Source organism: Palaemon carinicauda, chromosome 21, assembly GCF_036898095.1.
Source record: "Palaemon carinicauda isolate YSFRI2023 chromosome 21, ASM3689809v2, whole genome shotgun sequence".
NCBI classification, from domain to species: domain Eukaryota; kingdom Metazoa; phylum Arthropoda; class Malacostraca; order Decapoda; family Palaemonidae; genus Palaemon; species Palaemon carinicauda.
The window spans coordinates 15,007,818-15,151,996 of record NC_090745.1 but is presented as its reverse complement, the minus strand read 5'-3'; the positions used below and the strand labels follow the sequence as shown (position 1 = coordinate 15,151,996).

Below are 144,179 nucleotides of genomic sequence, written 5' to 3'. Positions count from 1 at the left end.
ATTTTTCATAACTCTGACCATACTTTACATTCAGATCTCCCTGGACAATTCTATCCTGTTCGTAATACTAGGCAGGCAGTTAATTCTAATAGCCAGGCCTTCTCCATCATGAGGCTCAATACTACACAGTATTCTAGAAATTTTATTCCAGCTGTTACCAAGTTGTGGAATGATCTTCCTAATCGGGTAGTTGAATCGGTAAAACTTCAAAAGTTCAAAGTTGGAGCAAATATTTCTATGTTGACCAGGCTAACATGAGTCTTTTTATAGTTTATATATGACATATCTGTTTTTGACGTTGTTAATAGTTTATATAGGACATATCTGTTTTGACGTCGTTACTGTTTTTAGAATTTATTGTTAATTTATTCTCATCATTTATTTATTTCCTTATTTCCTTTCCTCACTGGGCTATTTTTCCCTATTGGAGCCCTTGGGCTTATAGCATCTTGCTTTTCCAACTAGGGTTGTAGCTTGGCTAGTAATAATAATAATAATAATAATACAGTAATATGGGTGGCTCCCTAATTATTGCTCTAGTAGTTCCTGAAGCATCACTATTCAGCAACCAGCATTCCCTTTATCTTGTGGTTTTATCAGAGCAGCAGTATGGGATGGTCTATGCTGGTAGCAGTATGAAGGTCCTCATCGTGCGATCTCTCCTCTGGGAAATCTAATGTCTTTTAAAGTATCGGAGGGAGAGATGGGGCACACACCTGAGTATCCTATTTATCTTGGGAATATGATCCACAAAAAAAACGAACCTTTTCAACCTACCGATGATGCATGCAGTGTGAGTACTTTGCAAGCTAACTAAGTTGGGTAAAGCACTCTTTAGTGTTGATGAATGCCTATGCTTCAATTTATGATTGATGTTGACAAAGGGGCTCATATCACAGACCTTGAACAAGCAGGTGTTCTCTTGGAATATTGAAAACACTGTAGAGTAATTTGCGAGGCTTACCCAAGCAGGAAGACTGTTTGAGCAACCACACTTGATTGATAGGGTCTCTGTAAGTGTCAGTTGTGCCTCACTATATATCAGAAAGGCTTTTTACTTCAGGTTTTCACCATTGCTTGACTGGATTGCCTTAAGTTGAACAAAAAGCTCCCAGTATTGTCAGTAGCATTCAAGGGCACCTTCCAACATCCCTAGGAATTCTAGACGCTTCCTCCTTTCCACCCTTTTTTCTCATTTTGCCAATTACTGTACTGTACTCTTCAGTCAGTCAGTCTTTACACTGAAGGATACTGCTCAACCTTCAATATGTTTTTAACTAGGTCTTAAGTCTGGACTCCTGAAGAGAATTAACAAGACTCATGAGGAGTTACCAGGAAGCTAAAGCCAAGTGAAACTTTTTTTGAAAGCTAGCATGCCTCTCGGGCAATCTCGTGACTCAAACCCGTTGTACAAGTGGCAGATAGGGCCTTGACCCTCAAGACTGTCCTCTACTAGCCTACCCCTGACAAATATTGGTCAGCTGACGAAATTCGATGTATTAAGCTATGATTGAAAATGGATTTATATTCAGTATAATTTTTTTGTTGTATTTAATTTACAGATTTTAAAGAAACAAATATTTTGGTTTCTTCTGCTATATGTAAGTATTGTATAGCACCTGAGAGAGAGAGTGAGTGAGTGAGTGAGTGAGTGAGTGAGTGAGTGAGTGAGTGAGTGTCTCTCTCTCTCTCTCTCTTGTGATGCAGGTACTACAAGCAGACGTGTCGAAGCATTAGACGATCTTGAACGCCACTACCTGCAAAACGTTACCCACAGGAACATGATGTTCTCCATTGGTCCTTTGTTGGCTGCACAACAAGTGGTTTAATACCACTAGCTCCTTGATGGGCAAGTAGCAGAGGTTTAAGGGCAAAGGTCAACTGGGATTGGTCCGAGATGAATGTTTAAGAATGACTGGCTCTTTCTTTACTTCTTTTTCCCCTCTCTTGGGGAATCAGCACCCAGGGTCCTCTGTAAAGCTGACCTCAACTATCTGTAAGTAAACCATTTTCCTTTGTGTAACCTGGGATTGTTTTAATATTTGTTGCATCCCCATACCCTAGTGAGGAGATTATTGATTAATGTCTAGGTAACCTCTGAAGATTCCTATGACTTGGGAGGACTCTTACCTAGACAGCCACATTGTGCGTATTATGAGCACACAGGTTGTGTAGGCCATGGACCATGCATAGTACGGTTTTAGCGAGGTGTAGGGTTTTCATCAATTATGTGCAAAACACATAAAGGGGAAATCCCTGGGTTAAAGCCAAATAGCCAGTTGGCACGGACTTCCACCCTCCTAAAAGGTAAATCATCCCCTATAAATAGCATTGATTTGTATTTAGTGACACAAAAAAAGACAAATTTGGAAGTAGTTTGTATTTTTCCTAACAATACAAACTTATAGCTATTTATACAAAGTAGCTCACAGGCACCAGTCTCTCTTGAATTCCTTCCTCCAAGCAAAGTGGGTTCACAGTCCAGTTGTGTTAGTGAGCAGGGTAGCTACTATTCCCCCCCTCCCCCACTAACTAGCGGGTGGATGGTTTAACCCTCGCTAAAAGTCTAATGGCTTGTCTTCCAGTTTCGCCGAAAGTAATATCCCCTGTAAATAGCTGCAGGTTTGTATCGTAAGCAAGAACAAATTGCTAGCAAATTTGTCGTTATATCATGCTTTTCCTAAACACGCTGCCTAAAATGGAAACCATTGTTTTGTTTTCATTTCCTTACCAATCATAACGAACAAACAAATGCATTTAAACTTGTATAGGTTAGCTTTTGCAGTAACTGATATTATACCTTGTACAGTATTGATTATGTAATGATTGTTATTCCTAATGTTGTTTTCCGTATTTTCCTTAAAAAATTTCAAAGTAAGTGGATTGAAGTCAATTTTATATCATCTATTTACCAAGGCACTTACCCCAATTTTGAGGTAGTGAACAGAAAAAAAAGGGACAAAAGTGGACTTTTCTCCCTTCGCTCCTTCCAGTCTGACGAGGGATTCAGCCGAGTTATCAACTACAAATGAAGTTTCATTTGCTAAATCCCCTACTGCTGCTACCTCAGCTGTTACCTAGGCGACCGGAGGAAGCGGCAGGGCCTACCGGAACTGCGTCACAATCGCTCGTCATTCATTCCTATTTTTAGCATGCTCCCTTGCCTCACTCGCATCTATCTTCCTATCACCCAGAGCTTTCTTCACTCCATCCATCCATCCACCCAAACCTTAGCCCTCCTCTTGTACTTCTCCCATCAACTCTTGCATTCATCACCTTCCTCAGCAGACAGTTACTTTCCATTCTCTACATGACCAAACCACCTCAACACATTTATATCCACAAGCGGCTTAATAGTTTTTTTACGTTTCATTGGCAATCATAACAAACACAAGAACGCATTTACACATTTGTGTATAGTTTAGCATTTGCAGCAACAGATATCTTACCAAATATTGATTATGTAATGGTTTTGTTATTACAGTACTATGTTATTTTGATTACTTTTTCCATAAAACTTCAAAATAAATGAAGGCAATTTTATTTTTTTTCCTAAAATGCCTCCTAAAACAGGAACCATTTGTTAGTTTGCGTTTCATCGTCGACCATAATGACCAAACGAACGCATTTACACATCCAGGGGATAACTAATGATACCAAGAGCTTCTAGTAGATATATTACCGATATTACAAAATAGTATTTTACTAACCTTATCCCTAAAAATTCCTACACATGCCACAAAACAGGAAAACCATTTTGTTTATGTTTAGTCAACAATAACAAACTACCCCTATTGACAGTATAGAATGGTAATTTATGATAATTCTAAACTGTTACAAAGGACATTTGTTCATTCCATTTCCAAATTATTTTTCCTAACTTAGTTATAAGTCAGTTTAATTTTGTATCAACTTGTACCCACATCAATTAACGAATCACCAGCAAAACGAAGAAAGTACTAGATTTTGAATTAAAAGTTATACAAGCAGCAAAGGAGTTGAACAATTGTGCTGCCCCTAACATGATGTGACAGAGAAAGCGGTGTGAGATTGGAGAAAATGAGGACACTTTCAACCATGATGGATTTTTCATGAAAAATTAATATGCCAATCTAAATGTTATGAGTCACACATACATATACCAAGGCACTTCCCCCAATTTTGGGGGTAGCCGACATCAAACAAATGAAACAAAAAAGGGGACCTCTTCTCTCTACGTTCCTCCCAGACTGACAAGGGAGTCAACCGAGTTCGGCTGGTACTGCTAGGGTGCCACAGCCCACCCTCCCCCGTTATCCGCCACTGATGAAGCTTCATAACACTGAATCCCCTACTGCTGCTACCTCCGCGGTCATCTAAGGCACTGGAGGAAGCAGCAGGGCCTACCGGAACTGCGTCACAATCGCTCACCATTCATTCCAATTTCTAGCACACACTCTTGCCTCTCTCACATCTATCCACCTATCACCCAGAGCGTTCTTCACTCCATCCATCCACCCAAACCTTGGCCTTCCTCTTGTACTTCTCCCATCAAATCTTGCATTCATCACCTTCTTTAGCAGACTGCCATTTTCCATTCTCTCAACATGGCCAAACCACCTCAACACTTTCATATCCACTCTAGCTGCCAACTCATTTCTTACACCCGTTCTCACCCTCACCACTTTGTTCCTAACCCTATCTACTCAAGATACACCAGCCATACTTCTTAGACACTTCATCTCAAACACATTCAATTTGTCTCTCCGCCACTTTCATTCCCCACAATTCCGTCCATACATCACAGTTGGTACAATCACTTTCTCATATAGAACTCTCTTTACATTCATGCCCAGCCTTCTGTTTGTTCCGTAACCGAAATACAAACAACGCTATTTACATTGGGTTTACCTTTTAGCGCAGCTGAAATGGCGAGCCATTAGAATTTAACGAGGGTGTATTACCCCCGCGCTAGTTAGCGGGGGGGTAGGGGAGTTGTAGCTAGCTACCTCTCCCCCCCTCACACACAGGTGAATGCTCACTTTCACTTTTGGCTCGGACTGGGACAGACGTCTCTGTCGTAGTCCTCGCTTGGCAGCCATTGTTTGTTTTGTCTTTACTTAATCGCTTACTTTTCTTTTACTCAATATATATGTAAACATGTTTTCATGTTTGTATATATATTTGAGTATAGAAATCAGTAAGTTTCCTTTTCAGAGTTGTGTGTGTAGTGTACGATATCTCCGTGGAGTCCTCGGCAGTTAGGCCACCACGGCGTAATTTTATAGGTTGCGATCGAGTTTGACTTCGGTCTTTCTCTCTCTCTCTCTCTTGAGATCATTCACCCTTTTACTACGTTTTACTACGCCCATGTAGCTTCCTTCCCGTGTGGGGGGGTTGCTACGCCGTACGTTTTGTCTCAATTAGTTTATGAATCTAATTGTAGTTGTTAATTTTTCAGCTTGTAGAACGATTACTTTCGGGGTTTTCGTTCTTTCTTTAGTGTTCATTCATTTTTAAATTACATTAATTACATAGTTTCATAATTATAATTGTTATAATTCTGTTTTGGTTACAGCTCTCCTTCCGTGAGTGTAAGTGGTTGTGAGGGCACGTGCCTGTTGTGTAATTCTTGTTTCCTTTCCCTCGGGATTCCTCTTCGGAGCCTTCCCGGGGGAATGAATGTGTACTAATGTTTTTTGTTTTTATTTTTTTACTGTTACCGATCTAGTTCGTTTCTGTAATATGGCTACGGTGTGAGCTGTCTTGTGGAGGCCTGGGGATACCGGCTGTTGCTGCCTCCCCTTTGGATTTTCGTTAGGGGCGTGTCTCCTTTTTACTGGAAGTACTCCCGTGATGATTGACAGCTCTCCAGTTCATTTTAGAACTCAGGAGGCTTGCCTCCTTGGGTGGGTAACTTTCCTTCCGAGGGAAGTTTTTTCCTGTCCAGGCTTGAGTTTTTCCCTTTTGGGGGGTTCTTCTTTTGCCTTTTTTTCGTGCGACTATGCTCTTGGTGCTGAGCGGTCACACCTGCAGTTTCGCTCAAGGGGCTGGGCAACTGCAGGAGCCCCTCTTCGGAGGATTGCACCTTTTAGGTCACTGGCTGACCAGTCTCTTCTACGAAGTGTTTCTCTTTCGTTCGCGAGAGAGTACACTCATAGAGACTCCTCTTCGGAGGATTCTTTTGCTGCTGTTGCTGTTGGCCTCCTTCGCCGTAAGGCTCACCGTCCGCCTCGTCGTAAGGGCCTCTCATCTCCCTATAAGGGTGCTAAGAGGCGCCTTTTTGAATCTACGTTTTCAGCCTACAACTCCTTCATCCGCCCTGATGCAGATGGACAGCAGTCTGACAGGCAATGGTCTCCCCGACGGACAACGGTCTCCCCGACGGACAACGGTCTCCCCGACATACAACGGTCTTCCCGACGGACAACGGTCTTCCCGACGGACAATGGTCTTCCAACGGACATCAGTTTCCCGGCGGACAGGCTACGGTCTTCCGGCCTGCTCCTGCTCAGTGTTAGCGCACAGTTGCTCTCCTGCTCATCAGCGCTTCCTGATCGCTAGCGCTCTCCTGTTCGCCAACACTCTCCTGTTCGTCTGCGCTCTCCTGCTCGTCGGCGCTCACCTGATGTTCGCCCTCCTCGCCAGCGCTCTCCTGCTCGTCAGCTCTCTTCTGAGCGTCAGCGCTCATTTGAGGATCATCGCTCTGCGGTCTCTGACCATCCTACAGTTCCTGCTGAGCTCCCTGCTCGCATCAGTCTTCTGACCCTGTGGCTACGCAACATCGTTCAGCGCGTGTCAAAAGCACATGTTCGCCAACGCGCCTGCGATCTTCCTGTTCCTGCTCGTGAACGCGCCGCGCCCCCTTTCCCTTCACAGGATTTCACGCGTCGACCTCCTGCTCGCCAGCGATCACCTACGCGCCAGCGATCACCTGCTCGCCAGCGTTCACCTGCTCGCCAGCACGCACAGGCGATTTTAGTATCGCCTATTTCGCCAGCGTTCTCTCACGCGTCAACGATCGCCTACGCGCCAGCGTTCACCTGCTCGTCAGCGCGTACAGGCGATTTTGGTATCGCCTATTCACCAGCGTTCTGCGCGTCAGCGATCACCTGTTTCTCGGCGATCTCCGGACCGCCCACATGTGTTACAGCCTGCGCGCCAACGTTCTCCAACGCTTCGTCAGCCGGAGGTTCTGAAGGTACATGGTTCGCCGGCTACTAGCTCGCCATCGCGCGATCGCTCACCGGCGCATGCTGCTCGCTATCGCTCGCCAACGCGTCACCATGCCACAACGCGCCATCACCTACCTGCGCGTCAGCGCTCACCAGCTCACTACCGATCTCCTGTTGATCCACATCGCCAGCGGTCTTCCTCACCCACGCGGCAGCGTTTTTCCTCGCCATCGCGCCAACACTTGCGTTCGCCGCCTCGGACACGTGCTCATTCACCTGCCCACTCTCGCGACCGTTCGCCCGCGCGACCGCTCGCCCGCGCGACCGCTCGCCCGCGCGACCACGCGACCGCTCGCCTGCGCGATCATCCACCTGCGCGACCGCGCGACCATCATTCGCGGCGAATTCCGCAGCCGGGGGTAGCAGAAGGAACGCGTGTTCCTAGACAACGCTCGGGATCGCCTCCACCCAAACACAGGTTGGTAGTGCAGGACAAGGATACTACTGAGGAGAGGTTAGTACATCATTCTTCCCCACCTTCTTTTCAGGCAGGTACGTACTGTGGTGTCCACTCCAAAGGATCGCCCGATCCTTTTCCCTTTAGCGAGGATTTCGGACTCTGTGTCCTTGGAGCAACAGACTTGGTTTGGTCCTCTGGCGCGGGCGTTAGTGAGGGTTATGAAACCAGCACTCGCCGACCAGGGTAACAAACCAACGGCTGTCTCTCCTCCGCTGAAGAGAAAGAGAGGAGTGGACTTGGTGGTGACTTCTCCAGGGCGAAGTTGGTTCCCAAGAGGTTGGTCGCGAACCCCCCTTCTCCTGCTCGAGGGCTTTCTCCTTCTCCCGTGGACGAGGCCTTTCCGTCCTCAGGTGAGTCCAGTGGGGCGGTAGTCTTCCCCTCGGCACCAAGGGGGGATACTTCGCTTCATGGAGGAGAATCATCTCGTGAGGAAGGGGCCCCTCGAATCTCTTTGTTGGGATCCTGTATCCCTCCCAGGAGGGAATCCAAGGACTCCAAGACCGTCCCGAAATCCTCCTCAAAGATTCGCCAGGAACCCACGACTACCCGGGGGAATGTCCACGTTTCACCCCAGGAAGAGATCCCTGGGGCAGGAGACTTAGCTGCCAGCCCGCAGGGAGGAGAACAGCAGGAATCCGAACATGCCTTCTGGCAGGTCCTAAGCCTCATAAGGCAACTTAACGGGCTTATGGATCCAGTCATCGCCCCCCGTGAAGGCAAAGACACGATCTTGGATGAAGTGTTTGACGTTCGGAAGGCCCCGAAGTCCAGTGCGGCTCTGCCCTGGTCTCGGGGTCTGAAGAGTGCCAGAGCTAGGGCCATCCTTGAGAAGAGTTTGTTTGTGCCCAAGGACAGAGACTTAGACAGCGGCTGTGCGGAGGAAGTCGACTTCCGTTTTCACTCCTCCAAGGTGCTTTCTTCCAGACTCTGCAGGGCTCCAGCGCCTTTTTCTTTCAACCACGTCGACCTAAGTTATCGACTACGACAACTGAGACAAGGTGTCCAATTGCAGTTTCCTCCTGTCAGGAACAGATGGCACGGGAGGCTCCCCCGGGGGGGCCATAATCCTAAAGGGAGTGGCAGAATTCACGAACTCTAGGATTGCAGGTTTCACGCTGGGAGGATGCTTAAGGTTACTCATCCGGATGACAGCTTCCCGATGCCCATTCCCGCACGATCTCTGTGATCAGCCAAGGATATCGCGCCTGCCGTCTCTGTCAGCGAATTCAGTGTCTCTGAACCTCTATGCCATAGCGTCGGCAAGAGTTGCCCGGTTGGGCAGAATGATCCATACCTTAGGAGAAGGTCCTCCATAGGATCATCGACGGCTTCACCCCCGGCTTCTTCAGTCGATCCTTTCTTGTAAGGAAGTATCTGAGACGGGAGTTCCATAGTCGACGTCTCAGCCCTGATCAAGTTTGTCGAACAAACTTCGGTCAGCGTAGAACTGCAGAATCGATCAGACTGGTAACGAGGCGACATGACTCCTTAAACCCTGGATCGGAAGGACGGGTACTTTCAGTTTCCATTCCATCCATCTTCCAGGGAGCTCGTGGAATTCAGCCTAGACTGCAGGTATTCCTGCTTATGATGCAGTGTGGCGATCCCGCCGTGGCATCGCAGGTTTTTTTCCCCAGAGAACTCTCCCTGCTTTCCTCATGGCTGCTCAGGTGCAGGCTTCCGCCTCCTTCACTTTTTGGAGGGCTGGTCAACTCCGGTAGGCTCGGGTTCGACCTTCTTCAGCGCCAGGACAAGCTTCCGGATGCTTACCATGAGTGTGGGTTCATGGTATTTTACTAGGAGCCTTCTCTTCTTCTGCCTCAACATCTGGAGTATCTGGCCATGATATTGAGTCAACGGCCTTACCACGTTGGAAACCCCGCTTCTCGTCCGTCCAGCGAGGTTAAGCAACGTCGGTTCTGGTCGGTACTTGGATGGGTGACCACCTGGGGACGCCAGATTGTGTTGCCACATCCTCCCAGCCTTCCCTTCAGTTGACTGTGGCAAGGCTGAGGAGAGTCGCAGTACCTGTTCTCAGTCAAGCAGAGGTTTCAGCCCTACCTTGGAACGTCTCCTAGTTCTCCTTTCCTCATTGACCCGTCTATAGTTCCGAACGGTCGCCTCAGGATAAGTTCCATGTGGGGCGGTCCAAGTTCCAGTGGTTTCAGGCAACGATTAACCGGACTTCCTGGCCCCTATGGGACCAGCGGAACTATTAGACCTGCAATGGGTGTTGACCTATGGAACCTCTTGATGGGAGTGGATATTCTCGTCCTTTCCCCACATTCTTGATACTGTTCTCGGACTCGTCAAAGAAAAGGGGGGGGGGGGGGGGGGCATGTTCCGGTCCAGGCCTATGGTCAGGACCTGAAGGATACCTCTCCATCATTCAGGCAGGCTTAGGGGCCGTAGTCTGGCCCCTCTACAGATCCTACAGCTCCTGCCGAGTCGCTCCGTGCGCGTCGACTTCATGATTCTGGCGTGTTCTAACCAGCAGGGGACGCATTTTCACACCTTCACATCTTGCAGTAGAGATACCGAGATGATTGAGATACTCTCAATACCACCATCGGCTCTCTCATTCCAGGCAGAGGAATGTTCTCTCCGACTATCCGAGCAGAGCCTCGTAGAGAGAGTGTACCTGGGGGTCTTTGGCCTTGAGTAACCAGCAAGTCCTGGTCTGGGGGACCTGATCGCGACAGCTTGGAACCTCAAGCTTCCGCTGTTCTTCCCCCGAGACTCTGGCAAGATGCATTCCGGTGATGGTGGGACAACTTCGACGCCTGCGTCTTCCCTCCTTTTTGTCTGTGGAGAATGGGTCTCAACAAGACCAGGTTGTCTGTCACCCTTTCAATGGGAGAGCTCCACTGGGACTATGTGCAGAACGGTTTCTGGACCCTCTGCTTCCCCTGACGGAACTCCCGGGAGAGCTTCTCCCACGGAACAGACTACTCAAACAACCACACTGCAACATCTTTCATGAACCGGGGCGTTGCTTCGGCTTCATGCCTGGAGACACTACGCCTCCTCCTCAAGAAGAGACAACCCGCTACAGTCGCGGGACGGAGGTCGTGTCATCTGCGATAGTCATCCGCAGGGGTCTTCCAGGCGAAGTGAAGAGTCTTCGGTGGTTGGTGCCGTGGGAGATACTGTATACCTCTTCCCTTGGGGCCTCTTCTCGAGCAATAACGGTCCTATTGCCTTTCGGCGGGAGGAAACTCCTTTCCGCTCTCGGCAATGAAGCCTGTTGCTCAGCCTTTCCCTGACCTTCAGGCTTAAAGGAATAACTTTTTCCTGCCCGCTGGATCTTTCCTCGCTCATGCGAACCAATGATTGTCCCTGCCCTAGTCGGAGTGAGACCTCCAACTTGGAGCATGGCTCGGACTTTTTAGTCCCTTAAGAGATCTTCTCAAGACCCTTTACGACAGGCCTCGGATTGTATTCCGTCTTGGGTCTCCTGCTCACTCTGGCCGCGGCCAGTGTGTAAGCAATCTTCTTGGTCTCGTACGACTCCGCCCTTTCTAAGGAAGAGGGGAAGGCAACATTCAGGTTCGCTCCTGAGTTGTTGGCTAGACTCAGAATCTTGGGGTCCTGGCCCTTCGGTCCAATTCCTTCAAGATTTCGAGTCTCCATTCTGTATCTGATGTCCCAAGACCTTCTCTTTCTTGCCAGTAAAGGAATCGAGAGGTTAGCTTTGGGAACAGCTGCAGTTTGTCCTCAGTTGCAGCCGATTTGGGGCACAAGGAGGACACGGGGGAGAGTCACCAGTATACCTCTTCAGCTCGGACTCAAGGACTTTCATCTCGACCTGTCTCCAGACCCTCCCCCGTCACGTCGCCCTACAGCACGATGTTGGATACATCGCAACGTCCCTCGCCTTCGAGTAATACTACTCTGTGACGCAGGTTCTACAAGCTGGAGTCTGGAAGCGTCTAATGACCTTCGCAGCCCGCTTCCTGCAGGGCGTGACCCACAGGAGTTTCGATACGTTTTCTATCGCTCTGTGGTGGCTACACAACAGCTGGTCTAACCTCAGGCTCCTTTTTGGACAGGTAGCAGAAGGTTGAGGGCATTGTTATCAGGTTTTAGTCTGCATGAACAAAAGAAGTATGTCTTGCCCTTATTTCTTTCTTCATCATCCCCTCTACGGGGAAGCAGCATCCTGGTCTCTGCATAGCTGACCTCGAACCTCTGCAGGTAAACCATACTTCCTTGTGTTCCGAGTATTAAGTCAATACTGTCGCGTCCCCCATACCCTGACGAGGTGGTATTGGGAACGTCCTAACCCAGAGTTCCTTCTGGAACTCCAGGTCAACTGCCTAGGACGGGTCACACTTCTTCCTTCACACACAAGCTTATGTAGGCCACACGGTTCCTTGCGGAGCAAGGAACTTGTGAGGTGCAGGGACTCCTTTTTTCGAGTGCGACTCACTCGGATTCTGAGTCCCCGGGTAAAGCCAAAGCCAGTATGGCTGGGGACTTTCCACCCTACCTAAGGGGTAAGTCACCCAATGTAAATAGCGTGGTTTGTATTTCGGTTACGGAACAAATGACAAATTCGAAGATAATTTGTATTTTTCGTAACCATACAAACCTTAGCTATTTACACATATTTGCCCGCCAGCCCTGTCCCCCAAGACAAGTCCTACCTCTAAGTGAAAGTGAGCATTCACCTGTGTGTGAGGGGGGGGAGGGGTAGCTAGCTACCACTCCCCTACCCCCCCGCTAACTAGCGCGGGGGTAATACACCCTCGTTAAATTCTAATGGCTCGCCATTTCAGCTGCGCTAAAAGGTAAACCCAATGTAAATAGCTAAGGTTTGTATGGTTAGGAAAAATACAAATTATCTTCGAATTTGTCATTTTTTACTACTCCCATAACTGCCCCCAACACTTTGCATCCTTCATTTACCCTCTGACGTACAGCTGCTTCCACTCCACCATTTGCTGCAACAACAGACCCCAAGTACTTAAACTGATCCACCTCCTCAAGTAACTCTCCATTCAACATGACATTCAACCTTGCACCACCTTCCCTTCTCGTACATCTCATAACCTTACTCTTACCCACTTTAACTCTCAACTTCCTTCTCTCACACACCCTTCCAAATTGTGTCACTAATCGGCCAAGCTTCTCTTGCGCGTCTGCAACCAGTACAGTATCATCCGCAAACAACAACTGATTTACCTCCCATTCATGGTCATTCTCGTCTACCAGTTTTAATCCTCGTCCAAGCACTCGAACCTTCACCTTTCTCACCACTCCATCAACTTACAAGTTAAACAACCACAGCGACATACCACATCCCTGTCTCAGCCCAATCTCACCGGAAACCAATCGCTCACTTCATTTCCTATCCTAACACATGCTTTACTACCTTTGTAGAAACTTTTCACTGCTTGCAACAACCTTCCACCAACTCCATATAACCTCATCACATTCCACATTGCTTCCCTATCAACTCTATCATACGCTTTCTCCAGATCCATAAACGCAACATACACCTCCTTACCTTCAGTACTCTACCATACACTTTTCCAACTACACTCAACAAACTAATACCTCTTGAATTACAACACTCATGCACAAACCCAATCTACTGGTACCATTGACAACACAAAACACACATTAAACAATCTCACCAACCATTCAAGTACAGTCACACCCCCTCCCTTCAACATCTCAGCTCTCACACCATCCATACCAGATGCTTTTCCCACTCTCGTTTCATCTTGTGCTCTCCTCACTTCCTCTATTGTAATCTCTCTCTCATTCTCATCTCCCATCACCGGCACCTCAACACATGCAACCGCAATTATATCTGCCTCCCTATTATCCTCAACATTCAGTCAACTCAAAATATACCGCCCACCTTTCCCTTGCCTCCTCTCCTTTCAACAACCTTCCATTTCCATCTTTCACTGTTTCTTCAATTCTTGAGCCAGCCTTCCTTACTCTCTTCACTTCTTTCCAAAACTGCTTCTTATTCTCTTCATATGAATGACCCAATCCCTGACCCCACCTCAGGTCAGCTGCCCTCTTTGCCTCACTTAACTTGCGCTTTACTTCCACATTTTTCTTTCTATATTTTCATACTTCTCTATACTATTACTCTGCAGCCATTCTTCAAAAGCCCTTTTTTTCTCTTCCACTTTTACCCTCACTCCTTCATTCCACCATTCACTGCCCTTCCTCATGCTGCCTCCAACAACCTTCTTGCCACATACATCGCTTGCAATCCCAACAATATTTTCTTTTGCTAACTTCCACTCCTCTAAATTACCAGTTTCTCTTACTCTCACCTCGTCATATGCCATTTTCAACCTTTCCTGATATTTACTTTTTATCCCCGGTTTTATTAGCTCTTCAACCCTCACTAGCTCCCTTTTACATCCACCTACTCTATTCCCCCACTCTTTTGCTACAACTAATTTTCCTTCCACCAAAAAATTATCAGACATACCGTTAGCCATACCCCTAAAAACGTGCACGTCTTTCAATCTTCCAAACATTCTTTTAGTTATCAACACATAAGCCATTAATGCCCTTTCTACTCCTCTTCCATTTGCTAGAACTTATCACCATCTCTTGTTATGGGTACCATAATTAATACATTAAAATTATCAAATAGTTAGACAAAGAGAAAGATAAAGGTTGCTGAGAATGCAACCACCACTTGATTTTCTCAGCTGGACTCGCATAGATTAAAGTTGATGATATCTTTGTTTATATGGAATTTTCTCTCAAATAGGCTACTTATTATGAAATTATACCGATAATATGCTAGGTAAATATTTTTTGTGACATCTATTATAAGTTACCGTATCTAGGCCTACGCTAGTGTACCAATACTTGAGAAGAAAATAAATTTGATACATTTTGTGCGGTTGTCTTATACAGTGGGTACAGCTCGAAACCATTTTTGTAAATGAAATTACGGAAGGTCGTCTTATAGTCTTATACCCCGTCCTATACAATATCATTACTGTATATCCAAACTGTCTTAATTTCACACAATGATTATCCTGTGGATCTTTTGACTGAAGCCTATCAATGGCAACAAAATGGTTTATTTGGTGGAGTGATGTGTTCATAAACTAGGAATTAATTAAAGTTACTCGCCTTTGTAACAGTACATAGTAATCATATGTCATTGAAAGTTTAAAACCATAAATTTGCATATTTTATCAAATATCTACTAGAAGTTTAATCCACTGATAGATATTTGGTTTGTATGTGATAAAATAAGATTAAAGAATATACTTTTGAATGTAAAAAGATTTTATAATCAATGTTTTTATTGTTATGCAGGCAATACCGCAGATGATCTTGCTGTGGTCAAGAGAGAGAATTACGCAGACCATCCACTAGCTATTGGTCCAAGGTACCAGATTCAAGATTTAAAGCTTTCTTTTGCAATTCACCTGCACAAAAATATTTCAGGTAAGACTCCCTTTTTTTGTGTGAAGTACTCCCAGAAAACTTTACATAGTACTCTTTTTCCCTGTTGGAGCCCTCGTTCTTATAGCATTCTACTTTTCCAACTAAGGTTGTAGCTTGGCAAGTAATAATAATTTTTAGTATCTTGTCAGCTTCCACTGCATCTCTCTCTCTCTCTCTCTCTCTCTCTCTCTCTCTCTCTCTCTCTCTCTCTCTCTCTCTCTCTCTCCGCTTTGCACAAATCAGTCCAGAGGTAACGGATACAAACTGGAATTGAAAGATACACCACTCAATGTGGCAATTTCTTTATATACAAAATAGCAAATACTTGGAATAGACTTCCAGCGGATGTAGTGAACACTAACACGGTAAACGAGTTCAAGAATAAGTTAGACAAGATCATAAGAACTCTAAATGCTTAAACTAAATCACTCTACCAAAGAGAAAATGGAGTCTGTGCGGATGGACTAAAAAGTCTTCGAGCCATCCAGAATCATTGTAGCTCTCTCTCTCTCTCTCTCTCTCTGTGCTAATTTTTTATCGTGTGATAGATTGTATTTCTTTATTTTTAGAATGAGGTTATCATAAAATACCTGTATCTATTTTATTTTCAGGAGTTTGTCTTATGGGTGTGAACAGAGGAACAAAGGGAACACATGCAGCCAGAACAGGTCGCCTTATAAGATCTTACAGTCTTGAAGGACGGTTGGGTCAGGCAACAGATACAGGCTTTCATAATGGCAAGGTGATTGCATAGTTTTATTAGTATCCACTTATGTACTATCTCAAGCTATCACAGGAATTACTTGAAAATTTTCATCTTTAGTTGTGACTGACGTACATGAGTGTAAGTGTAGTGATAAAATTTCTATTAAATGTCTTCCACCACGATACTCTAGAATCCATGAATATTTCATTGACTTCACAATATATTATGTGAATAGATTCCTAGCTTAAAGTATGGGATTTTATGGCCTTTCTTACCAGTCTAAGCCACTGTACTTCAGTTTATACTGGTTTTCTGACTATTTGTACCTCAACCTTTCTCACCATCTGCTTCTTAACCCTTCTTATCATTCACTCGTTCTTCAATATTTTGGACTTGGGTAATATACTAGGTAATATATCTGAACAACTCTGAGTAAAGATGGGGGAAATATAGAGATAAATCTTCAGGGTCAAATCCAAATTGTTTGGGCATATCTAATGGTATAATTTTATCATGTGCATAGAGCTATGTTCAAATATTTTTTTTTACATTACCTAAGATGTTGTTGTTGGGGTATTAAAGCCAACACTTGTTGTTGGCACGGGCCTTTCCCTTGGTTGGCCCGTAGGTGACCTAAGAAGAGCGACACAGTTCCTATAGGCCCTGGACTGCTGAGGTAGCGGCAGTAGGGGAGTCGGCATATGAAGGTTCATTTGTAGTGAAAAGGAGGGAGGGTAGGATGTGGAATCCTAGCATTACCAACTAAACTCAGCTGTGGCCATCGTCAAGCATAGAGGAATGGGGAAAAAATACCCCTTTTTTTTTCTTTTATGTTGGCTAGAAAGGGCGTTAATGGATTATGTGTTGATAACTATAAGAATGTTTGGAAGATTGAAAGACGTGCACATGTTTAAGGGTATGGCTAACGGTATGTCTGATCATTTTTTGGTGGAAGGAAAATTAGTTGTAGCAAGAGTGGAGGAATAGAGTAGGTGGATGTAAAAGGGAGCTAGTGAGGTTTGAACAGCTAATAAAACCGGAGGTAAAAAGCAAATGTCAAGAAAGGTTGAAAATGGCATATGACGAAGTTAAAGTAAGAGAAACGGGTAATTTAGAGGAGGAGTGGAAGTTAGTAAAAGAAAATTTTGTTGGGATTGCAAGTGATGTGTGTGTGGCAAGAGTTTGTTGGAGGCAGCATAAGGAAGGTCAGTGAATGGTGGAATGAAGGAGTGAAGGTAAAAGTGGAAGAGAAAAAGAGGGCTTTTGAAGAATGGTTGCCAAGTAATAGTGTAGAGAAGTATGAAAGATATAGAGAGATAAATGTGGAAGTAAAGCGCAAGGTAAGTGAGGCAAAGAGGACAGCTGACCTGAGGTGGGGTCGGGGATTGGGTCATTCATGTGAAGAGAATAAGAAGTTCTGGAAAGAAGTGAAGAGAGTAAGGAAGGTTGGTTCAAGAATTGAAGAGACAGTGATAGATTGAAATGGAAGGTTGTTAAAAGGAGAGGGATCAAGGAAAAGGTGGGCGGAATATTTTGAAAGTTTTCTGAATGTTGAGGATAATAGGGAGGCAGATATAATTGCTGTTGCAGGTGTTGAGGTGCCGGTAATGGGAGATGTGAATGAGAGAGAGATTACAGGAGAGGAAGTTAGGAGAGCACTAGATGAAACGAGAGTAGGAAAAACATCTGGTATGGATGGTGTGAGAGCTGAGATGTTGAAGGAACGGGGTGTGACTGAACTTGAATGGTTGGTGAGATTGTTTAATGTGTGTTTTGTGTTGTCAATGGTACCAGTAGATTGGGTTTGTGCATGTATTGTACTACTATATAAGGGTAAGGGATATGTACATGAGTGTTGTAATTCAAGGGGTATTAGTTTGTTGAGTGTGGTGGGAAAAGTGTATGGTAGAGTACTGATTAATAGTACTAAGGATAAAACAGAGAATGCAATCTTAGAAGTACAGGGTGGTTTTAGAAGAGGTAGGGTTTGTATGAATCAGATTTTTACAGTTAGGCAGATATGCAAGAAATATTTAGCAAAAGGTAAGGTGGTGAATGTTGCGTTTATGGATCTGGAGAAAGCGTATGATAGAGTTGATAGGGAAGCAATGTAGAATGTGATGAGGTTATATGGAGTTGGTGGAAGGTTGTTGCAAGCAGTGAAAAGTTTCTACAAAAGTAGTAAAGCATGTGTTAGGTTAGGAAATGAAGTGAGCGATTGGTTTCCGGTGAGAGTGGGGCTGAGACAGGGATGTGTGATGTCGCCATGGTTGTTTAACTTGTATGTTGATGGAGTGGTGAGAGAGGTGAATGCTCGAGTGCTTGGACGAGGATTGAAAGTGGTAGACGAGAATGACCATTAATGGGAGGTAAACCAGTTGTTGTTTGCGGATGATACTGTACTGGTTGCAGACGCAGAAGAGAAGCTTGGCCGATTAGTGACACAATTTGGAAGGGTGTGTGAGAGAAGGAAGTCGAGACTTAATGTGGGTAAGAGTAAGGTTTTGAGATGTACGAGAAGGGAGGGTGGTGCGAGGTTGAATGTCATGTTGAATATGAGGAGGTGGATCAGTTTAAGTACTTGGGGTCTGTTGTTACAGCAAATGGTGGAGTGGAAGCAGATGTACGTCAGAGAGTGAATGAAGGATGCAAAGTGTTGGGGCCAGTTAAGGGAGTAGTAAAAAATAAAGGGTTGGGCATGAATGTAAAGAGAGTTCTGTATGAGAAAGTGATTGTACCAAGTGTGATGTATGGATCGGAGTTGTGGGGAATGAAAGTGACGGAGAGACAAAAATTGAATATGTTTGAGATGAAATGTCTAAGAAGTATGGCTGGTGTATCTCGAGTAGATAGGGTTAGGAACGAAGTAGTGAGGGTGAGAATGGGTGTAAGAAATGAGTTAGCACCTAGACTGGATATGAATGTGTTGAGGTGGTTCGGCCATGTTGAGAGAAAGGAAAATGGCTGTCTGCTAAAGAAGATGATGAATGCAAGAGTTGATGGGAGAAGTACAAGAGGAAGGCCAAGTTTTGGGTGGATGGATGAGTGAAGGAAGCTCTGGGTGATAGGAGGATAGATGTGAGAGAGGCAAGAGAGCGTGTTAGAAATAGGAATGAATGGCGAGCGATTGTGACGCAGTTCCGGTAGGCTCTGCTGCTTCCTCCGGTGCCTTGGAAGATCGCGGAGGTAGGAGCAGTAGGGAATTCAGCGTCATGAAGCTTTATCTGTGGTGGATAACGGGGGAGGGTGGGCTGTGGCACCCCTGGCAGTACCAGCCGAACTCGGTTGAGTCCCTTGTCAGGCTGGGAGGAACGTAGAGAGGAGAGGGCCCCTTTTCTATTTCATTTGTTTGATATCAGCTACCCCCCAAAATTGGGGGAAGTGCCTTGGTATATGTATTTGTGTATGTTGGCTACCTCCCAAAATTGGGCCAAGTGCCATAGTAGCTAGAATAAAAAAAAAAAAGATGGCAAGTTATTAGTATTACAGGTATTAGCTTTTGAATAGAGAGAAAAAGAGGGTTTTCTAGCTTACCTATTTCTAAGCTTAAAATCTTTTTTTTTTTTTAAAGGAAACTCTTTGAACTGATGATAAACCAAGACTATTTTATATGATTCTCACCCTTTTTTTATTTTTATTCAAAATTAGCAATTACATGTCTTCCACAATATTATCCAAACTATTTACTTCCCTCAAAGGTCAAGAAACTGTATTAGCTACTCCCCTCACTGTGTCAGCTGTATTGGTTCTCTGGTTTGAATTTTTAATTTATTATAATTGGTCTCGTTTCTTTTGGCCAACTTTTTTTTACTTGTTTCATTTTCAATTCTTATTTTTCAATATTTAACTTAGCCGGTGATTATATAAGCTGCAACTCTGTTGCTCGACAGAAAACTCTACGTTAAAAATCCGCCAGCGATCGCTATGCAGGTAGGGGGTGTACTTCAACAGCGCCATCTGTCGTGCAGGTACTCAGTACTCAATGTAAACAAAGAACTCAATTTTCTCTCTGTCGGGCTACCGGCAAGACCTACTAATTCGCTGTTGCTAACTGGATTTGTTTTCACAACTATTGGTGAAGTACACTATTCTAGTTTTGAGCTTTCGCTATGCAGGTGTTTTATCTTCATCTCAAAACTTGAACTCGTTTTGGATAGATTTAATTATGGTGACAAAGAGAGTATGGACTTTCTTTCACTTTTAAATGGCCGACCCTTCCCTTAGACGGAAGTGTGTTTAGGCTTTTAGTAATTATCTTATCACGTTATAGATTTCCCTCTATATATTTTATATCTCTCCGCCTTTATTAGGCCTCTTCGATTAACTTTCCATTTTTTATAAACATATAAAATAAAATTTTAATGCTTTGTTTATATAGACCTTTCCTGAGAATAGGCGGTCCTAACTTGGAAACCGAAGTTAATCAACATTGAGCCCTTTATATCGTCTGTAGCTTTTAAAGGATTTAAAACTTTTTAAATGTAATATTTTATGAAAGAATTTCTTTGATAGTCTTCGTACTGTTTTCAAAGATGAACTAACGTTTAGTTTTTTATGCTACGCAGTTGTTGACGTTCAGGACGTTCAACATGCGCTCTATCGTTACGATAGAGAGAGAGTGTATCACGGTTTCACTTTGCAGTAAGAGTAAATCGATTCTGACGTTTTGTTCATTCTTTCTTAGCTTAAATGTTTTAAATTCTAATTTAAAGGAACTTTTTATTTGAAAACCTTTCAGTTTTTTCCTTTAGTCAAATAACATGTTTTTTGACGATATATAATTGGACTCTTCTCTTAGGTGCGAAATCAAGAGAGAAAGAGAGAGAGAGATAGAGACGGAGGGAGAGAGAGGAGAGAAAACGTTCCGTTCAAGCGGGTAACGTTGTTCTCGTGTTACTCTCGTCCCTAGTCTCTGTACGGGGAGGAAGGATAAAACGTTTTTAGGTTTTTATTCTCGTCCCCAGGCTATGTGCGGTGAGAGATTGAAAACGTAGTTATATGAACTAGTGTTTAGTCTCTTTCCCAGCCACTGATTTTTCTGTTTATCTTAAAATATGTTTTCTGTTTTTTGCTGGTATTATGAGCTTGCATTATACGACTAATTTCGCAATTACTACCTTTTAATGAAGGGTAGAATTGCGTGTTTCAGGTAGAAATAAGTGCAAAACAGAAAATCGAAGTGATAAAGTGATATGCGCAAAGTGTTACAGTGTTGCGTCCGAGGCGCAAAGTGTTACAGTGTTGCATCCGAGGGTTCGTCTGTTCGTGCCTGTCGTTCACCTAGTCCGGGACCTCTTGCAAGCTCCCAAGCCCAGGGGAGAAGTAATGTCAAAAGACTTATGGGTTCAAGAGGCCTTGACCAACGAACAGACGTTTTCCCTCTATGGTATCGGGTGTTTCTTACCAAGATCTCCCCTACCATAAGACGAGAGAGACGTTGTTTCTCCTCGCATTCCGTAGGCTTTTCGCATAAGAAACCTGTCACAAGGTTTCGAAGCCCTTAAGCGAAAGTCAGTCCTTTCAGGACAGGTCCAGCGTCCTGGTTACAGCCATTAGGACAGCTCTGACCCTATGCAGTCATCGGATAACTGCTCGCCGCCTAACAAAAGCGTAACACAGACTCCGAAAGTCTTTTTTGTAGGCAAAGTGTTGCGGTCACAGACGTTACCCTCGTCTATTACCACAACCATTTCCGTTGATCCTTAAGGGGTTGTATGGCAAAACATGCAGTATATGCTTGCCTCCCTTATGGAAGACTATTCTGCCGATTAGTCCGTTGAGTCTAGCCGTTTATCTCATCGATATCCTGGCTTTCAGCCAACCTAACGTTCCTTTGTGCTTACTGTTGACGTTGGCGTAGCTTAGTCACGTCAGTCAGGTTGTTTAGAACCACACTCGATGCGGTCTCGTGTGGTTTTTCAGCCGCATTTGGACGTTAGGCCACTGGCTGATGCTCCTGTTGACGTTCTAGACGTTCACTAACAATCGGAGTTGACTTGTTTTGACGCTGTGCGTCAACCTCCACATTCTAGAGTTGTTTTGACTGCTCAGTCTAGGCAGTCAAAGCAGTCTCGAGTGGACGCTGTACGTCCTCACGCACCTGTTGTGGTTGACAGTTCAGTTGTTGACAGTTCACAGACTGTCAAGCAGTTACATGACGTTGCGTTCTGGTCCGCTACTAATGCACCAGTGAGAGACTCAGCTTTTATCGGACAAGGTTCCTGTAGATGAGGAAGTTGCTGTTCTCCCTCCTACTGATATTCCCTTGAGGACTCTGTCAGATGGAGAGGAGCCTTAAGCTGCTTAGCCTCCTATGGACTTTAATTAAATCATGATGATTTTTTTTTAAGGATCTTCGTCCGGATCTTGTAACTGCTGCTCCTCGTTCGCCTAAACGTCAGAGCTTACACTAGGCCTAGCTACTTCGAAGCCGTTGTTTTTAAGCTAGTGCTCTCTCGCTCTCCTAGAGAGCGTTACGTTGGCTAGGCGACTGGTTTTTTCACCAGGAGGAGTTTGGGGGATACAGCCTTTGCTTTCCCTTCTTTTAAACTGGTTTATAGAGCGAGAGTCTGATATGACACGAGAGAAGTTCTCGGCTTGGGAGTTCATGCCTCTGCCCAGATAGACTTCTCAATTCTGGTAGACTCTCCCTGGCGCCTAGCCAGGAAACGCTCCAAGTTGTTTACAGGTCAACTTCTCAGCTGTTGTCGAGCCTTTGAAGTTTTGCTGTACTATTATGTCACGCATAACAAGGCTTTCAGGGATGGTAAACGGTTCCGCCTCAGTCGCTAACCCCGTCTGTTGCCACACCTGCTCCCGTAGACCCTAAATGGGCTTTGCTGCAAGACATGCAGTCCAAGCTTGCGTCCTTGATAGAGGACTTAAATGCGGAGAAGAACCTTCTGGCCAACAACCTTCCAACCGGTCGGTTGTGCGCCCTGTTGACGCTGAGGTAACCTACTCGCGTCTGCCAGTTGAGGTGGTTCCTCCACCGATGCGACCCAGTGTGGGTTGCCAGCCGCACGTTGACGTTAAGCGACGCTCGGAGGTGGTTGTTGACGTTCAGGACGTTCAACAACCAGCAGAGGTGACTTGTTGTGACGCAGTGCGTCAACCTCAGCAACCCGGTAGGGTGTTGACTGCACAACCCAGACGGTCTAGACAGTTTCGGGTTGACGCTGTGCTTCCTCGGGCACCCATGGTTGTTGACAGTTCACAGACTGTGCAGCAGTTCCATGATATTGCGTCCGGCTCCGTCACGCATCCACCAGTGCGACCGGATTCAGCGAGTCAGTCGTTGCCCACTCCGTTGCCGTTTCCTCATCAGTTTCGGATGAGGAACCCTCTGATGAGGACGTTGCTGAACAAGACGATCAGCCCCCAGCCCTGCTATCCATCCAGAAGATGCTGAAGAAGGAACGCTGCTCAGTCAGGCTGTGGATGAGTCTGGTAGGGACACTGTCATCCGTGGATCAATTTGTGTCACTAGGAAGACTACACCTCCGTCCTCTTCTATACCATCTAGCTTTTCACTGGAAAAAGGACAAGACGCTAGAAGCGGTCTCGATCCCGGTTTCCGAAAAGATAAAGTCTTGTCTGACTTGGTGAAAGGACTATATCAACCTAAGAGAGGGTCTTCCCCTGACTGTTCAGACTCCCAACCACGTTCTCTTCTCGGACGCATCGGACGTAGGCTGGGGTGCGACATTAGACGGTCGGGAATGCTCGGGAATATGGAACTCGAGTCAAAGGACAATGCATTTCAACTGCAAGGAGCTACTGGCAGTACGTCTGGCCTGGAAAAGCTTCAGGTCTCTCCTTCAAGGCAAAGTGGTGGAGGTGAACTCGGACAACACCACGGCTTTGGCGTACATCTCCAAGCAACGAGGGACCTACTCTCTGACGTTGTACGAGATCGCAAGGGACCTCCTCACCCGGTCAAAAGGTCTAGACATATCACTAGTAACGAGGTTCATCCAAGGCAACTTGAATGTCATGGCAGATTGTCTCAGTCGGAAGGGACAAATAATTCCAACAGAATGGACCCTCCACGAGGATGTATGCAAGAGACTTTGGGCCACCTGGGGCCAGCCAACCATAGATCTCTTCGCAACCTCGATGACCAAGAGGCTCCCAATATTTTGCTCACCAATCCCGGACCCAGCAGCAGTTCATATAGATGCCTTTCTCCTAGATTGGTCACATCTAGATCTATATGCATTCCCTCCGTTCAAGATTGTCAACAAGGTACTGCAGAAGTTCGCCTCTCACGAAGGGACAAGGTTGACGCTAGTTGCTTCCCTCTGGCCCGCGAGAGAATGGTTCACCGAGGTACTTCGATGGCTAGTAGATGTTCCCAGAACACTTCCCCTAAGGGTGGACCTTCTACGTCAGCCACACGTAAAGAAGGTACACCAAGGCCTCCACGCTCTTCGTCTGACTGCCTTCAGACTATCGAAAGACTCTCGAGAACTAGAGGCTTTTCGAAGGAGGCAGCCAGAGCGATTGCTAGAGCAAGGAGAACATCCACCCTTAGAGTCTACCAATCGAAGTGGGAAATCTTCCGAAACTGGTGCAAGTCAGTATCCGTATCCTCGACCAGTACCTCTGTAACTCAAATAGCTGACTTCCTCTTATATCTGAGGAAAGAACGATCTCTTTCAGCTCCCACTATCAAGGGTTACAGAAGCATGTTGGCATCAGTCTTCCGTCACAGAGGCTTAGATCTTTCCAACAATAAAGATCTACAGGACCTCCTTAAGTCTTTTGAGACCACAAAGGAGCGTCGTTTGGTTACACCTGGTTGGAATTTAGACGTGGTACTAAGATTCCTTATGTCAGACAGGTTCGAACCGCTACAATCAGCCTCCCTGAAAGATCTCACCTTAAAGACTCTTTTCCTGGTATGCTTAGCCACAGCTAAAAGAGTCAGTGAGATTCATGCCTTCAGCAAGAACATCGGATTCTCATCCGAAACGGCTACATGTTCTACAACTTGGTTTTCTAGCCAAAAACGAGCTGCCTTCTCGGCCTTGGCCAATATCGTTCGATATTCCAAACTTATCGTATGGTTGGAAACGAACTAGAAAGAGTCTTATGCCCTGTAAGAGCTCTTAAGTTCTATTTAAAACGAACTAAACCTTTACGAGGCCCGTCTGAAGCTTTATGGTGTTCAGTTAAGAAACCATCTTTGCCTATGTCAAAGAATGCTTTATCCTATTTTATCAGACTATTAATACGAGAAGCTCATTCCCATCTGAATGAGGAAGACCAAGCTTTGCTGAAGGTAAGGACACACGAAGTTAGAGCTGTAGCAACTTCCGTGGCCTTTAAACAAAATAGATCTCTGCAAAGTATAATCGACGCAACCTATTGGAAAAGCAAGTCAGTGTTCGCGTCTTTTTATCTTAAGAATGTCCAGTCTCTTTACGAGAACTGCTACACTCTGGGACCATTCGTAGCAACGAGTGCAGTAGTGGGTGAGGGCTCAACCACTACAATTCCCTAATTCCATAACCTTTTTAATCTTTCTCGTGAAATGTTTTATTATTGTTTTTGGGTTGTCCGGAAGGCTAAGAAGCCTTTCGCATCCTACTTGATTTGGCGGGTGGTCAAAGTCATTTCTTGAGAAGCGCCTAGATTAGAGGTTTTGATGAGGTCCTGTTGTATGGGTTGCAACCCTTGATACTTCAGCTCCTAGGGGTCGCTCAGCATCCTAAGAGGATCGCGAGGCTCCGTAAGGAAGACGTACTTAAAAAGGCAGAGTAATTGTTCAAGTCGACTTCCTTACCAGGTACTTATTTATTTTAAGTTTGTTATTTTGATAACTGCTAAAATGAAATAAAAAATCCTTAGCTCATAATAATGTAAACATTTATTGCTGGTCTCTACCCACCCCCCTGGGTGTGAATCAGCTTATATAATCACCGGCTAAGTTAAATATTGAAAAATGTTATTTTTATAATAAAATAAATTTTTGAATATACTTACCCGGTGATTATATATTAAAGGACCCTCCCTTCCTCCCCAATAGAGACGCAGTGGACCGAGGAGAAAATTGAGTTCTTTGTTTACATTGAGTACTGAGTACCTGCACGACAGATGGCGCTGTTGAAGTACACCCCATACCTGCATAGCGATCGCTGGCGGATTTTTAACGTAGAGTTTTCTGTCGAGCAACAAAGTTGCAGCTTATATAATCACCGGGTAAGTATATTCAAAAATTTATTTTATTATAAAAAAACATTTTTTCTTAAATCCTTTGGGCAAGCTGCATTTCAATCTCACAGTCACTGATCTGATTAAACTCATCATCTCCTCCTATGCCTATTGACGCAAAGGGCCTTAGTAAGATTTCGCTAGTTGTCTCTATTTTGAGCTTTTAATTCAGTACTTCTCCATTCATCATCTACTTTGCGCTTCATAGTACTCAGCCCTGTAGGCTTGGGTCTTCCCACTCTTCTAGTGCCTTGTGGAGCCCAGCTGAATGTTTGATGAACTAATCTCTTTAGGGGAGTACAAAGAGCATGCCCAGACCATCTCCATCTACCCCTTATCATAATCTCATCCACATATGGCACTCAAGTAATCTGTCTTATAGTTTCATTTCTAATCCTGTCTGACCATTCAACTCCCAGTATCCTTCTGAGGGCTTTGTTCCCAAATCTACAAAATCTGTTGGAGATTGTTTCATTGTCATACCATGTCTCATACCCATAGAGTAACCCCGATCTCAGTAGACTGATATATAGTCTGATTTTTATGTAATTTCAGGCGATTTGATTTCCAAATTTTACTCAACTTAGCCATTGTCTGATTTGCTTTTTTCAATCTTTCTCTAAACTCTAATTCTAAAGACCCTGTACTGGAGATCATAGTTTCTGAACACTTAAATAATTCTATGTCATTAATCCTTTCTTCTTCCAATGATATTTCATCTTACATTGTATACTCCGATCTCATCTGTCTTCTATTCATCTTCAGCCCAACTTCGTGTGATATTTCATGCATTCTAGTAAGCAAGCATTGCAAACCCTGTGATGTTCTGCTAACAAGGACGACATCATCAGCATACTTTAGGTCTGCTAAATTTCTATCACCAATCCAGTCCAATCCCTCTCCACCATCTCCAACTGTTCTACGCATTACAAAATCCATTAGGATGATAAACAAAATCAGTGACAACACATTCCCATTGAGTACTTTGCTGTTCACTCGAAATTCATTTGATAAGACTCCACCAACATTAACATTGCACTTGCTATGCTCATGAACAGACTTAATCAAATTCACATATTTAAGAGGAATTCCATAATAATGCAGGACGCTCCACAAAATTGGCCGGTGCACACCATCAAAGGCTTTTTCATAGTCCACAAATGCCATTAAAAGGGGATTTCTATATTCTATGCATTGTTGTATAACATGTCTCAAAATAAAAATTTGATCAGTACAACTTCTACCTTTTCTAAATCCTGCTTGTTCATCTCTCGGCTTTTCATCAACAATTCTCTCCAGTCTCTTTAGAATAAGCATACTGTATATTTTCATAACTGATGCAAGTGTTATGCTCTGTAATTATTGTAATCAATCAGGTCTCCTTTTTTTCCATTTTCACCAACACTCCTAACTCCCATTCATCAGGTTTTGCCTCTTCATGCCACATTCTACAAAATAATCTTGTAAGTAGTCTGGAAGTCATTTCATTTTTGGACAAAATCATCTCGGTAGTTATTCCATCGTATCCAGGGTCTTTCCATCTCTAGTTTTTTTTATTAAATTACTTTATAAATAATGATATTTAGTAATAATTCTATTCTACAGTTTCTTTACGCTATTTAATATGCATTGTTTTATTCAGGTTGTTACCAAGGCTACTTATGGTCATGTTAACAAATCAAAGATCCAGAAGACACTAATGCATATTCAAGCAGGTCATCAGCAGAGTGCAATTCACTTCCTAGGTCTAGACCCACAGTCACAGGTATAGTATGATGATTTATTTTAATCTCACAATAATCTGTTTTCAAGTACTGTATCTGTCCCTATTTTAGATAATGTGGTAGGCTATGCATCACAAGGATTATTATTATTATTATTATTATTATTATTATTATTATTATTATTATTATTATTTGCTAATCTACAACCCTAATTGGAAAAGCAGGATGCTATAAGCCCAGGGGCCCCAACAGGAAAAATAGCCCCATGAAAGGAAATGGAAAAATAAAATATTTTAAGAACAGTAAAAACATTCAAATAAATATTTCCTATATAAAGTCTAAAAACTTTAACATGACTTAAATATACAAGAGTCTATAGGAAACTGGTAAACCAATCGGTACTTAGTGCTGGCTGGCATGTACAGCATATTTTCTATATGCATATCATTGGGAGTCGTACTAATTTATATAAGTAAAAAAAATTCATGAAAACATTAAACAGATTTCCATAATCTAAATAAAATTGGTAATTGTGATAGTTTTTACTTAAACACCAAACAGTTTTCAGTATAAAATTATTAACCATAATACAATATACTTTATTTCTGTGTGATAGACCAAGTTCATGTCTAAAAATCTTTAGTAATACAGTAACTTGAACTTTTACTCGGCAAAGAAAGACTTCATAAGCCCAAATACGGTACTCTGCCACTCATGGCATGATTTGGTAATCCAGCAGTGACACACCATTAGGCAATGCTGAAAAAAAATCACCAGTCCATTCCTCCTACTCTGTAGAATTTGTCCTCCTGCAAGTCTGCAATTGCCCAAATGAAAAAACATTTAATTATATGCACGTCACATCTTAAACAAAATCAGGAGAAAGATCAGTGGCATCTCCATGTTCCTTCATGAAAGATGAACGTTGACAAAAAGCAGGTAATTAAATAGCTAAGTGCATTAAAGTTTGTGTTCTTAATAAAACTTTTAATAACCTTATTGTTAATGAACAATCGGAAAATACCAGTAATTTTGGATAAAAGGAGGGATATAGGTATTGCTAAGGAAAGATTTCAGGAAGCAAGAGGGTTTACAATATTAAGTAAATGGCACGTGAAAGTTTCCTGCACTTTGGGTCCGTCCAAAATATGGCAGTTGCTAGTATCATTGTGGCAATGGTCATTATCTTATGAGTTCTCAGGAGCCAGCCTCCATTCGGGGAAAAGGCTTTAATATTTATGAGAAAGAAAAAAAAAAAAGAGGAGATAGAGAATAATACTGTATGACATTGTGAAAAATTTTCTCACAATGTACTTCATATGAGAGTTAATGTAACTGGCAGTTGAATGGGAGATTCTGAAAAATTGAATTTCAAGGTTGAAGTTACAATGACAGCATATTGGCCACTACAGAATTAAAAAATTATTCCCCTGGTGATTCGGTGCCCCTTATGTGGCTACTTCAAACATGTCTATAGAAACCTGTTTTGTACTTCAGTATAGAAGAGATTGTACTACTGTACATATAATTTTCATGTAATATATAGTACAGTGTATGATTTTGAATGTTTGGCATAGCAAAATGAGGGTACAAGATGTGCCCTGATACAAGATTAATCTCGCATCCAAGATGCTTAGGAGTAGCTCACACATGCTGACCAGTTGTTGACCTCAAACATACATGAAGATAGCTCTCATGGTAGCTAGTATTAATGATATTTTAAGTACCGTATGTTACCGTGTAAAGGGCAAAATTGTAAGACCAGTTTTGAATGAAAAAAGTCAGGGTTCGCCCATTACACAAAAGATGCTTTAGGAATTATGAAAATATTTATTTTCTCGCCCTCTGTTGTGTTGTTGCTATTGTTGTTAGGGTATTCTAATTGCACATGGTTCATTAATAGGTTAGTAGTTTATAAGGATTGACTTAAAATCATACAGTATACTCAATTTAATTACAGTATACAGTATAGTTTTTGGAGAGTTACTTGAGGAGGTGGATCAGTTTAAGTACTTGGGGTCTGTTGTTGCAGCAAATGGTGGAGTGGAAGCAGATGTACGTCAGGGAGTGAATGAAGGATGCAAAGTGTTGGGGGCAGTTAAGGGAGCAGTAAAAAAATAGAGGGTTGGGCATGAATGTAAAGAGAGTTCTGTATGAGAAAGTGATTGTACCAACTGTGATGTATGGATCGGAGTTGTGGGGAATGAAAGTGAAGGAGAGACAGAAATTGAATGTGTTTGAGATGAAGTGTCTAAGGAGTATGGCTTGTGTATCTCGAGTAGATAGAGTTAGGAACGAAGTAGTAGGGGTGAGAATGCGTGTAAGAAATGAGTTGGCAGCTAGAGTGGATATGAGTGTGTTGAGGTGGTTTGGCCATGTTGAGAGAAAGAAAATGGCTGTCTGCTAAAGAAGGTGATGAATGCAAGAGTTGATGGAAGAAGTCCAAGAGGAAAGCCAAGGTTTGGGTGGATGGATGGAGTGAAGAAAGCACTGGGTGAATGGAGGATAGATGTGAGAGAGGCAAGAGAGCGTGCTAGAAATAGAAATGAATGGCGAGCGATTGTGACGCAGTTCTGATAGGCCTTGCTGCTTCCTCCGGTGCCTTGGATGACCGCGGAGGTAGCAGCAGTAGGGGATTCAGCATTATGAAGCTTCATCTGTGGTGGATAACGGGGGAGGGTGGGCTGTGTCACCCTAGCAGTACCAGCCGAATTCAGTTGATTCCTTGTCAGGCTGGGAGGAACGTAGAGAGGAGAGGTCCCCTTTTTTGTTTCATTTGTTTGATGTTGGCTACCCCCTTAAAATTGGGGGAAGTGCCTTGGTATATGTATGTATACAGTATAGTTTTATGTTTAAGTAAAAATATTGTACTGGTAATTAATTTTTCTACTTACATAGTAGATAGAAAGGATCGACTTAACAGCGTACAGCATGCTCAGTATAATCATACACAGTAGTTTTGTGTTTATGTAAAATGAAAATAAGATTGATCTTTTTCTTTATTACAATACTTCCGTCACCAAAATCTTGTATCGGACTACTAGGAATGTTTACATTCTTTGCCAAAGAATTTGCACAGTATCAGTACCTACACTATAGTATACAGGAAAGCAATGATGCAAACAAGTTTGAAAAAAAAAAAACTTTAACAAACTTTTAATTAAAAATCCTCAAAATCAACACTGCCATTCAAACTATTAAAAAGCTTTTCAAAAAATTCATCCTGACAGCAATCGTCATGGGGATCATCACCACTGTCATCGTCCTATGTTCCGTCTAAATAGGTTGAAATGCTTTTGCTGTATACCTAGAAATCCAAAATAAATTGGATCAAGACGATTTTGTATCATACTTTTGCTAAACACGCCACCTAAAACCGAAACCATTGCTTTTTTTACGTTCCATTGCCGATCATAATGAACAAATGAACGCATTTACATGTGTAATAGGTTAGCTTTTGCAGCAACAGCTATCTGACGAAGTATTGGTTATGTAATAATAATGTTATTATTAATGTTGAATTCCTTACTTTAATCCTTAGAAATTCAAAATAAATGAAGAGCGATTTTATATCATGTTTTTCCTATAAACGCCGCCTAAAACAGAAAACGTTTTGTTTCTGTTTCATTGCCGATCATGACAAAAAAAAAAAAAGAACGCAGTTACACATGCAAGTGATAATTAATGATACTAAATGCTTTTAGTAAAGATGTTATAAATAGATTATATGTGATAAAATATTTATGAGTGTAGTAACATTAGGCTGGCCTTGAAATTGCTCTTCGCCCATTACATTGAGTGTATCATTAAAATGCTTTTTTAAAGGAAATTTTGGGCTTCGCCCTTTACACATTAATGTATGGTAATTTCTGTGATATAAATGGATGTTAATGTAACATATTTAACTGACAAGGATGACCTAAAGGAGCTATGTGATTTACCTGCAGAACCCCCATAAGTACTCTGGAGTATAATAAAACATAATCATAATCCCCCAGCAGCCTTCAGGTTAAAAGGGAATTGATATGATAAAAGAAGAATTAAATGAGACTCAAGCTCAATGGAAAAGCCCTTTTAAATGAAAAAAAATCTGAGAACAGTGTAGAATCAAAGGTAAAATGTTGCATAATAAAAAAAAAAATTCATATCAACTACAGTACTGTATTCAGAAATAGCTCGCTCTAACGAAATGGAAAACTACAATTACCGGTATCTATGAGGGTACAAGCAAAAACTACAATAACCAAATATTTAAGTGAAGAATATTACAGAATTTTATATCGAAAAAAAAAATGCACAATGTCCCTATACTATAGGAAGGAACCGTCTTCAGTAAGAAATTGGCCAAAACCTTCTTTTATGGTTCATTTTCCCTTTGCCTACGCACACGCCCTGAATAGTCTGGCCTATTCTTTTCGTATTCTCCTGTCCTCATACACTTGACAACACTATTGCCAAACAATTCTTCTTCACCCAAGGGATTAGGGATTACTGCACTGTAATTGTTCTGTGTTCACTTTCCTGTTAATAAGTGTAAAAGAGAGACTTCGGTTATGGTAAGCAGCTCTTCTAGGTGGAGGAAAGTCCAAAATCAAACCATTATTCTTAAATGTTGGTTAGTGCAATAGCCTCTGTACCATGGTCTTCCACCGTCTTGGGTTAGAGTTCTCTTGCTTCAGGGAACACTATTCTATCTTATTTCTCTTCATCTTATTTTGTAAAAGTTTTTTATAGTTTATATAGATATTTGTTGTGATGTTACTGTTCTTGAAAAAATAAATATTTCCTTGTTTCCTTTCCTCACTGGGATATCTTCCCTGTTGGAGTATAGTTTATATAGAAGATATTTATTGCAATGTTGTTACTGTTCTTAAAAAAATGTATTTTTCCTTGTTTCCTTTCCTCACTGGGATATCTTCCCTGTTGGAGCCCCTGGGCTTATAGCATCATGCTTTTCCAACTAGAGTTGTAGCTTAGCAAGTAATAATAATAATGATAAAAAGAAAACAGTTGCCAACTTGGCAAAAAAGTAAAGTATAAAACAAAATTTATTTGTCATAGAAAAAAAAGTTTTATCGAAAGGAAAAGGAGTTAACATGGGAAGAATGACACGGTGAAAAAAACTGCCATCTCAGGAAATGAGAAAAATCTTTTGATAATCTGTGGGAGCAAATAAAATACATGCCTATGGAATTAGGGCTGTCCTCTGGTGATACATTGGGCTTTTTCTCTCAAAATGTCTATAATTCAAGCAGTTAGAAAGCCATTTGCGCAAAGTAAGGTTATTAAGGATTAATGGGTTTTTAAAGAAACGTGTTTTTGTGAAACTTCATTTCAGTTCAGTTTTTTTTTTTTTTGGAGTATTGAAATTTCATAAGAAAAGGTTTGTTTCCAGTCATGATGATGGAATAGCATAAATTAAATGCTGTTATTAGAAGTTTTTTCTTATCTAGCCAGATTTGGTGTACAAAATTGAGTGAATTGAATATTTTATCTAAATTTTATCATTAGACAATAAATTTCATAGTATATTTTCTTTAGTTTGTACCAAATAAACTTAAAAATTGCTCAAGATTAGGTTCTCAGTCACTTTCTCTCATTCACCATAAGTTTTATTTTTCATATTCCAGGACTGTTAAATAATTTTACCTTTAAATTTACAGGCAGCTTATGAAGCTCTATCAGCTGATGGCCTCGTTAGACCTGGTGAAAAATCCCCACCCTTAATTTACAGCATCAAACTTACCCAATTCAACCCTCCTGATTTTACAATTGGTTAGTAAATGAAAGTTTTTTATAAGAATTACTCATCAATAATTAATTTAATTACAATAAAAGCTTATAGTGCAATTAATAATAGTTAACTTTAGAAATAATTCAGAAAAAATAAACACATGATGTCGAGTTGGAGAAAATCTCAATTACTAATTGATAGGCTATGGGGAACCGCTGTTACAGTGGGTCCCCTGTTAATATTATTATTTTGGCTCTTTAATATGTGCCTTGCTGACCAAGTTGGGAGGACTTTAGTGTTTATTACATTTATACATGTATAAATTTATATTTTAGTTTTATCAAATGTCTAAATATTTACAGTACTTGTATATCCATTCAAGGATTTTGCCATCATGACCTTAACAGGTATGACATGAGGTAGCACTTAATATATCAATTAATCAGTGAAGCAACAGCATGTCTGTCTTATTTACCTTGCCTTTGTAACTTCGAAGATATATGATTGAAGCTATTTCACAAAAAAAAAAAATTAATACAAAGGTAGACAATCATGCAATGGCCACATAGAGAGGTAGTGCCATCTGTGTTCCTCTTGCAGTGCACTGTAGGCGTTAATAAACATTCCCGTAAAATATATCTACCCCTGAATCTCCAAAAACAGCCCAAAGTTTAAGCACATAGCAACACTGGTAGCTGAATTGCTGTCCTCTCGCCTTGAAAATCGCTTGTCAATGAGCGCTCGGTCTATAAACAGCTTGATTGCTCTGTCCAATTTTCATTGGGCTTTTTTTGCGCAGAAGATTCTCCATTCTTCTGTATTTGTTGGTTCTTATTTTTCAACAAATTACCTGTGGTAGTGTCGTTTTTGTGATATCCTTGTGTGGATTGTTATTGATTTGGGCAATTTTTGTGCAACTCAACCTTAATCTTCCTAATGATGGAGTCTCACGATACACCTGCGATCCCTCCTTCGAATCTGGTCAGGAGCTCTCCTCCTTGTAGGATATGGATGAACTATAAGGAATTATGATTTGCATGATAATTATTCTAATTGCAGAGGCAAGGTATGTGATTTATCTTCCCATTATGACTAGTTGATTGTGGTTCGATAGCAAGATGACTGCTTATATAAATAATTAAAAGTCCTTTGATGCAAGAGGGTTAATAAAGAATAGAAAGGCTTTGGTTATTGAGGGTTTCCTTGAATAATTGTTCACTTTGGCCTTTAGCTCTTCTTCCTCTGTCACCAGCGATTCCGATCCTAATTTGCATGGTCTCCCCACCACCCCTTAACCGGTAGTTAATATACAGCAGAATTTGCCTTTACTAGGATTTTGAATAACCTTGTGGATTCTTTTCCAGCTCCTTGTCAGGTACCTGTTGATTATACCCAGGGTTAAGGGTAAAACAGAAACCATCTTGTGAACTATACTCCTTACGAGGGGGATTTTTATGTTTGTAGCCAGGCAAACCCATACTGTAATCTTAAAATAGCCTTCAAGTTACAGCTTCAGCAAACCCACTTCTTTTACCAAGTCTACGATACGATTTTGAGGATTCCAGCTCAAGAACAATATTTAAAAGCTAGGCCCGTGAAACTTGATGGTTTTCCTTCTGGAATTCATGAGGTGTAAGGAACCCTTTCTCCTTTAGCATCCAAGATGCTTGGGTTTCGAGTTCCGGGGTTAAATTTCCAGCCAATTAGAAAGCAGACTTCCTCCTACCTAAGGACGAATCTCCTAAATAAATGACGAAGGTTTGTATTCTAGTAGGAACAAATCACAAATTTTTTAAGTACTTTGTATTTTTCCTAATTATACAAACTTGAGTCCTTTACTCAAACTTTCCCATCATCACCTATCGCCAAAAAAGTCCAAGGCTTCCAACTGAGTGAGTTGTCAGTAAGGCAAAGGGGTCAGTTGCTTCCACGTTATCAACAGTTAATTATCCACCTGTCATTATACCTTATTACTATTTTAATTGCCGTGTTCCAGCTTTGCTGTTATCTATTCTTCTAAGTAAAGAACTCGGGTTTGAGTACTTGAGGGAAATACAATTACAGTACTTTAAAAATTTATATTTTCAAAATCCAGTTATTTAAACCATTATATATTTGGCCTTGTTTTCCGTGAATATAACAGTATATTTCCATTACAGAAGTGGCCTGTATTAATGAGAATGGTGAATTCCTTCAACATCTAGTACATAAAATAGGACTTCAACTTAAGACTAATGCAGTTTGCACGCAGATGCGTTGCATAAGATTTGGCCCCTGGACATTGCAGCACGCTTTACTGCGTAAGCATTGGACATTGAAGCATATTATTGACAACATGAGTGTTTGTCATCCTCTTGTTAAAAATATTACACCTGTATCGCCAAGCTTACAGCATGTGGGGAATGAAAGTTTGGATAACAGTATTCCAAGGTAGTATGCCAATATTCCTTTAAATTTTGTACAGAATTTTGTTGTATGCTTCAGTAAAAAAGTTAGTTTTATTCCAGTATGTTTCCATCATTCATTGCAGTTTATGTAGTTTTCTGTAGCAAACTAATCAGTGATGGTAGTCAAGATGTGCTCTCAGCCAGAATGTGTCTTTCAAAATATTTTGACGTCGTATACTCTTTGGAGAAGAGTGAACAATCCAACCAGCTTAGTAAATATGGATCAAGAACCTTAGAGCGTGAGACCAATCCAATAGTTTTTATTTAGCCAATGATCCTAAAACTGCTTGAAGAATATTTCAACATAAGATGTGTACTAAGTAAAAGGTAAGTTCCATTATATCATGATTACCCAATCACCTTTTCAAATCTTGTAAAAATTAGTTTTGCCTTTAGATGTGTAACCAGCCCATGAAACTTGACATAAAAGACTGGGGTTGTAGGAAAATGCTCTGTATCAGAACTTATACATAGGTTTATTTTCAATAAGGTATTATTACAATGTAAAATGTAAATATTTGCCTCATATTTACAAATATGTACTCACTGTCTTGTTAACAGCAACGTTATTTTACATTCATACCCACACAGTGCCATACGTGACGAGATGGAAAATGCCTGTAATTGAACAAAAGAAAAATCCAAGCTGAAAGACAAAAAATTTTTATCAAGTATTTTGTTTTTATGTTAGTTGTACAGTAAAATTATTTCGGCGCAAGCTGGAACTGCCTTTGAACAATAGGTGATGCACTGGCAAGGAGCCCTTCCCCACCACTTATCGGATGAGCCTTACTTTAACCTTTTGGCTCAGGACAGAGGGACAGTTGAAGAGGGAAGCTCAACTTGAAGGACTCAGGTTTGTGTATAGCTTAGGAAAATGTAAATCACTTAAAAAACTTTTGTTCCTATGCATATACAAACCTTTGTTTAAATGGGTGACTCACTGGAAATGCCTGATTAGGTATTGGAGTGAAGGAGAGGACTCCAGCAACTTATCGTTTGCCTCTATGAGGATCAAGTAGAGACTGATAGGGTTTGGCCTTTCCAAAATGAATTATACATGGTCAGCTGAAGAAACTCTTCCCCCAAGGGAGACATCAGTCCAGAATAAACAATAACCCCCTTGATAATCATACACCAGGTATAAATTCCACCATCCACCCTCTCGTTATGGGAGATAATTCATTGGTATTAGAGAATAAAGCTCGGAAGTGTAACTTACCAACATCATGTCGTATCCAGCATGTTATATTTCAACTACTTCGTGTACCCCAAGAGAGGGAACAGAAAAAATGAAGAAGATCCATTTATTCCAGACTTACATCTATATGTTACAAAAGTCAAGATGCTTCTTGACCTGTGCGGTAGCCGAGCTGGCTACACATCTACTTGAGCAGCCATCACATGCCCAAGCACAAAGTTGCTATAGATAGGCCATGAAGGGGATATGGGATTTCCAACCCAACCTTCAACACCTGGCCAACTGATGTTTTTCTTGAAGGCTTAGATTGGCCCTATATCATCTTTGTGAGTTTTGGTTCTAGCTAGTATCTCTGCAGTTAGTGTACGCTGTAAGGATGATCTCACAATGTCGGAAAGACCCTGTATTCCTTGACACCTATAGTCTCGTTCCTGCTAGTGCTAACAAAAAGTCACCAACTTGCTCAGTGTCGAGTCGTTTTCAGATAATAATACCACAGTGTCTTGGGTCATTTTAATGATAAATATTGCAAAACCCTCATGAGACATAAAAGCATCTCTCGATCATTAACCATTGCTTCACATAGAGAGAGGGGGGATGGAGAAGGTCTCAAACCTGGGTCATATGCTGGTTCGGGTATTTGCCACAAAGCCAGAAACAAAAATTAAAGGGTTCCTTCCACAACTCAGCTTGGTGTGACTAACCTTTGGCAGCTGCAACAATGCTGTTTCATTCGGCAAGTGGATCAGGCTGAAGGGAAGAAAGGTGTACTGTATGCATCCAAGTAGATCTGACAACTGTTAAAAGGGGTTTTCTATCAGCCTATGGCAGAGGAAATCATGAGGAGCTTCTATATAGGTGGCAAACAAGTTGATCCTAAGACCCTCCCCCCCTCACCAAAGAGACTCGCTGCTACACAAAGAAGTAGAGACCATTCTGACTACAACCTGCCCCTAACGACTGAATGTGATGGCTAGAGTGGTGTCGTCATCTATCAACACTAGCGAGTGCCTTCGTTGCCATAATTGAAATGCTTATAGCACAAGAGAAGCTACTTGCATTTCGAAGAAGTAAATGTGCAGATGCATTTCTTTGTGGCCCAACATGCGACAAACTGGTAGGTTTCGTTCAGGTGTACACCTCACCCCTCCTTCAACGCATCTGAGAACAGTTGCATATCCGGAAGCAGAGTCAAAGGGGACTGTCACCAGTTGAGATCGCTCAGAGCTTCCCATCCCACGGAAACAAAAGGAAAGGGGGGGGGGGGGCCTCTGGTAACCAGTTATCTTCATACAGTAATGAAGAGACCTCTGGTGGAGCTGCCATGTGGAATTATTTTCTCCAGTGAGCCGATGCAATAAATAGTCTGACGGAAAATATCTCTCTTCTGCCGTATCTAACACCATGCCCAAGTATTTCAATCTTTGCCTCGGTATGAGATTTGACTTCTCCCAACATCACAATCCGAATTTGATGACAAAACAGGAAAATCAGATTTCTATCCTCTAGCAGCTGCTCTTCCGAGGAAGCCAGGATCAGGCAATCATGGAGATACAGTATTACACCAGTAGACCTTTATCTCTCGAAAGAGAGCCCAAGATTATCATGGAGAACACTGGAAGAGCCGTACACAGTCCGAAGCACCGTGTCATGAATGTGTGCACTGTACAGTAGTGGGAGTACTTTTGAGAGGACTGATGCAAGGCTATGTTAAATACACATCCTTCAGATCCAATGAAAGCATGAGTCTCCCTCTCATGGAATACAGCACAGACTATACCTTTTCCATCATGAACTTCATTTGTCAAACAAATGTGTTCAGGGGAGAGAGAGAGACTGACGACCGGTCTCCAGCTCCCAATTGACTATAGAAGCCTTGAGGCTTGTCTTGATTAGGAGTTTGAGCACTTTCTTCAATATCCCTTCCACCTCGGTCCGCAAGGCCCACACCTTTCAGCAATGTTTTAGAATTCAACGAAAGCTCTATCGGTTTACGAGATATAGAGGTCGATGGTCCTAAAAAAGTAAGTAGTAACCGACCTGAAGGGCACTCATTTCCCCTTATCTCTGCCAAGTTTTCTAAGGGTAAGACAGGCATCCCTGCTCTCGGCAGCAGGAGTGAGTGTATGCCGGCATCAGCTTTTCCCTTGCCTGCACTTCCTTAATGAACCATGTTTGGGGGGGGGGAGGAGGGGAAGGCTTGAAAAGGCAGTGCATGCAGCACCCCAGCCGTTCCCAATTGGCAGTCTAAAAAAAAAAAGGGTGCATGGCTCTGCCTTATATCCGATCCCAAGGGTTTGGCTGCAGCTCCCTTCGAAGGGCCAGGGCCCTGGAAATAAACTGCGCTTGATAAGGAAGTCCCGCAAAGCAGATCACTACTGCCTCCACACAACTCCTCAGAAGAAATCAAGGAATCCCTTATCTTCAAAAAACAAGTTAGTCCACAGGCTTAAAGGAAGGTCGCTCCCTTTCCACCTGATAGCACTTCTCTAGGGATAGAGGCTGGTAATCCCCATTGACTTCGCTAAAGTACGTCACTGCCCCTCACCACTGGTCAAGCCAGGAAAACAGCTTGGTGGGAAGCCATGCCCGATAATTCCATGGCTGTCGACACAAGTGGCCGTGAGTCTCCAACTAATCAACGCACACTGAAGGAACTTTAGATTACGCCAAATGCTATAGTGCATAGTAAGCCTGTTTCGAGAATGGGGTGACATGCCAGATCTAATTTGACTGGCTGAACCCGAGTCTTCAGATCCACAGATCTGATTGATGATGCTAAACAAGGCCAAGTCAATCATATGTGTCCAAGGTAGCTTCCAAAGGATGGTTCTCCCTCAAGGCGCCACCAAGCTTGCCTCACTTATAGAAGAGTGTAAGGACGTCCACGAAGGTGTACACGACTCGGGATTGTCTTTCTCTGTGTGTATCAGTATAAGGTCCTCTTTCCTAGTGACAGCCAAATCCCTAGCAACTTCATACCCAGGAGGGGTGGGTAGAGGGTGCAGCAGAATGCTCCTGTGGTTTCCCCCCCCCCCCCCCCCAAAGAAGACAACTGTTTTGTCTTAACAGGAACAGGAATTTACAGAAGGCCAACAATTGTGGGGGGGGGGGGGGGTAAGAATCCCTGACACTGATCACAGCAGAGGGAAGAAGTAATACACACTTTTCTCCACTGCAGATTGAGGCGGGGGACAGCCACAGCTCTATCCCCTGAAGGATGAGAAGAATGTCCATCCTACCCCACTCCTCTCAACCACCTTTACTGAACTATTATGGGTTCAGGAAGGACCAGAAGGCCATCAACTGATGAACGGACAGTGTACAAGGCTGTACACTCACCCAGTCTGGTTACCCAAGAGACAAAAGCCACGGTCCTTGGGGGCACGGGCATGACACGGAGCAGTGGTCCGAGGTGCTGGCCACCTCTCCCGATAGAAAGGTGGTCGTAAGGAGCCCTTGACACTACGACTGGCTCTCCTGAACTTAAATCATTTTCTTCTCTACTTCATCTTGGAATGAGTTAAAATTGGACGAAGAAGAATGTGCACCTTTCTTCCTCTTAAAAACTCGCCACCCCCTGCTTTGCAAGTAGAAGAGTTGAGGTCTGAGCCAATGACATCAACAACGTTGGAGAGAAACCTCACAGATTGCTCCAACAGGATCCACAACACTGGGGAACATGGTCAAGGGGAGAGGGAAAGCACAATTGCAAAGGCCCACCGTACGGAAACTTGTGGGATCACAGGCACTGATGGAGTTGGGTTTACAGGTTATAGACCCCAGGCACAAAAGTCATTGTGAAACAGGAAGGTGTGGCTAACAGGAGTAGGACGGGCAACACACTTTTGGCCTTAAGGCCATCTTACCCAGAGTCTCAGGCTTGAAACCTCCCAGTACCAGAGCTTTTCTGCTGGCACTTCACTTTATGAACTTAACCCTTTACAGCTTAGGGACATAACTGGCATCATCACAGGAGACACTGGCACTTCGGTTACTGGTGGAAAAGTAGTTACAGTTATCAACTCCCCACACAAAGTTGTAGAGAGGCTACCTGAAAGACATATGCACGGGAAACCAACACCTGTATTCGTCACACAAGGATGATTTATCTTGACCCTCGGAAGATCCACAGAAAGTGTGGATCTACAGCCAGTTTACTTGTAGGCCGGTTGCAGCGTCCACCTCTTCACCGGCAAATATCCACTACAGCAATCAAAAGTCAGAATTAAATTCTTGTAAAAGGTCAGATAAGAGAGCAACAATATGTCTATTAGTTGCAGTTGAAATTCAGTGAGGCACTTACGACAGGTTTTAGGGCAGGGCTACTTGCTTGTGTGTACCACCTGTCATTAGCTATATCATTAATGAATTCACCAACCGTTCCAGCTTGCGTCGAAATACTGTAATCTTATTCAAGAACAAATGTTTGTATATGTGTAGAAACAAAGATATGTATAACAAACACATATAAGCAAAATTATTAGTTATCAAAAAACCACAGTAATTAAGGTACAAATCTGGATTCTATTGGACTCGGTAAGTTTTTATAACTACATATTCTTACCAAACCATCATATTTACAGGTCTCATTTAAATCCAAATGGGTATTGAAGTGTCAATTGAAGTCTTTTAGATGAAAGTATATCAACAAAAGAGTATGTTCATCTGTACACGGCCATAATCCTAGTTGACAAGACCAAGTGGAAGGTCATAAAATTACTTTAGTGTAGGGAATATTATCTTTAAATCCAGGTTCCTGTAATGGTGAAACTATTTTCTGTTGAAATATCTTGAAAGAACATTTTGAAAATTAGAGAAATTTTAGGTTCAAGTAAAATCGCAGCAGCTGAAAATCTTTGCTCGCTCATTGTTGTAAGTGTTGACCTGTGTTCATGGAACATAAACTTTCTTCAAGAAACAGCAGATCCAATTGCTAGAATTTCTTTGGAGAATCCCTGCATGAACTTCTTTAGAAGCAAAAGTTTGATGACTAGAAACCATCATGATGTTGCTTTGAAAAACAAAAATGGACAATTGAAGAGTCCTGGCAATCCTACTTTATATATTTCATTGGGGTCTTTTTCCCAACCCCTGACTTATGCTGTGTTATCCTACAGTGTGTATCTGTATCTCCTGAAGTCTCCTGGATAGGATAAGTAGGGAGAGAGCAGTCTAATATGCAGGATGGAAAATAACTATTGCTTTTTTTAAGAAGTTTAGACATTAACGCAAAGGTTTCATCATTGCAGTCTACTTCTTGGGTAACTTAGATAACCTTCAGCAACTGGTCCGAGTTGAGAACCATCTCTCCCCTAGTACTAAACATCTGGAGTTTGCAAGGAAGTGGATTATTGTCTAGATGTATTACACTACCAGCTTTTGCCTTGACAATACAGAGATTTTGCCTCCAAAGCTCGAGTTTTGGTGATGTCGTATACCACCATTTGGATAAAATTTCTCAACGGGGAACGACATGACAGAAAACAAGGCACACCACCCTCTTGCAATGTCCCTTTTTGCCCTTGAAGTTAATATGATTTGCCTAATAAGAGGAATCCTGAATATGATTGATGGTCTCTTGTCAGTATTGAAGGATTTCATTAGTCAATCCTACTTTACCAAAGCTGTAGTAGGAACTTTCAAAAATTCATGTTGCTAATATCTGAGGGGGTTGTCATGCTTTTCTCTCCTATACCAATGAAACTTCTTGGCTAAAATCTAGTAATGGTCTCTGGAAAAAAATAACTACCTGTCGTCTTCATCCTTTTCTCTCTTCTAGTAATATAACTTCTAGGCCAAAATCAAAATTGCCACTCCAGTTGCCAAGATTTAGTGATGATGTCTTCATTGAGTCATCTTAAAATTTAGTCTTAGTCTCTTCTGTTATCTTCTACTCAGTCACTACAAAATAGTGGGAATATCTGCTGCAATGCTGGATCCTTGAAGTTCTACATTTAATTTAAAGCACAGTACCATATACAGTGTATTTCTTGGATTGGGTGGTTGCTAAGACAGACAAAATCACTAAAGTTACATTTTCGCCAGACTTATGACTTGGTTATTGGCTAATATTGTTGATTAATGTCAACTTGAATAGGAAACCCTGTGATGTTCATAATCCTCCGCAAGAGATTTTCTTCAGTACTCCCACCTAAAAAAATGTATGAACTAATGCCTGAACATCTCTTGTAAAGAACACTGGGAGATGGTCTGGAATACCTGAATCTTGAAAGATTTGCCTTATAGTCTAGTTTAGTGTGATATTAAAATACCGATAAAGTGGTAGGAATAGAAACAGGCAGAAAATTATAGTAATGTTGGGTAAACCAACGGGGTAGAAGAGTTACTTGGCAAAGAATAAAAATGAATCTCAGAAGAAACAATGGTAACTGAAGGGCTATGTGAAGTAGATATCAATATAGCAGACAAGAGGAAGCAATCAGCACCAAAAAAGACAACAATACAAACAAACGAGTAGCAGGTCAGAAAGCCTAAGGTCGTGTAAAAACTTTGACAAGAAAAGCAGGAATCAAGGTTGAAAAGCCCCCAACATAGTTATCTGTGGCTATCCAAGCAGCACCCTGAAATTGAAAACATTACTGGAAAAAATAACTACCCAGCTGTTATGGGATGGATCAGCTACACAATACCAAGACTATTGTTCCTAAATCTTAACAATATTGTTAGAGGCTAAGCACAAAACTGAAGACTTGGAAGTGGAAAGATAAGAAACCATTGCACTTCCTAAACATAATGCTGTTCTAGTCAAGTCATGGTCTTGGAAAACATCACAATGACCAGAAAAACCTTTTTAGAAAATACAAACTGTGAGGGTGTCTTTCACAATATAGAAGGCCCTCCATTTGGGAGAGAAGAACATGGCAGGATTTACCTGGAAAACCTCAAGAAATCCACTACATACAATAAGTGAATAGCAATAAATAATCTTAGTGAATGTTAACACCTTGCAGATCCCAGACACAAGTAGCTGACACTAATACATACAAAAAATCCAGAGTGAAAACAAGACTTACACAGCTGGAAATTTAGTAATAATTTTAGCTGATACCAATTACAGTATGAGAAAAAATAAGTAAATATCACAAATTTTTAAGTAATTTGTATTTTTTCTAACATACTTACCTAGAACTACCTTCTTGGGAGTTACTGTAGAACTACCTTCTTGGGAGTTACTGGTAACTCTACCTAACCGACTAGCTTTATGTATAGTTTACCCTCTTTCTGTTTTCTAAGGGGTCAACCTCAGGCGGTGTGATATGTGCCCTGAGGCGACCCGGGGTCGGGAAGCATGCTAGCTCAGGTCGGCGACTCGTCAGTAAGTTTCGTTGGAACAGGTACTACTCGACCCTGCAGGTTCTCGGGGAAGGATGGGTGGGCCATAACCCGAAGGTAGTTCTAGGTATGTATGTTAGGAAAAATACAAATTACTTAAAAATTTGTAATTGTTCCAACACGGTTATTTACCTAGAACTACCTTCTTAGGAGACTTAAACTTTAGGAGGTGGGAGTGTCCTGCAGGGACCAGAAGCCGACGGGGAGGCACGCGAGAGAGGGAACCTCTAAGGAGGTTTTGGTTCTACGACCACTAGAAAACTGCACGAAAAGTAGGGGAAACTATCCAAAAAACTCACCGAGTGTCTAATGGCTTACCTTTTCAAAACCAACTCCGATACATTTTCTCTTGGAGGACGTTTCTTCAAGTGACTAAGGTCTTTTCAACATCTTCCTGGGCAGTACGGCCCGGGGAAGGAAGGAAAGGAGGTGAGGGGGGGGGGTAAGGTTAAGGAAGGAACTAGTGTCTCTTGGCATTAACACCCCTGGTTACACTGGGGCCATGACCTTAGATCTCTTGAAGGGCCGAAATGATTGGGCCAATGGAAAACCTGTCCAAGGATTTTCTCGAGCAATCTTTGAGATAGTGTTCCGTGAAGGTGGACTGTCTAGACTAGGTCCCTGCCTTCAGGATCTTTCCCACAGCCATGTTTTTCTCGAAGGCCAGGGAGGTGCTCAGACCTCTAATATCATGTGGCCTTGGTTTTCCTGGGAGAGGAGTCCCAGAAGCCTCGTAGGCCCTCTTTATCACCTGTCGCAGCCAGAAAGAGATAGAGTTCTTCGAGACCGGTTTCTTCACCCGGCGTGTTGAGACGAATAAATTTTTGATCTGAGGTCGGAATTTTGCTGTCCTCTCCAGGTATTTCCTTACTGTTCTCACGGGACATAAGAGTAGATCCTTTGGGTTGTCGGAGCGAGGGATGGCTGGCACCGAAAAACCATCAAACCGAGGATCCCAACATGCCGGGTTCTGCGTTTTCGCCACAAAGCTAGGGACGAACCTAAAGGTAACTTCTCTCCACCCTTTGGAGTGTGAGACCTCGTAAGAGAGGCCTTGTAACTCGCTAACTCTTTTCGCCGAGGCCAGGGCTAAAAGGAATGCTGTTTTAAGGGTGAGTTCTATGTCTAGTACGTCCCTGAGAGGTTCGAAGGGTGGCTCTGACAGAACCTTGAGAACTCTGGCTAGGTCCCACTGCAGAACCCTTACTTCCTTGGGGGGGACATGATTGTTCAAAGCTGCGGATGAGCAGAGATGTGCCTTGAGGCTCCCAATTCAATGCCCCTAAGAAGGAAGACTTGACCAAGGGCTGCTCGTACTCCTTTGATGGCCGGAATAGACGAGCCCACGTCGTCTCTCAGGTACACCAGAAAGTCTGCAATGTCCTGGATCGACGCCCCTAAGGGCCTGATGTTCTTGGACGCACACCACTTCACGAAGACTGCCCACTTTGCTTGGTAAACTACTGCCGAGGAACGCCGTAGGTAACCCGACATCCTTGCCGCGGTTCTCGATGAGTATCCTCCTTTCTTCAGTAGCTTCTCAATGACCTCCACGCGTTTAGGCGGAGGGATCGAGGGTTTTCGTGCCACCTGTGAAAGTGAGGTTGACGCAGGAGGTCTGGTCTGTCCGGAAGCAGCCAAGGAGGATGCAGAGCTAATTCTTTTAGGTCTGCGAACCATTCTCTCTCCGGCCACCAGGGCGCTACCAAAGTCATCAACAGGTTGGACGTCGCTCTCCCTCTGTTCAAAACTTGCCTGATCAAACTGAAGGGAGGGAAGGTGTTCACATCGAGGTCGTCCCAGGGATGTTGGAAGGCGTCCTCGAACGCTGCTGACGGGTCTGGGACTGGAGAACAGAACACGGGGAGTTGGGCGTTCAGACGTGTGACGAACAAGTCTATCACTGGGGAGCCCCACATTAGGATGACTGCCCGAGCTACCTCCGGGTGTAGGGTCCACTCTGAACCTATCACTTGACCCGCCCTGCTGAGGCCGTCGGCCATCACGTTCCTCTTTCCTGGGATGAACCTTGCCGTCAGTTCTATCCCTTTTTCTGTCGTCCACTGTAACAGTTCCGTGGCTAGGGCGCATAGAACTCTTGACTTCAGGCCTCCCTGTTTCTTTACATACGCCACTACTGTGGCGTTGTCGCACATTAACGCCACAGTGTTTCCTCGCAGGAAGTGTACGAACTGTCGACACGCCCTCAGAACCGCTATCATCTCCAGGATGTTTATATGGAGAGACGCCTCCTCGCTGGACCACTTCCCTTTTGTCGATTCCCCTAGCAGGTGTGCTCCCCAACCCTCCTTCGATGCGTCCGTGAACAACAGTATCTCCGGGGGATCGGGGGCGAAGGGCATTCCCTTCTCTGTGTTCGACCTGATGTTCCACCAAAGAAGGGTCTCTCTCGTCTTCGGGAGGACTGGGACTATTTTGTGGGGCTCCTTGCCTTGGGTCCACAATTCCTTCAGATTCCACTGTACCGGGCGGAGCCTGAGTCTCCCTTGCGGTACTAATTTCTCCAGCAAAACCAGTAACCTCTGCCAGTCCTTGGCCCTCCTGGGTTGGCCCGTCAGGAAGGGTTGAAGGATATGTTCCAGGTTGTCTATCCTCTCCCCTGAGGGGAAGGCTCTTACTAACTGGGTGTCGAGGACCATCCCCAAGTCAGTCATTCTGGTGCTGGGGACTAGCTGGGACTTTCCTAGGTTGACCGTGATCCCTAATCCCTTCCAGAGGTCGAGCAATATCACGCCTTGCTCCTTCAGTTGTTCCCTTGAGGCAGAAAGAAGCAACCAGCCGTCCAGGTACCTGATCAGTCGTATGCCTTTCTCGTGCGCCCATGCCGAGATTGTGGTGAAAACCCTCGTGAACACCTGCGGGGCCGTCGATAGGCCGAAGCACAGGGTTTTGAACTGCAGGACACTGGACTCCCACTTGATTCTGAGGAACTTCCTGCTGGAGGGGTGCACGGGGATTTGAAAGTAGGCATCCTTGAGGTCGAGGGACATGAGGAAATCCCCTCCCTCAAGACTGCTAGCACTGTCTTGGGGTTGTCCATTTTGAAGTCCGTCTTTGAGGCGAACTTGAGGGCTGAGAGGTCTATGACCGGCCTCCACCCTCCTGTCGATTTCTCCACAAGGAAGAGCCTGCTGAAGAAACCCAGGCCGGGGTTCTCCACTGGCTAAAAAAGCTCCCTTGGCGATCATGGACGTTACTTCCTCCTGTAGCGCCGACCTTTTCAAGGGGTTCTTTGGAACCAGCCACTCGGCCCGGTGGGCTGGGATGAGAGGGGGAGGTTCTTCTAGGAAAGGGAGTCTGTAGCCCTCCTTCAGGACCGTCACCGTCCAGGGATCCGCACCGAGATCCCGCCATGCTTGCCAAAAATGTCTGAGGCATCCCCCTACTAGGGGCTCCTGTAGGAGTAGGGGGCCTCTCTTCCTACCTCCTTCTGGAGGAGCGGCCAAAGCGACCTCTCCTAGAGTTACTGTAGGAGGGTCTGAAGGCTGACTGAGGGCCTGCGGTGGTCCTACGGGTGGGCTGCTGAAAGGCTTGAAGCCAAGGAGCTGACGGTGGTTCTCTTCGAGGCAGCAAAGGGGTGGCCTGGGAGGAATGAGGGACGTCCGCTGAGGCTCTTCTAAACCCGGACTTCCTCATAGGGGGGGGCCTAGGGTCCGCGTCTCTCACCTTCCTCACTTTCTCCATCGTATCCTCCACCAAATTGATGGGGAAAATGTCGTTTCCCCACACGGAGGAATTCCTCAGTCTCCTCGCTTCTCTGTCCGGTAACTTCCGCACCAATTTGCTAAGCACAGTATCCCTCTTCCTAAGAACCCAGTTCGTAGCCACAGACAGGGACTGGGATGACAAAAACTTAAAGGCCTTGCCTCCCGAACTAACTAGCTCCCTCAGCATGGCCTGATTGTCCGGGAGGGAGAGGTCATGGGACGCCTGAAACCCCACCAAGGCGCAAGACCACCAATCCAACCAGGAGGACACGTAGACAAGGTCCTGTGCCATGTCCTCCATCATAGAGGCTTCTGACGGGGAAAAGCAGACGGGGCAGTGGAGGCCCTGTCTTCCGAGGCTCCCTGGTTCAGTGAGGTCACCGCTGCTTCTACCGCACGGGGTACACCGCGATGCCCTTCTGGGACGTAAAAACGTTTCTGTGAATTTAGGCCCGGAAGAAGCTTGGAGGAACTCTGGCTTCTGGGGGCCTCTGTCAGTCCTGCCAGGTATTCATCTATTTGCTCCATCCCCAACTTTACGTCCGGAGCGAGAGGGAGAGACAATGAATGCTTTTGTTGCACCGGGCTGTCGATCATTCTGGACAGTCCGGAGAGCACGGCCTTTGCAGCTGAGGGTTTAGGTTCGTCTAATCGGTGATGCCGACGAATTAGGGACAGAACCTTACGGTAGGAGAAGATGTCGTCAGACGAGCACTCCCTTCCTTCCACCAGTTCCTCCGTACGGTAACACCGTGTCGGTGGGAAAAGCAACGCTGGACGAGTCTGCCAGTGGTATGGGCTGCCCCGTGGGGACAAAGGTATCCGTCATGGGAGTACCTTGTTCTAGGGGGACTCCGTGGATGGGGGATCCATGCGGACCGACGGGCGGCCTTGGTGCTTTAGGAAGGCCTCCAAGGTGCCCGTGGTCGACGCTAAGCCTTCCTTCATACGCCGTACATCCTTCCTAAGGAAAGAAGCGGAGGCCACCGTTGGGTTAGTCACTACACGGGAGGCCCGGTTCGACCCCTCTTGCCGGGCGACTGGTCCGAAGGAGGAGGTAGGAGGATGAGACACAGAAGGCGAGGCTCTAGAGAGCTACCCGGAAGCGGCCGCGGCTGTGGTAAACCTAAACAGCTCGCTTCGGGGCACTGTGATATTCACCCACTCCTTGGACTTGCTCCTCTTTGCTTTCTTTTTAGAGGACTTCGAGCTTTTCTTTCCTTGTTTTGAACGGGAACGGGACTTCTTCTTTTTGCGGGATTTCTCCCTCTTCCTTTTGCTATAGTTCCTGTCCTCGTCCTCTGACGACGAAGAAGAAGAGTCCGATGACGACGAGGATGAGGACGAATCCTCAGACCGCCCCAAACGTCCAAGACTGCGGGGGGAAATTCTCGTCGTTTCTCAGGCGTGGGAGGCTGCAGAAACACGGGGGCAAGCGTAGACGAGGGAGCCGGAGGAGACCGAGCGAGTCCTTTATAGAGCCATTGTTCGACGTATTCTCCTCTAGCGGGAGACCTGAAGGGAGTCCTAGGGGCCACCCACGTGGTGGGGTCTGAAGACGACGAACTTCCTTTCTCGGTGTCTCCCTCGGCGGTTGACGCACCTGAAACACGCCATGAAGGCGGGGAAGAATCCACACTCGGTTTACCCCACATAGGATCTTCCGAGGAGACGGGACCTGCGGGCACCAGGACCTTGCCTCCTACCCACACTCCCGCACTACACTCAGGCCCCACACAGGAATATCAGACTCTTGGGGAAGGCCAATGGGCCTCTTCCCCCCAACGGACTTACCTCGTCCCCTACTCTGGGTAGGGGAAGAAGGACGGGTGCTACGGTCTGCTGAGACGTCTGGAGAAACCACAGGCGACGAGATACTGGATTCCTTAGGCGACTTCTTAGCCGCCGCCTTCTTCTTAGTCCCGAAGAGCACCCACTGGATCTCACTCCAGTTAGCACACTCCGGGCACGTAGAGGCAGGGGAACACACTTTCCCCCTACACGTGGAGCACAAGGAGTGGGGATCAATCTCAGGTTTCGAAAGGAAAGCCCAGCAAGACTTCCCAGCCACAGGCCCAGGGCAACGACGAGGATGCTCCATAACGCAACGCTAATACACCAAGAGACACAAGGATGCAAAGAGAAAGTGAAAGGGAAACACGTGTGTAACGCATGGTAAGCACAAAGGATCGGGGGACACAAAGGGTCGCACAAGGTAAGAGAGCGCGCGGCGAGATGATGATCACGTTGCGACCAGAAACTTACTGACGAGTCGCCGACCTGAGCTAGCACGCTTCCCGACCCTGGGTCGCCTCAGGGCGCACATCACACCGCCTGAGGTTGACCCCTTAGAAAACGGAAAGAGGGTAAACTATACAAAAAGCTGGTCGGTTAGGTAGAGTTACCAGTAACTCCTAAGAAGGTAGTTCTAGGTAAGTAACCGTGTTGGAACAACATATATTTATGTAATCTGCATATATGGAATTATTCAAATATGTAAACTAAAACAAAATTGATTTCAATCATAATCCATTTCCAAACTACAGCCAAAAATAAAAAAAAAAATGGAGAACTCACAAGTGTGTATATTTGTGTAACAATTGAAACTAGGTTAAAAATTGCAAACGGGCAATGGGATACGTCCTCTAGGAAGGTTGTGCCATCAGCAAAATAAGAGGGTCCTTGCTGCTTCCCTTCATTCCCAAATTATAATCGCTTAATAGTCTTCTATTTGCTTGTTACCACTTCCCTCATTCCATCTTGTACATCCTTAAACTAGAGTTATAGTCATTTGACTGGCCAAATTGTACTACTTTGGATCCCTCTCTGTTTATGGCTCATTTTTCCTTTACCTGTACACACTGAATAGCCAAGCCTATTCTATACATACTCCCCTCTTTCCTTAAACACCTGACAATAGTAAGATAACTAAAAAAAAAATTCCACTTGGCCACCAGCCACTCGAGATACTACTAGTGTGTTATGGGGGTCTTTTGACTGGCCAGACAGTATATCACATTAGATCCTTCTCTTTAGTTACGAATCATTTTCCCTTTGCCTACACAAAGTAGACAATGAATAGTCTGACCTATTCTTTACAAATTCTCCTTTGTCCTCATACACCTGACAACACTGAGATTACCAAACAGAGTTTCTTCACCCAAGGGTTACTGCACTGTAATTAAGTGGCCACTTTTCTCTTGGTAAGGTTTAAGGGACTTTAGCTATGGTAAGCAGCTCTTCTAGGAGAGACTCCAAAATCAAACCATAGTTCTCTAGTCTTCAGTAGTGACATAGCCTCTGTACCATGGTCTTCCACTGTTTTGGGTTAGAGTTCTCTTGCTTGAGGGTACACTTGGGCACACTATTCTATTTAATTTCTCTTCCTCTTGTTTTGTTAAAAGTTTTTATTGTTTACATAGGAAATATTTATTTCAATGCTGTTACTATCCTTAAAATATTTTATTTTCCTTTTTTTCCTTTCCTCACTGGGCTATTTTCCCTGTTGGAGCCCAGGGCTTATAGCATCCTGCTTTTCCAACTAGGGTTTTAGCTTATAGCAAATAATAATAATTATAATAACAATGGGGTTAACTAGTGCACTGTAATTATTCAGTGGCTACTCTCCACTTGGTAAGGATAGAAGAAACTCTTCACCAATATCAGCAGCTCTTCTAGGACACTCCAAAATTGAATCATTCTTCTCTAGTATTGGGTAGTGCCATAGCATCTGCACCATGGTCTTCCTGTGTCTTGGATTAGAGTTTTCTTGCTTAAGGATGAAACACTTAGGCACACTATCTGTTTCCTTTCTTTCTTCACTGGCTATTTCCCTGTTGTAGCCCTAGGGCTTATAGCGTCCTGTTTTTTTCAGCTATGGCTGTAGCTTAGCTAGTAATAATAATCATAAAAGGGTTTCTCCAGGTGGGATCTTAGCATTGAATGGCATATCCTTGGCTTGAGCTCCAATTCATATGGTCCAAAGATTATAAACCTAATACAACTCATTGGGTTATGGGATGGCATTCATGCATAATTATTTTTTTATAGCTCCTGTTTCTTTCCTCTACGAGACTCATGTCTTGGTACATTTAGACCATAAATAAGGCTCTATATGGCTGCTGGGGTTTCATGACCCAAAGGTCATTCCAGTACAGGCTGCTTGCAAATAACATAGTAATCCTAGATCAAAAAGGTAATGTGCTAAAAGAACTTATCATCTAAGGTTCTTAAAGAGCTTTCATACAAAATTGATGTCCAAATTATTACATCTAAATTTTTCATTCTTTTTATTCCCAGAGTTCACTCCTTACTCCACTGATCACTGTATACAAATCATAAAAATACCATTTCTATTCAGTTATTACAAAAGACTTGTAACAATTATTTTATACTGCTTGGCCTTTAAACACATCAATCAGTTAACATGATTAAATTAAAGACAATTTAGGGGACCTTCAGAAAAGTAATTAACCCTCATTTATATTACATGTTTAATTTCAAAACTTGTGTCAATGACCAGTAATCACCCTATCAGATGATTATCATCAACCAATAATGGTATCTAAACATTAAGTAACACTGATGCAGTATTATTGGTTATAATTCAACAATTAAACATAAGTTTTATATACTTCAGCACTACACTGTAAAATTTATACCAAGATTAAATTGAGTAACACTGAAATACAAAGAAGCCACTCCTCAGAATCTTGATAGAAGTTTGAAAATTCATGTTAAAAGAAAGTCAAATTCACAGTCATCTTATTCATACAAGGTCTATGGTCCCAGATTGTAAATACTTTTATAAATAAACAATGCTTATGTGGAAGCTGTGTAATCTAAAAACCATTTAATTTCACATTTTTTATACAAAGAAATTTCAAATTATTTACGCTAATAAGCACTGAACACTTTTGTGGAATGAATTATTAGCTCATTAATTCTATGGTTTCCAACAAAAACATTATTCTTCTATATAACTAGGTTTCTAAGAAACTTCAGTTCCACCAACAGATCAAACCAAGGTTTTCCTTTTACAACATATGTAACTAAAATTACACAATAGTAACAAAACTGTACATCGATGCCATATAAAACAAATCTCAAGTGTTCAGGTTATAAAACTACCTAAATCTGCTAAGGGAGGGGTTGTAGCACCACTGATGCTAGCATTACTATTTTATATAACTTACTCATTCAATATAACTTACTCATTCAATATTATCTGCAACAATGGAATGCCAAAAAAAAAAATATTACCTCACTTCTGGCAAAGAATAGCCTATAAATTCATAATATAATAAAGATCCTTTTAAAAAACAGAAAAGGATAGGCTACCAAGCGGAGAAAGAAATCTTGTGGTTCTACCAACTTTCAGTACAGTACTGCTATTTGCAACCAAGAAAAGAAAATGTTTCTATGATGCCACATCTAAAATCCTCTACATCATACTTGTAAACCAAAGTAATTTATTCTGGGTCAATGACAAAAATGTCTGATAATATCTTAAGGTAAGCTGAATCAAAAGCATAAAATCTTTATCGTCCAAAGTTTCTTTTAGCACTATCATACTTTTATAATATACCAATCTTTAAACAAAATGCAAACTTCACTTTGGACATTTTTTTTGTAAATAAAACAAATTTCACTGTGGAATGAAAGTACCTATAATTAATGTCTATGTACGAATATTTTACTTAATGTTTTTTGTTTACATATAGTATATCACTTAAATTAACTGAACTGAATTTTTTTTTTACATGTCTGTGATTACACAGAAGTTTTATCTGAATTCAAAATAATACTTCAAGGAAAGGCTACATGCCTCAAAAACAAATTCACCCTCAAGACAGATTACTCAGGGGTCAGCAAAAAATTACTTACTACTTTGAAACTTACTTGTGTTACACTAATTACCGAGATAACAATAAACCTAAACAAAATAAAAGACCTTCAAGTAAATTTGTAATTAACCTTTGAAATACCTATAAAATTTTATAGGTAAATTTGTAATTAACCTTTAAAAGGCCTATAAAATTTTAAAGGTAAAGGCAACTTCTGATTTTACTTATATAAATGTACCTACTAAACAGCAAAAAGATTATTGAATATGAATATAGTAATAAAAACATTAGAAATGCTGCATTTTTGAGTGCTCTGCCAAAGAAGAATATACAAGGTATAATTACAAACAATTTATATCATAAGTATACATTACTCTCTCTCTCTCTCTCTTCAATTACCATGTATTAGATATTTTCAGTGTGTACACTCACACTTCCATAAGCTACAATGTTCTCGTAACATTGCAGTTAGAAATAAATATTAGCTTCAAAATTATTTTAAACTATTTTAAATTATAATACTTTGTCGGGGGGAAAGTTAACGTTCCATTAATTATAGAATCCAAGAAAAAAGGGGTCTCAATAATCACAGCTGATAACCTTAACTATGAGAATAAGGTACAAATAGAAAACACACTGGTACATAGAGAAAAGTTCTGCCACCTACCATTTATGTTAAATACAGACGATGATAGTCATTTGCACCAAAGGCTGCATTACACTTGGGGCACTTTCTTTGTCTTGTTTCGTACCGTGTACGTAAACAATCGAAACAAAACACATGAAAGCACTTAACCAGCACAGCATCCTTCCTTTTGACCTGTAGACAAGAAAAAACTTTGTATTTCACTAGTTACAACAAAGTTTTTAAGGGAAATAAACTCATTTCATCTTTTTCATTCTGAAGTGTTATAAATGTAAGTCAAAATGTTGTGAAACTAAACAACTGGAATTTGCATTGCCTAAATTACGAGTGTATGTACTACCAGTGAAAATGTTGCATATATACGCAAAAGGCTTCGGTTAGCTTTCACCAGTAGTCTATCTTGAGCTTTTAAATCTATACTTTTCCATTAACCATCTCCTTCAAGTCCTCAACCACGTAGGTCTGGGTCTTCCAACTTTTCTAGTGCCTTGTGGAGCACAGTTAAAAGTTTGGTGAGAGCAAAAAGCATGCCCAAACCATCTCCATCTGCCCCTCACCATGATCTCATCCTCATATGGCACTCAAGTAATCGCTCTCATAGTTTCATTTCTAATCCTATCCTGCAACTTAACTCCCAATATTCTTCTGAGGGTTTTGTTCTCAAATCTACAAAATCTGTTGGATATTGTTTCATTGTCATACCACGACTCATGTTCATACAGTAACATCGATCTCGCTAAACTGGTATATAGCCTGATATTTTTTCGTGTAATTTCAGGCAATTTGATTTCCAAATTTTATTCAACTTAGCCATTGTCTTATTGGCTTTTTTTAATATTTGATTAAACTCCAATTCTAAATACCCTGTATTAGAGATCATAGTTCCTAAATATTTAGATGATTCCACCTCATTAATCATTTCTCCTTCCAATGATATTTCATCTTCCATTCTCATCATCTCTGTCTTTCTTCTATTTATCTTGAGCCCAACCTCCTGTGATATTTCATGCATTCTGGTAGGAAGCATTACAAAACCTGTGGTGTTCTGCTAATAAGGACAGCGGCATCAGCATATTCTAGGTCAACTAATTTCCTATCAACCCTTTTACCCCCAATGGATGTACTGGTACATTTCACAAAACTCATCCCTTTACCCCCATGGATGTAGCGGTTAATTACAATTTTTTTTGCATATTTCTGATAACTTTTTGGGAAACTTCAGGCATTTTCCAAAAGAATGAGACCAACCTGACCTCTCTATGACAAAAATTAAAGCTGTTACAGCAATTTTTAAAAAATTATATTGCAAAATGTGCTTGAAAAAAAAAAAAAACACCTGTGGGTTAAGGGTTGGAAAGTTCCAAATAGCTTGGGGGTAAAAAGGTTAACAATCATGTCTAATACTTCTTCACCATCTCCAACTATTCAAGTTTATTACAAAACCCATGAGGAGGATGAACAACATAGGAGACAACACATTCCCTTGGAATACTCCACTGTTCATTGGAAATTAATTTGATAGGACTCCACTAATATTAACTTTGCACTTACTATGCTCATGAACAGACAATCAAATTTGCATATTCAAGAGGGACTCCATAATTATGCAGTATTTTCCACACTATCAAATGCTTTTTCATAGTTCACAAATGTCATTAACAGTGGATTCCTATATTCTACACATTGCTGAACATGTCTTAAAATGAAAATTTGGTCAGTAAAACTTCTAATTTTCTAAATCCCGCTTGTTCATCTCACACCTTTTCATCAATCTTTCTAGCCCTTTTTAGAAAAAGCACACTATATATTTTCATAACTGACGTAAGTGTGAGGCCTCTGTAATTATTGCAATCAGTCAGATCATGTAAATACACTTCCTCTTATGCCTGAAGTTTTGATTAGTATTCCTTTTCTAATGTGTAAGCTTCCAAAGGGTAAATAGCATAGTGAAAAATTGATATTGTGTGCTAGAAAAGTTTACTAAAGTACAAAGCCTGTTGGTAAAGAAAACTTATATATTATCTCTATGGTTAAAGGAATGAGATTGGCTGATAAATGATCCTTGCATTCTGAAATCCAAGGCCAACAATATAAAAGGTGAATATTTTTTTTCTAACGCAAACTTCTAAAATAACCTGTGAATGACACCAGATATACCCATCTCAATACAAATCATTTTATCATACAATTCTCTGAAAAAGCATTCACTAATATATTTCTGTCCATTTTTTTTTTCTTTTTGATTCCTGAGCTGGGAATAATAAGATGTATGCAAGTAACTGCTATAAAATACATAAAAAAAAGCTTGCTAAAACAAAATTTCATTCATTATTTATAATACATACAAATCAAGGTATTTAATACTATACAAACTTACTTTGCATGATGGACAAGTAAGGGTGTCTTTATAATCCCTTATTTCTTCCATGAGAACTTCATCAGCTCTATCTACCATTTCAAACTTCTTCGCTCTCTCTACTTTCCGTCTTAAGCTAGCAACTTCCTCCTGAAATGAATAAGTGTGACAGTGAAAATAGGAGGGTGTTAACATAACCGGTTTCCATTCCCTTGCATATGAACAAATTTAAAACATTTGTTAATGCTAACGTTTGTCAAAAGAACAATCTGGTAAGTAGTTTCAAGACAACAGGCATTATTCTACTTTACATTCAATGTTTCTAATATAATATTTTCTAATCTCCTATAAATGTCAGCAGAACAGGAATTTAGGGTTATCCCTTTAAATGTACTGGTAATAAAAGACTACTATTATTTTTTTTCAACTGGGAATGTTGGTTAATAAAAGGCTACTGTTAATTTTTTCTACTGAGAATGTTGGTAATTTTTTTTGGTCTTCATGTGAACTATAAATAACATTTTCATATGAACAAAAAGGCTAAATGTGATATAGTACATAAACTGTATATTCACAACAGCAGCTATAGCATTTTCTCCAAGAATATACAGTATAATGTAAAACTGAGACAAAATGCTGTTTTTTTCACTATTCAAGTGTATGTTACATCTTTTATCTACCACTACCAACATAATAAAATCTCAAAATCAGGGGCTCCCTTTTGAGTGAACTAGATCCACAACTGCACAGCAAAAAAAAAAAAAAAATGAAATTGGATTTTGAAAGTGTGATTAAAATAAGCTATGTAGCATAAATGGTGTTCACTTTGAAGATTACACTATAAATGAGAAAGTTGCAGCGGTGTGGCATCCAAAAACAGGTAATTAGATGAAAATTTCAAATATTGAGAGGATGGGGAGAAGAAAAATCTATATAGTAACCTGTATTAGATTTGGGAGTAGGCTAATTACCAGTAGGAAGGTGGAGGAAATAATGAAAAAAAAAAAGGGGGCATAAATTAAGTTTATTTTTTCCAAGTAACCTGCCATAGAGAGAACACCTGATTTTTTTTATAAGGGAGGAGATTTACCAGCCCTATGAGTCAACTTGACTACTACAGAGCTGGAAATAATAAATTTGGGATATGAAATATATATTTAACGGATAGAAAATAAATTGAATAAAAATCTATTTGGAACACAAAGTACGATGCTAAACCACCCTCAAGCAGTTACTCAATCTATGAGGAAGAGATGTGATCAAATGCAAGAAGTGGGAAACCTACATACATACATATACCAAAGGCACTTCCCCCAATTTTGGGGGGTAGCCGACAACAACAAGAAACAAAACAAAAAGGGGACCTCTACTCTCTACGTTCCTCCAGCCTAACCAGGGACTCAGCCGAGTTCAGCTGGTACTGCTAGGGTGCCACAGCCCAACCTCCCACATTTCCACCACAGATGAAGCTTCATACTGCTGAGTCCCCTACTGCTGCTACCTCCGCGGTCATCTAAGGCACCGGAGGAAGCAGCAGGGCCTACCGGAACTGCGTCACAATCGCTCGCCATTCATTCCTATTTCTAGCACGCTCTCTTGCCTCTCTCACATCTATCCTCCTATCACCCAGAGCTTTCTTCACACCATCCATCCACCCAAACCTTGGCCTTCCTCTTGTACTTCTCCCATCAACTCTTGCATTCATCACGTTCTTTAGCAGACAGCCATTTTCCATTCTCTCAACATGGCCAAACCACCTCAACACATTCATATCCACTCTAGCCGCTAACTCATTTCTTACACCCGTTCTCACCCTCACCACTTCGTTCCTAACCCTATCTACTCGAGATACACCAGCCATACTCCTCAGACACTTCATCTCAAACACATTCAATTTCTGTCTCTCCATCACTTTCATTCCCCACAACTCCGATCCATACATCACAGTTGGTACAATCACTTTCTCATATAGAACTCTCTTTACATTCATGCCTAATCCTCTATTTTTTACTACTCCCTTAACTGCCCCCAACACTTTGCAACCTTCATTCACTCTCTGATGTACATCTGCTTCCACTCCACCATTTGCTGCAACAACAGACCCCAAGTACTTAAACTGATCCACCTCCTCAAGTAACTCTCCATTCAACATGACATTCAACCTTGCACCACCTTCCCTTCTCGTACATCTCATGGGAAACCTACTGTAAGAAAATTTAATGACAAGATGTAAAACATTTTTTATTAAAATCAATGTAAATACAGTATTACTATTATTATTACTAGCCAAGGTACAACAACAGTTGGAAAAGCAAAACACTACAAGCTCAAGAGGCCTTGGCTCCGACAGGAAAATTAGCCCAGTGAGGAAAGGAAGTAGCAATTAACCTATAGAATAAGCCTATAAATAATAAATGAAAGAGATAAAATGAAAGTCTTTAACGTTACAATAGATCAGACATATATACATACATACATATACCAAGGCACTTCCCCCAATTTTGGGGGGTAGCCGACATCAACAAAGAAACAAAAACAAAAACCAAAAACAAAACATATATAGTAACATTAAAATAGAGTAGTCATATAAACAGTAAAACCCGATTTATGCCAACCATTTTAACAAAAGAATTTACAAAAATCCTAAAAAATAAAGTCCATTGAAGAACAGCAAAGCTGAGAATATTGCTTTTTTTTTTCCAATAGCAAGAATGTTTTTCAAGGTATCTATATTGACTGCATATATTCAAATACATTCACACAAGCAGAAATTTTCCCAAACTACAATCATTAGTGTTTATAAAATAAAATTGCAGTGAAACCCACCTGTATCCTCCTGTACTTGAATGCCTCTTGCTCTAAGGCCATGGTTTTTTCAGCCACAACTTGTTGAGCTTCCTTCATCTGAGCATGGTACTTTTCTGAGTGAGGAAAATTTAAAAACTTAAAAAAAAAATTATACAAATTATAAAAGTATAGTACATCTACCACTGGATACATTTACTTTACAGAATATAATCCAAGTTGGTCTTCATCAGTTGCTATTTCTATTTTATGAGATAATTTTCAATTAGATCTAAAATACCTTTAGAATTAGCTCATGTAAGTCATACTGTCTATCTATCTATCCATACCCAGGCACTTTCCCAATTTTGGGGAGTAGCATGGCATATACATATATATATATATATATATATATATATATATATATATATATATATATATATATATATATATATATATATATATATATATATATAAAATGGGATTTTTCTTCTCTTTACTCCTCCCCGCATGGCAAGGGATTCAGCTGAGTTTGGTTGGTACTACTAGGGTGCCACAGCCCACCTTCCCCATTATCCACCACAAATGAAACTTCATATGCTAAATCCTCTACTGCTGCTGCCTCAGCGGTCACCAAAGCGTGTAGGAAGCAGCAAGGCCTACCAGAACTGCACCACAATCGCTCGCCAATCATTCCCATTTCTAGCATGCTCTTTTGGCTCTCGCATCTATCCTTCTATCACCTAGAGCTTTTTTAACTCCATTCATCCACCCAAAACCTTGGTCGTCCTCTTGTACTTCTACCATAAACTCTTGCATTTATCACTTTCTTCAGCAAACAGCCATTTCCATTCTCTTTACATGGCCAAACCACTTCAACACATTCATATGCACTCTGGATGTAAAGTCATTTCTTACACCTGTTTTCACCCTCAGTACTTCATTCCTAAGCCTTTCACAACTCTGATCCATTCATCACAGTTGGTACAATCACTTACTTATACAGAACTCGATTTATATTCATTCCAACCCTCTATTCTCTACCACTCCCTTCACTTTCCCCAACACTTTACATCCTTGAATCACTATCAGATGTACATCTGCTTCCACTCCAACAGTTGCAGCAACAGACCCCAAGTATTTGAAATGATCTAGTTCAATCAACTCTCCATTCAACCTAGCACTAACCTCCATCTCTTGCATCTCATAACCTACTCTTACCCACATTAACTCTCAACTTACTTCTCTCACACACCCTTCTAAACTCTGTCACTAATCAACCCAGCTTCTGCAACCAATATAGAATCATCTGCAAACAACTGATTCACCTCCCACTCCCACCTCTATCAGTTTCAATCCTCGACCAAGCACTTGAGCATTCACCTCTCACAACTCCATCAACAAACTGAAAATCCATGGTGACATCACATATCCCTGTCTCAGCACCACTCTAACTAGAAACCACACGCTCATTTCATTTCCTATCTAAATAAAAACTCTTCACTGCTTGCAACAACCTTCCACCAATTCCATATAACCTCATCACATTCCACGTTACCTCTCTATCAACTCTTATAAGCTTTCCCCAGATCCAAATGCAACATACACCACCTTACCTTTTTGCTAAATATTTCTCACATATGTGCCAACCTGTAAAAATCTGATCCATACATCCCCTACCTCTTCTAAAACCACCCTCTACTTCTATGATTGTATCCTCTGTTTTATCCTTAAGCATATTAATTAGCACTCTACCATATACTTTTCCAACCACACTCAACAAACTTGAATTACAACTCATACACATCTCCTTTACCTTTGTAAAGCAGAACAATACATGCACACACCCAGTTCACTAGTACCATTGACAACATAACACATATACCATATTGAACAATCTCACCAACCATTCAAGTTGTCACACCCCCTTCCTTTAACATCTCAGCCCTCACACTATCCATACCAGGTGGTTTTCCTGCTCTCGTTTCATCTAGCGCTCTTCACTTCCTCTCTTGTAATCTCTCGTTCATTCTCATCTCCCATCACTGGCACCTCATCACCTTCAACAGCAATTCTATCTGCCTCCCTATTATCCTGAACATTTAGCAACCTTTCAAAATATTCAGCCCACCATTTCCTTGCCTCCTCACCTTTCAACAACCTTCCATTTTCATCTTTCACTGTCTCAATTCTCGATCCACCCTTCCTTACTCTCTTCACTTCTTTCAGAAATTCTCTTCATACACACAATCCAATCTTCAATCAGCTGCCCTCTTTGTCTCAGCTACCTTAAGTTTTACTTCCACATTTTGTCTCTATCTTTCGTACTTCTCTACACTATTACTGTGCAGCCATTCTACAAATGCCCTTTTTCTCTTCCACTTTCACCTTCACTCATTTATTCCACCATTCACTACTATTCCTCACGCTGCCTCCAATAATACCCTTGCCACACTTCACTTGCAATCACAACAAAACTTTTTTTTTTTTTTACTAACTTCCACTCCTCTAGATCACCTTCACCTATTCATATGCCACTTAGAACTTTTCTTGATATTCAATTTTTTTTTTTTCAACCTTCCCCTACCTCCCTTTTACATCCCCCCCCTTTTGATACAACTAATTTTCCTTCAACCAAAAATTATCAGACATACCTCTAGCCACACCTCAAAACATGTGCACTTTCAATCTTCCAGACATCCTTCTTGTTATCGACACATAATCCATTATTGCCTTTCTAACACACTTCCATTAGCCACTTTTACCCATGTATACTTGTTATTATCTTTCTTTTTTAAAACAACTACAACTTATCACCAGTTTTTGTTCAACACACTTATCTATCAGTCTCCCACCACTCTCATTTCCACCTGGTATGCCATACTTTCCAATGACCCACACTGGCACTTAAGTCATCCATCACAACTACACAATTCCTTCTACTCAGTCTTTCTACACACCTGGTTCATTCATTTCAGAATTCATTTCGCTCTTCTTCAATTTTCTCACAACCTGCCTGACCCCAAACCCACAAGAAAAATCCCAACATTCCCTACCCAACCTAACCCTTACCCACATTAACCTAGATAATACCTCCTTCCATTCCATTACTTTACCCGTCACCCACTCGCTCAGCAATAAAGCCACACCTCTCTTGCCCCTCCCCTTTCAATCCCAGACACTACCAGTTACTTTACCCTTCTCTTTCATCTTTGTCTCATACAAGGCCAATATATCCTTCCTTCTATTCCAAAACATGCTTCCAATCTCTCATCTTTTACTCTCTATCGTACTACTCACACAAGATCAATACATCCATCCTTTTATTCCAAAACATACTTCCAATCTTACATCTTTTACTCTCTATTGTACTACATTCACGCACATTCACACACACTAAAACTAGATGTTTTAAATTAAACTAATTAAATTTAAAATCTTTAGGGTTTGCACACAGCTAAAATCCTCCTGAGGAACTAAAGAGTAAACTTTACTTATAGCAATATTAAAAATATGTTGGGCAATTTTTAAAAATACAGAAAAAAACATATTGATATAAACCTCCCACTTTTTTTTTAGCAAATAATGTTTCATACAAACTCGCTTGTTAATTATATATTAGCCAATCTTGTGTACAAACCATTATTCTAGATACTTCAGCCCTTTACGAAAAAAATAAGACAGTTGCCTGTTAGTACTGTGGAAAGAAAAGAATAGCCTAAAGTAGCAAAAAACCAGAATAATTTTTTGTGTTGCCTGTTCCAAGAGAAGACGAAGACAAAAGCAAGTACTACACCGAGTCTTCAAGACAATATTGATTTTTCAAAAAATAAAACCTCATTTAAATTAGAGCAGGCAGAATCAAATTAAAATACTATGGAATAATGTCCTAAAGATCAACAACCAAGAGCACTCTTCATTTAAGAAGCAGTCAAAGCACTGGGTTTAACAAGTCAAATATGTGCACATCAACCCAGCTCATGTCTCTTTATGAAGGAGAATCTTCAATAAGTACCAATGAAGGAATTCTTACTGACATGAAATTGATCATACATACATACATATACCAAAGGCACTTCCCCCAATTTTGGGGGGTAGCCGACATCAACAAGAAACAAACAAAAAAGGGGACCTCTACTCTCTACGTTCCTCCAGCCTAACCAGGGACTCAGCCGAGTTCAGCTGGTACTGCTAGGGTGCCACAGCCCAACCTCCCACATTTCCACCACAGATGAAGCTTCATACTGCTGAGTCCCCTACTGCTGCTACCTCCGCGGTCATCTAAGGCACCGGAGGAAGCAGCAGGGCCTACCGGAACTGCGTCACAATTGCTCGCCATTCATTCCTATTTCTAGCACGCTCTTGCCTCTCTCACATCTATCCTCCTATCACCCAGAGCTTTCTTCACACCATCCATCCACCCAAACCTTGGCCTTCCTCTTGTACTTCTCCCATCAACTCTTGCATTCATCACCTTCTTTAGCAGACAGCCATTTTCCATTCTCTCAACATGGCAAAACCACCTCAACACATTCATATCCACTCTAGCCGCTAATTCATTTCTTACACCCGTTCTCACCCTCACCACTTCGTTTCTAACCCTATCTACTCGAGATACACCAGCCATACTCCTCAGACACTTCATCTCAAACACATTCAATTTCTGTCTCTCCATCAATTTCATTCCCCACAACTCCGATCCATACATCACAGTTGGTACAATCACTTTCTCATATAGAACTCTCTTTACATTCATGCCCAACCCTCTATTTTTTACTACTCCCTTAACTGCCCCCAACACTTTGCAACCTTCATTGACTCTCTGACGTACATCTGCTTCCACTCCACCATTTGCTGCAACAACAGACCCCAAGTACTTAAACTGACCCACCACCTCAAGTAACTCTCCATTCAACATGACATTCAACCTTGCACCACCTTCCCTTCTCGTACATCTCATAACCTTACTCTTACCCACATTAACTCTCAACTTCCTTCTCTCACACACCCTTCCAAATTCTGTCACTAGTCGTTCAAGCTTCTCTTCTGTGTCTGCTACCAGTACAGTATCATCCGCAAACAACAACTGATTTACCTCCCATTCATGATCATTCTCGCCTACCAGTTTTAATCCTCGTCCAAGCACTCGAACATTCACCTCTCTCACCACTCCATCAACATACAACATGAAATTGATGCCCAAGATTAAAGAAAAGTGTTTATTAATATCAGCCAACTGGAATCATAAACCTCAGATGTTGTATCAAAAGTTCATAATGGAATACTGTAATAAAACATATAATTTAATGCAGTAAGCAAGATGACATTTGCAACATAAAACAGGACATTTCTTGACTTTTGCAGCTGAAAATCATAGGCATGCAAGTTAGGTGAAACCTACCTTCCGGAAAAATTCAACAAAATTCGACTAACAAACAGCTTCTTGGAAACTATTAAGTTTTTAAATTGAGGACTTTCTATATTTGCATTCAAGATCCCTTCAATATAAAACAGCTTCATCTTAAAAAAACATTGCTACATGAATTCTAGTGTTATCCAGATAATTTGACACTTCAATGCCTGCTATGTCTGAAAGCATTGCAGTAATCAGTCAACGGGGTTTTGATATTCTACGGTACAGATCCATGACTTTTACAGTATAACATTTTGATCTTTTGCAGAACCTTGCAGTTAGGAGTGCCGAGCACAGCCCAATATTATAAAACTGTCTGTGCTTCTTTGCACCCAGCCTTCACCTTGTTTCCCTCCCTGCATAACCACTTCTTTGTCTCGATCCCAACAGCATCCTTCAATGCAACAGTATTTCTCACAAGTGTTTAGTCAAGTAACAAGTGCTTCTTTTATTGACACCATGACCCTTGACAGAGGTCCTTCATCTTTTCAAGGTACTGCTAAGCAGCAGAGGAAGATCCTGACTCTTAAAGAGAAAATGAAAGTTCTTGATAAGTACAGGGAAGGGCTATCTTATGCAGCCATAGGAAGACTTTTCGGGCTGAATGAGAATACTGTGAGGTACGTGGAGAAGAACACAAAGATGATTTGTGCTACTGTGGCGGCAAGAGCCCTACACAGTGCAAAGAATGAAGAGAAATGCATTAACATTTATAATAACTTTTTTACAGCAGTGTCAAGTTACGTATCTATTACGTAAGGATTTTAACAGTATTGTGTTGAGTACAGATCCACTTTCTGTTCACTAGAATCAATACACTGAACATTACTACTACACATTAAGGATTGCATTATGCATCAGGAGATTTCGCTGCGTCGAACTTTGTAAACTTTAAATGTTTCTTTACGTGAACTAGTTTTTTATCCTGTTTTTACTATTACAGTAATTGTCTTGGTATAAATTTGTATACGTTCACTAAAAAAGAAACCAGAAACAGCCTTGTATACAAAATACGTAGATACAAGCTACAAATTAGGCAACGAGCTGGTAGGGTGTAAGGCAACCTCGCGAGGACAGCGATCACTTCAAGTGAGGTGTCATTTCACCTTAGCTGATTAAGCTATACTGTAGTGATACTACTGTACATACAGTAATATACACTGCAATATCAGTGAGTATTGCAACATATGAACAACAGTGTTTTGTTGTTACTTATAGATATGATGACAAGTGACAACTTATGCATCATGGGTTGTCTCACTTGTACTGAATCTGTGCTAGTAATATACAATTACTTTAGTAAAGTAATATTATCTACACTACTGTGATAGAAATCATATGAAAAAAACGTAGTTCAGTACAGCGAGTTATTTAGGGTGTTAGTTGACCAGGTGAAGGCAGTGTTAATTAGCTTCGGTGGGTTATGAGTTAATTCACCACCCCATGGCACCAACAATATGTTATCTAATCACCGCGAATACAGCGAGGCAACTGTACAACGCCACACTTACTGATGAAATGATTTTAGATACTTCTGCAAACCAGCAGTGAATGACAATCAATATATATCCTAGATAAATAGTCTAACAATATTTCACGAGGAAGGTGAATGAGAAAATCAGTTATTAGAGGCCCTAACCATATGTCTCCCTTCTATGACACGAATTGTAGATGGCTCATTTTCCTTAGAGGATCTTCTGAGATCCAGACATTTTCTTAAGCAGTGCTGTGCAAAGAGACTTTTGCTCGAAGATGTTAATGTCTCTACACCCATGCAAAAAAGACACAAGAGGTGGGGATCCACAGTTGTCAGGCTTATAAGCCTGTCACAATTTAAAGGTTTGAAGGCCACTCATGAATGGCAGAGGCAAGGGACAGTGACATTGCCCTATCAAGCAGGACAATCCCCTAAAGACTGACCATAATACATATGATCAGCACCCAAGATCCCTCTTCAATTAAGTTAGGACCAAGGAGGGCCAGGCAATGGCTGCTGATGACTCAACAGATAGACTTATAGGCTCCCCCCAAACCCCCGGCTCACGAGGATGGTGAGGTTGCAGCTACTAAAGGAACTACGAGAGGTTAAAGTGGGACTCGAACCCCAGTCGGGGCAATCACCAAGCAAGGACACTACCACCAGGCCACTACAAGCCAGGCTTGACCCATATGTCCACACATCGAATCTTTATGAAGAGTAAACAATAATAGTATACACACTTCTGAAAAGATAAAGCAGAAAAAAGATTAAATCGACCGAGTCAAGAAGCAGAGTGCGTCAGTACTACTCTGTGGCTGAAATTAAAGTAGCTCCTCAGTGGACTGTCGGTTAGGGGAGTCTTACCCGTCACTAATTACTACCATTACTGTATACATTTTAACAGCAGAGTTAAAGTTTCGCTGAATTCATCCAACTATTATTGGAAATCTGTTTGTCTTCAGGTAGGAACAAATACACTATGGATTCTCAGTGGGACTGTACTGACTGCTACCTAAAATATATAAATCAATAAAAATAAAAGCATTATGAATACAGAAAATATTTAATAGATTCTAGCTCTTTATATGTGGAAATATTATTATGATACTTGCCTTTCAGGTTTTAATATGAAAGTTTATATAAACTAAAATTTTTCATACAAGTAAGTATTATTGCTCATGTGCATTTATAGACAAACAATATAAAGTCCTGTACCTAAATGTAGTTTGAGATCTGCTGCTGACTGAGCAGACTCTATTGCTTTCCTTTTATGCATTTCTAAAGCCTGTTGACGGAGAGTCAATTCTTTTTCAACGGTTGCCAAGCTGTTTTGAAGTAATCTTTCCTTCTCTTCTAATTTACGGACAACTTGGTTTTGTGCTTCCACTTGTGTAGCTAAAGTATTTGTCTGGAAAAGATTACAGTAACTTTATATACTACCCCCTTCTTCAAAATTGTATTTTAACAACATTCACCCTTAAAATTATAAGAATTCCCCATTTTCTTTCCTTTCAATAGACACATGCCTAGTAAAGTAATGAGACACCCTAGTGGCAAATGACAAGAAGCAAGGCAGTTCTGCACCCGGGTTCTTTATTATTTAAGTCTTAAGTTGAAATTATTCCCTATCCAATGAATATGAACATTAGACAAATATAGAAAATAAATTTTATTATTAAAACTGTTCATTTGATTCACACTCTGGTGGAGAAGGGATTCCAGTTAAGAGATAGGTCATTTCTAGAATTAAAATAGTATAAAATAATTAAAATTCTAAACTAAACTGGTCTAGATTACTGGTAACAAACAATCTCAAAATACAATTTGAAATATGAGACTCAAGATTATTTCTCTAAGATTTTAGAAATACAGGACTCAAAATTGTATGTAATGGTCAGCAGAATATTTTGTACTCTTCACTGGTCCATGAAGTTGAAAAGGTTGGGAACCACTGATCAAGAGCACAATCCTGTGGGAAAGGGGTCAAGAAATGTTAAAATGGGAAAGGGGTCAAGAAATGTTAAAATGGGAAAGGGGTCAAGAAATGTTAAAAGATATGTTACATCTAAACGACTGTAAAGGAGAAAGAATAAAAAAAAAATAGTAATAACAGCCTGAGTGAACTGGAATGTCACTGTGAGACTACTGGTACATAAATTTATCCCCTTATTAAACAGGACACACAGCCAGTGATACTATATGATGCAGTCATTAGAACAGATAGGGCAAAAGGAGACTTTTAAATTGTGTGACATTGGAAAATTATACGACATGAATTGAAGATTCATGACAGGGATGTGGTGGAAAGATGACATTACAATTGCAGAAGTCCAGAGAAATGCAAAGATCCTGAAAGACTGAAGCAAGAAAAGAGGAAAGACCTGAAAAATAAATATGAAATGTTTTACAATATATCATTATCATCATCATAGAAAAATACAATACACAAGTTTTACTTACAGATAGAAAGCAGTTAAGGAAATAGTAAATAAATGAATCAAGGGTTTTGGATATGGAGAAGGGATAAGAAACATTTCAGCAAAATTGTAGCAAATACTAGAAGGAATGAAGAGCAATAGCAATCTCTGGATATTATGGTAACACAGCATACATAAAGGACTGGACCAAGGGGATTGAGGCAGGATACAATACAGATACGCAAGTGTGTTCATTTCACATACAAGTCGGTTACTAGAAAATCCGCTATAAAAATTTTGATAACTACTACTATCCTCATAAAGTATGGAAGTTAAAAAAGACAACCAAGTCACACATCTATTTTCTCGAAAAGCTAAGCTAAAATACTTATCATTAAATCACAGATGAATTAATATGGTTTAACCAGATTAGATTTTTCCTGCACAAAAAAATTTAATTTTATCTATGTAATTGAAGTTTTTAAGTCAATCACGGGGTACTGAAAAACAATTAAGGATTAATTCAAGTATATAGAGAATAAAGGAAAAATATGAGATGTAAAAGAAGGGGCTATTGAAATAAAAAATTTTCACAGCATCTAATGCCATACACGACCATTGCAAGCAATATCCGCTTATAGAAAGTTGATGAACATTATGAACTTGATCACAGGATCTTCTAGCAGGATGTAATCCTAATGAACTATTTTGTAAATGTCTGGAAATATTAGATACAGTACAGAATTCAATCTACAAGTGGACAAAATGATAAGCTAGTAAATCATTTTGAGAAATAATGACATGTTTACCAGCCTAAACAAACAAAAAAGTATGTTAACATTTCAATATTACCTGCTCCTGTAATACATTTCTTTCTTCATTGGCTAATTGATGAATTTGGTTTGACTTAATGCGCTCTGACATGAGCTTGAAATTGGCATCATCCTTTTCTCTTAATTGCTGAATGAGCCGTATATTTTGCTCCTGCATGTCTTCAAATGCCTGTCCCGTAACTTCCATTTCATTCAGCAATGTTTCTTCTTCCTATAAATGTGGAGAGATGAGTGTTGAACATCGGACTTTTGAAAGTGAAAACTTTTCTTTGTTATTTATCTTATGTTTAAAATCAGTTCTGACAATGTTAGTGAAGATATTTCCACAATCAAGTTTTCTACAAGATTCTATATTGGTAATTTACCACCTTTAATGTAATGTAAGAAAACCTAATGAACTGCACCATATTCAATTAATTACATCTAAAGATAATGGATGTCATTAACATTCAATTAAATTTACTTCAGTGTTAACACCATACATCATGAACAAGGATACAAAAACTTTAAAATTCTATGTACCATACAAAAATATCATACAGATAACATCTAGTTTTCAGGTGGGGAAATTGACAAGGTTTTCTTTTTTTTCTTTCTATAATAATGAAGTCTTTACTTCTTGAATGAAACGTTCGACTCAAATACATAATTCGGGTAGAATACTAAGGAAATTATAAGGTGATTAAATGACTAAAAAAAAAATTACATGGAGTTCCCATCACCAGGGGGAGAAGATTTCCGAATAGATAATACTGTACTAACTATTTTCTCACAACCAAACGTCTCCCCAACACCCCTACCCTGAGACTTCGTTTCAAAGATGGAAAATACATGAAAAGAATGGTGAGCTGAATTGAAAATATCTAATGTTATCATTGTAGAATATCTTTAGAGAGAATTCTTTTAAAAAAGAAAGCACACATTTTTGTTAGCAGTTATCAGATTATCAGAAATTTTACATAAATATTAGCTCTCTCACTTTTCACTCAAAATACCATTTCAAAAAACCTATTAAAACTTATGAGAGATTTTTAATATTGATAGTAAACATTTTTTAAGTAAAACTATACGTCATTACTACATTACAGAGGAATAACAGTACAGTAGAAGGGTACATTTACCAGCACTGCCTTCAAAGCATACTTCATGTTTACATTTGTAGATCTTAGGGTCTTCCTATTAAAAACAAAATTCCTCATCAGTGGGAGGGGATTTATTGCAAAACCGATGGAAAAGGAGTGTGAACTATAAAGAAAATATTTTCAATAGTATCAATAAGTGCTACATACCTGTTTCTGCGCTGCTACTTGTCTCTGTAATTGGTGAACAGATTCATCAAGCTGCTTAATTTTACGTATCGCCTCTTCATCGGCAAGCTTCTTCCGTTCTTCTCGTTTACTTTCTTGCAGTTTTTTTACCTAAAAATAGAAAACATTCAGACACTACGAAGAAAAGACAGCTCATGCAGTAAGCCTACATGAAATAGAGCAAACCAATACTCTATCAATTCCTTTGTATAATAAAAAGTTTTCAATATTGAAAAAACATTCATAACTGAGTGACACAAAGAAGGGTTTAAAATCTTTATAACAACATACCTGAGCTTTAAGTTCCTCTACCTCTTGCCTTGCTTTCTTTTCAGCAGCCATTAGTTGTACTTTATCTCTCTGTTCCTTTCCAACACCCTTGTACATATCTAGCAGCAGTTTCAGCTCACGATATTCATTGACAGCCTTTCTGTTAAAGTAGAATTTTCTTCCATTAAAGAACCAGAACCAGTGGTTACAGATAAATTTGAAAAGCTTATGACAGATGGACAGATATAAGACAAAATGTGGTAAGAAAAGCTCCCTTGCACACCAAGGTCAAGAGAATTAAAGACTCCTTTACTTGTTAAAAAAAAAAAAAAGGCAAATTAAAGTATAACTAATTCTTAATGCATACTGTATTAATATCTGCAGCCAGCATTTTGTTCAGATCAATGGCTATATTCTTAATAAACTAAAATATTAAGATAATACAAACTTATGGAGAATTAGGTTTCTATAAACACTTTCCTTACAAGCCTGCAGCCAAGCTTAAGTCTTACAAGACTACAGAAACCGAAAATCTAAGATTGACGTTCTTCTCCATGTATAGTGTTTGGTAGACAAAGTAAATTGTGAGGTGGAAGTATGTATCATACAATGCAAAGCCACCAGAAACTTCCCTTCCTAACTCATTCAAATTCTATCCTGAAGCGAGTCAGAGTCGTCCTGATATATCTATGTAGTAGTAGGTTAGCCAGGGCACCAGCCACCCATTGAGATACCACTGTAAGAGTAACTATTGGGTCCTTTGATTGGCCAGACAGTAATACATTGAATTCCTGTCTCTGGTTACGGCTCACTTTGTATTTGCCTGCACATACACCAAAGAGTCTGGCCTATTCTTTACAGATTCTCCTCTGTCCTCAGAGACCTGACAACACAGAGAATGCCAAACAATTCTTCTTTACCCAAGGGGTTAACTAATGCACTGTAATTGTTCAGTGGCCCCTTTTCTCTTGGTTAGGGTAGAAGAGACTACTATGGTAAGCAGCTCTTCTAGAAGTACACTCCAAAATCAAACCATTGTTCTCTAGTCTTAGGTAGTGCCATAACCTCTGTACCATGGTCTTCCACTCTCTTGGGTTAGAGTTCCCTTGCTTGAGGGTACACTCGAGCCCACTATTCTATCGAATTTCTCTTCCTCTTGTTTTGTTAAAGTTTTTATAGTTTATTTAGGAAATATTTATTCTAATGTAACTATTCTTAAAAAAATTTATTTTTCCTAGTTTCCTTTCCTCACTGGGCTATTTTCCCTGTTGGGGCCCCTTGGCCTATAGCACCCTGCTTTTCAAACTAGGGTTGTAGCTTAGCAAGTAATAATAATAATAATAATAATAATAATAATAATAATAAACAACAACAACAATAATAATAATAATAATAGATTTCTGTGAGAAATAAGGCCTTTACTTTGGAAAGAAAACTTAGTAACTTGTCTGTGCATGTCCACAAGTCACGGCTGTACCACTTCATCGCAGGAGCCTTCACAATCTCTGGAGAAAAGGCTCAACATTCTTGAAATGTTGACTAAATAAGAGGGGGCTATTTTTTCTTGACTGGATAGGAACTGCTGCCTTCTGGAAGGGAGGTGACTGATTCTTACAGATGATGAGAAGCTTAGAGATGTAAGTATCAAAATTTGTCATGACTGTCCTAGTCACATTGGTCACCACATCTCTGCAAATTCAAAGACCAATTTCTCCAAAAACAAGTTCAAATTAAGAAAATCAAAAAGCCTTGGGTCTTACAAGTCAGAGGACGAGAAAAACAGCGAATTGTCTTTTATTTCATCCTATTTCATGGCGAAATTAGCCATGAATTTCACAATCATTCTAATATATATGATAGAAGCTCTGCAATGGGCAAACCACTCTCCTCACCTTGGATACAATCACACACATTTCCTTAAGAATTCCAGTTCTGGCTGTCCTAGGCACATACCTGCCAGTTTCTAATCACCAAAATCTCCCTTATCTGTATTAGTTTCAGCCAAGTACAGCATAATTGGTCCTCCTAGCAAAAATCTAAATTGAAATTTAATGTCTGAAGAAGCCTTAACAGAGTGACTCTGAATTGAATACCACTTGAGGACCTTGTTGTCTGGTAAATTTAAGGTGTTGGGAATGGCCATCATATAACTCTAAAAAACATGACATTTCATTTGGAGTTGAACATCAGTCAGCATATCTTCTTGATGTAATAGAAAAAAGACAAGTATAAGTCTACTGAATTGAATGGAATCATAAAGATGTGGCTCCACAGTCACTAGGAACTGTGAGCAACATATAATATATGGGCATTACAAACAAACTTTTCACCTACATGGCTCTAGTTGTATCTTCATCTTTGTATAAAAATTCACCCACACAAATTAGGATGACCTTTAAGAAATAGTATCAGATGGGAGTAGACTCTGAAGTAAACATGCAAGCACTCCTTGACCTTCTGACTAGGGTACCAAGGCCAAGTGCATAGTAGTACTGTAGTAGTATGCTATCACTTTGCTTGGGTACCAAGAGCAAATGCAGTCATATGCCATCACTTAATAGTAAATTGTAGCAGACACTCTGGAAAAGAGGGCGACTCAAAGAGTGAGTGAAAAAACAGAAGAGCTACCAAGTGCTAAAACCTGTTCAACAGCAGACTGCTGGTAGTCATCAACTTTCTTGATAAAGGTAAGAGATAAACTATCATGGATGAGGAGCCTGGCTCAGAAGCCTCTTCAAACTTTGTCAGACCTATTAGTATGCCTTGCAATCAGCAACCCTGGAAGAAAGCGGGTGTTGGCTGAATTAAAAACATCAGAAGTAGGACCAAGAGCCCCTGCACCAGTCATAATTCTTCATGGCAGACAATAAGAATAACATTTGGAAGGAGAGATGCTTCTGCCAAGATTACTGTGACAAAAGTTCTGGAAGAAATGTGGTTACTTGTACAGGGGAACTGGATATTATCAAATCTTAAAAGCTTTTTTAATCAAATCTTAAAAGCTTTTTTAACAATGTCTAAAGGAATTGAGACTGGAAGACGTAGAAAAATTGGAACAGCAGTCACAACTAACACCGCAAGGGAAAGTCGAGAATCATTGTCTACCACGTGACTGGAGGCACTGGCACAATGATTGTGGCAGGGAACGTAGTAGCAAGCATAACTTTAGGTACAGAAGATGGGAGAGTGAATGAAATACCAAAGGCAAAGTAAGAAAATATGGCAAAGTAAGGACATACGGCAAAGTAAGGACATACAGCATAGTAAGCAACAGAAAAGGTGGAAAAATTGTGAATAAATGAGGAAGTAATGAGAATAATTCAGAACAGTACTGAAACAGCACTACAGGCACTGATGAATCAATGAGTGGTGAAAAAAAAACTACATGGCAGGTCTTACAGAGAAAAAGCTCAAGTGGTCAAGACCATAAAAAAACATTAACAGGACATTTTGAAAAAAATGTAATAACACGAGATAGAGCTGATAGCAAACCCAAAGGTTCATTAGATAGAGGCATTACTATGGTAATATAGTAATCATTGCTGTTGTAAAAAAAAAAAAAAAGAAAAAAGAAAAAAAAATGGTAATAGCTGACACAGGAAGTATAACCAAAGTAGAGGACACCACTCAATTGCAGCAGGATGAAAAATTATTAACAAATAATGGCCAGATTTCAAAGCAAAATTGTATTCATACAGTCAAGCAGAAACGGCTGTTCTTCTGCTTTTCAATCTCTTCATCAAAGTGAATTAACTCCCTCTTCCAGGGCACCCACTCCTGGTTACCCATACTGAAAGCGAGTATCTACACTTGAATAACAATCAAGTAAAGTCAACCACCGACCACTGCAAGCAATCAATAATGGGCAAAAGTCTAAATAAGAGAAGAATCTTGTGAGTGGATATTATCAGGTGGGAAGTAGGTAATGAAATATTGCCAGGAGACCTTACCCTCAAAATCTTATGATACAGAAATCAAGCAAGGAAACAGACGCCAGAGCATGAGAGGGTCAAGCTTTGGAAGCAGAACGCGTCCAGTTGTGGCTAGTATGACCTAAATTTGACACAAGTTTAACAAACGTTAAAAAACCTGGTATTTCACACAAAAAAATAAAAAAACTTCCTTTATCATTAATAACCAACAGCTCATGCAATATTTACGGAGACAAAGGTAGCAAAAGATAAATACAGAGCAAACTAAGTAATTTGTATTCTCTCAGCTATACAACCTTGAGTCCTTTAAAATAGATACACAATTTCAGTAATGGTGGAATGGCCATTGAATTATCAATGACAGATGTCATGAGTGGGAAGCCCCTCCCACCTTCCTGTCATGTCTTAGAATAACCACTTTTGTCCTTAGTCCTAAACTAAGGGATGGTTGAGGTGAGAAATTTAATTCAAAAGGACTACGGTTTGCATAACTAGGAAAAATAAAATTTATTTCAAATTCTTTTTATTTGTTCCTACATGTAAAAAAATCTTCTATACTTTAAAATAGGGAGGCTTACTTGTTAATGAGAGAAAGTCCCCTAGAAGCAAACAAAAATTTTGTTCTTCCCTAGACGCATCATCCTTTCTGGTCACATGTGGGAGTAAGGAAAAGGACTCCAACAACTTACTAACAGCCAATCATAGGGATGTAGCTGTTAGGTTTTGACCCAGTACTAGTTAGGTTTTGTGTGTCCTAGTACTACAAGATGGTGAAGCCAGTGTGAAACCAAACAAATCATGAGATAGGTCTCCTCCTCCCTCACACATCTCGACACCAAGCATACTACACCCTACACTTTCACTAAAGTAAGTAACTACTGTAACAGTTCCTTTACTACTTGTCCATATGGTAAGGGTGTAAGAAACTCTTCCGCAATGGTAAGCAGTTCCTCTAGAAAGACCCACTGAAATCAAATCATAATTCTCTAGACGGGAATGGTGCCCCAGCCTCTATACAATGGTCTTCCACTACCTTGGATTTAAAACTATCCTGATTCTCAAGCAAAATCACAAATTTTTAAGTAATTTGTATTTTTCCTAACATACTTACCTAGAACTACTTTCTTAGGAGTTACTGGTAATTCTTCCCAACCGACCAGAATTTTGTGTAGTTTACCCTATTCCCGTTTTCAATGGGGGTAACCTCAGGCGGAGTGATACACCCTGAGGCGACCCGGGGTCGGAGAGCGTGCTAGCTCAGGTCGTGCTCCTCAGTAAGTTTCGTCGGAAAGGTTCTCCTCAGCCCTGCAGGGCCCTCGGGGAAGGATGGGTAGTTCTAGGTAAGTATGTTAGGAAAAATACAAATTACTTAAAAATTTGTGATTTGTTCCAACACAGAGTACTTACCTAGAACTACTTTCTTAGGAGACTTAAACTTTAGGAGGTGGGAGTGTCCTGCAGGGACTAGGGACCGAAGGTTGGAAGCACGAGGGGAAAAGAAACCTAGATAAGGGACTAGGTTCTGACGACTACTACTAGAAAACTGTATGAAAATAGGGGAAACTACCCAAAAAACTACCTGTCTAAGTGGCTTACCTCTGTACAAACACTTCTGGAACGTATTCCATGCTGAAGACGTATATCCTGGCCGCTAGGGCCTTTTGAGTCACTTCCACGCAGGGGATTAAGGGCCAGGGGAAGGGTGATAAGGGGAAAGGTAAGGGATGAACATGTGTCTCTTGGCTTACCGCCCCCGGTTTCCCCGGGGCCATGACCTTAAATCTTTTGAAGGGCCGAAATGACCGGGCCAAGGGCGAACCCATGCAAGGATTTCCTAGAACAGTCCTTCAGGTAGTGCTCCGTGAACGTGGACTGTCTGGACCAGGTACCCGCTTTCAGGATTTGGCCCACGGCCATGTTCTTTTCAAACGCTAGGGAGGTGCTAAGACCCTTAATATCATGAGGCCTTGGTTTGCCTGAGAGAGGGGTTCCTGAGGCATCGTAAGCCCTCTTGATCACTTGGCGTAGCCAGAAGGAGATTGAATTCTTGGAGACTGGTTTCTTCACACGTCCAGTCGAAACGAATAAACTCTTGATCTCAGGTCGGAGCTTGGATGTCCTTTCCAGGTGTTTCGTTACTGCTCTGACCGGGCATAAGAGCAAGTCTTTAGGGTTGTCTGACTGAGGGATCGCTGGCACCGAAAAGCCCTCGAACCGAGGATCCCAACAAGCCGGGTTCTGTGTTTTTGGCCACAAAGCTAGGGACGAACTTAAACGAAGCCTCACGCCACCCCTTTGAGTGTGAGACCTCGTACGATAGTCCGTGTAACTCACTAACTCTCTTTGCCGAAGCCAGGGCCAAGAGGAAGACTGTTTTGAGGGTGAGTTCCTTATCCAAGATGTCCTTGAGGGGCTCGAAGGGCAGTTCTGACAGGACTTTGAGTACTCTAGCTAGGTCCCACTGTGGCACCCTCACCTCTTGTGGGGGACATGACTGTTCAAAACTCCTGATAAGCATCAAGATGTGTCGGGAGGCTCCCAAATCAATGCCCTTTAGGAGGAAGACCTGACCTAATGCTGCACGTACTCCTTTTATGGCTAGAATGGAAGACCCCACATCGTCTCTGAGGTACACCAGGAAGTCCGCTATGTCGTGAATCGAAACCCCCAAGGGTTTGATATCCCGGGAAGTGCACCATTTTGAGAAAACTGCCCATTTTGCCTGGTAGACTGCGATTGAAGAACGCCTTAAGTAACCTGACATCCTCGCCGCGGTCCTCGATGAGTATCCATCCTTCTTCAGGAGCCGCTCGATAACCTCCACGCGTGAAGGCGGAGGGACCGAGCGTTTTCGAGAAACCTTTGGAAGTGGGGCTGATGGAGGAGGTCTGGCCTGTCTGGAAGCGGCCAAGGAGGAAGGGCCAGTTCTTTTAGGTCTGCGAACCACTCTCTCTCCGGCCACCAAGGCACAACCAAAGTCATCTGGAGTTTGGCTGTTGTTCTCACCCTGTTGCGGATTTGCCTGATCATCCCGAAGGGAGGGAAGGCATACACATCGAGGCCGTCCCAAGGGTGTTGGAAGGCGTCCTCGAACGCCGCTGACGGATCTGGGACTGGAGAACAGAACACGGGGAGCTGGGCGTTCAGACATGTGGTGAAAAGGTCCACTACCGGAGAGCCCAACTTCAGTATGACTGCCCGAGCTACTCCCGGGTGTAGAGTCCACTCTGACCCTATCACCTGGCCTACTCTGCTGAGGCCGTCTGCCAGGACGTTCTTCTTTCCTGGGATGAACCTTGCTGTGATTTCAATCCCTTTTTTTGCAGCCCATTCTAATAGTTCTGTCGATAACGCGCATAGCTCCTTCGACTTTAGACTCCCTTGCTTCTTAACGTAGGCTACTACCGTGGCGTTGTCGCACATTAACGCCACGGTGTTCCCCCGGAGGAGGTAAACGAATTCCTGACTCGCCCTCAGTACGGCCATCACCTCTAGAATGTTTGTGTCGCGTTGCTTCCTCGCGCGACCATTTTCCTCGTCGACTTGTCGAGTAGGTGAGCCCCCAACCTTCCTTCGATGCGTCCGTGAACAATAGCACCTCCGGAGGGTCGGGTGCGAAGGGCATCCCCTTCTCGGTGTTCGTTCTGTCGTGCCACCACTGTAGGACCACCTTCGCTTCTGGGGAGACCGGAACCACCTTGTGGAGATTTCTGCCTTGGGTCCAGTGTTCCTTCAGGTTCCATTGCACTGCCCGGAGTTTGAGTCTCCCCTGTGGTACTAACTTCTCTAACAACACTAGGTGGCCTAGCAACTTCTGCCAATCCTTGGCCCTCCTGGGTTGGTCCGTCAGGAAGGGTTGCAGAACTAGCTCCAGGTTTTCCAACCTCCCCAATGAGGGGAAGGCTCTCACTAATTGGGTGTCCAGGACCATCCCCAAGTAAGTCATCCTGGTGGTGGGACTCAACTGAGACTTTTCTAAGTTGACTGTGATACTCAATTCCTTACAGAGACGGAGCAACTTTGTGCCTTGCTCTCTCAGTTCTTCCCTTGAGGCTGAAAGAAGCAACCCATCGTCCAGGAATCGGATCAGACAGATGCCCTGCTCATGTGCCCATACGGAGACCGTCGTGAAAACTCTTGTAAACACTTGAGGGGCTGTCGACAGTCCGAAGCAAAGGGTCTGAATTGCAGGACTCGGGTATCCCACTTTATCCTGAGGAACTTCTTGCTGGAGGGGTGAACTGGGATTTGGAAGTAAGCGTCCTTGAGATCCAGGGATATCATGAAGTCCCATTCTCTCAAGGCGGCCAACACTGTCCTCGCAGTGTCCATCTTGACGTCGGTTTTTGCCACAAACTTGTTGAGGGCCGACAGGTCTATTACTGGCCTCCACCCACCTGTCGCCTTCTCCACCAGGAAGAGCCTACTGTAGAACCCCGGGCCGGGATCTTCGACTGGTTCCAACGCTCCCTTGGAGATCATGGACGACACCTGTTCTTGCAACGCCGCCCGTTTCAAGAGGTCCTTAGGTATCAACCACTCAGCCTGTAGGGCCAGAATGAGAGGGGGAGGTTCTGCTAGGAAGGGTAGTCTGTAACCTTCCCTCAGGACTGTCACTGTCCAGGGATCCGCACCGTAATCCCGCCATGCTTGCCAAGAGTGTTTGAGGCATCCCCCTACTTGAGGCTCCTGTAGGAGTAGGGGGCCTCGTCTCCTATCTCCTTCTGGAGGAGCGGCCGGACCGACCTCTCCTTGAGTTGCCGAAGGACGGTCTAAAGTTTGACTGAGGGGCTGTGTTACCCCTACGGGGGGGGGGGGGGGTCTGTGTTGCTTGAAGCCAAGGGTCCGAAGAAGCCTCTCTTCTAGGTTGGGCAGGGGATGCACAGGATGAGTGAGGGACGTCCACAGAGGGTCTCCTGTGTGGTGGGCGTCTCATGGGGGGAGGTCTCTGCTCTCCCACGTCCTTCATTTTCCTCACCCTCTCCATCGTCTCTTCCACTAGCTTGAGGGGGAAGATTGACTCGTCCCTCACCGAGGAATTCCTCAACTTTCTCGCTTCCCGGTCGGGGCCTCACTAACTTGCTGAGGACTGTATCCCTCTTCTTCAGGACCCAATTGGTGGCCTGCGAGAGAGATTAATAAGATAAAAACTTTAGGCCTTTGCCCCCTGAGCTAATCAGCTCTTTCAATAAGGACTGGTTCTCTGGGAGGGAGAGATCATGTGACGACTGAAAGCCTACCAAAGTGCAGGCCCACCAGTCTAACCAGCCAAAGTGCAGGCCCACCAGTCTAACCAGGAGAACACGTAAACCAAGTCTTGAGCTATGTCCTCCATCATGGAAGTCTCCGTAGGGGAAAAGCACACCGGGGCCGTGGACGCTCTGTCTTCAGCGGCACCCTGGTTCAACGAGGTAATGGCTGACTCCACTGCGCGGAGCCCTCCACGACGACCTTCTGGCACGTAGAACCTCTTCTGCGTCCTTAGCCCCGGGAGCAGCTTCGAGGAACTTTGGCTCCTAGGGGCGTCTGCCAGGCCGTCCAAGAATTTGTCTATGTGCTCCATACCCAGCTTGACGTCAGGAGCTAAGGAGGGCTTCTGTTGCACTGGATTCTCCACAAGCCTACTTAGTCCAGAGGGAGAGCCAGGTCTGTTCCGTCGCGGGCTTGGGCTCATCTAGCTGATGGTGTCGTCTTATGAGGGCCAACACTTTGCGATAGGAGGAGACGTCATCCGATGAGCACTCTCCTCCTCCTACTAGGGCCTCCGTCACCAGTCCCTCCGCACGAGTATCTTCGGTGACGGGGGGGGGGGGGTTAAACGTTAGATGGGCCTGACCGTGGCACGGGCGGACCCGTAGAGGCGAAGGTATCCGTCATGGGATTACCTTGCCCTGCGGGGTTTCTCGTGTCTGTGGGATAATCTCAGGCCGCCGGGCGCCCTTGGTGCTTAATGAAGTCAGCCAAGGTGCCCGCGGCTGGCGCCACGCCTTCCATCTGGTGGAGCGCCTCGCTCCGCAGGGTTGATGTAGCGGAGGCCTTTGTGGACTTAGGCGCGTCACGGGGGGCTTGGATCGACCTCCCCTGACGAGACTCTGGTCCATAGTAGGAGAAGGAGGGGCGAGACGGTGGAGATGAGGCTCTAGGGAGCCAACCGGAAGCGGCCGCGGCTGTGGTAACCTTAAACAGCTCACTCCGGGGCACCGAGATATTCACCCAATCCTTCGATCTACTCCTTTTAGCCTTCTTCTTGGAGGGTCTGGACTCTTTCTTGTTTTGTCTGGAATGGGAGTGGGACTTCTTCTTTTTCTGGGACCTCTCCCGCTTCCTCTTCGTGGACTTTGCTCCGTCCTCAGATGACGATGAATCCGAGGACGAGGAGGACGAGGAGGAGAGGGAATCCGCCGAATCGCCTGAGACGTCCAACGCAGCAGGTGTCACGGGCTGAAGAAAGACGGACGGGAGCGTTGACAAGGGCGCCGGGGGAGACCGAGGCACCTTCTTACGGGCGAACCAATGATCGAACTCCTCCTCTAGTCTGAAGGGTGACCTGAAGGGCATCCTAGGGGGATCCCAAACGGCGGGGTCTGAATGAGACGAACTTCCTTTCTCGGCGTCTCCCCCGGCGGCCGAAGCACCTGAAACACATACCCATGACGCTGGGGAAGAGGTAGCACCCGACTTCCCCCACATAGGGTCTTCAGTAGAGACGGGCCCTGCGGGCACCAGGACCTCGTCTCCCACACACACTCCCGCACCTCCCTCAGGCCCCTCACATGCCTGTATCACACCAGAATCTTCCCCCACAGACAATTCAGACTCCTGGGGATGGGCAATGGGCCGCTTCCCCGCAATGGACTTACCTCGTCCCCAACTCTGGGTAGGGGAAGATGGAAGGGAGCCTCGTTCCGACGAGGCATCTGGAGAGACCAAAGAAGAAGACACGTTGGCTTTCTTGGGCGGCTTCTTCTTATTCACGCTGTAAAGGACCCACTGGATCTCGCTCCAGGACTCGCACTCCGAGCACGTGGTGGTAGGGAAGCACACCTGGCCCCTACATGACGAACACAGCAAGTGGGGGGTCAACCTCGGGCTTGGAGAGGAAAGCCCCACAAGACCCACAGGCCCAGGGCAACGGCGGGGATGCTCCATAACGAAACACTAACATACCAAGAGACACAGGGACACAGAGGAAAGGATAAGGGTAAGGACACGTGGGGACCGCGTGATAGACACAAAGGGTCGGGGACACAAAGGGTCGCACTGGGTAAGAGAGAGCGCGGCGAGATGGTAATCACGTCGCAACCAGAAACTGAGCTAGCGCGCTCTCTGACCCCGGGTCGCCTCAGGGCGCGTATCACTCCGCCTGAGGTTACCCCCATAGAAAACGGGAATAGGGTAAACTACACAAAATTCTGGTCGGTTGGGAAGAGTTACCAGTAATTCCTAAGAAAGTAGTTCTAGGTAAGTACTCTGTGTTGGAACAACTTTATTGTTAATTTGCTCTTACTCTTTCTTCATTATGGTATTGACAGGATTACTATAAAGACCAAAATTTCCTGGTGCTTTATTACAAGGTACCCTTTCCTTTTTCTTCATCTTTGATTGACTGATTTGGGGTTTTCTAGCAACCTGACATCAAAGGGCAGTAATGCCAAACTCTTCATCTTTGATCTTAATTGCTTCTTCTGTATTAGGCTGCTTTCCCTAATAAATTGCATTTTATAACTAGGATTGCAACTTGGCTTATAATAATGGAATATGAACTTCGAACTGACAAGAAAATTAAACACTAACCAAAATTAATATTATTGAACTGAAGTTGTCATTCATAAGAGAAGAGGACAGAACAAGGTGGCTAATTACAGTACTACAAACCGACAGATCACAGGCACTCATGCACAGATAGCTTTTCCGATTCTTTAGTCTTTAAAAGATTTCAGAATTGGTCTGTCCAAGGGCTCAATATGGTTGATGGGTTTGCTATGAAAAAGGCAATGGTAATAAAACTCTACTCTTACTTGTGTTCTGATTTCAAGTTTCGAATAATTTCACTCTCTCTGGAATCTTTGGCAGGGGGAGCATTGCTGGCTTGCTTGCTTATATTTGCATCTTTACTTTCTTTTCCTTCTTTCTTAGGTTCCTTTTTGATCTTTTCATCTTTTTTATCGGTTTCATCATTTTCCTGTGACAAGACAGCAAACTTTAAACAAATACAAAAGGCAAATGTATATCTTTTATAATTCTATATTTCAATTATTATCCCTGCTACCACTAAGCAACAATGTTTTCCGGATTATACGCAAATGGGGAGGGAGGGAGAGAGAGAGAGAGAGAGAGAGAGAGAGAAGAGAGGAGAGAGAGAGAGAGAGGAGAGAGAGAGAGAGAGAGAGAGAATATTACCTTCGTCTCTTCCTCAGCCTCCTCTTTCTTCACTTCTAATCCCTCAGAGGTTTTATCTTCTCCACTCGGACCACCAGTATTGCTTCCTCCACCTCCACCTGATGGGGTCCAAGTTTGTTGATTGGTCGCCGTGGCTGGGCCAGAGGAGTCACACGATTCACTGCCTTCTTCTTTAACTGCCTGTAAATAAACGTTAAGAAAAAGTTACACAATACAAAATTCAACAAAATATTCAGTTACTAGTCAAATGTTTACTATACAAAATAACTTTTTATATTAAACCATTTCCATTTAACAGATCAGAGTCTCTTATTTACTAGCCTTCAAGTCTGGTTTGAAGTATATCCAATACACACAACCACAATTTGAAAACTAATGAAATGGCAATTACAGTAGAATGTAGACCATCCCATATGAATGGAATATACTGGATCATATAGAAATCTTTTAATTACACTTATACATACCAGATGTGTACAAATCATAGGGCATGTGAATGCAAGACACTTCAAAATTCTATGTAAATTCTTTAGTATTATAACCCATTTTGATTTCTACAAATGAAACTACAGTAGATATTTGGTTGAGATGAAATTTACTCGTGCATACTTCAACTACCATTTCTTGCGCATTGCTCTAAAAACTTTAGATCTATGACATAGGTTCTCATCAACAGTAATAAATAAAATGAGCACCTAAATTTAGCTCTTGGTTCTGCCAAGTCCCTTTCCCTTACTATGAATATCAGTTCAAATATTGAATAAAATGGGAAAACTATAAAAAATGTTAGTTATAAAAGAATAACAATTTCCTTTTTTCAAGGCTAAGTAGAGCAACAATAGACAAACTTTCTTGCTTTCTCGCCAAACGCCAAGTAAGCCAAAGCTTGTCGGTCACCCTATTAAATAGACAACTAAAATACTTAAATTCTCAATCCCAAAAAGTAAATGTAAACTATCTCGGTTTGTCTCTGAAACCTGATGTTAATCAAAACAAAACTTAATTTCTCAAGTCCTACATAGCCGATTTCAGTAAATATTGAAATTCTCCCAAGGTATCTAGCAGTTTCAGAGATTGGTTTCAGTTATTGCATTTCAAACAAAAACAAAGCTGCCAAAATAACATATTTCTATCAAATATTTAGTAAAATCAATAGTCAATGATGGGGAAAAAAAATTCAAAGGTTAAAACTTAGTTAAGTAACAATCTGAGATTTAAATAATTCTACAAAGAACACGTGACCTAAGTACCTTCAACCATCATTTTCACAACTGTTCCTCATTAAAAACACTGCCTCTCCAGCTGATCTCTGATGTGAAGTAAATTTATTTCAGATATTAATCTACTCCATGTTCAGGCAATCTTTAACGCTAAAAGTTTTACTACTGTACCTCTTAAATTTGTACATTATTACTGTCATACTTTCTATTATTTTGCTCCTATCCCTTCATTTTTCCACATTTTCATATATTCTGTTTAGGACATTAATGAATAGCTTTCCAGCTGCACTTTGAGGCTTCTTGGCATCATTCATATAATTTCCTTAAGGCACTCTAACCTCTGGAAACTTGAGTGTACCTTAATTTAGATTTCGATAAATGCAACATTTATACTTGAGCTGTATCAAATGAATTAAATCAAACAAAATTGGTAAATATTAGCCGCAAGGCACTAAACACACTGTAAAACAGTAATCAGTTGTTGCCACTTACAGAGCATACACATTGCACACTTACAATGGCACAGTATAGATAGTACTAAAGGTATTTGAAGCAGCCCCCCTGAACTGCTGTCTGTCATTCCTTTTCAGTCATTTTCAATATAACTGTTCACCAAGAAATTTACCTTGCCAAATTTTTGGCTCTCATTCTGAAGCAAATCCTTCAGACAAGCCATAAAAGACTCCAGGAATATGACTGGTTTTATATACCAATTTGTGAAACTAACATGAAACAAATTTTATAAACAATTTAATAGTAGTTATAAATGCAACGGAAAATGCTTAAACTTAATAATTCACACAAAGTTATAAAAGAAACACTTCACCCAACAATTAGCTCTAGATAAGGATAATAAAAGTGCATTATCTGAAGAATAAATCAAGTTGTGTCAATGTAGTATAAAAAAAAAAAAAATTAAGTGTGCTGGACACTTTTAGGAGTTTGAAGAACTTTCCCAGACAATACAAACTGTGCCATGTTCCAAAAGTTCTATATCATGCATAATTATTAATACACTCCACCAACACAACAAATGAATTATTCAAGATTTTTGTACCTCATGCAATTATGAGATTTTAGCTATACATTTACTAGTATTATGTTTCAAACAAATGAAAGCAAAACCACACTGCTCATTATTTCTTAAGAGTAAAAACTGGAAAATATTTCTACCAAATTTACCTGCTCCTTTATTCCATCACCGCGGTCACTACTAACACTATCTTGTCTCTCACTGACGCTGGCGCTTCGCTGCCTCACAGCAAGTTTTTGGTGGAGCTCTTCAATTTCTCTTTTTAACTACAAAAATAAAAAAAAATTGTTACTAACGTAAAAACTATCTCTTGCTTATATGAAGTTATGGTACCATAAATGATGATGCTTACTTTCATAACTAAAAAAATTACTGAAATTTATAGTGCATCTAAAGATTTTCATTTAAAAAAGCAGTAATTCATCTCATTTCCTGTTCAGTTTTCAAAGTCTAACTTGTTCTCCACAATACATATGAATAAAAATCACACTTAAAAGCTATTAATCAACAAATATGTAAGAACAAAATAAAACAAAATTCAAATTTTGAAGAAAAAATATCACTGCTTTATCTCTAGTCTCCTCCTTTGTACTTTGAAAAGAAGTTAAAAAATTGAGAGAGAGTTTAAATTAAGAAAACCTCTCATTTGTGGGTATAACCGCCATGTCCTCAAGCAATCTTTACAAAATAACACCTAGTTATAAAAACATATTCAATTTTTTCCAGTATAAATTGTGATATGTTCAGACTCAGATACAGCTAACTATTTCAATAACAAAAAAAAACATCTCCTTGTAGGGAGTGAGTGAGAAAAAGAAAACTTGCTTGGCATAGTTTCGTTACGAAGGTAATTTTTTTATTGAAAGACAACTCAACAAAACCACCAGGTAAATAATGTTTTTATTCATATAGAGCTTACTAAAAGTAATTTATCGAAGAAAGTAAAAACTAAAGGAAGTTATATCGAATTTATTTCCCGATACAGGGTCTTTAAAATGGAATAGACTTGACCTGAATCACTCTTGTAGGTAAGAAATCAAGACATGTAATATGTTAGCTTAAAGTCTGGCTTGTGAATGTGAGGTTGGTCTTTTTCTGAATATTGTTAATGGCTAATGACTGCCTAACTCTTCTGTTATTTAATAATGATTCTTTTACTAACCTAGGAGGTGAAGAGCCATGGTGAGGTTTTCATATTTTCAATAAGAAATAAAACGAGGTGGAAGGACTTCCAACTATCTAATGAGGATGTGGCTGTAGATGATATCATCATCATTACCTCAATTACGGTCATTATTGATTAAAAAAAGATTAAGCAATTCCAATGCTCTCCTAGGGCTTGGCACAGGGATTTGTTTTTGCGAGAGGTGAACATTGGATTACAGTGGGCAGCTAGATGGGTATAGACAAAAGGGAACAGATGAAAAGTAAAAGCCAGACAGAACATTTGGTACTTTCTACACTGCTAGGTAAGGAACACTGTCAGCAGCACTCTTCTTTGTTAATTGGGAAAGGGAGGTCACCACTGGCTGATGGAGCAGACATTTTTTCAGGGGGGCTACTTGAATTACATTTTGTTAATTTCTATCATGTTCACATCTGTAATATTCACCAAGAAACTTATTCAAACAAGCATGTCAAACTGGATTCAAGCCAAAAATAGCTAATACAGTAAGAAAATGGAGTGATTTTGAGCAAAGGATCATGGAAAGTTTAATACGTACTGTATATGGCAAAAATAACATATTTCAGACTGATATTTGGGGAACATGGAGGGAAGGACTAATAAAATACTACGCAACACAATTTTTTTTCTTTACTGTTTTACTTCAATGATGTAAGAATTATTTTCTTTACCATAAATGTATTTTATCTTGAAACATGGACTCCAAATTAAAGTTTTGCACAACTAACTGCAAATTGTATTCTATTCAGAGATAATGATCTAGTTCATAAATTTATTTTGTAAGCATCTAAATAAATCATTGTGATATATATAGGCCCATCTTACCAATATTATCATTATTACTAGCTAAGGTACAACCCTAGTTGGAAAAGCAGGATGCTATAAGTGCAAGAGCTCCAACAGGAAAAAATAGCCCAGTGGGGAAAGGAAATGGGGAAATAAACTACAACAGAAGATAAATAATTTTAAGAACAGTACCAAATTTAAAATAGATCCTTCATATACTGTACAGTAATACCTCTCGATACGAAAAACTCATGATGCAAAAAGACAAGATTTTTTTTGGCCTCATATTACGAAAAAACCCTCAGGATACAAAACAAAATTCACCTGGCTGCTGAAAAATCCTTTTAAAATTTGTGCACCCCACAAATTGTAACTTCGCCACCATCAGCCTACTCTCCAATTGGTTATCTCCCTATCCTGATGCTAAATATTGCCGTAAGATTCTGCTCTCCTATAGGTCAGAATTTTTCCCATCATTCATCTATGTAGAGCATCGACGTTCCACGACCATTTCATTTTGGCAACGCTATCGTTCAGATTGACTTCGTGTTGATTTCCATTTCATACTTATAGTTTTCACTTTGCTTAATTCAACCCATATTTCTATAGCCATGGGCCCCAAGAATACTGCTGAGATTCAGAGAAAGAAGAGAATGCTTTCCATGCAGACAAAGCTGGAGATAATAAAAAAAATATAAGGCTGGCATGCGGTTAAGTGTGATCACTAAGAAGTATGGCTGAAATCAGTCAACGATAGACACCATCCTTCAACAGAAGGAAGCCATCAAAGCAGCAACACCTTCTAAGGGCATGACTGTCCTTTCTAGTAAGAGAGTCATGTCCATGATGAGATGTAGAGACTTCTCTGGATTAAGGACAAGGAAATACTACCACAAGGAGAGCGCCATTTTCGCAGCAGGCACCCTCAGAATTCAAGGCTTCACGTAGGTAGTTTGAGAAATTCAAGAGACGGACTGGCATTCATTCGGTGGTGCGGCATGGGGAGGCTGCCAGCTCGGACACGAAAGCCGCCTAAGCCTTTCTTAAAAAATTTGACGAGTTGACTCTTCAGAAATTCTTCAACTGTGATGAAACTGGGCTATATTGGGAAAAAAAATGCCTCGCCAGACCTACTGTACATAGCAGAAGAGAAGCTACCCAGGCATAAGCCTATGATGGACAGGCTTAGCCTTGCACTCTGTACTGATGTATCATTCGGAGACTCCTCAAGCCTCTAGTCCCACAAAGTACTAAAGGACAAGCTTCCAATGATGTGGAGGGTTAATGTGAAAGCCTGAGTGACGAAACTGTTCATCGTCGAGTAGGTAAACCTCTGTTTCTGTCTGAATGTAAAAAATTATTTGGAAGAGAACCACCTCCCTCTGAAATATCTGCTGGTGTTGGACAACACCCCTGGTCTTGAGGATGATTTCCTCCTGGAATATTCATTTACTGTATCTTTACCTTCCACTACCACCACCCATTTTGTCAAGCCCATGGACCAGCAAGTGATTTCTAACTTCAAGCAGCAGTATACGAAAAATCTCTTCAGATGTTTTGAAGTCACTGACAGCATAAACCTCACCCTTCATGATTTTTGGAAGGAGATTTTCAAATATTGTGATATGCCTCAGACTCATCAATCAAGCTTGGTAGGAGGTTTTGAGGCTCACCTTGAACTCTTCGTGGAAGAGGCTGTGACCTGATGCCTTCTCTGCACAAGACTTCAAGGGATTCCACGCAGGCTTTGCTGAAAGCAAAGCTGTAACAATTAACGATCCTGAACCTGTTCCACATCCTGAGTTTGAGGAAAGCTTTTCACTCGTGACGTCCATGAGGCTGGTCGTTGATGAGGACAAAATTAATGTGCTTCTCGAGGAGCACCAAGAGGAACTTACGACGGACGACCTGAAGGAGCTGGAGGCCACACAACTGAAGTGTTCAGGAACAGTTCTCTGGCGGCGAAGAGAAGGAGGAGGACACAGATACGACAACAGCAGAATATAAGATGTTATCTTATTACCATAAACTGGCAGATTTCATAGACAAGTAACACCCAGAAAAGGTTCACACAGGTCGTCTGCTTGCGCAGGTTAGTGACATTTGCCCGAGTCATTTCAGGAACATTCTAAAAAGCAGTCAGAAACAAGCTTCCTTGGATTGTTATTTTTAGAGGCCATTACTAAGACAAGGTGAAGGTCAAAGTGATCCGCAAAAATGGAAAAGTGGAAGTGAAAAAGAAATTGACGAAATTTAGAAAGTGCAAAATATACATACATACATATACCAAGGCACTTCCCCCAATTTTAGTGGGTAGCCGACATCAAACAAATGAAACAAAAAAGTGGACGTCTCGTCTCTATGTTCCTCCCAGCCTGACAAGGGACTCAACAGAGTTTGGCTGGTACTGCTAGGGTGGCACAGCCCACCCTCCCACATTATCCACCACAGATGAAGCTTCATAACACTGAATCCCCTACTGTTGCTACCTCCGCGGTCATCCAAGGCACCGGAGGAAGCAGCATGGCCTACCGGAACTGCGTCTCAATCGCTCGCCATTCATTCCTATTTCTAGCACGCTCTCTTGCCTCTCTCACATCTATCCTCCTATCACCCAGAGTAAAATATAATAAAGTAAAAAAATAACTTGTGTTATTGCTTTCTGCCACTTGTTAATGTGTTTCATACTGTAAAGTTAAGTGTTAATACTTTCTGTCATTTGTTAGTGTACTTTGTAAAGTTAAGTGTTAATGTTTTCTCCCATTTATGCATTATTATTTTCCATTTAGTATTGCATTATGTTCCAATATACAATTTATTTACAGGTACTAACAGTTAGGTTAGTTATACTGAATGAGTCAAATGCATTTGTGTCTACAGTATTTCATTCTGGTTATAACATTACAAAATTTAATGTTTCTGTAGGGCTTGGAATAAATTAGGTGATTTACACACAAAACGTGGATCAAATGAAAAATTCCAGATACGAAAGCCACTCCGGAACAAAATCCTTTCGTATCCTCAGGTATTATTGTACTATAGAGAGACTTGTGTCAGTCTGTTCAACAACAACAACAAAAATGCAGCAGCAAGTTTGAACTTATGAAGTTACTGTACATCAATTATACTATCTGATTAGGAAGATCATTCTACAATTTGGTTACAGCTGAAATAAAACTTCTAGAATACTGTACTGTGTATTATTGTGCCCAATGATGGAGAAGTTATGACTATTAAAATTAACTGCACACCTAGTATTACAAACAGGATGGTACTGTGCGGGAAGATCTGAATGCAAATGATAGTCAGAATTACTGGGACTTTTCCCAGTGTATGCAAGGAAAAGTCGCCCACCAATTTAGTCGACATCACTTGTATGGGATAAAAGGGAGCCGTCTGTTAGACAAAGAATCACTACACGACTAATTCCAGGTTAACCACTTAACCAATCCAAACTACATGGAGTTACTTGGGATTGAAATCCAAAGATTGCACAAAGAAAAAGATGAATGAAAGTACCTGATCAAGTTAAACAGTCAATAAATAAGCTGATATAAATAACCCGTCTGAGGATACTATTCAAGTTCACAGAGATGTCTTCCTTAGCAACAATCAAATTTCACGTAACCAGACCTTGGTGATAAAGGAAGTCCTCCTTGACAGTGGAATTGGATTCATGGTATTTACGCTATATGACCTAGCACCGGGGCCTGTGCACCAAAGTGCAACTCTGGGAAAAACATACAATTATGCTTACGAGGTTGGACAGCAAGATGGAAAAATTTTTTAAGGGAATTGAGGTTTTTCATTCATAGCTTATCATGCCAAACAGCTAACCATCAACGCATTCTTTCATTAACAAGTCAGAATTGTCCAAATTATGAGAGTGGGCATGAAAGAATTATTGATCATTTGGGTATTTTCTCCAAATTTGCAGGACTGGTCAGTTTTAAGACCCCATTTGAGCAGATTGTCTCCTGTTCTGGCCACTCCAGCTCTAGCTCTGTTGAGGGAATTGAGGTAAAGTAAAAGAATATAAACCTAGTGCAATTAGGGGCAAAGTAAACCTGCAAAGACCCTTGAGGAAGATCTACAGTGCATCTCGTGCATGAAATTAACCCCCCAACAGGGAACATTGAAAAGGCCCTTAAATAAGCTTCCTTTAGCCACAATGATGTAGCCATGTTCTTAGGTTAGACGATGATCAAGTTAAATCTACACCAAGCATAAGGTGTCTATTTTGAGCAAGGGGTAGCAGTCTAAGAATGACTTCTTTTTTACTCCAGGCAACTTAACATGGAAAAATTACAGCTTCAGAAAAACACAAATGGAGGCAATGTAATAATTCTTTGAGAAAACCTACGCACATACATCACAAACAAACAGAGAAGCAAGAGAATAGAAAATAAAAAATGGACAAGAAAGTATCTTATGTACAACTGCAGCTGTAAGATAACTAACTATATAAAAAAGGAAGGATATGTGCTAGAGAGGTATGATACCTTTCAGATGTGGTCTTACCAACAATGAACAAGTTCTCAGCAAATCCTATACAGTATAACCTGCCTTGAAGATATCAAAACAATTGGCTAACAATAAGGCTGAAGTACAGTACAAACAAGCATGAATACAATAAGCAACTTCTTGTTTTCACTTTAATACTAAGGAGAGAAAATGCTTTCTCTCTTTTTTTTTTTTTTTCTTTTTGCATGTGCCTCTTTTCTAAATAAAGAACTATTTGAATAACATTAAACTGTTCTATACAATACCACTGACAATTAAAAAAAGGACAACATATATCCGAATTCAGAAGTTTTCCTGGGACCAAATTCTAAGGGAAGCAACAAGGTCTACACAAATTCAGTATGAAGCCAATCATGGTTATTGCATGCTTGACCTTATTCACATATGACATGGAATTAACTTGCACTTGCTTTTTCTAGTAATAACAATTAATAAATGGCTTTTTCTAGTAATAACAATTAATAACTATAAATGTTAATGATTTTGATGATTTGAAGCAGTAAGGATAAGGTTTTATAACTATTACCAAAGCAAAATTTAGCATAGTTTTCTGGGACTTCAAAGACTTACCTTGCTAACTTCTGAAGCAGACTCCTTGTATTTTCTTTTATAACGATGAATTTCTCCCTTGAGTTGCGAGATATGATTTTGCAATGAAGTGATTAAGTGTCGCATTTCTCGGTTGATAGGACCAGTTTGTTCGTTTGCCGCTAAGTTTTGTTCAAATTCAATCCTCAGCATCTCATACTCTTTTCGAACCTGAGCTTGCATGTCTTCTAGTTGTATAACTTCAGTTCGTAACTTCTTTTGAGAAGTCAACTCCTCACTCTAAAATAAAATCCAGTTTGAATAAATTATCTTTCTAAACATATGATTTATAGAGGTGGTTACTAAGCAAACCAATATTTACTCATCAACTCAAAAGAAACAAAATGCTCTTCAAATAAGGCAACTGACAAACTTAAAACTGTTCTTACAATTCTCAATATTTCAAGAAAAATAAAATACAAAGAATCCTATGGCTTTTAGCTATCAAGTATTTTTTATAGTCCTATGTCATTTCGCATGCAAGAAGTAATTTTTGTATTGATAAAGAATTTTTAACAATTAAAAGCATGGGAGTTTAGCTTTAGTTACTGAACATAGGGGCAACACAATATTCAACTCTATCTAATAATATAAATATCACAAATTTTAAGTAATTTGTATCTTTCCTAACAGTACTTACCTCAAACTACTTTCTTAGGAGTATCTGGTATCTCCTCCCATCCGACCAGAGCTTTGTGTAGTTTACCCTAAACCCATTTTCTATGAGGGGCGACCTCAGGCGGAGTGATACGCGCCCTGAGGCTAACCCCGGGACAGAGAGCATGCTTGCTTAGGTCTCGACCTCTAGTAAGTTCTTGGTTGCTAAGGTCTCTAAGAAAACCAGGGGACACTCAGGGAAGGCAGGGTGGGCCATTACCCGAAAGTAGTTCGAGGAAAGTACTGTTAGGAAAAATACAAATTACTTAAAATTTGTGATTTGTTCCAACACGAAGTACTTACCTCGAACTACTTTCTTAGGTGACTTGTCACCTTATACTTTAGGAGGTGGGCGTGGCCCTAAAAATTTCTTAAGACTGTGCTGAGGAAACTCCAGAGACTTAGAAAGTGGCTAGGTCGTGTTGACCCCATAGAAAATGAATGAGAGGAAACTACACAAAAACCCATCTTAGTGTCTAAGAAACTCACCTGTGCAAGAAAAGTTTTTAGGGGACATGTCTTCCTCTTGATGAGGTACTCGTCTCTGGCTCAGGGCCCTCACAGAGCTCACTTGAAGCGGAAAAGGGGGAAAGGAAGTACAAGGGGGTTTAAAGAACGAACCTGTGTCTCTTGTGCTTGTTACCCGCGGTTATCACTGAGGCTATGCCTTTAAACCGTTTGGAGCGCTGAAACGACGGTACCTATCGAGAACACGTCCAGGGATCTTCTTGAATAGTCCTTCAAATAGTGAGCCGTGAAGGTAGACTGGTTGGTCCAGGTGCCTGCCCTTAGGATCTGGCCCACTGCCATATTCTTCTCAAAGGCCAACATAGTACTCAGGCACCTGTCATGGGGCTTGGGTTTCCCCGGTAGGGGGATTCCCGCCTTACTGTAGGCCATGATGATGACCTGTCGCAACCAGAAGGAGATGGTATTCTTCGAGACTGGCTTCTTCACGAGGCCAGTAGAAACAAAAAGACTCTTGATCCCAGGCCGGAGTTTTGCTGTTCTTTCCGAGTATTTCCTCACTGCCCTGACGGGACATAGGCGCAAATCCTTCACGTCGTCTGACCGGGGGATTGCTGGAGTAGAGAAGCCCTCAAACCTGGGGTCCCATACGGCAGGGTTCTGGGTCTTAGCTACGAAGGAAGGAATGAACTTGAATGTGACCTCTCGCCAACCTTTCGAGTGACCAACTTCGTAGGACAGACCATGAATCTCGCTTACCCGTTTAGCTGAAGCTAACGCCAGCAAGAAAACTGTCTTGAGAGTGAGGTCCTTGTCCAAGATGTCCTTCAAGGGCTCGAACGGAGGCTCGGATAACATCTTCAGGACCCTTGCCACGTCCCATTGTGGCACCTTCACAGCTTGCGGGGGGCATGATTGCTCAAAGCTCTTAATGAGCATTGAGATATGTCTGGAGTTACCTAGGTCTATGCCCTTCAGGAGAAAAACTTGGCCCAAGGCCGCGCGGACTCCCTTGATGGCTGGAATGGACATGTTGACCACGTCCCTGAGGTAAACTAGGAAGTCCGCTACCTGCGGAATGGAGACCTTCAGGGGCTTAAAGTTCCTAGTGGCGCACCATTTGGTAAAGGTGGCCCACTTAGCCTGATATACAGCTGTTGCTGACCGTCTCAGGTAGCCCGACATCCTCGTTGCTGTACTCGATGAATAGCCTTCCCTCCTCAGGAGACGCTCGAATAACCTCCACCCGTGAAGGCTGAGGGACCGTGGATTTTCGTGGAACCTTTGGAAGTGTGGTTGTCGAAGAAGATCTGGCCTGTCCGGAAGGGGCCAGGGCGGCTGTTGTGTTAGCTCCCTTAGGTCCACGAACCACTCTCTCCGGCCACCAGGGCGCTACCAAAGTCATCTGTAGGTTGCTTGTCTTTCTCAACCTGTTGAGGACCTGCCTGAGCATCCCGAAGGGGGGAAAAGCGTACACGTCGCGATTGTCCCACGGATGTTGGAAGGCGTCTTCGAACCCCGCTTTTGAGTCTGGAACAGGAGAACAGAACACGGGGAGCTGCGTGTTCAGCCTTGTTGCGAAGAGGTCCATCACCGGCGAACCCCATTTCTGAATGACGGACCTGGCTATTTCAGGGTGTAGGGACCATTCGGATCCCACCACTTGCCCCATCCTGCTAAGGCCGTCGGCGAGGACGTTCCTTTTCCCTGGGATGAACCTCGCTGATATTCTTATCTGTTCCACCTCGGCCCATTCCAGAAGTTGTAAGGTGAGGGCGCACAGCTCCTTCGACCTTAGGCCTCCCTGCTTCGTTATGTAAGCTACTACCGTGGCGTTGTCGCACATCAACGCTACGGTGTTTCCCCGGAGTAGGTGTACAAACTCCAGGCACGCTCTTTGTACTGCCCTCAACTCTAGAATGTTGATGTGCTGGGACTTCTCTAGGGCTGTCAAGTTTCCTCTTGCTGATTTCCCTAAGAGATGAGCACCCCACCCTTTCTTCGACGCGTCCGTGAACAGGAGCATCTCCGGAGGGTCAGCTGCAAAGGGCATCCCTTTGAGGGTGTTCCTCCTGCACCTCCACCAATCCAGGACCCGTTTCATGTTCGGAAACACCGGGACCACTCTGTGGGGGGAATCCGTTTGGCTCCAGTTCTCCTTCAGGTTCCATTGGACCTCCCTGAGCCTTAGCCTGCCCTGGGGGACCAGTTTCTCCAGAGACACAAGGTGACCTATTAGTCTCTGCCAGTCCTTTGCCATCCTGGGTTGGTCCGTCAGGAAGGGGCGGAGGACCTGGTCTAAGTTGTCCAGTCTGTCCGCGGAAGGGAAGGCTTTCACTAACCGGGAGTCCAGAACCATCCTGAGGTAGGTCGTCCTGGTGGAGGGAATCAGTTGAGACTTCTTTAGGTTGATAGTGATCCCCAGAACGTTGCAGAACTGCAGTAACCTCGTGCCTTGCTCCTTCAGTACTTCCTCTGAGGCTGAAAGTAGCAAGCAATCGTCCAGGTAACGAATCAGGCGGATGCCTTGTTCGTGTGCCCAGACTGAGACTGTTGTGAAGACCCTCGTGAAGACTTGGGGGGCAGTGGACAGCCCGAAGCAGAGGGTTTTGAACTGCAACGTCTGGTTCTCCCATTTCACCCGTAGGTACTTCCTGCTGGAGGGATGAACCGGGATCTGGAAGTAGGCGTCCTTGAGAACTACTGACATCATGAAGTCCCCTTCTCTCAAGGACGCCAATACTGATTTTGGTGTCCATTTTGAAGTACGTCTTGCAGACGAACATGTTGAGGGCTGAGAGGTCTATGACCGGTCTCCATCCTCCTGTTGCTTTCTCCACCAGGAACAGCCTGCTGTAGAACCCCGGACCTGGGTCCCGAACAGGTTCCATTGCCCCTTTCGCCAACATCGCTGAGACCTCTCCCTGCAGAGCTGTCCGTTTCAAGGGATCCTTGGGGGCTAGTTATTCTGCCTGCTGATCTGGTATCAGAGGAGGAGAGTCCGCTAGGAAGGGAAATCTATACCCTTCTTTCAAAACTGTCACTGTCCACGGGTCTGCTCAGTGTTTTTCCCATGCTTGCCAAAAAAGTTAGAGAAATCCCCCCACCTGAGGCTCCGGCAGGAGTAGGGGGCCACCCTCCCTATCTCCTCCTCGATGAGCGGCCTGAACGACCTCTTCTGGAAGCGGAGAAGGACGGTCTATGGCGGCTTGATTCGGGGCTGATCCCCTATGGGAGGGCTGAGACGACTGGGACCATGTTGTCGCCGAGTTCTCTCTCCTAGGGTGGTTAGGAGCGGGCCGAGGAGGGCGAGGCGAGTCGACGGAGGGTCTTCTAAACGTCGGCCTCTTGACCGGGTGGGGCCTGGTCTCGAACGGTTCCTTCATCCTCCGAATTCTATCCTCGCCTCCTCCGCTGCCTTCGGGGGAAAGATTGAGTCGTCCCACAGGGTCAGGTTCCTCAGAGATCTGGCCTCTCTGTCCGGCAGCCTCCTGGATATCTTGCTCAGAACAGCGTCCCTCCTTTGTAGGATCCAGTTGGCGGACATGGCTAACGACTGGTAAGATAAGAATTTTAGGGCCTTGCCTCTTGAGCTGATGAGTTCCTTGAGCAAGGCCTGGGTCTCCGGAACTGACAGGTCGTATGACGACTGAACGCCCACCAGGGTGGCGGCCCACCAGTCTAACCTGGAGGACACGTTGACACGGTCCTTCGACATCTCCTCCATCATGACCGCCTCCGAAGGAGAGAAGCAGATCGGAGCCATGGACGCCCTTTCTTCTGAGGCTCCTTGCCTTAGTACGGTGAGTGCCGGCTCCAGAGCACAGGCGCCCACTCGCTGTCCCTCTGGAAGGTAGAACCTGCTCTGGGACTTCAGGCCCTGGAGCAGCTTGGAGGAGCTCTGGATCTTGGGCGCCTCCACGTGGTTGGCCACTATCCTGTCCACGTGAGCTTTACCCAAATAAACGTCCCTCGCCAGAGGGAGGTCCAAGGAGGGGCGCTGCTGGACTGGGGCGTCCACTATTCTATTTAGGCTGGAACGCCAAGCCTCTTCGGAGGAGGGTTCCGGTATGTCCAGCCTGTGGTGACTTCTGACGAGACCTATCACCCTCAGATAGGCCGATACCTCCGCTGCTGACCCCTCTCCATGGTCGTCGAGCTCCTCCAACGGGGGTGCTGGTGCGAGTGACGAGGGTACCCGACGGAGGACCTCGCACGTGGGGGAGTCTTGGACCGACGCCCCCGCGGGGGCTCCCGACGAAGGACGGGCATCTCCGTCGGAATGGGGGCCTCCATCCTGGGTCTAACGTCTCTCCTGAAGGACTTCGAACCTACGGGCCTGCTCGTTAAGGAAGGCCGAGGGCTGCGCTCGTGCCGAGCTAGGTGGCCGTTGGAGGTCAGGACTCGGCTGCCAGACCGAAGGGGCGACTCTCTCCGCTGGGCGGATGGAGTCGGAACCTTCGCGGACTTATGCCTGTCAACTGGAACCCGCAATGAGGAATCCCTCCGTCGGGTGCCGCTGCTGCCGGAGGAGTATCTATCCGGGGAGGCTGTCCTCGGACGCCAACCTGAGGGGCCCAGTGCCGCAGCTAGTTCCAGAAGTCTGTCTCGGTGAACCATCACCCATTCGTTGTTCTTAGGGGATCTTGGGTGCCGACTCTCGTGGCGCGACCTCGAGGGGGAGGGGGAACGCGACAACTTCCTGCGGGACTTCCCTTTTCGCCTCCTGAGGTTCCTCAGCGCCTCATCCTCCATCGATGAGATCGACGACTTATAGGCCCTTTTCGAAGGCCTCGGCTCCCGCGGTGATGTAGGAGGATTCCTTTGGTGCTCCGTGGGCGACGACGCCTGCAGAAAAACCTCTGGGAAGACAGCCGACGGCGCTGGGGGAGCGAGGAGGCCGTCCCGTGGGAGCCCAGGTCCCGAAGTCATCCTCCATCCTCATTGGGGACCTAAAGGACGTCTTATGAGGAACCCAAGCAGTGAGGTCCGACGGCGGGGAATGCTCCTTCTCGACGTCGCCCTCGGCTGCTGAACCACCTGAAATGCACGCCCAAGAGGCTGGGGAGAAATTAGTAGCATTATTACCCCACATGGGGTCATCAGAGGAGACGTGACCCGCAGGCACCAGGTCACCATCTCCCGAAAACACTCCCGCCCCTCCCTCAGGCCCCTGACTCGCCTAAAAAGACGCCACAACCCCATTGTCAGGAAGATCAGACTCCTGGGGATGGGCCGCGGGCTTCTTCCCGCAATGGACTTACCTCGTCCCCTACTCTGGGTAGGGGAGGCTAGAAGAGAAGCTCGGACCGCCGAGGCGCTCGTCGAAGCAAGGGGGGATTGATTGATTCATTGATTTAAAGTTTTCAGGCATCCTGACATCTAAGGTCATTGACGCCGGCAAGGTTGGAAGGGACGTTGGTCTTCTTAGGCGACTTCTTCACTGCCTTCTTCTTCTTGGTGCTATACCGCACCCACTGCACCTCGTTCCACGACTCGCACTCCGGACACGTGTCGGAAGGGGAATACACGCTGCCCCGGCACGATAAACACAAGGAGTGCAGGTCCACTTCTGGTTTCGAAAGGAACGCTCCACACGATTTGCTGGCCATAGGCCCAGGACAACGGCGAGGATGCTCCATGATGAAGGAGAAGCACTACGAGACACAAGCGCACAGAGAAAGCACCAAGGGACCACGTGGGAAGCGCGTGGGACACAAAGGGTCGGGAACACACAAGTCACACTGGGATAAGGAGAGCGGCGAAATGATATCGCAACGCGACCAGAGAACTTACTGGAGGTCGAGACCTAAGCATGCTCGCTCTCTGACCCGGGGTTAGCCTTAGGGCGCGTATCATTCCGCCTGAGGTCGCCCCTCATAGAAAATGGGTTTAGGGTAAACTACACAAAACTCTGGTCGGATGGGAGGAGATACCAGATACTTCTAAGAAAGTAGTTCGAGGTAAGTACTTTGTGTTGGAACAAACCAGTAATTAAACGGGCCACCTATTAAAATATCAGGGGGTACTAAACATTCCTTCTTATTTAATTTTGATTACATAATGTTTGTCTTTGTACCTTATCCCCTTGGTTGTGTGTCCTTAATGTGAATTCCTGATATCAAAGTACAATCCTTTGACTTTTGGGGGCTGATACATTATTTTTCTACACATAGGAACTTTTTTTTTCAGCTTGGAAACAGCTATTGATCTTCAAACATGAATTTTGTAATAGCATATGGACTAAAAGAATTGTTTAGTTTTTCTTCTCACAAAATTCCTCCAGCTCATTGTCCTCACTCTTAACCCCTTCCCTACAAGGCCGCGGATCAGCTACTCAAGCTATATACAAGATTTGTCGTCATGGGATTTACTTGCTCACTTACTCTATAACAACCTACATCTCCATGTTTATTTGTCTAACTGCTGATTACAAAATAAATTTTTCAAAAGTTTCCTTTATTTTCCATTGCATTTCACTCCAAACCACCAAAATATTTTTTCCATTCCTTGCGAAGTTATTATAGAATAATTTTTCAGAAATTTGTTTTATATAATTTTCTCCAAAAAATAGTATAGCACAGTGATTTTATGTGTAAAAAAACTTTGTATTCATTTAAAGGACTACGCTATTCCATAATTATTCCCTCATAAATACAGTAGCTGTTAAAAGATTTAAACGTGCATGCACACACACACGTAATATAAATTTAGTTTGTTAGACATGAGGTTTGTTTGTCCGTCTGTCATTCCACCTTGCGTGTGACTGTCATCATGAACTGGAGCATTCCTGTTTTGGTTATTATATGGGCTTGAAAATAGAGACTGCACAAGTAAGAACATAACATATAGCGTAGAATGCCAATAAATGGAAATAACAACAGTAGGCTAGCTTTTACTTGTGAAAAAAATGAACAATACTCATATGAAATATATAAGACATGAAGTTATCATTTGGTAAAAATGATAGTTGACAAAAAAGAAATAAAATAAGAAAAAAACAAGTCTCACCTTGTGTCAACAACTTGCTTTACTGATAAAACATTTTGCTTACGTTGTGGGTGGGACTCGTGCATGTCAGACGAGGATAATTGAAGAACACTACATAGTAATATGAGCGATTTGAACATGTATGCCAACATAGAAATACACACTCACCTCCATTTGTTCAATCTGCCGCAAATGAGTATTCTTGCTGTTTTGCAATTGGTGCCGGGTTTCTTCCAGTTGTGTCTTAAGTTGCATTGATTCATTATACAAAACAGAAAACTGAGACTGAAGACATTTATACTCGGTGGTTTCTACTATGATACTTTCTGGCAGTTGTCTTAGCTGTAAAAAAAATAATAAGTTCTAGTAACTCTGTTGAAGACTATGACTATTGCAAAACAGGACAAATGTGTATAGCTTAGGTACAAAAGAATAATTACAATAAAATTCATTCTTCGTCAATATCACAAAGAACCTATTAATTTCACAATAAAATGACAAATTTGGAATAATCTATATTTTCCCTATACACACCTGAAGCTCTTTACATAGAAGTATTATTTGGGTGTTAGCCGAAACCAGCCTTTAAAACCTTTCGCATGTTACCCCTCTACCCCCCTAAAGGATGACGACCCAAGCAATCGGTGCTGGCGTAGAATTTAGCCATGTGACTTGACCAAGTAAGTGTAAAATTGGAACTAAGTCTTACCTAGACATTGCCGAACTCCACCTTGCTTGGAGAACGGGGACATAACTAAATTATAAAAATTAAGACATGTGTCGATAGTACTGGTATTGGTAATATCAGCCTTTTTTCGAGTATCGGTATCGACCACTGTCATGACACCAGTACAGTATCACTACTGGTCTTGGCTTCCACCATGAGTATCTGGAATCTGTATAGGTCTCCACCATGAGTATCAGGTATCGGTATCGGCCTCCACCATGAGTATCTGGCATCTGTATAGGTCTCCACCATGGGTATCAGGTATCGGTATCGGCCAATCAAAAAAATGAGCTAAAATTGCTGATACTCCAATACTGGTACTTTGGGATATTCGAACACCAAAGATTTCCTTGCGTTCAGATTAAATGTGTTTCCAACAATTACGACATCACATGGCATCTGACACAATCAGATAGAGGGTCAGAGTTCTTGACATGGACGATGTATCCAAGGCTCAGCTTCATGGAACATCTACCTCTGCCATCTGCTCTTCCGGCATCCCTTGCTGGTGGATTGGCTGGGGAATGCCTTCCCTAGCAGGAATGTCCTTGTCTGTTCCTCTTACCTCCTTTACCCCTCCTTAAGCCCCTAGGTAAAAATGTCTATCTGGGGGCTTATGTCTGCACTGCTTGCTTCATCTGTGATGATTTCTTCTTCGGTCCCTGAGCGTTAGCCGTAGAAGATCTCTGTGGTGGGGGTACCGCTGAGTGAGAGCGTGAGGTGATGGCCCTATGGACAAGGGAGTCCTGACTCGCCTTCCTCCATCTTTCTGCCACCGCTTTGATGCCCTTCACGTTGAACCGTAAAGGTCTTATCGCTTCCCTCTTCAGTACCTATTTCTCGAATTTTGAGACCACTGCATCACAGCTTTTCATACATAAACTATACACACTTAAAAAACAAAATAAAAGGGAGATAAATAAGATAGAACAATGGAAGACCATGGTACAGACTATGGCACTACCCAAGACTAGAGAACAATGGTTTGATTTTGGAGTTTCCTTCTAAAAGAGCTGCTTACCATAGCTATAGAGTCTGTTCTACACTTATCAAGAGGAGAGTAGCTACTGAACAATTACAGTGCAGTAGCTTACCCCTTGAGCAAAGAACTGTTTGGTAATCTCAGTGTTGTCAGGTGTATGAGAACAGAGGCGAGTATGTAAAGAATAGGCCAGACTATTCGGTTTATTTGTAGGCAAAGAAAAAATAAGACGTAACCAGAAAGAAGGATCCAATGTACTACTGTCTGGCCAGTCAAAGGACCCAATAACTCTCTAGCGGTACTATCTCAACAGGTGGCTGGTTGAAAAAGTTTCCTTTCAAGAACTCGACATGCCCAAAGAAGAGAAAGGCTAACGTCTCTTCCTTCCTCAGAGGGATGTAAAGGTCTCCCTTCTTAACGAGATAGCCTTCCGTCCCCTGCCAGTAATCAAGCGATGAAACGAACAGCAAGTAACATCTTGCAACCCGCTCCATGTTGGCGGCGTCTCTCCCAGAGAAATGTACTGTCAAGATTGCCGGGCACAATGGCAGAGTGGATGGATCACTCTCTACTATCTCATAGTACTTCTTACGGAGGAGGAACTAAATGAGAAGAATCCATGGTTCTGCCATTTGGGCATAAGCCCTTTTCTTCGCTGCCTTGACCCCACTCAAACAAGGCAAAGTTACCTAAGTCTTGGTGGGTCTCGGTGTATCACAGAAGAGGTCTAGGACAGTGTCCTTTCCCTCCACCAGGACCTGATCCGGGGGGCCCCGAGATTGTTGGCCTTCATTATGCAAGCAAGGATTTGCAGGAAGAAACGACACGAGTCTTTCTGCTTCAGGGGTGAGATCTTGGGGTTGGCGGATGCCAGAAGAGCTGCGTTGTCAAAAGTTTATTCCTCCTCCGAGATGGCACCCACAGCAGCCTAGGGAGGGTAGAGGTCCTCTTCAGAGTTCCTTCTGGCAGGGGACTGGGCTCTTAGAAGTCTGCTATGTCCCAGTCTTTCAGAGGCCAATGTTGATGCCAAACAACGTTCCCCTCAAGTTTGATGTTCATCCATAGAAGTCAAATTCTTAGGGAGGTTTTTAAGAGTACTTTTGTTCCCTTCGGCAGATGTTAAAGCCCCTGAGAAGGAAGGAGCTGTCCTCCTTCTCCAACTCCTTAGGTTTTGCTCCTTCAGAGGGAGCATAAGGAGGAAGCTCTGCTACCTTGGTAAAGATTCCAGCAGGCACAACTCTAAGGTGAGTCTATAGTTAACTGTGAACATGATTACCTCTAGGGGACCTCGATTCAATGCTCATACGAGGATGTACGTTGTCCCCCTGAGTGCCTGCTCTCTAATTTCTTTTCCTCTTAGGAACGATTGAAAACAATCCCAACCTCTCCCAGACCAGGTCTTGGTTAGTAGGAGCCTTGGCCTTTAGGTACTCGTGATACCTAGAAGACACCCGAGGTTTGGGAGGGGCTAGAGGTTGCTTAACATCACTATTACGCCTAGGATCAGATGGGCCTTCACTCTCTTGGGAGGAATCAAGAGGGATGGTGGGAGTGCCGGGAGAAGGAACTTTCAGGAAACAGGTGGTCGATCCTAAAACCGCTTTGACAAGATCCAAAAACCAAGGGGCGTCTTTCAAGAATGGCATTGTTCCCAAATGAGCACCCCGTCCCTGCTTGCTAGGCTTAGGGGGAGTACCCTGGAAAGGAAGAGGACGAGAGAATGGAAGCTCACGACCTTCCTTGTACCGGTCTTCCTTAAAGAAGTGTGAACCGTCGACTAGTCCTACCCCATAATCAGTCTAAGCAGAAAAACCTACTCTACTTTGTGAAGGAACTCGCCGTTCTTCTTGCAAAGTAGACCGATCGTGGTGTGAGCGCTGACAAGGAGCGCTTGAATGCACACCCTTATCAGTTCACACTGGTCGTGTACAGGCAAGATGTAGTCTACCAGTGGCCTGTAGCTTACCCGAGGCAAAATTTCTACTGCTAGCGAGTCCAGATGAGAAGACTTGCTGGAACTAGCAAAGAGCTCCTGCAGAAGTACTTGCCCTCCCACCTCATTAGGTGGTAGGGTGTGCAACATTGCACAGGACTCTTCCACTGGAAGCTGGTCAGAGCACTTGCTCGCTAGTGCATCTAGAAGAGAAACTCTTCTACTCGTCTTTTCCCCAACAGGAGAGAAGACGTGCTGTCTTCCTTTCCTCTTAGGGGAAGGATGGGCAGGTGGTTGCTGAGCACTTATACGCAAGCAGTAAAGCAGGTTCCTCCCTATGAGAAGGAGAGACCACAATAGCAAGCTAGCGAGCGTTCATCCTTGAATAGCTAAGTAGGACACGACAACGAGGGAGAGGGATCGCAGGCAATTGCCTCCCATCATCATCATCCAGCTCTGATGGACTAGTGGGACATGGATGAGTCCAATACCCTTTGGGGGCATCTGGAGGGGGGGGGGCACCCAGGAGAAGGCTGTCTCTCCCATGGACGGGAAGGACGATCAACCCATTTTGCTCCTGTCAGCAAATCTCACGGCAAGGAGTCTACTGGGAAGACCATGAAAGGGATCTATCCCTCGAAAGGAAAGATCGGCCAGCACCTGGTGAAGAACACCCCTCCGTCGGGAGGGAAGGTTGTTCAACACTTGCAGGCGGACCTCCGGATAGCTAATTTTGTCTCCCTTCCGGCTGAGTGAACTCTTTAAAAGATCGGCTCCATGAACCACCCTTGGGACATAGCCAAAGCTAGCCCCTGGGTTCATCCCTTAGGGATCCCACGACAAGTCACATCACTCCAAGGTGTGCTTGTCATTAACTGCTCAATCCCGCCTGCCAAAGCAGAGCGAGCAGAAGCCGAGCTCAAGACAGTCGAGCGCATACAAGACTTTCAGTCGCCGACCTACAGAGCCTCGAGGGGTATACTGGAATCAACCCCTAGGGAGGATGTCTACCCCAATTGCGTGGCCAAGCGCAAGACCTCTAGCAACCTTTCCTTACACGGGAACCTGTGAGCCCCCAAAGAAAGCCACAGAATACGAACTGCCGGTGCTGGTTCTCCAGGGAAAGCAACAGAGGCCCCTGACACGCAGGGTTGTCCAAGAGTTACATGGATGCCGCTCGAATTTGCCAAAATCTCAGGGGAAGTTGAATGGGCAATCATCATGGAGAGATCGAGTCAACAGAGAACGGTGGCAAGGTTTCTTCCCCTTCAAGGCTGACTTTGAAGGTGAAGAATTGTTCTTCACCTTCTTCCATCACCTACCAAACTACTCCCTACACACTGATCAAGGAGACTCCTGCATGAGGAGTGATCCCTACATGCATGGCAGAAACCGTGGGCATCTGTCTCATCAGCTGACATGAAGGTGCCGCACCGACTAAATAGAATCTCACAGGGAGTCACACCTCAAAAAGAGAAAGTACATACATACATATACCAAGGCACTTCCCCCAATTTTGGTGGGTAGTCGACATCAAACAAATGAAACAGAAAAGGGGACCTCTCCTCTCTACGTTCCTCCCAGCCTGACAAGGGATTCAACCGAGTTCGGCTGGTACTGCTAGGGGTGCCACAGCCCATCCTCCCCCGTTATCCACCACAGATGAAGCTTCATAATGCTGAATCCCCTACTGCTCCTACCTCCGCGGTCTTCCAAGGCACCGGAGGAAGCAGCAGAGCCTACCGGAACTGCGTCACAATCACTCGCCATTCATTCCTATTTCTAGCACGCTCTTTTGCCTCACTCACATCTATCCTCCTATCACCCAGAGCTTCCTTCACTCCATCCATCCACCCAAACCTTGGCCTTCCTCTTGTACTTCTCCCATCTACTCTTGCATGCATCACCTTCTTTAGCAGACAGCCATTTTCCATTCTCTCAACATGGCCAAACCATCTCAACACATTCATACCCACTCTAGCTGCTAACTCATTTCTTACACCCGTTCTCACCCTAACTACTTTGTTCCTAACCCTATCTACTCGAGATACACCAGCCAAACTCCTTAGACACTTCATCTCAAACACATTCAACTTCTGTCTCTCCGTCACTTTCATTCCCCACAACTCCGATCAATACATCACAGTTGGTACAATGACTTTTTCATACAGAAGTCTCTTTACATTCATGCCCAACCCTCTATTTTCTACTGCTCCCTTAACTGCCCCCAACACTTTGCATCCTTCATTCACTCTCTGACGTACATCTGCTTCCACTTCACCATTTTCTGCAACAACAGACCCAATGTACTTAAAATGATCCACCTCCTCAAGTAACTCTCCATTCAACATGACATTCATCCTCGCACCACTCTCCCTTCTCGTACATCTCATAACCTTACTCTTACCCACATTAACTCTCAACTTCCTTCTCTCACACACCCTTCCAAATTCTGTCACTAATCGGCCAAGATTCTCTTCCGCAACCAGAACTAACATCTCCAAACAACAACTGATTTACCTCCCATTCATGGTCATTCTCGTCAACCATTTTCAATCCTCGTCCAAGCACTCGAGCATTCATCTCTCTCACCACTCCATCAACATACAAGTTAAACAACCACGGCGACATCACACATCCCTGTCTCAGCCCCACTCTCACTGGAAACCAATCGCTCAATTCATTTCCTATCCTAACACAAGCTTTACTACCTTTGTAGAAACTTTCCACTGCTTGCAACAACCTTCCACCAACTCCTTATAACCTCATCACATTCCACATTGCTTCCCTATCAACTCTTACCATACGCTTTCTCCAGATCCATAAACGCAACATACACTTCCTTACCTTTTGCTAAATATTTCTTGCATATCTGCCTAACTGTAAGAATCTTATTCATACAACCCCTACCTCTTCTAAAACCCCCCTGTACTTCTAAGATTGTATTCTCTGTTTTATCCTTAATCCTATTAATCAGTACTCTACCATACACTTTTCCCACCACACTCAACAAACTAATACCTCTTGAATTACAACACTCATGCACATCTCCCTTACCCTTATATAGTGGAACAATACATGCACAAACCCAATCTACTGGTACCATTGACAACACAAAACACACATTAAACAATCTCACCAACCATTCAAGTACAGTCACACCCCCTCCCTACAACATCTCAGCTCTCACACCATCCATACCAGATGCTTTTCCTACTCTCGTTTCATCTAGTGCTCTCTTCACTTCCTCTCTTGTAATCTCTCTCTCATTCTCATCTCCCATCACTTGCACTTTAACACCTGCAAAAGCAATTATATCTGTCTCCCTATTATCCTCAATATTCAGTAAACTTTCAATTTTTTTTGCTTCTTAGGCCAGTTGAAAAAAAATTAAACATTTTTATTTGGGGGTTTTAGTGGAGAAAGAAGTCTTTAATCCATCGAGCTGAAAAAAGTGACTGTTGTTTACTGGTGCTGGTGTGTGCGGGCTGGCAGGGTACTGCACTAAAAAACCCTCCTCCGCTAAGTAGTGGATGGTAGTTACACCTAGCAAAAGCTGGTTTCAACTAGGCCCAAAATTATACTATGTAGAGCGTCAGATTTGTATTTAGTTTCAGAACAAATACCTTGTCAGTTAATATCATAACTGCCTCTTTGAATTATTTTTTGAATGAATACAACTCTATCTACATCATAATTGAAGTACTGTACAGAAATATTTAAAGATTAAATTTCTATATCTCTCCAGTTATGAAATTTACATTTTAAACTTGCCAATAGGTTGTGACCTTTACATCAAAGAAAAGTTACAATTTCTTAGTACTGTATTAAACTCCCTGATACCCAAGATATTCAGCTTTTATACGTACTGATGATCAAAAGTGTCTGCCTCATAATAAAAAATAGGAAAGAAAACCACACCAGGTCAACTATCTTTTCATTCCTGGTTTGTATTTCCAAATATAAAATTCACACTCTCTAAGGACTTACATCCATTTTAAGTCTTTCAACTTCCTTCAGAGCTTCTTTATGCTCATTGGTCTTCTTTTCCAGTTCATCCAAGCGTTTGGCACTCAACTCACGCTGTTCCTCCAATTCGCTTGTTAGTTCTTCAACCTGCAATACATGAATTTAACAAACTCTTAGATTACCACTCCTCCACTCCCTTTACCTCTGGATTGATCTGCCATCTTTATAGTTCTACAATCAATCTTAGTAGGATTAATTTTTCAAGTCGTTTTTAGGGAACCAATTCACAAAATAGATATATTACAAGTGATATGCAAATATCTTAAGGATCTTTCAACAATACTAAAGGATATAAAGAATTACAAAGCCTTTTAATAATTTCCATTTCTAAAGAAATTAATTTGTTTGAAAATTTTTATCTTAAAAAAGCATGTTCATCTACTGTCTTTACAAATCTATGTTGGAAATTGTAATCAGTTTAAAAATAGCAAATCAATAATATCTTTAAAAGAACAAACATGCCATAATAAATAAAACTCAAACTTCTCCTTACACAAAAAAAGGAAATTCCTTTTTAAAAGCCTCTTCCTTTACTTATTAGTTCTGAAGAACAAATGTTCATTCGACCACACTACATTCTCTATTTTTATGTTTGGAGACAGTGAACGTTTAAACACAAAAAAACCCTCAGGGATAAACTCATAATAAGATAAAGCCTCATTGTGCATACAATTCGGTCCATTTTGCTGGATGAGAAATCATGCAAGACATACATAACAAACTCTAGCCCAACATAATGATTCATGAATTTCTAATCAGCAGCAAAGATAACATTGATAAATTTGAAATTGTAAGAAAAAGAGAACTAAACTTTATACCTTCTTGGCCATTCCAGCCTGACTGATTTTCCCAGCTGTTGCAGGGACACCATTTCCAACACCTTTTCCTCCAGGAACTGCTGCAATTCCACCTTCATCTTGAATCGCCTTGAGTTTTTGGCAAGTCTCGGCTAGATGAGTCTCGACCTTTTCACACCGAGATCGGGTCCTATTCAAATCATATTCCATATCTTCGATGCGATTTTGCATCTCAGCCTTCTCAGTGTCCATGGCTTGCAATTTTTCCTCTAGTTCAGCAACCTGTAATATTAAAATTTGGGTTTTCATTTATCCAACTAAAATACACATTTAGCAGCATCAGTTAAAATTTCTTGCTGTACATGCATTAACAATGCATCTCAATAGGCTCAGAGAGATAGGGAGAATAAGCAGATAAATAAATTTACAATTAATTTCTACAACCAAAAATGTTATTCTGAGAACACCTTATGTATATCTTTATCCATATAGAAAAAGCCACTTTGATATACAATGTTAAACAATCTTTCTCTAATGTAGCAATATCCGTAATCTTCAGGCTCTACAGATCTCATTATATGCTGTACGTACTATGATTTAAATATAAATTTTTTACTGACCATGTGATAAAAATATTGTAGAGAATTACAATTGAAGTTAGAAACCACCTATAAAAATAGTTACCATTTTCCATGAGAAGTATTTTGCACAATCCAAAGAAATTGATCATACCTAAGTAAAGGTGGTATATAAGGGAATTTTCAATTTTCATTACCTTTAAAGACATGAGATGATGTTTTTCATGGAAAGAAAGGTTTTGGGCATGAAGGTTCTTGTTTTCTTGTTGAAGTTCAGCATTGAGCTCTCGAACGCCTTCCTCTAAAGATGGAGGAACTTCTGCAATGCACAATAACAAACTTTAACCAATTGTTTCTAGGCAAATACAGATCTACAAAAAACTTAACAACACATGTATATCAATACAGCAATAAACACCGCTTTGGCTGCAATGCTCAAGTGAAGAATGTTGATATACCTACCCCCCTCTAAACCTTCGCCTTTTAAAGCACGGGCAACCTTCTCATTGCGCTGATGTAAGCGATCAAATGCCTGTACAATTTTTGCAACCGCACGTTTAGATACTTGGACCCTGTTCACTAGTTTTTCATCCAATTCCTCGCGATCCCATGTTGATAACTGGGTTAGGAAGGATGTAGTGGCTTCACTTTCATCTGTAAAGAAACAAAGATTGTCACAATGCATAAATTGGTGACCCACCTCTGTAGAAATATTTTTAAAAAATATACCAAATATTTTCTTAATTATTAGTTTATACACGAAAAAAAAACTCAATCAGCAAAAGTTTTCAATTAGAAATTGTATACTACAGTCAATCAAGATGTCTGATAATAAAGGGATTTTGACGAAGGAAAAATCTATTTCTGGGAAGAGGCCTGTGACGCCGGTGAAAAGGGTCATTCTTTACACTTTTCTAATATAAATCTTCCAAATATACTAGAGAAAGATAAAAGCATGGAATGCAGAGGTTACTACCTCGCGCGATCACCTTGTGGGTGTCGTGTATACAACAAGGGCGTGTGAAAACCACTATTCACAGGCTGAGAAAGTTGTAGATTAAGTCCATCTTCAGTACAAAAGTCAAGAATGAAGAACAGTAGAGTTGTGTCAATGCATTTAACTATTATTTCTCAACAGGAAAAATTATTGAGATGGGAAACTTCTTAGCATATGGATCCAGAATCAGAATCAACAAAGAGGGCCTTAAAGCAAGATGGTAAAAGTCTTAAAAAGACTTTAAAGTAAACATCGATGAGCATTGATCATACCCTTTAACACCTTCACTAAGATGTTGTTATATGTCAAATACATACCAGGTGATACAGACGGTGACCTTCGGATAAGTCATGATACAGACGGTGACCTTCGGATAAGTCATGATACAGACGGTGACCTTCGGATAAGTCATGATACAGACGGTGACCTTCGGATAAGTCATGATACAGACGGTGACCTTCGGATAAGTCATGATACAGACGGTGACCTTCGGAGTCATTATTATTATATTACACACAGTTCACACTCGGGAAATTTCACAGAAAAATCTTCTCTCTTTAATATTAGGGGCCCCTCTCCTCCTTTCTTCAGCTAACCAACATAGTTTGGGATTCTAGCCTTTATTTCTGATTGTGTAAGTTATTTTAGTCTTTTTTTATGTTACCATACTAGAATCTCTAGCCAATGGTGACATTCCCTACCTGAGGCATTAATCAACCACCAAGACACCCTCAGCTTAGAGACGTACGGATCCTCACATCTCACCCCACCACCAACCGAAATACTTGAGATTCTAGATGTTATTCACGATCACCTAAGGTTTGATTTAGTGTATTTCTGTTCTTACATGTTTTCAAATCACAGGTTACTATGTTACGTTCTTCAATTCTCCGCCTTTGACTCCCATAAGCTCCACCCCCAACGTTAGCAAAATATTTTAGCAGTAATGCAAGTTGTTGACACGGTTTTTTTTTTCTATTCCTTTTTTCTTAACTATAATTTCTACCAAATATCACCATCTTTATACAGTACATACATACATACATATACCAAGGCACTTCCCCCAATTTTGGGGGGTAGCAAACATCAAACAAATGAAACAAAAAAGGGGACGTCTCCTCTCTACGTTCCTTCCAACCTGACAAGGGACTCAACCGAGTTCAGCTGGTACTGCTAGGGTCGCACAGCCCACCCTCCCACATTATCCACCACAAATGAAGCTTCATAATGTTGAATCCCCTACTGCTGCTACCTCCGTGGTCATCCAAGGCACCGGAGGAAGTAGCACGGCCTACCGGAACTGCGTCACAATCATTCGCCATTCATTCCTATTTCTAGCACGCTCTCTTTCCTCTCTCACATCTATCCTCCTATCACCCAGAGCTTCCTTCACCCCATCCATCCACCCAAACCTTGGCCTTCCTCTTGTACTTCTCCCATCAACTCTTGCATTCATCACCTTCTTTAGCAGACAGCCATTTTCTCAACATGGCCAAACAACCTCAACACATTCATATCCACTCTAGCTGCTAACTCATTTTTTACGCCCGTTCTCACCCTCACTACTTCGTTCCTAGCCCTATCTACTCTAGATACATGTGCAGTCTCTATTTCCAAACCTGTGAAATACCCAAAACAGGAATGATCCCATTCCCCAGGAATACCCTGATTAAACTCAAAGAAATGATTGAAGATAAGTTCTATCTACTGTAAACAGAAAAATTTTAAATTTTTAAAGCAATTTAATTTTTCAAACTATACTAAGCTGAGTCCTTTCACAGAAGATTTTTCCTAAGGAGGGAGGAAGTCCCTATAGCCAAACTGGATGGTTTACTTCTACCAGAAAATGTTAAAACACCAGGACCAAAAGTGATGACTCCTGTCAACTTCCTAACAACATGGGCATAAAGATTAAGACAGGTGTTAAGCTAAGTCATGACCATCCTGTGTGGATATTTTGGGTTAGCATACATTTGATCATCCTCCCCTCATCTGGTAGGATGGGGAAGATACTCCTAAACAAAACGAGAAAAGTTGCTCGATCATGTGGCTTACCTACATCTAGTGTCACATCCAGCAAACAATGGAGTGACTGGTGCATCCCAAGATGGGGAAGAAAGAAGAGGTGACAATGGCCAGTCACCTTACCTCTCATTCTAGACTCACTTAACAACTGTTATCTTATATCAGTTTCATGTACTGAAAAGGAGTTAGGTTCGCTTCATGATCTGTTGAAGAACTATCACCAGGCCAAGGACACAGAAATCCAAAGACCTGTGTGTATACTTCCGTAGGTAATGAGATAGATGATATTATTACTAGCTAAGCTACAGTCCTAGTTGGAAAAACAGGTTGCTATGAGCCTTAGGGGCCCAACAAGAATAAATAGCCCAATGAGGAAAGATAACAAGGAAATAAACTATATGATAAGTAAAGGACAATTAAAATAAAATATTTAGAACCAGTAACAACATTAAAACAGATTTCATAAATAAATCTTAAAAAGACTTATGCCAGCCTGTTCAACATAAAAATATTTTCTGCAAATTTGGACTTTTGAAGTTCAACTGATTCAACTACCTGGTCATTCCACAACTTAGTCACAATTGGAATAAAACTTTTAGAATACTCTGTAGTATTGAACCTCATGATGGAAAAGACATGACTATTACAATTAACTACGTAACTAGTATTACGAACAAGATGGTACTTTCCGGGAAGATCTGAATGCCTAGGATGGTCAGAATTAAGGAATATCTTATGCAACATGCAAAACAAACTAATTGAATGATGGTGTCATAGATTAATATTTAGAGCAGGAATAAGAATTTCAAGAGACCTAAAGTTCCTGTCCAACAAATTAAAATGAGAATCAGCAGCTGACAACCAGACAAGAAAACAATACTCAAAACAAAGTAGAATGAAAGATTTACAACACTTCAGAATAGGTTGATCACCAAAAATCTTACAACACTTTCTCAATGAGCCAATTTTTGTGCAACTGAAGAAAAGACAGACCTAATATGGTTCTCAAAAGTAAATTTGCTGTTTAGAACCACACTTAAAATTAGATAAGTGTCTTACCGCATTAAAGAAATATTATCAATGTTGAGATCCTGATGTTGAGAAGCCACTATCTTCAACCTACTTACAATCATACTTTTAGTTTTGTTCGGACTCAATTACATGACCCATAATTTATACAAAGCAGTAATTTTAGCTAGATCTCTAATAACCCTTTTACCCCCAGGCTCTTTGGAAATTTCCAACCCTTAACCCCCGAGGTCTTTTTTTTTCCCCAGCACATTTTGCAGTATATTTTTTTTAAATTGCTCTAACAGCCTTAATTTTTGTCATAGAGAGGTCAGGTTGGTCTCATTCTCTTGGAAAATGCCTGAATTTTCTCAAAAAATTATCAAAAATATGAAAAAAAAATTTTTATAGCATTTTTTTGCAAGGACCATAGACTCCTTTAAGGAAGGACTTGAACGTCAGGACCTCGGGGTTTTTAACTTGAGTCTGAGAGACTTCATGCCTGATTTTCTTTAAAATTGACATATGTTATGTATTTTCAAATCTTAAGATCATTTTGCTCCCAAAACTTTTCCTGTTTTTATCTCGTTTCTATGCAAATCCCATTTTCTGTTCAAATCTCACTGACTAATGTGTTTTGTTTCTGTTTTTGTTATAGAAACGGTCCAGCTGGTGATCTCACAATATGCCACGTCACTGTAGCTTTTGGTTGTAAAGGGAACTATGATGGGACACCTTATGTAAAAGTCATATCCTTCCCAAAAGATCCTGAGGAGAGGGAGAGATGGATATTGGCAATGCCGAATGAGAAAGAAAGCTTGAGACGCTTGAAGGAGATATATATTTGTGAGACACATTTCAATTGTGAATGGGTGTCAGTTAAGGGTGGCAAGCGACCCAAACAACCTCCATCAATATTTCCTGGAATACCAAAATCAGCTTTGAAGCAGGTTACCTCAGCCCCACGCCCAACATCATCTTCTACATCACAATCAAGAGCTAAAAAGGTGCATGCAGCTGCTGAGGCTGCAGACAAAATCCGAGATTTCGACCAATTTCGCACCAAAATTAGCTCCTATTTTCCTGGTTTTAACGTCATAAAAGACCAGAAAGATCTCTACCTATCAAGAACTGACACTACTGGACAAACTGTCAAGCAATTCTTTCATCTACAAGAAGTCAACTCACCTTTTGGATTCCTATTCTTGAATAGAGTTGAGAAAGATGGCATTGAGGTGCCTAAACGACTTTTTCCTTTGCAAAAGAACAGCTTGCTCTCAAAATGGTCCCAGATTAGATCCATAACTGAACAGGTAAACACCTATGAGTACACAAGCCAGGAAAGTCTTCAGTACATAACATAGACTGTGTGTGCCAACTATTTCAACTGTCTTTTTTGTACATAATGCCTATAATTTGCATGCCATGACTAAAATGCATTGCCGCTTTCATTTTGCTGAATTGTTATCTTTTGTAGATGCACCTTTAGCTACTAATAATGCAGCATGTACGACTTTAGCCAACATTCTATTGAAAGCTCAGGTTCTGAATGTAAGTGACAAAGAAAAGGCTGTGAGATGCCTCTGGAGGCAAGAAAAGCTCTCCATCTAATCAAATGTTAATGTCTTTGAGTTTTGTTGTGATGAGAAATACCGTTCTTTATTTCTTATTTTAGTGTTTCATTGTTTTAGGGCTTGTTTGGAATGTTTGAGTAATACAATATTTGACAATATATATCAAATTTGGACAGAACTACAGACTTGCCTCTTATTATAATCAGCCATCCCTCACCATCTATGAGTTACACACAAAAATGAGTAAAAATGACCAAAATTCACTATTTTGACCTTGAAATATGACCTTTTGACCTTGAAGATGATGAAGATGACCCCAGGTGGTGTTGAAAATGTCACTATTGAACTCACCGTCCTCAAAAACCCCCATTTTGACTCGGAGAACGTGTTTCTAGCCCTTCTTATAAGTCATTTTAGTCCAGGACTCAAGTTAATCCTTCAGACTCAAGTTAAAAACCCCGATCAGGGGACGTTCCAGTCCTTTCTTGAAGGACGATATATGACAATATATATTAAGTTCGGACAGCTCTGCAGACTTGCCTCATATTATAATCAGCTATCTCTCACCATTTATGAGTTACACACAAAAAACGAGCAAAAATGACCAAAATTCACAAATCTGACCTTGATAAATGATCTTTAGACCTTGAAGATGACCCCAGGTGGTGTTGAAAATGTTACTATTGAACTCACCATCCTCAAAAACCGCCATTTTGATCCAGAGAACGTGTTTCTAGCCCTTCTAGAAGTCATTTTAGTCCAGACTCAAGTTAAAAACCCCGAGCAGGGGACGTTCCAGTCCTTCCTTAAAGGAGTCTATGGCAAGGACGTACCGGTACGTCCATGGGGGTAAAGGGATGAGTTTTGTGAAACGTACCAGTACGTCCTTTGGGGGTAAAAGGGTTAAGAGATTCAGCAACCCCAGAGCTACATTCACAAGATGAAATTGATGCAAAGAAAGTAGCATCATCTGCATAGACAACAAGCGTGTTTTCTGGACCAAACTAAATGTCATATGTATATAGTATAAAAAGTAATGGGCCAAGAACACTACCCTGAGGAACACCAGATATCACATTCCTACACTCACTATGGCGCCCATCAACAATAACTGCTTTTTATTACTTAAAAATTCAATAATGATGCCAAGAAAAAACCCACCCACTTCCAACCGTTTAAGCTTAAAAATAAGGGCCTCATGATTAACAAAGGCAGCACTAAAATCAATGCCAATCATACAAACTTCCTGACCACAATCAAGGGATTTCTGTACAGCATTGGAGATTGTAGAAAGGGCATCACATGCTCCAAGACCTTTATGAAAACCAAATTGCAAACTAGGGAACAGAGGATTGCCTTCAGAAAACCTATTTAAATATTTTGCCAAAAGACCTTCAAAAACTTTAGAAAATATGGGAGTTATGGAAATTGGGCGGTAATCAGTTGGACTTGGGCTAACATATTTGCATAAATTGCAATTATTGTTATTACTGTTACTATTATTATTATTGTTATTATTATTACTTTCTAAGCTACAACCTTAGTAGGAAAAGAAGGAGGCTATAAGCCCTGAGGCTCCAGCAAGGAAAATAGCACAATGAGGAAAGGAAACAAGAAAAATAAAATATCTTATTACAGTAACAACATTAAAAGAAATATTTCTTAAATATACTATAAAAAATTTAAGAAAAAAAGAGGAGAAATAAGATAGTGTTCCCGAATGTACCGTCAAGCAAGAGAATTCTAACCCAACACAGTGGAAGAGGTACATAGCCTATGGCACTACCTAAGACTAGAGAACAATGGTTTGATTTTGGAGAGTCCTCCTAGAAGAGCTGTTTACCATAGCTAGAGAGTCTCTTCTACCCTTACCAAGAGGAAAGTGGCCACTGAACAATTACAGTGCACGCCTTGGGTGAAGAAGAATAGTAGAGTAACATTACATATTCTCCAATAAGTGGTTAAAGAACCTCTTCTTGTTAACTTGCGCAAAATAACAGCTAACTTTGGAGCTAAGAAATCTGCAGTCTTTATAAAAAAAAAAAATGAAGGAAAAATGTTATTTTGATTATAAAATAAATTTTTGAATATACTTACCCGGTGATTATATAGCTGCAACTCTGTTGCTCGACAGAAAACTCTAAGGTAAAACTCGCCAGCGATCGCTACACAGGTTGCGGGTGTGCCCAACAGCGCCATCTGTCGACCAGATACCCAGTTCTCAGTGTAAACAAAGACTCAATTTTCTCCTCGTCCCACTGCGTCTCTATTGGGGAGGAAGGGAGGGTCATTTAATTATAATCACCGGGTAAGTATATTCAAAAATTTATTTTATAATCAAAATAACATTTTTCAATATTTAACTTAGCCGGTGATTATATAGCTGATTCACACCCAGGGGGGTGGGTAGAGACCAGCAATATAAGTTTACACTTTTATGAGCTAAGAGTTTTATTTCATTTTAGAAGTTATCAAAATAACAAAAACAAAATAAATAGGTACCTGGTAAGGAAGTCGACTTGAACAATTACTCTGCCTTTTTAAGTACGTCTTCCTTACGGAGCCTCGCGATCCTCTTAGGATGCTGATCGACCCCTAGGATCTGAAGTATCAAGGGTTGCAACCCCTACAACAGGACCTCATCAAAACCCCTAATCTAGGCGCTCTCAAGAAATGACTTTGACCACCCGCCAAATCAACCAGGATGCGAAAGGCTTCTTAGCCTTCCGGACAACCCATAAAACAACAATAAAAACATTTCAAGAGAAAGATTAAAAGGTTATGGAATTAGGGAATTGTAGTGGTTGAGCCCTCACCCACTACTGCACTCGCTGCTACGAATGGTCCCAGTGTGTAGCAGTCCTCGTAAAGAGACTGGACATCCTTAAGATAAAAAGACGCGAACACTGACTTGCTTCTCCAATAGGTTGCGTCCATTATACTTCGCAGAGATCTATTTTGTTTAAAGGCCACGGAAGTTGCGACAGCTCTAACTTCGTGTGTCCTTACCTTCAGCAATGCTTGGTCTTCCTCACTCAGATGGGAATGAGCTTCTCGTATTAACAGTCTGATAAAATAGGATAAAGCATTCTTTGACATATGCAAAGATGGTTTCTTAACTGAACACCATAAAGCTTCAGAAAGGCCTCGTAAAGGTTTAGTTCGTTTTAAATAGAACTTAAGAGCTCTTACAGGGCATAAGACTCTTTCTAGTTCATTGCCTACCATATTCGATAAGCTGGGAATATCGAACGATTTCGGCCAAGGTCAAGAAGGCAGCTCGTTTTTGGCTAGAAAACCAAGTTGTAGTGAACATGTAGCCTTTTCTGACGAAAATCCGATGTTCTTGCTGAAGGCATGAATCTCACTGACTCTTTTAGCTGTGGCTAAGCATACCAGGAAAAGTCTTTAAGGTGAGACCTTTCAGGGAGGCTGATTGTAGCGGCTCGAACCTGTCTGACATGAGGAATCTTAGTACCACGTCTAAATTCCAACCAGGCGTAACCAAACGACGCTCCTTCGTGGTCTCAAAAGACTTGAGGAGGTCCTGTAGATCTTTATTGTTGGAAAGATCTAAGCCTCTGTGATGGAAGACTGATGCCAACATGCTTCTGTAACCCTTGATAGTGGGAGCTGAAAGTGATCGTTCTTTCCTCAGGTATAAGAAGAAGTCAGCTATTTGAGTTACAGAGGTACTGGTCGAGGATACAGATACTGACTTGCACCAGTTACGGAAGACTTCCCACTTCGATTGGTAGACTCTAAGGGTGGATGTTCTCCTTGCTCTAGCAATCGCCCTGGCTGCCTCCTTCGAAAAGCCTCTAGCTCTCGAGAGTCTTTCGATAGTCTGAAGGCAGTCAGACGAAGAGCGTGGAGGCTTTGGTGTACCTTCTTTACGTGTGGCTGACGTAGAAGGTCCACCCTTAGAGGAAGAGTTCTGGGAACGTCTACTAGCCATCGAAGTACCTCGGTGAACCATTCTCTCGCGGGCCAGAGGGGAGCAACTAGCGTCAACCTTGTCCCTTCGTGAGAGGCGAACTTCTGCAGTACCTTGTTGACAATCTTGAACGGTGGGAATGCGTATAGATCTAGATGTGACCAATCTAGGAGAAAGGCATCTATATGAATTGCTGCTGGGTCCGGGATTGGTGAGCAATATATTGGGAGCCTCTTGGTCATCGAGGTTGCAAAGAGATCTATGGTTGGTTGGCCCCAAGTGGCCCAAAGTCTCTTGCATACATCCTTGTGGAGGGACCATTCTGTTGGAATTACTTGCCCCTTCTGACTGAGACAATCTGCCATGACATTCAAGTTGCCTTGGATGAACCTCGTTACTAGCGATATGTTTTGACCTTTTGACCAGATGAGCAGGTCCCTTGCGATCTCGTACGTCAGTGAGTGGGTCCCTCCTTGCTTGGAGATGTACGCCAAAGCAGTGGTGTTGTCCGAGTTCACCTCCACCACTTTGCCTTGAAGGAGAGACCTGAAGCTTTTCAAGGCCAGATGTACTGCCAGTAGCTCCTTGCAGTTGATATGCATTGTCCTTTGACTCGAGTTCCATATTCCCGAACATTCCCAACCGTCTAATGTCGCGCCCCAGCCTACGTCCGATGCGTCCGAGAAGAGAACGTGGTTGGGAGTCTGAACAGCCAGGGGAAGACCCTCTCTTAGGCTGATACGGTCCTTCCACCAAGTCAGGCAAGACTTCACCTTCTCGGAAATGGGGATCGAGACCGCTTCTAGCGTCTTGTCCTTTTTCCAATGAATTGCTAGGTGGTATTGAAGAGGACGGAGGTGTAGTCTTCCTAATGACACGAACTGTTCCAGGGATGATAGCGTCCCTATCAGACTCATCCACTTCCTGACTGAACATTGTTCCTTCTTCAGCATGTTCTGGATGCATAACTGGGCTTGGCTTGTTCTGGGGGCCGACGGAAAAGCCCGAAAAGCTAGACTGTGAATCTCCATCCCTAAATACACGATAGTTTGGGATGGGACCAGTTGTGACTTTTCCATATTGACAAGGAGACCCAATTCCTTGGTCAGATCTAGAGTCCACTTTAGATCCTTCAGACAGCGACGACTGGAAGAAGCTCTGAGAAGCCAGTCGTCCAAATAGAGGGAGGCTCGGATGTCCGCTAAATGAAGGAATTTGGCTACATTCCTCATCAGCCTCGTAAACACAAGAGGAGCTGTGCTTAGGCCAAAGCACAGGGCTTGAAACTGGAAGACAACCTTTTCGAAAACGAATCTCAGAAAAGGTTTGGAGTCCGGGTGGATGGGGACGTGGAAGTAGGCGTCCCTTAGGTCTAAAGAGACCATCCAGTCTTCCCTTCTGACCGCTGCTAAGACTGACTTCGTGGTCTCCATGGAGAACGTCTGCTTTGTGACAAAGACATTCAGAGCACTGACGTCTAGCACCGGCCTCCACCCTCCTGTCTTCTTTGACACCAAGAAGAGTCGGTTGTAGAATCCCGGAGATTGAAGGTCCGAGACTCTGACCACTGCTCCCTTCTCTAGTAAAAGAGACACTTCCCGTTTCAAGGCTCGTCTCGTCTTCCTCTCTGTACCTGGGAGAGAGATCGATGGGGGACGTTGCTAGAGGGGGTTTCCGTACAAAAGGGATCTTGTACCCCTCTCTGAGCAACTTCAAAGATTGCGCATCTGCGCCTCTCTTTTCCCAGGTCTGCCAGAAGTTCTTGAGTCTGGCTCCCACTGCTGTCTGAAGAAGCTGGCAGTCAGACTCTGCCCTTAAAAGACTTGGTTCCTTTCTTCTTTCCTCGTTTCCCTTCGGCACGAGCACCTCCTCTGCTGGAGGCTCTGCCACGAAAGGGCGGAATAAAACGGGACGCTGGAGTGTCCATCCTTGGTCTAGCTGACAAGGTAGGCAAAGGGGTGGCTTTGCGAGCGGAGGACGCAACAAGATCGTGAGTGTCCTTCTGTATCAAAGAAGCGGCAATTTCCTTAATCAGGTCTTCTGGAAAAAGGCACTTGGAAAGAGGAGCAAACAGAAGTTCGGATCTTTGGCATGGTGTAACTCCAGCTGAAAGGAATGAGCATAGGTTTTCACGCTTCTTAAGGACTCCGGACACAAAGGATGCAGCAAGCTCATTAGACCCATCACGTACGGCCTTGTCCATGCAGGACATAATGAGCAAGGAAGTCTCCTTCTCTGTCGGAGAGATCTTTCTGCTTAGAGCTCCTAGACACCAGTCTAAGAAGTTAAAAACTTCGAAGGCTCTAAAGATACCTTTCAAAAGGTGGTCCAGGTCCGAAGATGACCAACATATCTTTGAGCGTCTCATGGCAAGGCGGCGGGGAGAGTCTACAAGACTTGAGAAGTCGCCCTGGGCAGAGGCAGGAACTCCCAAGCCGAGTACTTCTCCCGTGGCATACCAGACGCTCGATCTAGAAGAGAGTCTAGCAGGGGGAAACGTAAAAGCTGTCTTCCCTAAACTCTTCTTGGACTGCAGCCATTCTCCTATCACCCGCAAAGCTCTCTTGGACGAGCGTGCGAGGACGAGTCTAGTAAAGGCAGGAGTGGTTGACGGCATGCCTAACACAAACTCTGACGGAGGAGAACGCGGAGCCACAGAAACAAACTGGTCCGGAAACATCTCTTTGAAAAGGGCCAAAACTTTCCTAAAGTCCAAAGAGGGTTGCGTAGACTTAGGCTCGTCCAGTTCTGAATGCGGTTCATCTACGTGTGCAGCAACACCATCATCAGAAAGTCCCTCGTCCGATAACTGATGAGGGAACGGCAACGGAGTGGGTAACGGCTGGTTAGCTGAGTCCGGTCGCACGGTTGCATGCGTGACTGAGCCGGACGCAACGTCATGGAACTGTTGCCCAGTCTGTGAGCTGGCAACAACCATAGCAGCGCGGGGACGCACAGCGTCTACTCCAGACTGTCTGGACTGATGTGGGTGAGCAGTGGCAACTACACTGGGTTGCGGAGGTTGACGCACCGCGTCAAAACAAAACAACTCTGACGGTTGTTGAACCTCACGAACGTCAACGGAGACCTCCGTGCGTCGCTGAACGTCAACATGCGGCTGGCAGACCACACTGGAACGCATGGGTGGCGGAACTCTCTCAACTGGTGTGCGTGAGAAGGTTACCTCAGCGTCCACAGGACGCACAACCGATCGTGTGGGCGGTTGTAGGCAAGGAGCTGCACTAGCTGGTGCGGCAGCAACCTTCTCCGCACGAAAGTCCTGCATAAGAGACGTTAGTTTAGACTGCATGTCTTGCAGTAGAGACCACTTAGGGTCTACAGGAGCAGGTGCGGCGACAGACGGTGTAACTGTCTGAAGCGGTACCGCTTTGCCTCTCTTAGGCGGTGAGCAGTCATCGGATGACGGCAGCGAGTCCGAACTGACCCAGTGGCTACAACTGGGCCGTTGGACTTGTGCGGAAGGGACCGACTTGCGCTTTAACGGTCGTGAGACCTTGGTCCAGGGTTTCTTGCGAGAAACACCTTCCGAAGACGAGGTATAAATGGGCTCTCTCGTCTTAGTTAGGCAGGGGCGATCTTGGGTAGATACGCCCGATACCACGGAGGGAACGTCTGTTCGCTGATTAAAGCCTCTCGAACCCATTTGTCGTACGACATTGCTTCTCCCCTGGACTTGGGAGCTTGCAAGAGGTCCCGGACTAGGAGGACGACAGGCACGAACAGATGAACCCTCAAGCGCAACACTATCCACAACACTATCACTCGGCACTTTATCACTTCCCACTGCACTTTTGCACTTCAGCTCCTTCACATCCGCCATGAGCTGATTACGGTCACTAGCAAGGGACTCAACTCTCTCACCCAGAGCTTGGATGGCACGCATCATATCAGCCATCGAAGGTTCCTGAGTGCCAGGAGGGGGATTAGGAGCAACCACTACAGGGGAAGGAATAGGTTGTGGGGCATGAGGAGAGGAAATATCAATAGAACGAGAGGAACTTCTCCTAACTCTATCTCTCTCTAGCCTACGTGTATACTTTTGGAATTCGATAAAATCGAATTCCGAAAGCCCAACGCACTCCTCACACCGATATTCCAATTGACAGATTTTATCCCGACAATTGGAACAAACAGTGTGAGGGTCGATAGAAGCCTTCGGAAGACGCCTTGAACAGTCCCTAGCATTGCACTTCCTAAATTTTGGGACTTGTGAAGGGTCAGCCATTTTGAATTGGTCAAAGGGGAATTCAAAAAACTATCAAAAAGTCATCAACAAAGAATCCGTTATCAAAAAGAGTTCAAGGATTTGTGTGAAGAGAAACCCTGCACAGCGAAAGCTCAAAACTAGAATAATGTACTTCACCAATTAGTTGGGAAAAAACTCCAGTTTAGCAACAGCGAGTAAGTACGTCTTGTCGATAGCACGACAGAGAGAAAATTGAGTCTTTGTTTACACTGAGAACTGGGTATCTGGTCGACAGATGGCGCTGTTGGGCACACCCGCAACCTGTGTAGCGATCGCTGGCGAGTTTTACCTTAGAGTTTTCTGTCGAGCAACAGAGTTGCAGCTATATAATCACCGGCTAAGTTAAATATTGAAAAATACCATTTAGGTCTACAGCTCCATAAGCATAAAGGTTCATCAAGAGCTTTAAATTCATCAGATTGAAAAGCCAAACTAGTAGGTTAGCCTTAGGAAAACAGGAATGTGGAAGATAAAATTTCTTACTACTCTGCTTACTGTCAAACACATAAAAAAAAGGGTTGCCTTTTTCCTTGGACTGTGAGCAACATAGGAGGAACTGTTGCATCTACACCAAAGAGTTCAGATTTAAGGGTAGTCCACCACTTATGCTCCTGGGTTGTACCAGAAAGGGATTTTTTATGGTTAAAGTGTATTCCTTTTCAGTTGAAGCATTAACTCTGAGAAAAATCTCTAAGCTGAGTTTAGTTATTCCAAGTCAAATCTGATCTGTTACCCTTCCAAAGATGATAGGCTTCCTACTTCTCCAAAATAGCATGTATACAGTCATCGTTGAACCAGGGTTTGTCTTTCACTCCGTTCCTTAGCACACGAGAAGAGATACGCCAAAAATTGTTACTAGATTCTCATTCAAAAGAACAGCAGGCTCAACACTATTATATAAATGTGACCAATTCAAGCCCAACAGATCACACAAAATGCCACTCCAGTCTGCTTGAGATTTTATATAAATCTTACATGAGTATGATACATCTGGGACAGGTAGTTCAGTCTTCACTACTAATGAAATTAAGGCATGATCAGATGTCCCAACTGGAGAACCATCCTTACTTGGTGCGTACGAGGTCCAAGCAGTTACCAGACCTGTGAGTAGCTTCATTTATGATTTGCTCACAGCCTGATTCAGAGGAAAAGTCCAAAGCTCTTCAAGCCATGGCAATCAGTAGGAGAAACAAAATTTAACCACTCCCTATGGTGAGTTTTGAAATCATCAACAAAAACAAGACGCCTTTCTACTTCTTCTTGTATCTTAGCCATAATGGTAGGAAGACAATCAAAGATAGAATCATACATGTCTAGATTTCGGGAGATTGAGCACTAATAGAAGTTGTTATGTCTGCCACAAACTATTATTACCTGAATCTCATGACATCCACATTCATAGCAGGACTTATGAGAAGCAGGGCACTCAATCCTAATATATACCGCCATTCCCCTGGCCCTAGGAATGACATCCTGTTTCAAAATTATCGGAGCTCACATGAGTGCCTCATATTTGAAGTTTTTGAGCACAAATATCATACTATCTGGACGCAACTGAAAGGTCTTGAATATCTACAAGCAGACCACAAATATTGCATTACAGCAGACAACACTGAAAATGTCTAGGACGTATTGGTCCCATATTTCACTCAAATGTCTCCGGGCAGGATAAGAATTAATGGCAATAAAAAAAAGATTCATCATACTTAGAAATTATATTAACAATAATGATAACAAAAACTATGTGCAGAAATAAAGATGAGATGATTGATAAAACCCATAGACTATACATGTCAGAAAAACTGGTCAACATGGAGGAGCTAATACACCATGCAAGGCTAAATACTGCCACTTCAACTGAAGGGAGGACAGTAAGGATGGTTTTCAAAATAAAGAAACAAGAAAAAGACCTCTTAATAAATTACTATCTGTTATCCATCTATTGAGCCAACCCAACACACCATTTCAAAAAACCAAGAGGAAGAAAAAAAGGTAGAATAGTGTGCCAGCATGTACCCTCAAGCAAGAGAACTGTAACCTAAGACAGTGGAAGTCCAGGTTACAAAGGCTATGGCACTACCAAGACTAGAGAACAATGGTTTGACTTTTGAGTGTCCTTCGCCTAGAAGAGCTGCCTACCATAGCTATAGTCTCTTCTACCCTTAGCAAGAGTTGAGTAGCTACTGAACAATTATAATGCAGCAGTCAATCTCTTGAATGAAGAAGAATTGTTTGATAACCTCAGTATTGTCAAGTGTATAAGGACACAGGAGAATGTGTAAAGAATAGGCCAGACTATTGTGTGTGTGTGTGTGCGGGCAAAGAAAAAATAAGTCGTAACCAGAAAGAGTGGTCCAATATAGTACTGTCTGGCTAGTCAAAGGAGACAATAATCCTCTAGCAGTAGTATCTCAATTGGTGGCTGGTCCCCTGGCCAACCTACTACCTACATGAAGTCAATGTCATTCACTGAAATAACCAGATAAGATGTACAACACTGTTGGGGCAGTACACAGCAGACTTGTCCACACTAGACAGTGTCCGAAGAGAAAGTGCTGGGTGCCGTCAAGCAGATAAAGAGGGATCCTCCCCCTAGCCTGCCTAAACACCCTTAATCATTTTGTTATCATATTGCCCCTTCCCCTTACCTACCATTAATTACCCAAGTAAGAAGCTTCAAAGACCACATGTCAGCTCACCCTACAATAACTAAATTAAAAAAAAAAAAAAAAAAAGATGATCCTTATTGTGGTCACTACAAGATACTAAAAACTTCCAAAAGGCTAACAAAAAATAAAAAGTTTTAAACAAAACCAGCAGATACAACAGGGTTTCAACAAATTAAATATAGTCCCTTTTAACAATGAGAAGAATAAGATAAAATTAAATTTAAACTTACTCTTTGTTTCAGATTCATCAGAAGTTTCAGCATCAAAACGCTGCAACATTAATCTAATGTCTTCATTAAACTGATTCCAATAACGATTTATCACAGTCAAGACATCGTCACTCTGAGTCTGGCGCTTCTCAAGCTGCTCTATCCTGGACCTCAGATCATCCTCAATTCTTTTTCTTTGCTCTAAACGCTGTAAGTTAAAAATCTCATGAAACAAGCAATCAATTCTTTAAAAGAATCCTTTAAAATTTCTGTAAAGCATAGTGTATTACAATACAAAGGTTTACATGCTTATTCCCTTATTATAACAATTTTATCATTATCATTATTACTAGCTAAGCTACAATCCCATTAGGAAAAGTAGGATGCTATAAGCCCAAAGGCTCCAACAGGGGAAAATAGCCCAGTGAGTTAAGGAAATAAGGAAAGAAATAAACTACAAGAGAAGTAATGAAAAAATTAAAATAAAATATTTAAAGAGCAGTAACAACATTGGAAAAAAACCTTTCATATATAACTAAAAAATCTTTAAATTATATTGGTTTTGCTTTAAACGCCTTACCTGATAGAGTTTATGATTCTGGAAACGCAACGTTTTCATATCCATCTCGTCGAGTGTAGAAATTGCGCCCAATTGGATGGGCTCAAACTGCACCTTCAAATTCTTAGTTGGAGGCGCTGAGCTAGAGCCCGCTTCCTCCAGAGCTCTCTTCGACATCTTGACCTCGAAACGCTATTGATTTTAAAGCGCCTGCAATTAAAAAAATACATAAATAAGTTTTTTGCCTTTATTACAATGGTTTCACTAATTTTGAAGTGGACTATATCTAATTTTCATTCAACTATATGGCTATACAGGACATATCCCGTACAATAAACAACATTAACCATCTTTAAATATATATATAAAACAAGTGCATTGTTTACTATTGTATTTCAAAATATTCCTGCTGAATAATCCAAAAATAAATCTCGCTACTCCCCAAATAATTTTTTAAATACTTGACTGGAAACAAAAAGGAATGTGATTTATGGCATTGTAATGAAAAAATTCTACTGCCAAATATAGAACCCTTGATAAAAGTTGTGAAAAATATCCACCTGGTAAGGAAAAGAAATATTTATACAACTATGTTTGCCATCAATGTAAGTGGAAAATTGCCAGTATTAAAATTCCACATAAATCTTAAGTAACAAAAGATTTGCAAAAAAAGGTAATAAGCTGACAAAAATATATAAAAACAAAATGAAAAAAGGAGACCTAAAGTACGTAGAAAAAAAAAGGTCCAACATATGTATAAATTTCTTAAAGTATTTAAAACTAAAACCAATAGTTTTCATATTCAATCGAGGTTATGCAAACACGTAGCCAACTGCTTTGCTGCGCAGCTACTACACACCTAATTTTAGTTGTTGAATCATTGAGTACACCAACTCTTCAATTTATAAATAATTTTCTTTTAAGGCCACATAATCCTAATTAACTTTAATACTTTACGTTCTTAAAAAATAAGAGCCTTACACTAAAAACACCTTCAGAGACATGGATTCTGATCTAATGGCTTGTTTAAGATTTTATTTTGGTTTATCAAGTCATTTTAGCATATCAAGGTTTACCGTTGCAACAGCACCAAGCAAACATATACTGTACTGTATATCATTGGATAAAGTGACGCGAGCAGATGACAAAGCTTGCATACATATAAGCGTCAAGTATATTGGTTGGTTTTCTGTTGGTAAATTTTATTCGAAGGGATTATTTACCTAAGGTTTGCTTAGCCAAGTGTAATGTAATCGATGTGCCAATCCACAAGTTGTGAAATTCCAACTTTTAGTAAAACCAGCCTCAAAGCATGGAACGACCAATGGGAGCTATTCAAGTGGAGCCATTCGATGTAGGGCAAAAGTTTGGCCCATTTGCTGATTACTGGCAAATATAGATGTATACTGTAAAGTATAAACAGTCAATTTGTTAAGCGGGTTGCAGAACGGGCAAACAAACCCCATATCCGCCTTGTAGGTAAGGAGGTCCTGACCCCTTAGCTTAGGTTAGGTGGGTGTGGTTAGGTTCCATCCCTGTTTTCTTACGTTATGTTTTTCAACATCAGAAAGGAATTCGTATAGAAATGAAACAACACTAAGAACAGTGTCGATAGTATATGCCTGGTCATTTCATATTCTAGAAGAACTCAAAATCTGTCACGGAAGCGAGACAAAATTTCTTCACTGCGGACCAATCAGTTCATTTTACGATTGGAACCATTGATTGCTCAAATGTTGGGAATGCAAGACATAACTTCATGGCCAGGCAGGTAGGCAAGCACAGGCAGTTAAGTTTTTGTATAAAATAAATCATTAACTGTTTTAACCAAATATTAGGGTGAATGTAATTCATTGGGACTGGTGTAAACTTTATTACTTGTCAAATCGATTTTCTATATAGGGAAGTTTCTTTATTTTGGTCTGAAATACGATAGTATGAAGCTAGTTTTATGATTTGCGAAATATTATGATTTAGTGTTACCTTACCAGGTGTGAAGCCAGTTGGGATGCAAACACTGAGTTGAGACAGTCTTAGGGTAAGCTAAGACTGCGGCAGTCTAAGGGGGAAGTCAGAGGGGTGTGTAACCCTCAGTAGGTAAGTATAAGGCTCCTAAATTAGGTTAGGTGGGGAACCTTAGGTTAGTTGCTCTTCGTGCGTTTGTTTCCTTTTTAAAATGTGGGTTTTCTGTCCCAACTTTTGAAATCTTATACCAGGTCTGTTCCAATGAACTACAAGGCTCCCAAATATTTTTGCACAAGTTGCCAGATGTTTTATAAGCTATTATTTTTTCCGCTCTTTGCTTCAGTTCCAGCATGACTAGTCGGAAGTCTCCCAGAGAGGAGATCAATCTACAGTATTTAGAAATTGTTTAAACTCCTCTATTCCAGTAATTGAATAAGTTGAAACGTCGTCCATTCGGTACATACTGTAGATATTTTTGGTCGCCTGAAGTAAAAAATATCCCTAAATAATGACCCACATGACAGACCATAGGAGCATTTAAATCATTTTTATTTGCAAGCAAAGCAAGCCACGGCAGAGCAAAAACCATTTGAGGGACGTGATATAAATCACAGGTAATTATGATAATACTGTAGTCGCCCACGCATATGGCATGCATGGCACATCCAAGTACCACTTAACAGAACAGAGCAGCAGTGAGAAAACATTCATTTGTGAGCAAAGGAGGCCACGTTAGAAAAAAAAAACCATCAAAAGGGATGTGATATGAATTAAGGGTATGGTAATTCTAATAATTTTAAGCCACTTACATCAACCATACATCTTTACAACTGGTCATCTTGTGTCTATTATGTCTTTTGGTCCATTATTATTGCAAAAAATCTATCCTTTTCGGTGTTTCCTCACACAAACCCTAGTTTCCCAATGGAAAGGGAAACTCATGAACAGGTGGTTTTCCACAATATTCATGGTCAGAAATGGATAACACACAAGTTATCTAAACACGAAAAATATCTAATAAAAATTAAAGTATAATATTTTTAACCTATAAATGTCTGGGTTCAATATTTGTTTAAAAGCGAAAAGAAAAACTTTGTTTTAACACCTTGACACTCAAGTGATCTACCAATGGACTTTACGAGCTTTAGAATAGTAAAAACCCTTGCTTTCCCAGAAGGGCCAAGCAAACTATAACATACAAGTGGCATGATTTTTAAAAATGTTTTGAATATCAAATGTATGCTGGCATCACGAACAAATGTTTGGTTGACTATGTTGATTATGTCAGTTCCAGGTCGTCTTGAGAGGAAACCAGGCTAGTTTTTTTTTTAATACTTCTATTTTTTTTTATTTCTAACTTGTTTCCCATGTGGCAAATTGTTGTTATTTTTTTTGAAAAATAGAGGAATACAATAGCTTTGCATAATTTGACAGCATATGGAGAGCGTGGTCTTGTAAACAAATACCCATTCATCATTAACTCTTTCAACTTTGACAATTCTTTCCTTTCAAACTGACAGCTCCTTTGAAGGGGGCGAATCAACCGCACAAATGGCGGTGACTTAGTAATGCCTGAAAGTTATCTTGTGCCCTGAAAGACTTACACTCTGCTTATATATCCCGTAGGCAACATTGTGCACTTATCTAACTTACTCTAATGGCATACCTAGTAATGTATAGTGTACTCTACCATCAAATCTGTTTATTCTAATTATGCAGTCTAGATATAATTATTGAATTCTGATGTCGGTCGTAGCCAGCACGGGCTCTTGTTCCTATAAGCAGACCGAAACCCTTTAAAAGGGAGACCCGGCCCTTTCAAGTTTCTTCCAAGTAACTAAATAGTGTATACTATGAAGCTGGGGTACCAAACCAAAAGCTTCTGAATATAACAAGCTCTATATTGCTTAAATAAACAGTGGAAAGTAAAGAAGTAAAATATAATCACAAAAACAAATTGTCGGCGCACTCAGCTTTACGAGATCCCTCTCAACCAATATTGGAGGGAAGCCCAGTTTGTTGCAAAGAAAATTAACGAAAATACTTTAATAACCGGTTTATTAAGCATTGTGGCAATATGGAAATATACCAATAAATTATTCTATAACAATAAAGAAATGCGAAACCAACCTCAAACGTCGAAGGAGCGGAAAAACATTTAATTTCTTCTCATGCGGCGACCATTGTCAAGAATGTTTTGGTTCAATTGGGTTCCAATAATATCCTATCCACATAAGTCTACCTCGCAAGATTAGATTATGACGCCAAATTTTGGCGTTTCTCAGTAAAAAAAAGATATATATATATATATATATATATATATATATATATATATATATATATATATATATATATATATATATATATATATATATATATATATATATATGTATATATATATATATATATATATATATATATACATATATATATATATATATATATATATATATATATATATATATATATATATATATATATATATATATATATATATATATATATACATATATATATATATATATATATATATATATATATATATATATATATATATATATATATATATATATACATATATATATATATATATATATATATATATACATATATATATATATATATATATATATATATATATATATATATATATATATATATATATATACATATATATATATATATATATATATATATATATACATATATATATATATATATATATATATATATATATATATATATATATATATATATATATATATATGTATATATATATATATATATATATATATATATATATATATATATATATATATATTATGATATATTTTGCACATTTAGGCGTGTTTTTCACATGCAAATAAGCCCACTAATACCTTAATGTCTAGATTCTCTTATGGCTAACTTGAATATATATATATATATATATATATATATATATATATATATATATATATATATATATATATATATATATATATATACAGTGTATATATATATATATATATATATATATATATATATATATATATATATATATATATATATATATATATATATATATATATATATATATATATATATATATATATATATATATATATATATATATTATGATATATTTTGCACATTTAGGCGTGTTTTTCACATGCAAATAAGCCCACTAATACCTTAATGTCTAGATTCTCTTATGGCTAACTTGAATATATATATATATATATATATATATATATATATATATATATATATATATATATATATATATATACAGTGTATATATATATATATATATATATATATATATATATATATATATATATATATATATATATATATATATATATATATATATATATAAAGATTTTTTGTGACCGTTCGTTCAGATTGTCCAGCATTTACACCGAGCAGGGACTTTTGGCACAAGGCTCTGTAGTCCCTAAACTCAGGGATTAATTACTACACTGTAATTGTTTAGTGGTTACTTTCCACTTGGTAAGTATAGAAGAGACTAGCTATGGTAAGCAACTCTTCTAGGAGTAGGGCATTCCCAAAATCAAACCATTGTTCTCTAATAGTGGGTAGTACCATACCCTCTGTACCATAGTCTAATACTGTCTTGGATTATAGGACTAATAGAGTGTATTCTATTAATCCTGGATTACAGGATTAGGTTTACTCTATTAATTCTGTTGAATTAGAAATCTCTTGTTTGAAGGTACGCCCAGTCACACTATTCTATACGTTACCTTATTTTCTGTCCTCACTGGACTATTTTCCCGGTTGGAGCCCTTAGGCTTATAACATATCCTGATTTTCCAACTAGGGTTATAACTTAGCTAATAATAATAATAATAATAATAATAATAATAATAATAATAATAATAATAATAATAATAATAGTGGACGCCTATAAAAGATAACCTACCTATGGATTAGCACAATGGAAAATCCTTTTCCAAGAGTGATTGTGAGATATTAATTTATACACACACACACACACACACACACACATATATATATATATATAGTGTCTGTGTGTGTGTTATTTCTAAGCTTCGTCTTTACTATCTTAATTGGAGCATAGACTAAGCAGAACGGTGAGCAATTTTCAATTTCATGACCTTTAACTCCTTATCCTAACTCGATCAGGTTATGTTTATTCTCTTGTGTAATTTAAGCGTAAGTAAAAAGAAGCCTACAAAGATCCTTATAGTAGCTTTCCAGAATCTAAAAAGAAACAAATTGAACATGAACAAAGTTCGTCGTTTCTTGCATTCAGTCTTTTCATAGATGCAAGGAAACACGTAACGTCATTTTGGTGACCTCCTACCTGGAGACTTCTATTTTCAGGCGGTGGAATATTCTGGCTGAGATGATACATCTTTCCGAGTTATGTCAAGATTAGAATTTCTACGTCATCATGACATGAATTGCGTTTAATCCTAATAAAAAATACTTAAACATTTAGCGTCGTCGTTGGGAGTTCGGGGTTGTACTTGTAACCAAAGACATTGAATTTTATTTCTGCTTATAAATGTTTTATTATTTATAAAAAAAAACACAAATTATGTAAAATTCCTCTGACATTCCAATTAGTATGATATGTAATTTAGTGAAGTAATCTTTATTCCTTGATAAGTAATTTACTAATATAACTTTCTTCAAAATTATTGATAACTACATTAATTTTGACTAAGGCGGACTTTGTTAGGAAGAAAACATTGATAAAGTAAAGTCTTATAAATAGAAACAAATATTCTGTGATTTGTGTAATAAGAATTTTTATTATTGAATGACAATAAATTCATAATTCCATTGAATATTTCTTGCACAAATCTCAAGATACTTCTAATATTTAAAAAAAAAAATTCAGTTAACTTAGTTGGCGTAGATAACAATGGAAAATACCTTTTTTCTAACCTTTTCGTTAATTGAAAAAATATGTATATTTACCATAACCTTATGAATACTAAAAGTATATTTTACTGATAATGACTGATAAATTATCAACATGGTAGTCATTGAACCATTAGAAGAATACTGGTTGCCATGGAGACGGCGTCTTCCAGCAAGCAAGCAGAGAACGTCGTTCTTGTTCTGTGTCGTAACAGTTAAGAAGGTAATTCATCAAAAGTTTTAAAAGGTATTTCGTAGTTTTAGTACATTTCAAGAAAGTTGTTATAGATTGCTAGAGGTTTAGCGGAAAACATATGACATTTAGAGACTTTGGGAAATGATATTCAAAGACGAAACAACTATTTTTGTTTGTGCTGAGGTAGTTGGAAGGTTCCTGGTATTTTAGTTTCTTATTTTAATTGGTCGTCGTTGTTTATTTTCCCAGTTGGAGCCCTTGGACTTGTATCGTCCTGCTTTTCTAACTAGGGTTGTAGCTTAGCAAGTAATAATAATAATAATAATAATAATAATAATAATAATAATAATAATAATAATAATAATAATAACGTAACAAACACCATGTATTTGAAACCCTCCCATAACACGAATCGTATTAAAAAAAAAAAAAAACACGAAATAAAAAAAAAACAGGTTTACTTAGGTAAAACGATAATTATATTATTTCTCTATCATTTATCATTTCAGTTTTGAGGCAATATTCATCACAAAGTTTGCCGTTAATTTAATAAAATTGACCAATGGGTCTAAACTCATTACAGATAAGGTGCACTAAAGGGTGGTGTGTTTGCAACCAGAAACAACACCAGAACTAACTAGTGAATAGTTTGTTTTCGTCCATATTGTGGGACAATTTCAAACGACGGCCAAATCACTTAGAACTTACATGACTCATATTTTACCCGGTGAGCTTTTGCTCAAAGCTGGTGTCTTTATTCATCAGGCTATATTCAACTACAAAATTATTCTCATTAGCTTATATATTGTATTCTCCATGCATGTACAAAACTAGATTCCATCTCCCTTAAAGACACTTGGTTTAACAATGGCTCAATTTTAACTTTTGTCTTCCCTGGGCACTCTGCTTAACAAACTCTGTGATTTACTTTTCCTTCCATTCTAGCATATGTAACATTTGCTGCCAAAATACATTTGTAATCTAGCCATGAGTTCCACCTCCTTACTATCGAATTACTATCATAACCTTATTATTATTATTATTATTATTATTATTATTATTATTATTATTATTATTATTATTATTATTATTATTATTATTATTACTTGCTAAGCTACAACCATAGTTGGAAAAGCAGGATGTTATAAACCTTAGGGTTCCTACAAGGGAAATAGCCAAGCGAATAAAGGAAATAAATAAACTATATACGCTATAAGAAGTAATGAATAACAATATAAAACATCTTAAGATCTAACATTAACTTAGTTTCATATTCTCACTACAGATAAAGGCTTCAAGTTCTATGCACTACCTTGATGATTAGTAATCTATTGCTCCACATGCATCTGTCTTCATTTATTTAATCCATATGAATGTTGTACAGTTATAGAGAGAAGAGAAAACCCCTGTAAAAGATTTATGGTTGAACAGGAGGACCCGGCCCCTCTAGTTTAATCAAGACAACAATATTCTTGATTATGAAAATTTAGAAGCAATGGCATAGAAGTAGGAAATTTAGAAACACCAACTGAAGATGTTGCCCGGTATATTAATCAGGCCATTGAAGTTAGAAGTAAAAGTATGTAAGCAGTGCTGTCTGTGTAGGAGATAACTAATGATAATGAATTTTCTGCAGATTGCAGCGCTTTGCAACTACTGCCCTTCTAGTATGTGCCCACAATCACAGTGTTGTGGAGAGAGCAATGAGGAACCTGGAAGATTTTTAACCCACCAATAAACTCACAATCACTCATAACAAACTATTAACTACATCATTCATCCTTGAAACTCTTAGAATAATACATTTAAGAGTTCTATCATGAAACTTCCTTGGATAAATGATTGCCACATTGATTTTTCCCCTTTAGCCTACTCTTAAAAAAAAAAATGTAAGATACTATATCCACATACCATTTTACTTGACCAATCACACACTAGTCTTGAGGTGTAATTTTAAAGTTATATCTCACTTTCCTGCTCAAAATTTAGCTTCTGGTCATTTTGTGGTAAGCCAAGCTATGAGATAGCCTAGATGGGAATAAAATGCGAGAGGTAACAAATGTCATATCTCCTTGGAGGTATAATATGATGCCCCGAAAATGGGAGACATCTCTTGGTCGTCTCCGTATTGGTCACACTCGGTTGACACACGAGTTTCTGCTCAAGGGCCAACACCAACCGTATTGTGACGACTGTTTAGTACCTCTAACAGTGAGGCATTTGTTGACCGAATGCCCCAATTATAACAACTTGAGGAATAGTTATTTGTTTGAGGCTCGAGGTGAGGGTGGCAGGTTCATCCTTGCCAAGATTCTTGGAAATGATGTGTCCTACTATGCAAGTGGCGTTCTTAGATTTATTTCAGAAGCAGGTCTTCTGAAAACTATTTAACTTTTATGACATTCAACTTTTATGATTTAATTGAATACTTTTTTATTTTATTTTATTTTTTATTTTTGTATACATAATTTAAATGTTACCGGCGTCAATGACCTTAGATGTCAGGATGCCTGAAACCTTTAAATCAATCAATCAAGCTATGATGTAAAGGCCTTTCGATTCTCGAACTTAGATTTATCACACATTGCATAGAGCAAAGGAGGAATTATTTCTCTTAACTTTTTTCCTCAATGAAAACACATTGAATAATCTAAACGGTTACTGAAGTACATTACTAATCATACGAGCTTGTGAATCGGTAAAGAAAAAATTCGTGTGCGTGCGTTCTTGGGTGCCATGGATCCTGGTCTAGATGGCTAAGGAGTGAATTCAGGAATGTAGCCATAATGAATATAGACATTATTTATCATTACATCGTTCTACCCGTAAAAAAAGAAATACACACACACACAACACACAAAGTTGGAGCAAATGCTTTTTTGTTGACCAGGCGGACATGAGTCTTTTTAAAGTTTATTTATGACATATTTGTTTTTTATGTTAATAGTTTATATATGACATGTCTGTTTTGACGTTGTTACTTATTTTAGAATGATTTATTGTTAATTTGTTCTCTTCATTTATTTATTTCCTTATTTCCTTTCCTCACTGGGCTATTTTTCCCTGTTGGAGCCCCTGGGCTTATAGCATCTTGCTTTTCCAACTAGGGTTGTAGCTTGGATAGTAATAATAATAATAATAATATATCCCTGATGGTCATGTTATATTTTTCAAATTAGCAAAAACTATTATTAAATTTAGGATAATTCAAGTTTTAGTCAAGGGGTGAATTCAGGAATGTAGTCATGATGAATATAGGTATTATTTACCATTACACCGTTCTACCAGTAAAAAACATATGTCCGTGATGGCCATGTTGTATTTTTCCCATTACCAAAAACCATTATCAAATTCAGGATAATCTAAGTTTTATTGCCATATTTTTACAAGCGTTGACTTGGTTAAAATAACGCCTTTCAAATTCTAATATTATGAATTCCTAAAGCTGATGGAAATTGTCGTTTGTTCACATGAAGCACCTAATGAAATTGTATCTCGTTACTACGAAGTAGAATAATATTTTAAGGGCTCTCAGATTTCCTTTTATCCCTGAATATTATTCTGGAAAATATATCTTAATTACACACAACATGGTCACTTATGAAAGGCAGAAATGTTAGTGTACATTCAATTCTTTCACTGTTTTGGGTTGAGTTTTCTTGCTTGGGGGTACATTCGGGCACACTATTCTATCTAATTTCTCTTCCTCTTGTTTTCTTGAAGTATTTATAGTTTATATAGGAAATAATTATTTTAATGTATTACTGTTCTTAAAATATTTTATTTTTCCTTGTTTCCTTTCCTCACTGAGCTATTTTCCCTGTTGGGGCCCCTGGACTTGTAGCATCCTGCTTTTCCAACTAGGGTTGTAAATTGGCAATTAATAGTGATAGTAGTAGTAATGACATTCTAGAATTACTGGTAATTTCAGGGGTTAACTGTAATTGTTCAGTGGCTACTTTCCACTTAGTAAGGGTAGAAGAGACTCTTTTTAGCTATGGTAAGTAGCTCTCCTAGAAAAAGGACACTTCAAAATCAAACCATTGTTCTCTAGTCTAAGGTAGTGCTATAACCTCTTTACCATTTTCTAATACTGTCTTGTTGTAGAGTTCTCTTGTTTGAGGGTACACTCAGGCACGCTATTCTATCTGTTTCATTTTTTCCTTTCTTCACTGGACTAATTTCCCTGTCGGAGCCCTTAGGCTTATAGCATCCTGCTTTTCTAACTAGGACTGTAGCTTAGCTAGTAATAATAATAATAATAATAATAATAATAATAATAATAATAATAATAATAATAATAATAATAATAATAAAAACAAAAAAAAAATAAAAATAAAAATAAAAAAATAATAATAATAATAATAATAATAATAATAATAATAATAATAATAATAATAATAATAAAATTGTCTTTTATGACAAAGTTTTAAAATAAATTTTGAGGATAGTTGAAATTACATTAGCTCATTAAAATTAAATAAACATTCATTCCAAAGCTTAGTGAGATCATCTGCCACCCGCAATCTTTATCCCTAAACTCTGCCGCTCATGAGTAACATCTAAACCCTGAATCTCAATGAAACACTTTTTATTATCATCATCATCATCATCATCATCATCATTATTATTATTATTATTATTATTATTATCATTATTACTTGCTAAGCTACAACCATAGTTGGAAAAGCAGGATGCTATAAACCCAGGGGCTCCAATAAGGAAAATAGCCCAATGAGGAAAGGAAACCAGGAAAAATAAAATATTTTAAGAACAGTAACAACACTAAAATAGACATTTCCTATATAAACTATAAAAACTTTAACAAAACAAAAGAAAGAGAAATTAGATAGAATAGTGTGCACAAGTGTACCCTCAAGCAAGAGAACTCTAACCAAGACAGTGGAAAACCATGGTACAGAGGCTATGGCACTACCAAAGACTAGAGAACAATGGTTTGATTTTGGAGTGTCCTTCTCCTAGCTAAAGAGTCTCTTCTACCCCTACCAATAGCAAAGTAGCCACTGAACAATTATATTGCCGTAGTTAACCCCTTGGGTTAAAAAGAATTGTTTGGTAATCTCAGGGTTGTCAGGTGTATGATGAATCTATAAATAATATGCCAGACTATTCGGTGTATGTGTAAGCAAAGGAAAAGTGAACTGTAACCAGAGGGAAGGATCCAATGGAGTACTGTCTGGCCAAAGATCCCCAAAACTCTCAAGCGGTATTATCTCAACGGGTGGCTGGTGCCCTGGCCATCCTACTACCTACTTCACAATAATGTATAATGTCTTTACTTCCTTGCAGCAATGGCCCTTTTGGAGAGAGCTCGACGAGTGAGTCGATCTGAATACACAAGGGATTACTATCGCGTTGGGTCAGGGGTGGTCGCTCCAGTTACAGCAGCCCAAGAGCAGCCTTATGCACCAGCGGTGCAGCCCAGGACACCTGCACAGGTGAGGAATGTAAATTGTTGCAGGATTCCTGTATATAAGGTGTGAGATTGCTGTAATTTTGTAGTACATTTCAAATATCCATTGAAGAGACTTTGTACAAAGTTTCTTCTTAAAGGTCATTTGCTGATATTACTGCATTAAATTCAAATATATATCCACTGGAGTGTTCACATGTAAAGCCCTTTAAAAATTAGGCATATTTAACAAATGTTTCCATCGTTTCTTTTTAATATTAGAATATTTTTTCATAAAATCTACTGCATGAAGGCAACAAATGTTTTCAATATTAACTATAACTAGAAACAAGGGTTTTTTTTTTTCTTTCTTTTTATCAAAGTGCATTACATGATTAGTATTCGTAGCTATATCTGATATTTCTGTGTAAGCAAAAATCTCTGCTAAACACTATCCTCCAATTTCTCTCTCTCTCTCTCTCTCTCTCTCTCTCTCTCTCTCTCTCTCTCTCTCTCTCTCTCTCTCTCTCTCTCTCTCTCTCAATTTTCATTGCAATTTATATTTACAAACCAACCCAGGTTTTCCGATGATCACTCAAAACATTTTTGTCTCCTAATACATCAAAGTTCAGTGGGGATATCCCCACCATGTAGTTGTACCCGTTTGCAAAAACATTCTTCCCAGTAAAACCACTTTCTATTTTGGTTTCCGAATGTCTCCTGCAGGTTGGAAGCGACGCCTGGATTCCGTCACCTCCTGTCAATCCAGCGGTATGGCGGGCATCTCATAGTGCCAAACTGCACGATGCCCATGCCCATGCATCAAAGGCTCAGAGAACGCGCCAAGAGAATAAGTTAGTTACTTCATTCAATAGCCCTTAAGTTATTGCTCTCTCTCTCTCTCTCTCTCTCTCTCTCTCTCTCTCTCTCTCTCTCTCTCTCTCTCTCTCTCTCTCTCTCTCTCTCTCTCTCTCATTGACTTTGAAAGGCTTTCATTACTTCCGAAGTTTTGGCAGAATCAAAAGTTTTTTAATATTTTATAAATGCCATACAGAATGATTTGTCATACTATGTTGATTTATCTATTAGCTGGTTAATCACATGGATACGGTCAGTTGTTGAATACCCATGATATGTATATATACACATACACACACATATATATATATATATATATATATATATATATATATATATATATATATATATATATATATATATATATATATATACGTGTGTGTGTGTGAGTGTGTGTGTGTTCTTACATGTAAGTGCAAGTGTACTGTACTATCATTGTCTAGAATCAACATAAGTTTTTCTTCCTGGATGTACCATGGTATGGGTGCTAAAAATATGGTTTTAATGTGCTTACCACGATATTTTAGTTTAGTCCATCCAATTTAAATTTTGACTAACGTGTCCATATCTAATGGAATGTTATCTTTTTCCCTCTATTTATAGCAAACAAGAGTCTAAATATGAAAATCTCTGTAATATCAATAATGGAAACACCTAATGGAAGAGATTTTCGGTATGAGAGAGAGAGAGAGAGAGAGAGAGAGAGAGAGAGAGAGAGAGAGAGAGAGAGAGAGAGAGAGAGAGAGAGAGAGAGAGAGAGAGAGAGAGAGAGTATGTGACCTTCAGTTTCCTTTTATGGTGAAAAGGGAGACGAGGTAAAATACTGCACCCTGTAGTGCCAAGACAATAAGGCTGCCAATCTTACCGGGGAGTCGCCACTCACCTTGAGTGTCAGAAATCTTTAAGCAGCAGGGCTCTTTGAGAAATGTCAATCAAATCTTAACACAAATAATAATAATAACAACAACAACAACAACAACAACAACAACAACAACAACAAAAACAACAAGAATTAAAATAATAATCAATGACGAAATATACTTATGCAAAAAATCACACACAAATATATTTTATATTTACATACACACCTGTATAATGGCTAAGTAATTACATTCATACTGAAATTGGTCAATGCGAATTAATAAACTAAAGTAAATACTTACAGTCAATAAATTTTCATTTATTTCACCAAAAAATAAAAACGAAGCCATGGTAACAGACTATTGCTGCCAAAAACTAAGGCTGGAAATGCATCACGGATAAATTCTACCTATATTTATTTAGTTTCTTTTCTGTGTGTGTTTGTATGTATATTTATATATGTATATATATATATATATATATATATATATACATATATATATATATATATATATATATATATATATATATATATATATATATATATATATATATATATATATATATATATATATAGGCTACATCACCCCTTGCATTCACTGCACAACCTCTACAACGTTTACCATGTTTCCAGAAGGCTAAATCACTGCCAGATCTTTGGTCAGACAGGCTCTCTAACGTTTATAACGCTCCCAGACGGCCAAAATCACTGGCTAAACCACTTGCACCTTCTTCACAACCTATATAACGTTTATAACGCTTCCAGAAGGCTGGCATCACTGGCTACAACACCTCATGCAATTACTGCAGTCTCCTCATGCAATTACTACAGTCTCTTAAACGTGCTACACCACAATTTGCTTTTAGTGCCAGCCTTTACAACGTTTACAACACATACAGAAGGCTAAAATCACAACCAGATATTTGCGCAAACAGCTGCTACAACGTTTACGAGGCTTCCAGAACGTTAAAATTACATGCAACAACAACACTTGCTCTCACTGCACAGCCTCTATAATCTGGAAGCATTGTAAACTTTGTAGGGGCTGCGCAGTCAGTATATGTGGTGCTCTAGCTAGTGATTTTCGCCTTCTGAATGCGTTGTAAACATTGTAGAGCTCGAGCAGCGAGTGCATGTGGTGTTGTGGCCAATGATTTTTGCCTTCTGGAAGCGTTTTAAACGTTGTAGAGGCTGTCTAATGAAAAAATTGCCAGTGAATTGAGCCTTCTGGAAGGTGTGTAAACATTATGGAAGTTGACTGAGCAACGGTCTGGCAGTGATTTAATCCTTCCGGAAGTGTTGTAAACATTATAGAGGCTGTCTGAAAAAAGATCTGGCAGTGATTTAGCCTTCTGGAAGCGTGGCAAGCGTTGTGGAGGTTGTGTATATGTGCAAGTATATATATATATATATATATATATATATATATATATATATATATATATATATACTATATATATATATATATATATATATATATATATATATAAATATATATATATATATATATATATATATATATATATATATATATATATATATATATATATTCAAATATGTATAAATATATATATGTATATATATGTATATTTATATATATACATATAGTTTATATATATATATATATATATATATATATATATATATATATATATATATATATATATATATATATATATATATATATATATATATATATATATATATATATATATATATATATATATATATATATATATATATATATATATATATATATATATATACCTACAAGCATGCAAATGCATATGAATAGATGCATGTACCCATATATACATGTTTGCTCATATGATTAACATGCATATAGGCATTTATGCAAATATAACCCTATCAACATAAACATATAATTATATCCATATCCATGCATAATTATAACATGCTAATAAGCAGCAGAAAATCATATATGTATATTTACATACAATGACTGTACCTACATGTGAATGATAGCTTAAATCTGAAAGATTAATTTCACATAGGCACTTATTATCCGAGGTACAGTCAGTTCTACATTAAGTAGTGAAAGTTTTTTTTTTTCTTTTATAAAGCTTTCAGATCTTTTTGGATATATATGCATCGAGTCCCATGTCCTATATTCAAGTTGTTATCAAAGCTTACTTTTATAAAACTGGAATCTTATGTTTCTTTCCAATGAATCATTTGAGTGAACCAATTTCTTTGAACATGGCCAATTAATAGCGTGATTTTTATCTCTAACATGGACAAACATTGCATTGTTATCTTGAGCATACCTGACACTTTCCTTATGTTGTTCAAATCTCTTTTTGAGGG

The 144,179-nt window shown here is 41.1% G+C and overlaps 3 protein-coding genes and 1 pseudogene across 3 annotated transcripts in view; 3 read left to right on the top strand and 1 right to left on the bottom strand.

Moving 5' to 3' along the window:
- The window catches only part of LOC137615185 (pseudouridylate synthase TRUB2, mitochondrial-like), a 68,625-nt gene extending 32,625 nt beyond the window's left edge, over positions 1-36,000 (top strand). Inside the window, exons 2-6 of the mRNA XM_068344828.1 lie at positions 14,986-15,117; positions 15,729-15,859; positions 27,684-27,806; positions 33,429-33,540; positions 35,659-36,000. Of these exons, the coding sequence (XP_068200929.1) occupies positions 14,986-15,117; positions 15,729-15,859; positions 27,684-27,806; positions 33,429-33,540; positions 35,659-35,933 (773 nt within the window). The 3' untranslated portion in view covers positions 35,934-36,000. The remainder of the gene's footprint in view (positions 1-14,985; positions 15,118-15,728; positions 15,860-27,683; positions 27,807-33,428; positions 33,541-35,658) is intronic.
- LOC137615585 (5S ribosomal RNA) lies at positions 9,527-9,645 on the top strand (annotated as a pseudogene).
- A 17,767-nt stretch (positions 36,001-53,767) lies between the features above and the next one.
- Bre1 (E3 ubiquitin-protein ligase Bre1) lies at positions 53,768-131,862 on the bottom strand. Its single transcript, XM_068344827.1, has 19 exons — positions 131,754-131,862; positions 127,680-127,868; positions 127,121-127,307; positions 110,876-111,067; positions 110,611-110,732; positions 109,857-110,117; positions 109,000-109,125; positions 101,536-101,709; positions 93,235-93,492; positions 86,318-86,434; positions 83,916-84,095; positions 83,534-83,697; positions 71,605-71,743; positions 71,296-71,424; positions 70,026-70,217; positions 67,972-68,164; positions 59,906-60,000; positions 57,101-57,229; positions 53,768-54,897 (listed from the first exon to the last, which is right to left on the bottom strand). The coding sequence occupies exons 2-19, from the start codon at positions 127,833-127,835 to the stop codon at positions 54,748-54,750; spliced, it is 2,964 nt and encodes a 987-aa protein (XP_068200928.1). The 5' UTR covers positions 127,836-127,868; positions 131,754-131,862; the 3' UTR covers positions 53,768-54,747.
- An 8,073-nt stretch (positions 131,863-139,935) lies between these two features.
- The window catches only part of LOC137614636 (tektin-1-like), a 16,752-nt gene continuing 12,508 nt past the window's right edge, over positions 139,936-144,179 (top strand). The window contains exons 1-2 of the mRNA XM_068344333.1: positions 139,936-140,177; positions 140,858-140,985. Coding sequence (XP_068200434.1) covers positions 140,031-140,177; positions 140,858-140,985 — 275 coding nt within the window. The 5' untranslated portion in view covers positions 139,936-140,030. The remainder of the gene's footprint in view (positions 140,178-140,857; positions 140,986-144,179) is intronic.

Excerpts from the sequence above, each read along its gene's own strand:
- Bre1 (XM_068344827.1), bottom strand. The coding sequence starts at position 127,835 with ATGTCGAAGAGAGCTCTGGAGGAAGCGGGCTCTAGCTCAGCGCCTCCA. Across the intron at positions 101,710-108,999 it reads TTGAAAGACTTAAAATGGAT|CTAAGACAACTGCCAGAAAG; the intron begins GTAAGTCCTTAG and ends TTTTTTTTACAG. Across the intron at positions 84,096-86,317 it reads GTGATGGAATAAAGGAGCAG|GCAGTTAAAGAAGAAGGCAG; the intron begins GTAAATTTGGTA and ends GTTTATTTACAG.